Source organism: Sparus aurata, chromosome 21 (genome assembly GCF_900880675.1).
Source record: "Sparus aurata chromosome 21, fSpaAur1.1, whole genome shotgun sequence".
NCBI classification, from domain to species: Eukaryota; Metazoa; Chordata; class Actinopteri; order Spariformes; family Sparidae; genus Sparus; species Sparus aurata.
Genome location: NC_044207.1, coordinates 10,949,355 through 11,062,982, shown reverse-complemented (window position 1 = coordinate 11,062,982; position 113,628 = coordinate 10,949,355). Strand labels below are relative to the sequence as shown.

The 113,628-nt window shown below is 43.7% G+C and overlaps 5 protein-coding genes and 1 long non-coding RNA gene across 12 annotated transcripts; 2 read left to right on the top strand and 4 right to left on the bottom strand.

The window, feature by feature from the left end:
* Positions 1 to 5,788: 5,788 nt before the first annotated feature.
* LOC115573159 (phospholipid phosphatase 3-like) lies at positions 5,789 to 17,860 on the bottom strand. Of its 2 annotated transcripts, none has more exons than XM_030403827.1 (6): positions 17,272 to 17,860; positions 11,852 to 12,006; positions 7,173 to 7,453; positions 6,779 to 6,836; positions 6,473 to 6,649; positions 5,789 to 5,927 (listed from the first exon to the last, which is right to left on the bottom strand). In XM_030403827.1, the coding sequence occupies exons 1-6, from the start codon at positions 17,408 to 17,410 to the stop codon at positions 5,799 to 5,801; spliced, it is 939 nt and encodes a 312-aa protein (XP_030259687.1). In that variant the 5' UTR covers positions 17,411 to 17,860; the 3' UTR covers positions 5,789 to 5,798. The 2 variants fall into 2 exon arrangements, with proteins under 2 accessions (XP_030259687.1, XP_030259686.1); XM_030403826.1 differs by lacking the exon at positions 11,852 to 12,006 and adding an exon at positions 11,101 to 11,258 and having other exon boundaries at positions 17,272 to 17,857.
* Positions 17,861 to 18,873: 1,013 nt separating this feature from the next.
* LOC115573158 (uncharacterized) lies at positions 18,874 to 29,943 on the bottom strand. Of its 2 annotated transcripts, XM_030403824.1 has the most exons (19): positions 29,787 to 29,943; positions 27,913 to 28,849; positions 27,621 to 27,812; positions 25,643 to 26,177; positions 25,428 to 25,543; positions 25,316 to 25,341; positions 25,104 to 25,144; positions 24,940 to 24,990; positions 24,580 to 24,712; positions 24,253 to 24,412; positions 23,640 to 23,763; positions 23,480 to 23,511; positions 23,029 to 23,092; positions 22,852 to 22,889; positions 22,516 to 22,579; positions 19,985 to 20,083; positions 19,827 to 19,840; positions 19,537 to 19,570; positions 18,874 to 19,384 (listed from the first exon to the last, which is right to left on the bottom strand). In XM_030403824.1, exons 1-19 carry the CDS (start codon positions 29,793 to 29,795, stop codon positions 19,315 to 19,317), a joined length of 2,739 nt encoding a protein of 912 aa, XP_030259684.1. In that variant the 5' UTR covers positions 29,796 to 29,943; the 3' UTR covers positions 18,874 to 19,314. The 2 variants fall into 2 exon arrangements, with proteins under 2 accessions (XP_030259684.1, XP_030259685.1); XM_030403825.1 differs by lacking the exon at positions 19,827 to 19,840.
* A 663-nt stretch (positions 29,944 to 30,606) lies between these two features.
* c8a (complement component 8, alpha polypeptide) lies at positions 30,607 to 35,571 on the top strand. Its single transcript, XM_030404068.1, has 11 exons — positions 30,607 to 30,793; positions 30,924 to 31,032; positions 31,412 to 31,559; positions 31,661 to 31,808; positions 32,388 to 32,577; positions 32,674 to 32,856; positions 33,843 to 34,083; positions 34,180 to 34,311; positions 34,487 to 34,644; positions 34,829 to 35,054; positions 35,225 to 35,571. The coding sequence occupies exons 1-11, from the start codon at positions 30,702 to 30,704 to the stop codon at positions 35,374 to 35,376; spliced, it is 1,779 nt and encodes a 592-aa protein (XP_030259928.1). The 5' UTR covers positions 30,607 to 30,701; the 3' UTR covers positions 35,377 to 35,571.
* Positions 35,572 to 38,326: 2,755 nt separating this feature from the next.
* On the bottom strand, positions 38,327 to 46,456 carry c8b (complement component 8, beta polypeptide). The gene is made up of 12 exons (XM_030404069.1): positions 46,307 to 46,456; positions 45,830 to 45,977; positions 43,655 to 43,802; positions 42,644 to 42,785; positions 42,394 to 42,526; positions 41,190 to 41,387; positions 40,794 to 41,034; positions 40,487 to 40,615; positions 40,219 to 40,382; positions 39,420 to 39,573; positions 38,738 to 38,809; positions 38,327 to 38,617 (listed from the first exon to the last, which is right to left on the bottom strand). Exons 1-12 carry the CDS (start codon positions 46,387 to 46,389, stop codon positions 38,463 to 38,465), a joined length of 1,767 nt encoding a protein of 588 aa, XP_030259929.1. The 5' UTR covers positions 46,390 to 46,456; the 3' UTR covers positions 38,327 to 38,462.
* A 1,641-nt stretch (positions 46,457 to 48,097) lies between these two features.
* dab1b (DAB adaptor protein 1b) lies at positions 48,098 to 113,163 on the bottom strand. 5 transcript variants are annotated; one of them, XM_030403399.1, is made up of 15 exons: positions 113,043 to 113,163; positions 77,077 to 77,697; positions 69,675 to 69,814; positions 66,157 to 66,255; positions 63,928 to 64,059; positions 62,279 to 62,398; positions 61,766 to 61,804; positions 59,082 to 59,147; positions 57,366 to 57,425; positions 55,215 to 55,262; positions 54,832 to 54,940; positions 52,826 to 53,473; positions 51,080 to 51,210; positions 50,532 to 50,638; positions 48,098 to 49,843 (listed from the first exon to the last, which is right to left on the bottom strand). In XM_030403399.1, exons 2-14 carry the CDS (start codon positions 77,144 to 77,146, stop codon positions 50,549 to 50,551), a joined length of 1,752 nt encoding a protein of 583 aa, XP_030259259.1. In that variant the 5' UTR covers positions 77,147 to 77,697; positions 113,043 to 113,163; the 3' UTR covers positions 48,098 to 49,843; positions 50,532 to 50,548. The 5 variants fall into 5 exon arrangements, with proteins under 5 accessions (XP_030259259.1, XP_030259258.1, XP_030259260.1 ...); XM_030403398.1 differs by lacking the exon at positions 113,043 to 113,163 and adding an exon at positions 97,956 to 98,475; XM_030403400.1 differs by lacking the exon at positions 113,043 to 113,163 and adding an exon at positions 97,756 to 97,885.
* Positions 66,242 to 67,799, top strand: LOC115572910 (uncharacterized). Its single transcript, XR_003982184.1, has 3 exons — positions 66,242 to 66,346; positions 66,619 to 66,761; positions 66,891 to 67,799. It is a non-coding gene; the product is annotated as an uncharacterized LOC115572910 (long non-coding RNA).
* Positions 113,164 to 113,628: the final 465 nt, after the last annotated feature.

Genomic DNA, 113,628 nt, shown 5'->3' with positions numbered 1-113,628 from the left:
TAAGAAAAACATGCCCAGTGGAGCTGTAATGAGGTCACTTATCAGCCAGGGCATTTGGAGGGTGTGCCTCGCTTCCTCTCAGCGTCCCTCCATCTGTCAGGGAGCGAACAAATGACCTCAACAGCTCCTGCCAATAATGGCATGTGGCGTCAGACTCTGTGACAGGCCTCAAGTTGACTGAAGGAGCAGGCAGCAGACAAACTTTATGAAGTCTTTCAGGAAGGTCAGCTTTTTTCTTATGCCCTTTTTTCTTTTTAACTCAAGCATTAAATTGATTGTTCCTGTTTTTTCTGTGTTGTTGGTAACATTAAGCCATCAAATGTCACACTCAATCTCTCCCCTTCCCTTGCATTACTCTTCCAACACTGCTGTTCGAATCATCAGGTTGCTCACGTTAGCTAGCAAACCAAAGCTAAGTTTGCTGAGGCTAGGTAGCATTAGCTACCCTCTCAGGTGGCTGTCAGTTTGGTGCACTAGCTATCATTGCTTACACTAGCTGACATTGCTTATGTTAGCTAGCAAACCTTCGCTCAAATTTCAAAGGCTAGGTAGCATTAGTAATGTTAATGTTTGCTAGCTAGCGTCAGCTACAAAGTTGCAAACATTAGCTAACATGCTGAGGATGGCAAGCATTTGCAATGTTAATGTTTGCTGGCTAGCTAGCCAACATTTGCTATCTTAGCCACTATATGTGGTATTCCATCTCCACCCCTTCCATTTTGACATTGCTAACGCTGTCTAACACTGCTTGTGTTAGCAAGCAAGCATTAGCTACTGTTGCTAAGGCTAGCTAGCAAATGTTTATGTTTGCTAATTGCTAACACCAGCTAGCTAACATTAGGGTGGTAGAGCAGCGCCCAGCAACTCTTTTTTTTTTCAACAAAATGGCAACTATTGATCACTGACGAAACACAGACACTACGATCGTAACGGTGTATTGCTATTGGCTGACAAACCTCGGTAGAAGCTGTCAGAATTCTTACAGAGACATGAACAAAACAATACATTTGGACCCGACAAACATTGTACAATTACTGACTTACAGTCATAACAATGTCTTTAACATAAAATTATCCCCTTATTCTGCTGCTCTCTACAAGCTCCGTAGATGGATAATTTAAAATAAAAAACAAAACAAAAACTTGTCGACACACAATTATTATTAATATAACCATAGTTAGACCATCCCAACACAGGAACAGCCAAAAACTGCTCCCACATTGTAAAACATGCACAATAAACAGTGTCACAATAAAATGTTTACATGTGATGGGAAAATAGACACACAACAGTTTAGTGACTCAAGTGACTGACAACGATCTAAATGGGGGAGGACATGTTGCATGGTGTGTGTGTGTGTGTGTGTGTGTGTGTATGGGGTAAACAAGAAAGGGGAGAAGTCATCACTTCAGAGCAACCACAACAGTGCTACAGAGTTCATGAGAAGGATCTAAATCACACGGCGTAATTACTTCACAAATAAGAGGGGTTCAACTGCGGGGGGAAAACACAACAATTTTTTTCTCCAAACCACATGAAAAGGATTCCATTATTTCAACGTTCGGCTCTGCTGATCAAGAAAGCCTCTTTGAATCCCAACCAGAAAAAAATGGGTCCAGCTAAAGAAAAAAACAAAAAACAGGAATGTGCCATTTGTTGGTCTGGTGAATACTAAAAATATACCCAGCGTGCAGCCCCCATCAGTTTCAATTACAACCGAAGATATCTCTGAGAAAATCTTGCGCCACGGATGGTTTAATGGAGAGGGTAAGGACTGGTTCGCAAAGATAAACATTATGTCAGGCTCTTGGCACTAGATGTGGACATTTGTTGAACAGAGCGAGCAGCACTCAGTAAATTAAAGGCACTGCCATGTCTGGTAACATAAATGACTTTACACCTCGGATCAAACATGCTCCATTTTTCGGATTAGAGAGAAGAAAGAGACAGAGGGAGATGATGATTAACCTATATACCCAAAGGATGCTAACAAGTTAGCATAAGGATAAACCATATTTAATAAAAACCTGATGATGCTGCTTTACAACAAGTGAAGCGGTCATCTTACTTTCATGGGGACGTGTCCATGATTTAAGGCGCTCTATTCAACACTTTTTTTCATACTGGACAAAAAACCCACTCACACCCACTAACATCTGGCTTGTGTCTTCAATGGGAAACGGCATTTATTCCCTCCTCAAAACACTGTGCAGTAGTCACAGGTACCCGTGGGCTCCGGTTTTGATCGGCACACCAACATGACACATGGATGGACACAAATTATTTGCCCGTTTTCATGTTGCTGTGTATGGTGTCGGAACCTTCAAGAGTGGGCACGTATACAGTTTTCCATCCATCTCTGGTCAGTGTCATTAAGTTGGCAGCGAGTTTGAAAGTGGGGCTGACATAAACAACGCTACACTGTTACTGTCCGCCATGCTCCTTTAATGCTCCCTGTGCATTTCAGAGGAATACCATGACGAGAGAGAAAAAGAAAACCAAAACACAACAAAAAGATAAAGACAAACTTCACTTCACTCATGACTGCAAATGTCAAACTCTAAAGTAAAGGAGGCCAACCTTACCAGTAGATGATGAAATGTTTCACTGGATAATTGGATGTTTGATTGCCCGGTCATGCTCAGATATAAATCTGTTGATCATCAGTCACTAGGGTTCATCCCTTAGGGACCATGCACGGATGTCTGCACCAAATCTTATGCAATCCATTCAACAGTTGTTGAGAAATTTCATGCAAATACAAAAAATCCAACTTGATAGTGGGCTGAAGGAAAGGCCAGGAGATCACCAGTCAGTCGATGGGTCATCCTCTGAGGATCATGAAGGATCAGAGCGACAGTTGTTGAGGGATTTCAGCTCGGACCAAAGCATTGAGCTTTTTTTTGCTATGCCTTGACACGCCGGCTAAAAAAAACTCAACGCACACATCCTCTGTTGGGTGTAGTCTTGTGCCCAATTAAGACAGTGGAAATAGGCATTTAGCAGTAGTCATAACACAAGACAGCTGCTACACAACAGTACCACCCCTGGTGTGCTCGTGAAAACAAAACACATTTTGCAGTTTATTAAACTAATCAACTCAAATCTGCGTCTGGGCAATGTGCCTGATCCACAGTGAAATCAATCAGCTTAGGTTACCATGTGAACACTCTGGCCTTAAACCCCAGCTCACAGTGTGCTGGTAGAACTCTGGGTTAAACGGTTCAACCTGTAGACGTCCTTAATATGTACTGTACGGTTTATTCAGGTTGTGTGGACAAGGCGGTCTACAAGGATAACACAAGACACTAAAAGCAAATTATATAGCTCCCAAGCATTCTCATATGTGAATGTACTTTCCCACTCTGGCATAGTTTCTGTGTGGAGTCTATATTATTCTAGAGAGCCATTGGGGAGAGGGGTTAAAGCCTGGAATGTACAGTATTTCCCCACAGGAAGCTGAGCAGGGAAGTATACCATAGCCCCACGCCCAGGTCTCTCCATCGCACGCTCATTTGGGAGGCTTCTTAATAATAGTACAAAAGTCAGAGATTCGTCTGAATGTATGACACAAAGAATACAATAAACACTACAGCACGCCACTTCTGATCTTTCGCGTTTTATTAAAGACATCTTTGATAAGTCTTACAGTTTCATACAAAATTTCACATGACATTACAAAAATATCGAAAAGGCATTTTTTTTTAATTAAAAAAACGTACTGAAGCTGTCTGTCTCGAGAGCTTTGTTCAAAACACAACACTTAATATTCACAAGTTGTCAACATAACTGGGCCACATCTGCCTCGCCTCTTTAAAGCAGCATGATTTACAATTACACAGGTCTTGACACAAAGTCATAGTGGGCGTTTTCTTCAAAAAGATACACTGTATTTACACAAAGGACACAGTTTTGTACAATTTATGGCAGCATGCAGAGTTCTGATGCTGATTACAGAAGATTTTCAAGACACGTATGGGAAAACACACACACACACACACACACACACACAGACACACACACAGACACACAATGTGGTTTCAAATTAGCAGTGGCGGACTAAGGATGTCTGACGGCCATGGGTGAAAAAGTTAAAAAGAGAGGGCACTTCACGAATCCAAGAGGGTACTCCTTATCTGTGTTTGTCTTTAACATGGGGGCACTTGGGAGTTAGGGTTAGTTCGCCAGTTTGAGCTAGGCTAAAAGCTTTCAGTCAGTGGTTTTAAGAATTATTATAAACATTAATTAAATTAATGTCACACAAACTTAATGATTTCCGTCTATCCTAATCCAGAGCCTGATTTCCAGGCCTATTGTGTTATAAGACTTCATGCAATGAGCCGTTACAATGGGCCAGAATAATAAATTGTTTCTTTTTAACGTTTTGCCAAATTGCGCTTTAGCGAGAAGCTTCTTTAAAATAACCACTGCTCCAGGGAAGTCCCTGTCTATATTTTAAGTGTGTATATATGTATATATATGTTTGTATATATATATATATATATATGTGTGTGTATATATATATATGTGTATATATATATATATATATATATATATATATATATATATATATATATATATATATATATATATATATATATATATATATATGTATATATATATATATATATATATATGTGTATATATATATATATATATATATATATATATGTGTATATATATATATATATATATATATATGTGTATATATATATATATATATATATATATATATATATATATATATATATATATATGAATCATCACTATGATTAGCAACAGTAAAGGACACACACTGTCTATGACTCTTTTGTTTCCACAGTGTTCCTGTCTCCAGTTACATGTGTCTGTCGGAGCAGGTGCCTGTTCTCTGGCAGAGGAGAGGCACACTTGTACGCTATAAACACTGAAATATATAGACATGACATTAAGACACACTGGCACGCTCACAGAAAGGCCTCACCCAGGCACACACACACACACACTCTGACCTAACACTTGCGAGCACCCGTCTGGTACATATAACAGACAGTCATTTCATTAAATGGCTCAGTGGGGGCTCGTCCTGCCCAGCAGAAAGAGGCCCAGATCCAACACATACGCTCTCACTGTTCTTTCCACCTACTGTAACTTATGTGCACCTTCTAAGAAACACTACATTATGGACAAAATAAAAAGTAAAAAGTCTTACAAAGCTTTCCAAAAGCTTCATTTTAGTCATTCAAGTGGTGAAAAAAAACAAACAGTACTGAGTTTAGCTAAAATAGTGCTATAAATCACACATAAAATGCTTATGTTTGTAATAAAACCAAACCAAAACAACATCCTTCATGAAATCAAGGAATTTGTTTTTTTGTCGTTTGTATTGTCACGAGTGAGTGCAGGAATATTTTTAAAGCTCCCATTGCTGGATGCAGCTGAGGGGAGAAAAGGCAAAATAAAGCCACATACAGCTTTGTTTACAGCTGCCGTTTCTCGGTTTTGTTTGGTTTCAAACCATCGTCCGTGGAAAGGACTTAACGGAGGTCGATCTCCAATAATCTTCATAACAGAGGAGGAACAAATATCTCTGGTCCTCTCTCATTTCCACATTAACATGTCTGGTGAGACTGAGGAAAAACATGAAGGTTTCCGTCGAGAAAGCAAAACGGCTCTTGACTGTTTTCCATGGCCTCCTCTCATCCTCTGACATGTTCAAGATTCCACATTTGTCTGCATTATCCAGTATTGGCCAGTGGCTGAAGTAGTGATTTAAATGGCACAGGTCAGGGTTATGTACAGTCAGTCTGCAGGCTTTTCTATGCCATGATGAGATGATTGCTCCGCTCTCTGATGTCTGCTGGAGGAACAAGATCTTTCTTTACAGGGGTTGGTAAGAGGGTGGAACGTCTACCTTTGGGCTTGAACAGATCAGACACAAAGAAGACCTGTGGAGGCAACAGAAAAAAAACATGAATATTTCAACCTCTGTTGTTGAAACTGGCACATTCAAAATCAGAAAAATTAGTATAACAATGCAGAAATGGGTTTTGCCTATACAACTATAAAAGCCTGCTTCTTTCAGGCTTGTAGGTCAGTAAACGGCTCAATCCTGTTTTGACAAACTGAAACGTACTGTATATTCGAGATATTCGCTGTACTCACGAGCACAATGTTTAATAAGAAAAAGAAAGACTGGCTATGTACACCTCAATTTTAGACCTATGTACATGCTCCTGTTGGATTTAGATATAAATCAAAGATGCCTCTGAGATAATTATGTACATTCCTAAATTGTTTACTTGACGTGGTTGATAATATTTCGTGCTGCGCAGCTTTTTTTTGTCCATGAAAAGATTATATTATAATCATCATTATTTCTAATTAGAAAGTTAGAAATAACTTATGCAATTCATTTATAGATCATTCTTAATGATACATAATGTAATCTAATATGGAAGATACAATATTACTACATCATAGAAGCACTCACTATGCAGTAGGCCACCAGGGCGCCCTGTACAAAACCAACCAGGACGTCAGTGGGGTGGTGCTTGTGATCGGAGACTCGGGACAGGCCGGTGTAGAAGGACATCATAATGAGGGTGAACTGGGTCAGAGGGCGCAGCAGGCGCGCTCCGTGCCAAGTGAAACGGGACTGCAGGTAAAACTGTACAAGAGACACGAGAGTGAGTTGATGTAGACAGAAACGCTTTATTGTCTGAGTAGGGAAATGTGTTGCGTATCCATACACAGTACAAAAATAGAGTGTGTATGGTAAAACAATTCAGCAACTCACCACCAGGTACAGCATGGTGTACATGGAGAACGATGCATGTCCAGAGAAGAAGGACTTCCTGAGAAGAATAGAGGACAGTCAGGGATATACCACAGTACCACAACGGGCATGTCAAAGCTGTCAATAGACAACACACGTACAAATATGTGTAAATTAAAGGGTGAGTCCACCAATTTTACACATGCCAGATGCCAGGTTTCGATAAGGAAGAGGAGTGTGTTGGATTAAATAGTTTCGCTGTATTGACTTTTATCATTTGTTTTCAGATTTTCCATTTTGAGTCCAGCAGTGTTGCAGGAGTTCAATGCTAGACCAGTGGACTGCTTTACAAAACCTGAGGCCTACATTACAAAAGTTCAACTATGAATATATGTTTCTAGATTTTAAGGATTACCTGGCCTCCTGAACTTTGCCCTCCGGGCCCTGACACTGGTAGTCAGTGATGTAGCCCAGCGAGCAGTTGATGGTGGAGAAATCAGGTTTGCACACATCGAGGAAGTGAGGGCGCAGACGGCCCACTGACACTTTGGCGATGTCGGTGAAGGACTGGCTGATTGCGCAGCCGAAGATGAACACGCCCACCTGCTTGTAGAGAGCAGAAATGTAGGGGTTCCCCACAAAAGACTTGGATCCCTCGTTCAGGAAGTAGATCCTGTAGCTCTCCCCGATGATGATCTGAGGGGACAGAAGACAGCGGTGAATATCAGGAGTCTGACTTCGTCCCAGCACGAGTGTCCACCCTAATTTATCAGCACATAATTCACATCTCTTGAGTACAAAGTGACAATGTGTTAGTGAAGAGGGACTAATTTTTTTTGGGACAGGGGCAGGATTTTGAATTCATGGTACTTGAACAGAGGAATGTGTTTACCCAGGAGCAACCTAGTTAACTTCTCTGTTGTTTAGTTTAAGACATACCTCCTCATTACCATTTTTAACAGTAGAGAAGAACATTAGAAATAACACAACAACTATAGAAAGTGTAATCCAACAGTGCTAACAGTGCTTTGAAATGTGCCTTTAAGTGTATGATTGGCTGAAGGTGGATATTTGGGACCTGGCTGACAATCAGAGTGGAGAACTTAAGTAATGTTTGTGACTGAAATAACTTTTTTTTCCAGATCAAGGTGTTATTATGAGCAGCTAAAATATATTCAGCGATGTCTCTTGAAGTGGTTTGAAAAGGGCTAATTTATAGTCGAATGTGTTTACCTGTGTCGTTCTACTTCTGAGACAAAACAGTGAGGCGACGTGGGAGGCGACTGGAACTGTCCACCGCGTATAGTTTTCTGTAAGTGTGTAAATAAACCATCGTCTAAAAAAACGACGATTGACGTGTAAGGCACGCTGAGGGGGAGGTGGATAGCTGTAACTAACAGCAGCTGTTAAAGCTCAAAAAAAAAAAAAAAAACGCCTTCCCAACCCCCTCATGCCCTGTTGTCTCCCGGCAGCTCACAAACGAAAGCGTGGAAGAGGAGTCAAAACGAGAGTGTGGGGAAGTTTCAGGGTGAGAGTATAGGGATGGAAAGCAGGAGGATCGTAAGTAGAAAGACTGTATAAAAAGACAGGAGTGAAAGGTAAAGAAAAGGGCAAACAAGGAAAGGAGGGGAAAGGGGAAGAAAAAGGAAGGTGAGAGGAGGAATGAGTGGAGAGGGAGGCAGCGGGGGAGGCACCGCTGGTTCTAATCAGCAGAAACGCTGAGCTAGGCGATGTGTCTGATTTTGGTGGCCAGACTCCACCAGGCGCACGTCGGGGGCACGTTTATTTTTCACCGCTCTGCCCGTCTGTCTGAAGCGGCTCCGATTTCACGAGGGATGTCGGGCTGTTTTCATGTTAGCATCTCGATTTCATCAGACATTCTTCCGAGGGGCGCAGAAATGACTCTCATTCTGGGAAACACTCTCTGCAGAGGAATAGCCTCTACCAGAGATTTAACAAGCTGATAGAGTGAGCTGTTTCCACCATCCAGGCCTTTGGAGCCAGCTCGATAAAGCCCAGCTGCTTCCATGGGAAAGAGGGAAAGGGGAGAAAACACATCTGGTTCCTCTTGTGTGAAAGATTTAACTGTGTGAATGAATACATGAATTGGCTTTGTAGGATATGTAGCTATTGCACTGAAACCTCAAGAGATAATCATGGCGGCAATGTGTTGATTTGTAGCTTATGTCAAACGCCTTCTACTCCCAAAATGACACCATGGTATCTTCACATCTTCTTTAAAAAAAAAAACTACATAAATTATAAAGGATGTGGCCTTTCCTGTTTCTCAGCTCTATCCAGTGGGAAGTGGAGCACTAAATGAGTCAATGTTGGTGTTTTCTGGTTCACGAAACACAAAGGCCAGCCAAAATACTCCAGGGGGGAGATGAAATTGTAAAGTCACGTTTTGCTCGGGGGGAAAATTAGATATCTGGCAACGTCTTCTTGTTTGGAGCCTTCACCACAATTCCGCCCCACCAATTACTGTATTTCAACGAACAACCATTGCGTCAACCATAATTACACAGAGCCAGCACTCGTTCTCACCATGAAAACCCCTGTGGCCCCAAGCCCATGGAGGAGTCTGCACTCCAGGACGAGGGCTCTATTGGCTGCAAGGAGACACAATGGAGAATCCAAGCCATGAGGCCGGGCACCTTCCTACCACGGGTCTGCCAGGTGCCAGCTGTACATGCTATGGCAGTTCTGATAAGAGTAACACTGCAGGGCAACTAGACGTGTCCTGAAGAATTTTTGAAGTGTGCCCGCTGTTTAATGCATGTTCTAGGAGTTAATCTTTGCTAGTTCATGGCTAAAATATGAATTATTCTAGGCATTCTAATGTGGTGGCTAATTTGTTAGTGCTTTGTTAGCACATTGTTGCTAAATTGTTGCTAAAGTCTGACAAGCATATCTTTAGCTATTTTTTTTGCTAAATAGTTCATAAGTGTTCATGTGTGGTAGCTAGTTGGCTTCTTAATTGCTGCCGGTGTGTTGGCAGTGGTTCAATTTATAAATTGGATTAAATTTAAGACAAATCGAGACAAATTGAGACACGTAATGGTCCCTATGCTGTTGCCTTACTTAACAATCAATAATTGAAATGATCTGGATAATAGCTTCATACCCCATCAGAGACATGTCAATGGGCCAATGTGTGAAGGGAAACAATTAGATGGAGGGACTAACTTACCACCTATGACAACCGCAGTAATGTTTTTCTCTCTGTTTTTTTCTGTCTGTGTTTTGTGTGGTAGTTTTCTTTCCTTATGTGTGGATACGGATGTCAGATTTTGGGGGGCGTATATGGCTGTGAATTCAGAAGTGTTTCGAGAGAACTCAAAGGCAAGTACACAATCGTGTTCCCCAGCCTCATTTCCATCCAAAATTCCTAGGACTTGTGGTCCCAGGAACTGTTTTACAAGGAACCCAAGAGGTTAATTCAGCCTGTTGTTTTCTAAGTTTCTACTGCAGTCTGAAGCCCTATTAACATTAAGGACAATAATCCGTTGACATTTCAAAAGTGACAGCTTTCTAAAAAAGTTCCGAGACCTAGCATCAAATTGTTGCATTTGAAATGCCACTTCAGAAGGGGAAGCAATGGCTGTGAAGATGTTCTGAAGTGTAGAGAGATTACCTAAAATGGAAGCACGTCTGAAAACCGTGGCAGAAAAACATCAAGAGCAGACAGGGGATTTCGACATGTATGCAGTGGCAAAGTAAAATGGAATCACTGGATGTTGGGATGGTTTAGAGTACAGTTTGGATACAGCCTTGACGTTTTCTCTCAGAAGAATGGAACAGACTATTCAACACTCCTCTTGTTCAAGTACCTTTATCACCTGAGTCATCTAAAGCCCCTGAAGAGAAAGCCTTTAACAAATGCTGATGACTGATCTTATCTAGAATCTCTTGAAGCCCATCAGACGGACTGATAGCACAGGTATGGGGAGGTGCTGTTTCAGTAATCATGTAAGATTATCTCAGTTTATAACCTCTCAACCAAGAGTCAGCAGTCTGAACAGGCCCTGTAAAGGGGTATTTCTCTGAACATAAGTAAAGCCGGAATGAAAAGTGATTTGGTTGCAGAAAAACAAGAACATGTGTTAAAAAACATTAAAATCTCTACATCATTACCATATTATCATGTATTGATGGAATTGTGACTGTTATTATAAACAAATCAAACATCTACTGCACATATGAGAGACATTAAAACAAGGATGAGAAATCATGTGGTCAACATCTACTATTAAGTGTCAGTGGGTGCTGCTAGTACCAGTGAAGGCTGCTGAAACATAAGAAGTGATGATGACATTAGTGATCAGAGTGAGGTGACTTACAGAGAGGATGGTGATAAGAATGCCAGCAGCGCTAAGCACACCGTCGCTAATGGTGTCTCCATTTTTGGCCGGGTACTTGATGGACTCATCATCGCAGTAAAACCCTCTACGGTAAGGCTGAACAGCGCTGGTCTCAATGACCAAGAAAGGCAGGCCGGCTAGTGTGAAGAAGCAGTGAGCGGCACAGAGAGAAAGAGGGGTGGGGTTGGGGATGGGTGTGGGAGAGAGAGATGGAGGTGCTGGGTTAATGAAACGCAAATTACGGGGGTCGCCGGTACGAGCAAGAGGCAACGAGGAAGCATCTGGGACCGGCTCAATCCATCCCGAGGTTGTTATCTGTGACTAAACAACAAATAATTACTCTAGCTTTTTTTTTGGGGAATAAACAATAATTTCATTATTTATCAAAAATAATCAGCAGTTGCATTACACTTGTGACTTATTCAGGTCAGGAGTGCACCTTCAAGCAGATCTTTGTTATTTTTTGCCTGATGAAAACAGTTCAAAGTTTAGTAGTGAAATGAATGGAAAGGAATGGCTGCCTTGTCTTTAGGGCAGAATATCAAAATGGTTGGCAGTAATGTAGTGTCTACACGATTTAAAGCTAATGATCTACAACGTGCAAAACCACTGAGTCAGAGTCTGTCTGAACCAATCGGGTCTTTTGAGGTGTCACAAGCCAACCACTGGATGAAGTGAGCGTCCCAACATGTGCTCCCCAGTTCTCTTGCAGTACCACAGCAGGACTTACTGAGACCACGGGCACACTGACGCCCACGGCTGTGAGCACAGTGTTGGACACCGTGCTGCTCTTATGGGTCAGCCTGATGCTGTCGTCGTTGCAGAAGAATCCTCTCTGGTAAGGCGGGAAGGGAGATTTGTGCAAAAACGCAGCAACAAGCAACACTGTATGGTTGGACACACACGAGCAGACGTCAAAGAGCCGCATCAATGGACGTTATCAACAGGAAGACAGACAGAGAAGCAAACAAAGACAGAAATCATACAGTCAGACAGCAACGTATTGAAGTTATTTATCTCATTCTGTTTTCAAAGTGGACACTGAGGCTTTCACATAAGAGACAGCCCCAATAAACGATATCACATCTGTTGGAATGAATGGAAAAATCAAAGCTACGCCATTGTTTTAGACTTGAGTGAACCTTTTGTACTTAAAATAGCATCAACTGATCGCCAACAGGCTGAGTTAGTGCTAAAATGATTGGATGTGTCATGTTAAGAGAAACCATTGCTGCTAAATGGCAAGAAAAAACCCCTAAAACTCTATCAGAGTCTCCCGTCTTTGCTTGCCAAGGCTTTCAAGTGCACTTAAAAAGGCCCACTTTAAGATGCCTCGGGGGGTTCCTGCGTCTGATCAATTTAGTGTCATTCACCACTTAATGTGGCAAAAGGATCTTATTTATGTGCTGACAACAAACACAGAGTGGGTGTAGCCAAGATGGCAGCCAAAAAGGACAGCTTATTTTCCCCATTTACCAAAGGCTTCACTGGAAGGACTGAAGGGACTTTGAAATTTGAGTGTGGTACCCAGGAGAGGGCCTCAACTCTCTGACAGAATTTAGAAAACACACTTTCAAATCACTTCAAAGTGGCATTTAACTGATGGTGTGGCTTTCAAGTCACTCCAGAATAATTCTGCGATTTGCCGATACAAAGGAAAACAAACACAAGCGCTCTCTCTCTCTCTCTCTCTTCCTCTGGCCCTCTGTCTCAAATGCTAAAAAGCACCAGGGTGCAGGGGTCAGTGCTGAGAGCTGCTGACGGCGGGATGGTTGTGGTGATGGCGGGTGGGTGGAGGGGGGGCCATGATTTCTAAAACCAAATGTCAACATACGCTTCAGTTGCTGAGCCCCTCAACCCTTCACATCCACACAGCTGACTTGGCCTTTGAAGGTCCAGCTGGGTTAGGCTCAGGTTACGGACAGAGCTCCGCTGCCTGATGGGAACTCCAGAAACTTGGCCTTCCCTCCACATTCAGCAGGATTCACATTATTAACTTTCTCGCTTTCATTCCCGCTCTTCAAACAAACACCCGGACAGAGCTACGATCGGTTCCTGAGCTAGTCTGGTGGTGAGAGAAAGAGCAGGGTGGCATGTCTATAGTTCTGTAACTGTAAAAATATGCAGCGCTTAAAGTCCACTTTGTCAAATCCTGAATGTCTGACACCTTCACTTTGCTGAGCCTGGTCAGGCCAAGGGCTACGACCAACGATTCCTATCACCATCTATTTGTCTGCTGATTATTTTACAATCAGCAGACAATAATTATTTAGTCTAGTAAATGTCAAAAGATTGTGAAAAAAAACAGCTTTTGAGGGACCTGCGTGGGTCAAGTGCTTTAAACAGCTGATTGAAAAAAGGTGGAAAAAAACCACAACAACAACAAGACACTGTCAGGAGCTGTTTTCCAGACATTCAGCGGGGTTATTTTTTTCTCCGCTCAGTCCCTCTGACCCCCTCCATCCGTCGAAACAGTGCAGCATCAGCATTGAGTACAGCATGTCAGGATTTTCCCCTCCTACCCTCTTCCTCCTCTCCCGCTTCTTACAAGTCGGGGGAAGGAGGAGGAGGAAGAGGAGGGGGTCCTTGTCCTGCCAACAACAACACCAGTCAGCAGGCGTGGGTATGTCTTTTGCATGAGCTCAACATCGACCCAAAGACAACAGAAACAAACAAAATAGAATTGGAGCTGGATGGGGGCATTTTTTGATCCCTGAGATTTCAGTTCCTGATGTCAACATCAGGTGTCTTTTATTCAGCTTTGCCCTGAAGCAGTCTGCTTAACAATCAACTTGGGAGCCCTGTCTGAAAACAAACAAACACCGTAACTGAAGAACGATGATGACTTTTCAGCACATCAGCGAGGTGTTTTCTCACCTTTTATGGGAGAAAACACATTATTATGAAGAAACACTTGTTTGTAATGTTCTGCCCATTAGCCTTTCCCCCAGTTCAGCACTGGCAGCTGCGTGTAGCTGCAGTTTGTGGAAACTAGAATCAATGTATAAATCCCCCACCATATTTTGGAGGCATTCGCCAAAACACCAAGTGTGACTATTAAAATAAACAGACGCACATTTTCCACTCGCAGGGATCTCTCACTGTCTGCTGCAGAAATGTATACATGTCTGAGGTAGTTGTGGTGTATACACAGATGCAGTTGTTTTTACTCTCAGCAGCCCCCCCCCCCCCGTCTGACTGTGCTGTCTGTCTGTCTGTCTGTCTGTTTGGCCTGCTGCAAAACTTAGCTCATAGTTCCACTGTGGAAGAGAAACCAGGCCTGCCTGCTTGGGTTAAATAAAAGGGCATTTCAACCGAGCTGCTGGTGGCTCTACTTGCTGCTTTTCTTCCGTTATTCTGCTCTATTTATTCCTCAAATGTCAAAAGAAGGGAAGGTGTGACACACAGGGCAGTTTACAACGTACACACGTGTTCCTCCTATATTCCTAAAGCCTCCAAATACACACGCACAAACAAAAGTAATGCTGACAATTATTGGTGCTAACAAAACACGTACATAAATACAAACATAAACACAACATACACAGCATTGTCAAAGACGAACAACAGACATGTAGAATGTATGTATACATCTCAATTAGAAAATTGTTGCAGACATCATTCAGCACCTTCTGTGAAAAAATGTTCATACAGTTGCGCAAGATCAATTTATTCTAAGGTTAACCAAATTAAAGCATTTGAAACAGCAGATATCATTGTGGGACTCTTTCCTCTTTACAACATGTGATAAAATGTATCACATATCTCAAGTCTTTGTTTTACTTTTGGTGTTTCATTCATTGTTGGGTTTGAAAAATTAAAATGTCTATACAGCCATGATTGACCAGCCCTTAAACTAAGACTAATGGCCCAGAGGCAGAAAAGAGTGTCTGTAAAAGTTAGTATCAAATCATAGACTGCACATTTAAAGCAAATTTGATTTTGTTCAAGCTATTGTTCGTTAATCTTGAAGGGTCAGTTCAACCAACGGGCAAACATGGAAACGCTTTTGTTTGACAGAACATTAAACAACCGTCCACAATGTTGCCTTGGTTCAAAATAAATAAATAAGCGCCATTGTTTGCAAAACCTAAAAAATATGGACGCAATTACAGGTGATCATCCCCTTTTTACTTACTGCTGAACCGGGGCAAAAGTACTCTGAAATGTTTTAAGACGATTAACTGGGAACATGAAAGCCACCTGCCCCGGCTTACTGTGAACTGAACCTGATCACCTCACCAGAGCTTTGAGGAAAGAAACTAAATAACAGCCCTTTGCTTTCCAAAAGATTCTGTTTCATTCACTTCTGAATGAGGGTGAATTTCGGCTCATGTCATCCTTACTGTCACTGATAGTCTGCTGGGATCACTGTGACTTGGGATTGTCTATGAGCATCTGAAAAGAGGAGAGATTTATACCCGGATGCAGTTTTACTGTAACTGAAATCAGTGTGAGAGAATGGAAGAGCTGTGATTACCAGTAAAGTCCAACCATTTCCTCCTTGTGGCTGCTCTCTTTACACCACATCTTTATCCAAACAAAACACTGGTGGTTTGTTGACAAGCTTCTCTGTGGGGAGTTATGTACATAGAGAGCAAATCACGGGGATTTACCCTCCATGGAGACAAAAAACTAGACCAAAACTAAACATAGCTTGTCAGAAAAGGGCTGTTTATACTGTAGATCTTTCATGGGATTGTTTCAACAATGGATGGCCTGGTGCTTTTCCCAGGCGGTTGCAACAATTTTAATTTTGCAGCACTGATTTGCTGTTTGCAATCATGTTCTTCCACTCATCTTGCACCGGACACATTGGAAACATATGGTTATACCAGAGGGAAAAAATGTAATTAAGAGAAATTAGTGAACGATCAAAGGTTAAGCCCCAAGGACTGGAGAACCCTTTGCAGGACTTTTGGGTTCAAACTTCAATGCAGAAGTGTTTCACCCACAATAATAACTTGAACCCTGCTGTCTGCGGCTGCTGAAGATCACAGGACCTGTGCTGATGAACATGCACACACACTCAGGTCTGACCTTTTCACCACTTCCCTTAATTACTCCACACACACACACACACACACACTTATATTTTAAGCCAGATGTTGGGATCAAGAGAATTCCTGTCGGTGTGGAATGTGAGCCACTCTGGAAAATATAACGAGGAGTCAAAGCGAGCGGGGCTACGGTACAGGTGTGGGTGGAGACCAAAGAAATATATCCCTCCAGGGGCAATTTATTATTTCTCTTTGACAGCTTTTTTTTTTTATTATTGGTGGGGTTCTCAGGAAAACAGACTTCCTCTAGCTAATGTAATATTTGGAAAATATGTAGCTTAATAGCAGTTACAGTTAAATGTGTAGGCTTTAACTGTTGATGGGACACCACTTGTTGCTTAGTTACTTGAGTGTTTATGAGCTGGTGTGGTAGCTAAAACATTAAGGGCTAACAAAAAGTGTTTTAATATGTAAATTAGCTAAGGTAACATTAATTTTTGGTAATATTTCATAATAACCATTAATAAATGGTAAATTCAAAGTTAATTAAATCTATTTTACTATTCATATGTTTATAACTTTGCCGTATTCGTCAACCATTAAGTATCTTTGCAATAAACAGTTGCTTATAGACCATATCACTGTTTGTTAGGGCTGATAAGTATTACATGATGATTAATTAACCAAAGCTTTACAATTGTATACATATAAAAAAAAGTTAAAGTTTTAGGCTTCTAGTTTTCTATATCTTAATAGTTTCAGTTAAAGCTAGCTCAACTACGATATTAGCAACAGAAACGTCATTTTTCTCTGTAGTTGGCAAGTACAGGTAAACAAAGAGTAGTTAGGCAGTTGGTAATCATATAAAACATCTTCAATATATCAAGAAAGCTAAAGGGAACATCATATTATACCTACAGTACACATGAAGGTTAACACACAGAAACAGGAGAGTTAACTTTAACTTTAACGTTACCACCATTGAAGTTAAGAAACATTAGCTCGCTTAATGTTGAAAACGACATTAACGTTAGTTACATTACAATGACATTAGTAAAAGTCATACATGTCCAGTTGAGCATCAGAAGTGCTCGCAGTATTGTGATACATGTTACTGAAGACAGTAATTAACATACAGTGGGGCTCTTACCTAAAAACAAGCAGAAGAGATCCACTCCGACCAGCAACTTTCTCCTGCTGTGGTCTTTGCAGTTATTGTTGTTCAGTGAACTCCCGCCGTTCCTCGTCTCGGCTGCCATATTCTTCTCATAAATCAAGCAGCGTTGCATTTAAAGAGTGTTTTGTTTCTGATAAAAGCGGAATGAAGAACGTGTTTGTAGCCTTTGCTTTGCTCCGTTCAATGTATCTTCTACTATCTACTTTAAGCGAATCTACCTGAATCCTTAGGAGTAGTCATGCGAGTCTGTGCTGATGCTCGTCTGGTGAGAGAATAACGCTGACCACAGCTTCCTGTCTGTCCACTAACAATCGCAGCTCGCTTTCTTCTAACTTCTGACCATCCTTTACTCCTTTCCTTGGATGTAGTGGGAGTCCTTTGACAGCCCTCCAACAAGCCCCTCCTCCAGCCCCTCCTCTTTCAATTAATGCCATATGCTAGCTGCCTCACACAGCCTCGTTCCCACACTCACCTCTGGGTGCTGCAGGGGGATTTCACAAAGCCAAGTCAGCCAGATAACAGTGAACATGTGTAGGGGTACAAGCACATTAGTGTTCCCTCTGCCATTTACGTGGCGCTTCATTTGTCCTCCACCAATATGATTCAAGTTGAGGTTCTAGTGCTACAAATGTTTTTAAATCACAATATGACATATCAATCAATAAATGTAACTTTTAGATGATGTTAAAAAAAAAACAAAACAAGCTGCAATACTTGTGCTATTTTCACCTTTTTTCCAATTCAAGTCGTGTTTCTACTTCAAGGTGTATATAGTTGTCACATATGATAGCTTGAATACACATTGTTATATTGAGTGCATTTTTATTTTTATGATTTTTTTCTCTATTTAGTTTCTTATATCTCTCTATATACTGACATTTCTATTCCAGCAACTGTAATATGCCAAATTTCCTACTAGAATAGGTTTACATGCTTTAATGCTCATACCACCCACTGCAGCAGCGCTCTATAGCCCCCCCTGTCTGAAATGCTCTGTTTAAACTCCCTTTTCTTTAAGACCCCCCTCCCCAATACCCAGTCTGCTCTGATTGGTCAACTCACACACGACTGAGCCAGCGCTGGTCTGGTCTGGTCTCTGCTTGGCTCCATTTTCAGCTTCCTGTAAGCTTTACTTCTACGGTGAATATAGACTTGCATTAAGAAAATGGTGGCGTAGTGTGATGTCACAAAGTCATGGAATTAAAGGCGGGACTACTGACAAGGATGTTTCAGGAGCTGTGTTTTCGGTAGGACAGAGAATCTCCCATTGGCACAGACTGGCTTTTTAGGCTTGTAAGACGTTTCATATAAACAAGAACCTACGTATAGAACACACTGACTGGAAGGAAAAAAAGAAAATCATAACAGGTCTCCTTCAATACTTCAGATGTTTGCCTTTTCCGAATGTATAATTTGGTATAAACAGTATATACAGCCATATATACATGCCACCTTATATCGATCATCTCAGGAGTGGAATGCTAAATGTTAAGACGGTCGTAGCAGGTACACTGTTTACATCTTTGTTCCAGCAGTCTGTTTCAACATCATGAAAGCGTTATCAAAAGCATGAAATAAATGGCAACTATTTATTAGATGTAACATGGAAACAAAAGAAAATGCAAAGAACACATTCACAGACAAACATCTTAAATGTAAGCTACTTCAAGTGAACAACTCTGTTACAACTTTGTTACTGTAATTTATTTTGGATTAAGTGCAATGATTCATTTAGTGCTACATCAACAGTAACATCAAAGACAAAGGAAAAACTAAAATGTGAAACATGTGAAAATGTACAAATATGTGCAACAAACTCAACAAAAAAGGTGCAATCAGAACAACAGTACAGTCACATCAGCAGCTTCATGAAGGATTCTTTTCTCTACTGTAGAGGGTCAAACTATATTTTTAAATATATCTCTCCATGTCAGATATTACTCATAGTATCAAATCCCAAAACTGAGCTGTATAGTTTTTCATACCGACATTCCCTGATTTTACCCGATGTTGTGATTAGAAAATGTCAGCGTATAGTGGAGGGGGAGGAAGGAGCTCCAGCTCTGTGAAGTCAGCCTCCTGTTCACTGTCATACAAAACACAATGGGACATCACAGGTCACAAGCAGAATGCCAGATCTATAAGTGCTCTGCAGATATAAATAAGGATCAAACAAAGCCAAGCTTGCCGATTAGAGGAAGAAAAAAACAAAAAAAAAAGCAAAAAAAAAACACTCACGGATATGGAGGCTCCTCAACAGCATGCAAGAAGTCTGGATGAAGACAAGCAGACACAAATGTCACATTAACTTTGAACTGTCTCTGCAGCCTCTCCTGCATCATGTCTCCGGGTTACAGGAATTAGATAAATGTACAGACAAGTTATTTTCCATTAGAGGCAAGACGCCAGTGTTGAGACTGTTTAAAGACATTTGCAAGCACCCTCCTCTTAGCTTCTCCATTATCAGTGAGAGTGACATGAGTGGTGACAACAGTGGAATCATGGAGACAACTACACTCTGAACTTACTTGGTGTCTCGGCACTTTTCATAGGATAGAACGGATAAAAAGGAAAAACATAAATAATTAAGTAAACATTTTTATATCATTAACAGATTTTACATTTGACATCAGTGGGCTTTAGGAAGACGGTAATGGTTAAGTTAATGGATAAGAGAGTACTTTACCTTGTCGGGGTGGCTTCTCCACTATCAGGGTAGTCACCAAATTCATCTTTGCTGTGCTGGAAGAAGATGGCTAGTTTCTGCAGGGCCTCATGTCTGGTCCTAAAGGGTGGACACAAGAAACTGTTAGGACTTGTTTTAAAGGATGTATGATATATAATAATAAAATGTACATTATATGGCATCTGCAGATTAAGACATTAATGCAGATAAAACAAAGCCAAAATCGCTTTTGTTGGCTTAACAAGTGCAGCACCCACACACATTAGGTTGGTGGCATGCACCTTCACAGGTGTTTTGTGAGTAGGCAATAAACAAAGGGAAGAACAGCAAACATGCCGTTTTCGCCCTCATAACTCCAAACTGCTTCACCTGTGTAGAGCCACGCAATATAGACATGAGCCAAACATATCACTGGTGTGAAAACATGAGGTAAAAAGTCTTCAAGTTTAACCATAAAATCACAGCTATGGAATATCAAATAAACCGCTTCGCTCACTAAATCTTAGCATTTCTTACACTCACATGTGCATGAAAACGTTTATATTATCAGTTATTTTATTGGTATCGGCCATGATACTCAGGTAATTATCAGTTATCGCATCAGCTGAAAAGAAAATCCATATCATGTATCCCTACTTGTTTTACTACTGAACATATTAGTTTTCATACTCATTAATGGCCCACAGGGGGCAAGGTACACACATACAAAATACTCTAATCCAGTGCAGTAACCGTGAAACAACCACGAAAGTCTGACAGACCATTTTCAAAGCAGACATTCTGGCTTGTCAAAGCAGGAAAAGCCCAGGTGGAATTTATAACATTAATGAAGGCTGCATTCCACTTAGGTGAGCTAGTTCCAGGGCTCTGGTAATGTACATGCTCACTCACTGACATGCCTTCCTGGGACACTTGATAGAAAGGAGCCATCATTAGTGTTATTGGTCACACCTGTGCTTTTCCACCCTTGACAAGGCGTGAAAATGTTCCAGAAGTACCCCTGAATCACTGATTTAAAGGATAAATTCATCTGAAAATTAAAATTCAGTCGTTATCTACTCATTCTCATGTCGATGGAAGATGAGGGGAAGTTTTGTAGTCCATAAAACATTTGTGAAGCCTCACAGCAAAACAGCATGGAGCATTATCACACACACACACACACACACACACACAAAATGGAAAAAAAGAAAAAAAACAACAACAAACATTTAATAGCTCCATACAGCTCGTCTGGCTTAATCCTAGTCTGGATGGATTTGAAAGGACGTCCTTGACACACAGTCAAGCTTGTGCATTCACTTCAGACAGGGTGTGTGTGTTTTTAGCCTAGCTGCTACAGTGAGGTAAAGTAGCAACTTTTTCAAATGAATGTGGGACTTCTGGAAAGTCTTCAGGATTATGCACAATGAGTTGTATGTAGACACTATTTGTACTTTGGTTGCTTTTTGTAAACACTTTGAAACCAGTCCCCAACTGCTTCAGTTGTTTAGGAGAATGCTTCAATGCTGTTTTGCTGTGAAGCTCCAAAAATGTGATGTAGACTACGAAACTTCCCCACACTTCCCACTGGCATGAGGGAGAGTAGATAATGATTCAATTTTCACTTTTGGGTGAACTGATATTTTAAATAGTTAGACCAGTGTTGGCCGGTTTCTTATTTTAATGCTCGGATAAAATGGTTTTGGGCTGCTTGTGATTAATTAATTTGATTTAATGTAACTGCATTCCAATAAACCAACCTTTCTTCTCCCTCCTACTAGGAGAGAGATTGGCAAGGTTGATGTTGGTAGTTGTGTCCAGTCGGCCATAACTTTAAGAAATTAACAAGCCACAGAGTTACTGTTTGTGGGCTCCACCACTAAACATGCATAGACAAGGCGGTGATGACGCACAAATCCAAATGTCTGTTCCAGTTTAGTTATAAAAGACTTATTAAAGCTTTGATCTCTTCATGTAAGTGAAGACTTTTTCTAACTGATATCATAATATCCTTTTATTTCAACCTCGAACTTTTTGACTGATGTAGTTCTGAAACAATTAGCAAATGAATGAATTAAACAATAGAAAGAAAGTTAAATGATAACTATTTTGCTTATGAATCATTTTTTATTTAACAAAAACGACAAATATTTGCGCTTTCTGACTTGTCAAATGTTGCTTTTCTTCGTTGTCTTTAAATAGAAGAAACGATTCATTGAGTGAATCTGTAGATTTCTTGAAAATAAAAGGAAACTTGTTGCTCGCGGTCCTACAGTATTGTCTTGGGACGCTACTAGAGGACAGAAGAAACATGTTACAGTCAGACCAAAAAGCTGTACTTCCTTTCCAGGACTGATGAACAAGGTTACCAATTGTATATTTCTTTAGCTCTCCATGCTATTCTTCTTCTCTCTAATGTTGAGTAGTTGCTCATGTAGGGATATCAACACACTCAGTCTTGAGAAGAGGAGGATGTAGGAAGATTTATGTACATAAATGGAATACAAATGAAACATGTCGAGGTATCTGCTTCAACACCTGAGACTCACTGTGTGTGTAGGTCCTCCAGGTTGGCATCACTCAGGGTGTGCTGGGTGCCGACATGGCCACATGCTATCAAAGCCAACACATGAATGGCAGAGGTGGGCAGGCGATGGAGGGTTTGGGGTGAGTTATGCAAGGACAGTAAGACAGAGTAAAGGGGGGTGGGGAGTCAGGAAACGACATGGTAAAAGTGCACATCAAAGGCATGTTACAATCTGCCATATGTCAATGCATAGCATGAAACAACCACTAAACCAGAAGGCTGAGAGCAAGGGGAAAAAAAAGCATCTTCTGTTCTCAGGTTTTCACTTCAAAAAGGACTGGATATAAAATGTACTCACGCATCTCGGGCAGTGAGACAGTCTGCAGGGGGAAGGTACTATAGAGTGAGAGACACAGAAAATAAGTATATATGTTCTGCGACACATACATTTAATCATATCTTTCAGAGGGAATGATTTAAATTCACTCTTAAGTGGCCAAGCCACAATAAAGACCATGCAACTTGTCAGCCTTACTGGCTTTCATTGGAGGGAGAGAGGGTCTCATCTTCACAGGCCCACTCTTCACTGTCATCTGTGACTGTGGAAAAACAAATTAGTATGAATAAGCACAGTGTATATGTTGATAGATGTTTGGCAGGGTAATATGAAAAAAGGCCTCAGCTTACATGAAATTCCTTCACAATCATAAAATAACACAAGGCTGTCAAGCAGATGACAACTAGTTAAGTTATTCAGGCCAGGCTTTACGCCATGTGAGACTTTGGACTTGTTGCCAGCCTGTGCATCTGTTCTCCTTCAGTCAGCAAGTCCATACATTATATCAACCAGTTTACTTTGTATGTGCTGTCTTTAATAGGCTGTAGCTAATGTAAACTTATTCTTGGAGGAGATCATACAACCAGGCTAGCAACATTAAGTCAACCATAGAGCTTCATGTGTTTGAGCAGAGGCTGCAGATACCCACAGCTGCTTGTTAGTACAGGGTGGCTTGAGGATCTGCAAAACAAAGATAAGGGTTATGATTTATTGCTCATGACACATACTGATGGACTGGCAAGCAAAAGCTGGTTACAAACTGTTTTTAATTGAGAAACAAAGATCATTATCAGTGAGCTACCCAGTACCTGCTCCCAATGCTGATGGTATCTGCCTCCATGTTGCCACCTCGTCCAGCTGCTTGGGCCTTCTTGCCAAGTTCCAGCATCTCCTTGATGTTAAGCTCAACATTCATGACTGAAATATAACCATCTGCAATACCAGAAACAGAGAAACTTCCACTACATTCAGATGCTACTCAAAGGCTACACTGGTCAGGTACAGGAGGCAGGTTGTCTACTCTGCGGCTGGTTGTTTAGTTGCAGAAAATAATCAGAACTATTAATACTAATAATTTACTTGTATTAACTTACAACTACAGCAACACCTGTAATCTGTTATAGTGGTTTTGAAATTCTGGAGTAGTGTGGATTTTAGGCAAAAACCTAGCAAAATGTGTGGATTTTAAAATGAAAAAGTATCAGTGTGGGTGGAGTTCGAGCGTCCTTCTAAGTCTAAAAATTCAGGTGAAAGAAACACAAGCGAAGGTTCTTTAAGCCAAGGGTCAGATCTTGTGACACAACCCGACATGTACAACCAAGGCATTGTGTTATCTCAATTGTTGATTTTACTGAAATTGTAAACTATTCTTCATTTTCATTCATAAAACACAATTAAACAAAACACTACGTCTAAACTTACACTTGTGGTTGGCGTCTCGGGCCAACCATTTGCCTTTGGGGCAGCTGGTGGTGCGAATGATGCCAACTGTGTCCCCGCTCTTCACAGGAAGGTCATTCTTACGAACCTTGTTAGCCACCATCACCCTGGCATGGTACATGGGCTCCTCTTCACCAGTCACCTAGAGAGAAAAAGTCTCAGCAATAAGAGTGCTGCCATGCATGATGCCAAATTACAGCCTTGAGCTGATCTGTCCATATTTATTGAAAAAGTCAACAAGTCAAATAAGTTTAAACACTGAATAATAACAATTACAGGCCCTATAAAGTAATTGATTGTTTAACTTACTTTGAACTTCTTCTTCATTTCATTTTCCTTCTTCTCCCTTTCTTTTTGTTCCTTCTTCTCCTTCTCCAGTCGCTGCTTCTCCCTCTTCTTCAGTTCTTTATGATCTGCAGTGTTGGGACTTTGGCTTCCTTTACTGAAAACAAATTAAACTGTTCAGTGGCAAAAAGTAACTAATTGTCCATAAAGACTAGATTTACCACCTGAAATACAAATGGGACCATATGCCTGTAAAAAAAATAAAAATACTCAACTGTATAAGAAATTACAAAAGCTTTTTTAATGTAAAAACAAAGTGAAAAGGCTGTTCAACATTGTATGTTTTACCACAACACCAGTGAGAGAAGGAGATGTGTAACATACTTGAGGACATGAGTGCGGGCCGAATGAGCATGTTCTCCTGATACACTGCCCCTACAGTTTGATAACACAGGAAGAGGAAAATCAATGGTCGTCCTCAAACTGGCAAAAAACGATGTTAATGGGAAGAAGCAGGACTGCATGTTTAAGAAAACCAGAAGACATACCACGGATTCCGCGGCCATATGTTTAGACACGCTTCCTCCTTCTTGAAATAAACACACATGATTTTTAATTGACCACAGATTGTTCCAAAGGGAATACAGAGAGTTAAAGTACGTTTCTCCACTGTGTCTCTGGTCATAAACATTAACTGTTCTTTTACTACTTACTCCATACAGAGATTATATAGTGGATTAGATTAAAACATTTTTGTTACCGTGTGGTGGTTGTCAGCATAGGGATCTGTAAAAAGAGTTTAACAGGGAAAATAAATGTCTGCAAAAGTTCTTATTTCGAGAAGAAACACTGTCTTAAGTAAACATTCTTACTCTTCAGACCACCTTTACGTTTACGTGAGTTCTGGCCCAAGGCGAATTTGTGGATGTTCTCGACATCCTCATATACATTATTGCAAGCTTCATAGTAACTGTCCTGTTGATACACACTACAGGGGAGAAAAACAATACATTTTCATTAAATATTGAAATGTAAAGAAAAAGAAAAATAATAATCAAAGTGTGATTGCAGGTACAACAAAACTCACTTTGGATGTGGTTGAATCCCATCATCTACTGCTACATGGTAACTATTGTCTGTGTCATGTGAAGCAGACTGAAGCTCAGCAGCTCCCAGATTAGTCTCATCAGCTTGAGAGTTGGACTGAGGATCTAGGCTCGCCTCCTCACTCTGAGACCACAGCTCTGGCACAGCAGGCTCTGGGAACTCTGAAAGGTTTATTGGTGCAGGGAAGCTGGCTAGATCAAGGGGTATTATGTTGTCACTGCCAAGGTCCACATCTTGGATGCCAGAGCTCATATGGGGCTCTACAGGGTCACACCCTGACAGGTCAGGTAGTGAATGCTCAAAATCAGAGACCCCACAGTCATCTGGAAGAGGAAGGTCAGTGCTGACTACATGTAAATCCTCCAGTTCCAGCGCACAAATGTCAACAGCATCACCCTCTGCCGTTTCCATCTCCGAGTTCTCAAAGTCGGGAAACTCTGGAGCATCGAGTACAGATGATTGGGGCTCGGACTCTGGCTCTTCACTTGGTGCCTGGCTAAGACCTGGAGACACCTCTATAATAAGAAACCAAAGTCAGCACTTGAACAGATGTTCAACTTTACCACAAATAAGTATAATGTAAACTGCAGCACAAATAATACAGTCCAAGTAAAGTACAACTGCTGTCATATTCTTCAGTCTGTAGCAACAAAAGTCGACCTAGAAGGGCAGGGCAGGGCTAGAACAGCTTTAACCTCCACTGAGGCCAATCTGCAAGTGCAAACTTGGTCAATACTATTGCTTATTCTTGTGAAGCATACATTTTGAAATGTGCTCTTGATATATCTGGAGTTTATTGCAGGCAATTCACATTTTAATGTCAGTAAGCAGTGATGGAATACATTCAAGTACATTTACTCAAGTACTGTACTACAGTGCAATTTTGACGAACTCGTACTTAAGTATATACATTTTCTGGTTCTTTATATTGCCACTTCACCTATTTTTTTTTTCCAATCACATTTATTTGATAACTTTAGTTACTAGTGACTTTACAGATTGCATGCTGCATCAGAGCCAAAGTAATGTTTAAATTAATTTCATCTGCAATCACATTCAAAAAAGCATGCATAAACCAAAACACTGACAGCATTCCTTCACCTCTTTCATGGTCAATTACGGTATTAAGCTTTTCCAGACAGAGTTTGGGCGACTATTTTTTTTTATGGCCTTTTAATATTGGAGTATACTGGCCATACACAACTACCTGACATACATCTTAAATAACCATACAGTATATCCTTCATTGACAGTGGCAATAAAACACACGCACATTTTTTTTAAAAATCACACGCACACCATCATCTGCTATGAAGGCTGATAGTGTCCCGTCTACCCTCTTTTAAAAATGTGTCACTTGTATGCAAGTAGACTTGGCATCCTGTATACAGTAGCGGTCGTAGCCTGCATGACGGCCTCAGCGGACCTCACCTTCATCGGTTGATCCATTGTATACAGTTATACATACATGTAAACACGCCAATACAGAAGATTTGTATAGGTGGGTTTCCCTTTCACCACAGTAATATTCTAACAAGATATCTTTACTATTACTCAAGTATGGCTGTGAGTAAAAGAATATTCAATTGCATGATATGTAACATAGGCTAAACACACAGTAAAGCCAGCTGACCAAAAACTAGTTTCCCAGAATTCCCCTCTGTCCCTTTTGAGCTCCCATCTTGAAGGAGCCGTAATCTTTGGTGAATGTCTCTATATCATGGGTCACCACAGTATTGCATTGCTACATTGAGTGATCGTATTTCGACAGTTGGCTATGTTTTGCCACTATTGAATTTTACTACCACCTACTGGACTTTAAGATGTAGGGCATTTAGGCAAGTAATACATAATTTGTGCATGTACCTGTTTTGGGGGGCATTTTTTGTCCTACTGACAAACACATGCAAACACACACACACACAAAAAAGCAAAAACATTAATGCAAGTCAACATACCGTAAGCTGTGGGTAGATAGTAACAGCTGAGATCTACAAAAGGGGGTCTGGTAGGCTTCAGTGACAATGTCCCCAGTGAGGTCAGGTCAGGTAGAGGTTTCTTGGGAGGAACAGGGGGTGGAAGAGGTTCCCCGGTCCTGACAGAGGGAGGTTCTGCTTTATCCCTGCCAATCTGCTTATCCAACACAGGCCCTAGCCATCGGGAAATACAATATCACATATGCTTTAGAAAATGCATCTGTAAATCAAGTCTGATGTGGATTGAAACAGTTTAGCACTAAATGTAACTTACTGCTTGCAGTGTTGGCTTTGAAGAAAGGTCGAGCTGAAATACAAGCCAGGTGTAGGAGACACACTGGTGGGGGTACAGGTAGCTCTGATTCAACACTTTCACCGTTCTTTGGCGGTGAAGGGAACACCTTGTCTCTTGAGATGTAGTCGGGGGAACGCAAGCTCTTAGGTTTGGCAGAGATCAACATCTGCCTGCGTGAAAACTTTTTCTTTGCCCGCTCCAAGGTGCTAATGATTTTGTTGTCCGAGTCAACGCTTGAGTCTGCAGAGGGTGGGGTGTTTGAGATATCTGGGCTTGAGTGAGGGAAATCGGCGGTTGATTGGTCACTCTGAAAATAAATCCCATCTTCTATGGTTTGTTTTTCCACCGGGGGTAACTCACCAGGAGCACTGGAAGGTCTGGTGGTCAAATCAGCATATGTAGGCTCCTCTCTGTTTTCTGAGCTGACTTTTGATGCTTTGGCTGACTTGAAAGGAAGCAGCAAACCTTTTTTCTTGATCTTAGTTTGTGGCAGGACTTCTTTCCTTGGCTCTGGTTCCAGTTTATGCTCCTTCCTGGCTGGCAGTTCTGTCTTCTGCTCTTTAACAGGCAGGATAGGAAGCACCAGAGGCATGTGTCGGTCTTTGAGGGACTGCCTAGTTGTGCCGTCGCCATTAGGCACCGGGGATGTAGGGGAGGTCTGCTCAGACTGTGGTGGAAAGAAAATTGGTCGCTTGCCTCCAGATGAACGCAGCCCATCTCTGAAGATGACCCGGGGAACCACTGGTGTCTTGTTTTCTACAGCAATATTAATACTGCTAACCACAGAGCTGCAGTGACCTCCAGGAGGAGGAAGGTGTTTGGGCTTCTCTGCCACAGCTGGTCTACTGGTTTTGGAATGAGCCAGGAGGGCTTCTTCCTGAAACTTAGCCCTCAGAGCTTGGAAGCTGATCAATCCCTCCAAAAAAAAAAAATATCATCAATCATTAGATTAATAGATATGTCTGTTACTTTCATGGACAATTTACTCAAGATGGTTAATTCAGGGAGCCAAAACCCAATGCTGACACAACATAATTAAAGAATCGGTTTACCAAAATTACAAGCAACATTTTCTCACTCACTCTCTTGTGGTCAGCTTGTTAGGATGCAGATAGTTGTGGTTTCACATGGTGCGGGTTTGAAATAACTTCTGCTTCAACCATGATACAATTTAGGTGAATGGAATTTGTCTTTGAACAGCTCTTTCCCAGAAACATTAACTGCTTACAATTTAGATGATCAATCAATCAATCAATCAATCAATCATTTTGAGTCATTCTTTAAGAATGACTCTGGTTCCAGCTTTACAAATATGAATATTGATTGATTTCCTTTATCTTTAACGTTTGCAAACTGAATATGTTTAAGACATGTGAATGCGTCTATTTGTGCATTTAAGCAATTGTGAGGGCCAGTTTTAAGTTTTCATTTTATAAACAAAACTATTTACCAATTAACTAATTATTATTGACACTGAGGTATTTGGGTTAACCAGAATAACAGGCACACTGGTTCTCAGAGAAGATAAGTTAATGCTGCTAAACCTTTTTAATGCAGTGACAGACTGCGGGCACCACATAAAAAAATTAATTTGCACATAGTTTTGAGGTGGTGAAACCAAAATTAGCTGTCTGGCTAGATAATACTACAAGTGCATGAGAAAAATGTTTTGTAACTCGGGTGAACCAACCCTTTAATAAACTACACAATTTAACCAATCTGAGCCAAAGACTTGTACGGTGTTAGGGCTAACTTAGCAAAGGGGCACGTAAGAAGGCCAACTAGCTAAATGTAGCTCTCCTCCAACGGCCCTCAAGCTAAAGTAAGAGAGAAAATATTCGTTAAAAAGTTACCTCCTCCATTGTAGCTCTGTCTGAACATCACTGTGCAGGTCTGAACACAAGGAAAGCCGTCTAAACTGACTTGGACGCCGTCAGCTGCGTCGAGCCACAAACAATTTGAAAGCGCCGCCGCGAGACGTGAGACGCACCTGCGTGACCTGAAAACGTGCCCGCTGATGCTGTTTTATTGACCAATCAGAAGCGTCGGAAACGACAGCGTATGTTAAAGGATAAATCCACAAACTTTACTCAATATGGTGTGCTTACAGGTACTGCTGCATTCGTGAAAAAAAAAGTATAAAGCGTTTTGTGTCTCCAGAGGAAGCTAAATGTAATCTCATAGGGATTGTCTCCAATAAGCAGTGGCTACATTCCATTGTGGGCAATGTAGGCATCAGGTTTTGAAAAGCAGTGTACTCGTCTTGCATTCCCCCTCCACTACAGCAGACCAGAGAAAGCTGTCACCTCTCTTTTATTCTCCACATTCTTCTTCGTTCCTAATACCTGTGCCTTCATTACCCACAATGCAACGTAGCCAATGAGTGACATCACGGTAGGCTACTTATCAGGCTACGCGCAACCATTTAATCTATTCTTTTTTCTATTCAATTTACATTAAAATACTATTACAAGTAATAAGGATAACAATGGATCATGTCTCTGTTGATAGTTTAAAAAGGCAAATATTTGTGCCCCGCTTCAAGGCGCTTGAAGTACTTGTACTGTTGATACAGTGTTTGAGGGGGTGATGATGGGAAATGGGGGTTATAGATCGTCAGACAAAGATTTCCCAACTGTTGTAAGAGCATGTGTTTACTCTTGATCAATCATTCACTGTGGCTGGTCAAGACTGCAGTGGTAGATCTACAGAACAGCTGTTTTGTGATGTTGCATTTTAATGTTAAGGAATAGCTTCTCATTTTCAGTATGAAGATACTGACTCTATGCACACTTCTGTTCATCAATTTTGGCTCTTTTGTGAATGCAACGAGGAGGCCATGGACAACGGCTGAAAACAGGTGCAGTATTACTTCAAATCTTTCTTTCGTTCAGATGATATCATTGGAGTAGCAGAGATTTAATATATTCCATACATCATGATTATTATGAGACAAACTGAGATGACAGTGGGTGTTTTTGGGGAGCCAGAGGGAATGTGACGAGGAGGGCCAGAGCTGTAAACAAACCGACACCTGTTGACTGTATTATGGGGAGGTGGTCATCTTGGACTTCGTGTAACTCCTGCACGGACAAAAAGGTAAGGGTGTTTGTCTCAGTAAATCTCTCCAAAGTCTTTTTTAATCAAATTAATGTTTACAGCAGTCTTCAAAAACACTGGAGTTAAAAGTGGGCAGTCTTTTTGTTTGGTTTTCAGATCAATTCAAAAGATCACTTGGTCCAAAGGGAGGACTGATTATACTTAACTAGTATTCTTTAGTATCTTCTAGACACTACCTAATAAAATGTTGTGTAGCTCTGTGGAATACAGAAAAAAATATTGAATTCATGATTTTGGCTCCACCACTTTGGACATAAGGCAATACAGGTGTTTTTGTGTGGATATATATCTATCTCTAATGACGATATAAGGGAATGGGCGTACGGAGTGAGTTTAATTCTCTTTGTGTCTGGCTTAGTTCCGTTTCCGATACTTGGAGAGGCCCTCACAGTTTGGCGGCACAGAGTGCATTGAGACACTGTGGGAGAAGCAGAAATGTCCAGAAGCAACCGCACAGTGTCTGGTGCCAGATTACTGTGGAAAGAGCTTCACCTGCCTTGAAACTGGCAAGTCCCACCAACAACCACTCAGAGCGCATTCTCTGTCTGCAGGAGTGATGTGAGATTGGTACATGTAGATCTTAGTGAGACTCTCACTGTCTATACAGGGCGCTGCATCAGCCAGTCTCTTCGCTGTAACGGAGAGGCAGACTGTGAAGATAATTCTGATGAGGACGGCTGTGAAAGCATCATCGAGAGAAACGACAAGTGCTCTACCCTGATGCCAATCCCTGGAGCCGAACGTGCTACTCAAGGGTGAATACTGCATCGTCATATTGGTGTTATTTTTATTATTTATTAAATTTTTGTTTATACTTTAATCAGATAAAGAAGGTTTCAAAGGCAAAGTGAAGGCTTGACTTTACCAGGACACATCACATGAGAAATTCTTTCACAGGTCCTCCTATCGCACCATTATTTCCTTTTCTCGTTACATGTCTCATTCAATCTCATACCTTTTACTTATAGGTGCAGTGTAAGAATTGGCCACCGGATGAATTCCCACTCAAAGCAAATAGGGGGTAGCATATTAAAGTTACCACTCTCTGTAGCAAACATTTGCTGCGTTAGCTAGTTAGCTCAGTTAGCCATGCAGCTAGCACTCCAGGCTGAGGGCTAGAAGCACCAGCGAAATATTTTTGTTTGCATAGCACATGAGCTTTGGACCAGGATGGGCCTGGACTAGCCAGTAAGAATGCTATACAAGGGAGCAGCTAGTGAATACATTGTCACCAATGTCCTTCACATTCTATTGATTATTTTTGTGACGTTTGAAATGCTTTCAACCAAAATTCACACCTTTAATGACCAACTTGAATTTACCGCTTTGCCCAGCTACAACATCTTGACAGGAGAATTTATGGATCATGTACTCGACCCTAAGTACTTTGGAGGAAAGTGTGAATATGTCTACAACGGCGAATGGAGGAAATTCAGCTATGACTCATTCTGTGAGAACCTGCACTACAATGAAGATGAAAAGAACTACAGGAAACCTTACAACTACCACACCTACCGTTTTGTGGTATTGTGACATCATGATTTATTTATGTTTTGTAACTTACGAAATGGCCTCTTTAAACTGGGACATTTTTACATTTTAATGTTTAACTCGTGACAGGCTGAAGCTACGTCAGAGGGCTCTCACGAATACTATGACGATATGTTGAGCATGCTGAAAGCGAGGAAAGAAATGAATTCTTTCGACATCGGCGTCACAGTTGGGGTCTATTATGTTGAAGGGGGATTAAGTGGAGGTGAGGAATCTGAATTTCTCCGGAACATAACGAAGCATAACAGCCAGGTATGATCTACTGACCAACAAGTTAACATTGGTAATATTATTTTATTATTTTTGACATAATAGTTTTGTACAACATACTTGTTTTGTTTTTTTTGCTGAGAGTTAGATCAGGAGATTGATACCCTTTCATGTCCATCAGTTTACTTTGAAGCAACCCAGCAGCCGGCTAGCTTAGCTTAGCATAAAGATTGGAAACAAGTAGAAATGGGTAGCCTGGTTCTGTCAGAAGGTGTAAAAAAAAGCTTATTTACAGACACATAACCCCCTGCAATGTTCTTTTTACTTCAATATCTGCACAAAATTATCAAAACAATATAAACCGTGTTTATTGGTGAGCTGGTAGATTATGTTTGGACAGAGCTAAAGCTAGCTGTTTCCCCCTACTTTCCGTCTTCATGCTACGCTGAAAATCTCAGTGCATGCAAGACCTTTTTTTAGTCCTAATACTAAAAAAAGGTCTTGCATGCACTCTCATGTCTGTCCGTTAAATATAGAACAACCACTAGCAGCCGGTTAGCTTAGTTTAGCATAAAAACTGAAAATGGGGAAAACAGCTAGCCTTGGCTCTGTCAAAATGTAACAAAATATACCTACTGTAACAGCTCACTCATTTACAGACACAGTTACATATGACATCAGTTTATGTGCAGATTGAACCAGATATAACGTGTTTATCACTGAGCTGTGACACTTGCTATCATAGATTTAGTTACATTTGGACAGGACTAAGGCTAGCGGTTTTCCCCTGTTGTCAGTTTTTTTTGCCAAACTAACAGTGTATTTCTGAACATTATGAATTGTGTTTAGTAGTGTTTTAGTATCAAGTGTCTGTGGACAAAAGAATGATAATTATTTGGGGTAAAATAATGTTTTATGAATCTTTTGAAAATTATTATTAGGCCTAGCTACCATTCTGGAAACACACTGCAAATACGGAAAAATGACTTTACTCTATAAAAACTCTCTTAAACCTTTTTCGTCTACAGGACTTTGGGTTTGTTCGGCTGTGGTCCAAAATACAAACCGCCAACTTCAAAATGAGAACGGATAAGCTGATGCTTCACGAAGATTTCTACATTTCACTAATGGATCTCCCCGAGCAGTACGACTTTGGGATGTACTCCCGCTTCTTCAACACATTTGGCACTCACTATGTCACGGGGGGAACTATGGGAGGGACCCTTGAATATGTTGTGGTTGTCAACAAAACATTGATGGCAAGATCAAGTACGGTGAAACTTTTCAGTTTGTTAATCAATATAATCCAACAGGAAATGTCACGTAAAGTAACCGTCTTGTATTTCTCTTCCTGAACCCCAACAGAGGTAGAGGGTGAACAAGCTGGTTCATGCTTCGGCGCCTCTATTGGCTTAGGCATTCCCCTCAGCAGCTATGTAGACGCGAATCTCAGAGTGGGTGTGAATCAGTGCACTAAAGAGGGAAAGTACAAAGAAGGTGAGACAACAAAAATCCATTGGCAGCACATACATGAGGTCCTCATGATACCTTTTGTTTGAAACTGAATTTATGTTAAATAGCTTGAATTACCACGTCACATGATGTAAAGGGTTGTTGCATTAATTCAGTTTGTATTACAAATGTGATTTTCTTCTTTCCGTATGCAACATAGAAAGGCCCTCTAGTTCAGCTGTGGTTGAGGACATTGTCACTCTCGTGAAGGGGGGGGTCGTAGACAGCAGCAGTGGCCTGTTGGCTATCAGGAACCCTGAAACATACAAGAACTGGGGAGCGACCCTCAAGTACAACCCGACACTCATCGAATCTGAGGTAACTTCCTTGAAAAAGTAGCGATTTGTGAATATTTGACATGAACAAAACACAAGTTATCATTACGTTCTCATTTTATGACCTGTGCTGCTTCTGTGCCTTTGCTGGTGTAGCCATCTTCTTTTCATGAACTTTTTTCCTATTTCCTCTTCCTGTCTCTGTCTTTTCCTCCCCGATGATCCAGACCATGCCAATTTATGAGCTAGTGCGCTTCAGCACAGCCGCTGACCACGTGGGCGCCAGACTGGCCAACTTGCAGATGGCCTTTGATGAGTATCTGCAGCAGTTCGACTCCTGTCGCTGCGTCCACTGCAGGAACAACGGCATCCCTGTCCTCCAAGGCAATACCTGTAAATGCAACTGTAACGCAGGCTACCTGGGTGACGCCTGTGAAGAGACTCTCAGGAGACGTGAGACTTTTGTCCTATGTTAAACTCACACATTCAAATCATATTTAGTACTTCTAACCTCTGGCAGGAAGTTGTTTATTTATTTGTGTGTAACTCCCTTAACTTGGATCAGTTCTGACTTTTTGTTATATTTAAGATCATCTTAAAACCCTCTAAATGTTACTCCACAGACACAGTGACAGATGGTGCGTGGTCCTGCTGGGGGACCTGGTCATCCTGCGCATCAGGCAGGAAGACTCGGACAAGAACCTGTACTAATCCTGCACCTGACGGAGGCGGAGCAACGTGCCTCGGCTCCTCCTCTCAGAATCAACGCTGTTAGAGTGCCGTTCCCTTCAGAATCAGATGCTCTGAAGTGCTAATTTTACAGTAACCTGACATAGTTTTCATTTAGTGCAAGCTGTTCTTTGACGATCCTTTTGTTAAAGTCGTCGCTCTCAAAATGTAAAGTCTCTTATCAGGACACCGTGTATGACATGCTGTACTTTAAGCAGGAATAAATGATAAACAGACTTTCCCACGTGTGTGTTGATGTTTCTGTGACAACATTGAAACTCTCATGTGGTGTGGGGATAGTGTTGTCAAAAATAAAATTGATTCAGTTTAAATACTCTTTCCCCGCAGCATTGATACACCGGTGTGCTGTCCTCAATGATTCTTTGATTCTGTCTTCTGAAATGTAAAAATGTGCTTCTTCCTCTCAAATTGACGATGTTTTATCTGATAATTAGGACATTTTATTTCAAAATTTTGATTTTTTTAATCACAAACTTGCAGGTTTTTATTTCAAAATTAGATTAATTTTTAAAAAATATTACTTTTATCTCATATTTACTACTTTTTATAAAGACTATGCCTTTTCATAACCCCAAATTTAGAAAATTATACATTTCTATCACATAATTAAGACTTTCAATCTCTTAAATATGCCCAAAAGGATTTTTTTTTTTTTTTTTTTTTTAACTGGCAAACACAGGCTTCCATAATTCAACACACAGTACAAGAGTCTTGTTATATTTATATATAAATAAAGATCCAAAATGTTATGCCCTCCATGTTGTGTCAATTGGTGTTGGATATCGATATCACATGTTTTATTGTATCTATGATAGAAATTCCAGTACTGTGACAGCACCAGTGTAAAATAATTGGTATCTTGCAAAGCTGTTGTCTCAAAGTGGCTTCTGCACCTGACCACTGAAGGCCCACAGTGTAATCATAAGTCATGACGTCAGAGACAGAGACACACCTGACGGTCTGAAAGCGTCACTCACGTCCACCTAATGATAAAAAATACTAAAGGCCCTACAGTGTTATTATTATCATCATTATTATTATTATTTGTTTATTATTATTTGTTTTGTATGTCTTAAACACTTCGAAAGAACTCTGGATGTGCACAACTTTGCCTGTATTATGACATAATTTTGATCCGTGGCTCAGATCCTCAAGATGGTGGCGTTTTAAACATTTACTTTTTAGATATTCCATGTCATGACAGATGTTTAAAATACGCTTGAACTTTTCCCCCTTCAGGTCGTGGAGATGACCTCGCCGAGCGCCCTGCAGACGTCTTCCCTGAGGTGATCTGGGCAGTCGACAGCGATGAAGAATATCTCCCTGTCGTCTTCTCCTGTGAGGAGGAAGAGGTAGGTGAGGTTCAGGTAGGTACTGTAGGTGGAGGGGACGATGTCTTTGGAGGTGAAGATGAAGACATGCCCCAGCTCTTCATCGATTTGGATTTCGAGTTTGATGTCAACATCAATGGCGTCATGGAGTTGGACAATGAAGATGATGAAGACACAGATGATGAAGACACAGATGATGAAGACACAGATGATGAAGACACAGATGATTCTGACGAGACCGGCAAGGATTCTGGCTACGGGTCCATGTCTGAGGACGAAGAGCTCATTGAAGACATTGATGAAGAGGACACTCTCGTCCAGCAGCTACCCCCCGGGAAGTTTCCAGCAGGAATGGAGAGAAGAGTATCCTCCCGTTCCTTCACCTCCTCCTGTCACCGGTCCTCACCAGCTGGACGTAGGCCGCCAACAGCAGCTTCCTCAGCATCAAGCGGGACCACCTCCAGAGTGGTTTATTTAGTTTTCATATTTAATTAGCCTTTTTCAATTACTCAGAGATTAGTATTGTTACACTGTTGCACTGGTATGTGTTTTCCTTTGGAAGGTATCGATGGACACACCAGACAAAGGTCAGCTGAAACTTGACGACAAATCCTGTGCTAGTTTTAATGTCACTCTCCAGTAATTCACATTGTTCTTTTGACTCACTCTTTAATATCTGTCATTAGATACGCTGCATCAACCTGTCTGCAAGAGCCGGCGACCTGGGAGACTGACGATCGGCATCCTGGATTTCCATGCCGACGGAGAACGTACGGACCAGATGAGAAGGATGGAGCTTAAGCTTCCAATAATGTAAATTTGTGTCAAAAGGTGATTCATGACCCGTGTTTGTGTTTCAGGGCAAGACCACTTTATGTTTTTGGTGTTCAGAAATCAAGACAGCAGAGAAAGAGACAAGAATGCAATCAAAATAAGACAAACTTCTAAAGTATTTCTGTGTCTTTATCCAACAATATTCTGATAATTCAGAAATGTGACAATGTGTGAAGTCTTAAATCAAATAAAGGTTTTGTTGATTATGATTTAGTGTGTTTTGATGTTCCTCGAAATACTTTACTGGTACAAGTGATCAGTGGGATTTTCAACCATTTGGTGAATCTTTAATTAAGTATTATATCTGTCATTACTGCTAAAAAAGCACTACTGTGTACTTTTTCACCTCGATTGTCTGAGTAGTGTGGTGTTTTTAGGTTTATTTTAGTTCTCTAAAAACAGAAACAATTAACCATGCTATATCACGGTCTATTATGTCTTGTCCTGTATGTTTAGTAAGATGGAAGTTCTTAAAAATGTGCTGTTGGGCTCAGAGGCAGCGTGTAATCTGCAAAGTAGCTCACATACCAAAATACCATACGTAAAGTGGAGTATAAGTACAATATTTGCCTCCAAAATGTAGTAGAGAAGAAGTATTAAGTATTAAGCAGAAGTACAGTACTTGTGTAAATGTACTCAGTTACTTTCCCTCACTGCCACTGACTTTGTTGTTGGGTAGTACACCTTTGGGGTACTTTTCACACCTCAGCGAGGCAAAATATAACACTGACATGGTGTGTTCAGGTGCAGCTGGGCTGAAACGAGCCACATGGTTTTACATTCTTCACCAAATATTCATTAAGGACATAATTTCCATCCATGTGAGTCTGTTTTTATTCAAACGTTGTCACACTCCGCACTGAGAAGACAAACACACCACAGACTAAACTTTAACTTTCAAGAACGTTTCTGCAATTCATTATGTCAGCGTTGACATGTGACAGCTTTAAAAGCATTCAGTAGACTCTTCCTGCGGCCCTCTGCATGTCGCACCTCCGTTGCTGGGCGCTGGATGGTTGCACTGTCGACTCCTCGTCATTCTGCTCCCACTGCAGGACGACCACGCACCCCAGCAGCTCCAGCTGCCGTCAATGCCTATATCTGTCAGGAGGGACCGTATCATATCTCATTATGTCAACATCTCAGAAGAAAAAAAAGAGAAAAGGAAAAAGAAAAAGAGAAACAGTGTGCAGTTTTGTATTTGGGATGTTGGGTGCCAACCTTTTCGCCTTTGAGTGATCTCACAGCCACGTCCAGTGTAGCCATTAGGACACACACAGTCACACCTGGTGCCTGTTAAGGGAGATGGCAATACTTCTTTCATTATCTTTATTACCACCAATATCATTACCATCACTGCAGTCATCACCAGAGTCACTTTATGCACCATACTCTTGTGCTTGGGAGCAAAAACTTGTGTGTGTTAATGGAATTGGTCATCCACCTATGCCGTTTTTCCACCAGCAGTTTTTGCAAATCAAACTGGGCTCGCTGGTTTGCTTTTCCACCACCAGTTTTACTGCGCTGAGCTGAGCCGAGCCGTGCTGGCGATGGACCTACTCTGAAATAGGCCTCCATGTGGGCCGCGGTGCCTTCTCATGACTGCAGCCAACCCATAACAAGCACCCGTCTCCCCCTCAAACAAGTGTGTGTTGCAAATTGTTACTCAACTCATGTCTGTACAGGAAACCTGAGAAGAAAGACAGTTTTAAAAGTCTGTTTTCAGCTCTCCGTACTTTTGATGCTTCTAACTATATCTCTTCAGTGTCTGTTCAGGAGTCATGTTTAGCGACTGCTGGTGAAAACACATTTCCTGTAATGCTGCTTCATTATAAAAGCTTTTAAATGACTAAATAACAGGGGGCTTTGGTTGTAAAAAAGTTACAGTAACTGACTGAGGTACCTCTCAAAACGGCCAGCCCGTTGTTGTGGCAGGGAGCGCACCGACATGGGCTAGCCTCTGCCAGGTACTCTGACAGGGCTCTCTTCAGGTTTCTTTTCAGGGTGGCGTGTTCGGTGAAGTCTCTGGAGGTCACCAGCTCAAACAGCGGCCGTGTCTAATGGGGAACAAATGGAACCGTTAAACCAGGGCCTGTTTACTGTTCAAACTCTCTTGAATTGAGCTTTTTTCTTTTTAGACAACTGGAGAGCCCCACAAATGCTGAGACCCTGACCGTGTTGGAGCGAGGCGGCCCATTTGTAGTTGGCACAGTCGCTACCTGGCATTGTTCGCTGACTGTACTCCAACTCACTATTGATCTGTACTTTGCCTCGCTGCAATGGTGCCAATCCTGTAACTGCCGCAGACCTACTTTATTGCAAATGTTTTTGCAACAATTAGTCAGGTCAAATTCCCTGCAGACAGTTTTATTACAGCCGCCAGCTGAGATGGTGAAAAAACAAAAGGAGGTGATAAAGGTGCAATGTGTAGTTTTGGGGAAGACATTTTAGTCAGAAGAGAAAGATCTTCATCGACTGATGTTTTATGCCTGTTCAAACGGAAAAAAACAAACTGACCTTAAACGACAACACATTTTCATACTTTTTAACTTTGTTCATATGTGGCGGACCCTGCCACCTTTCTAGAGACGCAGTCATGGAAAAAATAAATGTTTCTGAGCTTGTATTATGACCTCATTGATACTGTAAACACTAATACATAAGAAACAGACAAACTAAGTGAGAAAGGAAGAGAAGCTCACTTTTGTGCGGATGAAATCGGGGTTATAACGCACGCCCTCGCCCCAGAGCCCCATCAGCGGCGGGGTGGGAAGCTTTTTAGACACAAGCGCAGTGATGGATTGACTGCTTCCGCCCTTTACCACGGCAACGAAGTCCTCCACCATGCTGCCATTGGCTGTGTCGTCTGGGGAGAGACGGGTTGACTTCAGAGTTCTAGCATCGGCTCAAGCGTCCGATGTAAAAACAGAGGGCATTCTGCAGGAGGTCTGGTAAAACATGGAAGCTCACCTCCCATCTCATTCAGCAGGCCGTCGCAGGACCCACCATGAAACCCCAACGTCACATAAACGCCGTATATGTTTGCCCCGGCCTTGATGCCTGCCTGTGTGCAGCGCTTGTAGTCTGACAAAGAAAAATCTAGAGCGACAAAACCCTTCAGTCAGACTTCAGTGATGAAGGAATGGTAAGTTAAAGACAATGCCACTGCAGTATCTGACCAAAACAAATTATCTTTATGCATTCTTGTGATAAGTAAGGAAACTGGAGAATTTGATTTGATTTGACTCAAGATGCCCAATGAACTGGTATTTATTACCTGATTTCTCCAGCCTCTCCTTGTTCAGGATGATGGTGTGCTCATACTCTCCTCCCAGGGATGCCTCTGTGATGTAGTGGGTGCCATAGTCTTTGTAGATCTGTCTGTACTCCCCATAAACATAGGACTGCGGCAAGGAGCGCAGGCGCTGCAGGAACTCGGGGTGAAGCATCAAATCATCCGACTTCAACATGTACTGGGCCAACTCCAGTTCCGCTGTGGCCCTCACAAAGCTGTAAGACTGGGGACAGAATCGGCAGGGATGCTTTGCAGATTATTTTTAAATGAATTGTGGATTTGCATAAATTGTACATCTGTTGGGTTTGCTTTGTTTTGTTGCTACTCAGTAGGTTGTGTGGAGGTCAGGAGAAAAGAAAAAGACAAACAATTTCTCACCTTGCCAGAATAGCGGCGAAGCTTCTGAACTGACTTGGTGTATTTGGCGTCATTTTTGTGGAAGCCGAATTCAAATAAGCCCGGAATGCCCAACCCGAAGGAAACACTTGTTTTTTCGCTGCGCTCATTCATGGTGTAGTCCATGTACTCGGAGTATGACTCAAAAGACTGCAGGCTGAAATCATACGAGGCTTTTGTCTGAAAATACACGAGAAAAACAAAATACTCCCTTTTAGGATCATATTGATTAAATGAACAATGGTTGGAACATGGCGTGATGATATTTCATACTCAAACAATGATTATCATGAGTTAAAAATCAATTCTAGCTGTAGAAACACACACAGAAAAAAATGGAAATGCTTTTTTATGAGGCATCCTCTATGAAGAGTTCATGGGTTATTAAAGCAGCGTTATGTACATTTTCCCCCTCAGAATAACAGCTTCAAAATCACTTGTTTCTGCAATATGTAACTTCAGTGAGAGGGAAGGATCAAAACGTTACGTACATAATAAGTTTACTGCAACACATAACATTGTCACAACGTAATGAGTTTTGTCTGTAGTCAGCACCTACGTCACGTCTGACAAACTGTCACAGACCTGGGATTTGTATTTACGACAGTGTTGTTCCACTCGGAAACTGTGGGGGGCGCCAAATTGCACAACATGCAAATGTGTACATAAAGCAAAATCAAAAATGATTTGTGTAGTTCGCCAGGCTGTGAATAATCTCAACCTTTCCTTTTGGTAATAATCCAGTTTTGACGTGGGTTATCCATTCATTCAAATGTTTGTTCATTACATGTTTGCATAATTTTCCTCTGCAGCCAACTTCTGGAAGGTAAGCTGTAATATGGTCCTATCAATCAAAGGGACTTTCCACAGCTTGGCAGGCTGAATATTGATCTTATTGGGAAGTGATCTGTAAAGTAATTATAAGTGATCTAATGACCATTAGGAAAGACATTTGTTACGACTTACTGACCCGTTATAAATTGTGATGCATTACAAGGTGGTACAAAGTAAACTAAATGTTGTATATCCAGTCGATCACTGGTCGACTCATGGTGCCTCCATGTTCAGAAGTACACAGCAGAAGTGACCTGTTGGAGGACGCTATGGAAGATTAAACATGATTAATTGCCTTCCAGGGTGCCCCTCAAACATCCTCAGTCGTAATCATTATACCAAACGTGATCACCTGTAGAGTGTACTGTTGCAAGTTGTACGGCTTCCTGAATGGGACATTTTGGATGTAGTGTGGTAAGCAGCTTCCAGCGTAGTATCTGTTATCAAGCACCACTCCCTCTAGGTTACTGTCCAAGATGTTGATTCTGGAAGATGAGTAGCAGCATTAACGGTGAGCAGATTGAATCAAGGAGAGCAACGTGTTATTCGTCCTCGAAAATCTCTGTGACTCACACTGCGGACTAAAAGGGAACGTGACTCACCCTTTGGCGAGGTTTTCGATTCCCCAATACTCGTCAACCTCCTGCCTGCAGGGCTTGGAAACCCTCTTGCAGCCCACTTCATCTGACATGTCCCCACAGTCATCCTCCCCACTGCACTGCAGAGTTCTGGGGATACAGCGACCTGGAGGAGAGGTAAGACGAGGTTGGCATTTAGTAATGGTTCAGTTCCAAAGAGGATGAGCGGATCAACACCATTGTACGCTAAAGCAACATTATGGAGAAATTGGCCAATTAGCTTAGCTTAGCACAAAGACTGAAGGCTGTGGGGAACAGCTGTCCAACACAATCCGACACTTGTACAGATTTTACCAATGAAATATTTGTTAATTAGGGTGACACGTTGTGATACTACCTTGAGATATGAGACAGAGCTAGGCTAATTGGTGGCTGGTTCATTTTTAGTGTACTGACATGAGAATGATATGAATTTATTCACGTGACTCTGCAACAAAAGCAAATAAGCTTAAAAAATTGTTAAATGTCAAATTATTTTTAGAATTAATTGGCATCTGGCTGTGAGACTGCAGATTGCAACCAACCGAACACCCCTCACCTCTGCAGCACAGTAGATACAGAATAGATCAGATGAAAATATTAAAGGGGCAAATGTGAAAGAGAAATAACTATAATTATTAACAGAATGTGAATTAATGGCAGTGTTGACATTATGGTGCCTATGAGTGTGTGGTATCAGTGTGAACACTAACACCCCTCTGGTCCATAAGCTTGCAGTCTTAACAGCTACCTGCACGGCTAACTAAGCTAACGACGCTGATGAAATGCTGCCTGCTGTTTGTCTGGAGTATCAATTTGACTTATAGTCAATTCTTACATGTTGCACCTTTAACGTTTTTCTTCTTGTGATTTAAATTTTTGAACATCCAAACAGCCAGTGTTACTGCTCTGTGGCTGTATAACACAACACTAAATGATGCTTTCTGCTTTTTCAGTTAACAAAGTAGAGTATTGGTGTATGGGTGCAGCAGCTACCTGTCTGGATGCAGAGGAACCCCTCGCACAGAGGAACATTGTTACAGGTGTAGCGGGCTGAAACGGCACAGGCCTCCTCCTGCCTGCCATGAAAATTGCACGGCTGCCCTCCAAACTGGGACGGCTGGTCCAGTTTAGCGTAGCGGTACTGGATGGTTGAGGGAGACAAACACATAAACAGTCAGGGAAACACAGGGGAAGGCTCACCACCACCCAATAAAGGTGGTGGAAGAGCTCGGAATACTGCCCCGGGGAGCTATAACAGCCGTAATCCCATTAGAGGGCTGTTTTCACTCTGTCATGTCAAGGTTATTAATCCCCCTCCTTGTAAAGTGGATGAGATAGAGCACTGAAGTACATCAGCTGAGACCATTGCCAGCTGTGGAACTCTACCTCACAGAAAAAAGAAAAAAAACAACAGCACACACTGGTCCAAAGTGTTGAAAGACTCAGATTTATCTCACAATGCTAGCAGTGCATGAATAATTTATTTATCCAAATCGGATCTCATTTATGATAACCGCAGCGTTACAATTGGTTAAGACAATTTGCCTGGCCAGTCGTTTACTGATCTACTGAATACACTGCAGTCCATAAAACCAGTGTTTTTTCTTTTTAGTGGCTTGACCGTTTACTTTTAGAATTAGGAGTCACAGCTTTTTATCTGGGAAAGATTTGGCTGTCAACAAGACAGTGAGCCTCCCTATGATATAATCTGTATGTCCAGTACTGAAGGGTCACTTTACCTGCACACCACAAGGCTCTTGTCCAGCAGTTGGCTAACTTGGCGTTAGAATTGGAATTGGAGATCGAAAACTCCTCGACGAGGAAATAAACTGTTTTGTGTTGTTTTCACACAAGCTTTAGCATTGCTGATCAACACATTGTGTCACGATTGGAGGCAAGCTGTTTCCAGTCTTTGTGCTAAGATAAGTGTGGCTGTAGCTTCATGTTTACCATATGGAAATAAGAGTGGTGCCAATCTTCTAATCTGTCTTCCTAATACTATTCTTTTAAGGTTCAAATGGTTTTGTAAAGGACATCTTTTTTTTTTTTTAATTAATTAAATGTTTGTAATGCATGTCTGCCACTGAATCGACACAGCGGCCATTTTCCTCTGGCGTCACGCTGTTGTGCTGCTGTTTTCGCGGTTGCAAGTCATTTAAACCTGAAAATAAAAATCTGAAATATTGCTCACATTTCAACACTTCCTGATTGGTCAGCCACTGAAAATATGATGGATGGTGAAAATCTGGAGCGCTATTGAGCCATATTTCAAGGTAAGACAGCCTATTTGAGAGCTCATTAGTCAACATTAGCATTTGAACACTCCCTAGCTAACATTACTGCTTGATTCCACCCAGTGTGTTTCACTACCAGTTTAAATAAGTACACAAGAATTCATCTATCTATTTCCTATCGTCGTGTGTAACACTATCAAACGGTAGGATTGGATGCTAACATTAGCTGTTGACTAACTGAAGCTAACGGGTCGTCAAAAATGTTGTTTTACCTTGAAATATGTCCAGAGATGTCCATTGTCTTTTTTAGTGGCTGATCAAACAGGAAGTGATGACATGTACGGTCATTATAATCAGAAGCTTCTCACTATTAATCAGCTAATATCCTTTATGCTAAAGCTGTTTGCCACCACCTAAACCTTCTCCTTATGACGTCTTTTCAGATGTAATGCTAAACCTTTTCTGCCATAATTAAAGGGGCACTACTTAGATTTGGAGAAGAAACTCTATTTCTACAATATTAATGGGGTAATAATACAAACACAGAAATATTTATTTTTTGAAAAAACAAGCTGTTCCCAGAGGAAACACTGTATGAAGCTATAAAGGTGGCAGGGTCTGCCACATTTAAATTGAATTTAACAGTAGAGAGTTTGTCTCCTGAGCTTATTCATTTGATGAAGATCTTTCTCTTCTGATAAAAATGTATTCCCCAGAACTACACAGTGCTACAATACTTCATCATATGTGTCTCTGACTGCACTTATTTTAAATGCAGCACTAAAAGTCAACTTTTGGCGATTTCCGTTGTTTTTACTGACAGATGACCAGACCAACTCCAGACTGTCCTGCTGGGCCCAACATCCAATGCCATATATAGTCATTGTAAGGTCTTTCAGGCCCACTATCGCCTGTCTGGTGTCATCATACTTACTCTTTTTTTCTGACAGGTGTCACAGCGTGACCATGCGCTCCACTCTGATAAAACACAGTCCACTGGATGAACTACCACCCGACCGCCCGCTGAGCGAGCCTCACGAACACCGGGCTCTTCATTGCTCGCTGCTGTGATGGCGACTTCACTGTGACATGAAGATCAAAAGTCAAAACAAAAGGATACTTTTAGCACTGTGGAAGCAAAAGGTCTTTTTTTTTCTCTCAGAACTATCTTGGTAGGGTTGGCTACTGACAGATCTAATGATCTTAATTAGAGGAAAAAACTGTCACTCAAGCGCAGGTACAAGTGAAATTAGTTACTGACATTGGAAATTTGGTAAGCTATGTTTGAGCATTATTATGATTCAGCATGTCTTTGAAAGCAAGACAATCACAATGCTTGAATTAACCCGAATTAAACATGATAGGACAAAGGAAAGGGACACTCTACTAAACAGACGAATAAAACTCCTACCTTAGCAGCACCAGGCTCAGAGAAACGTGCAGCAGACAGCATTGAAAACTGCGTGCACTCGAGCGTATCACCACAGAAAGCATGGTTGTGTGTTATGCCCGACTGTGAACAAGTAGACGACACTCCTCAGCTCTCTATGTAAACACTCACCGATCAATACTGGCCTGGATATGAACTCACTGCCGCCGTTAGACTCAGACGTGGAGCTGAATACACAATCCTGCAGGCCTCAGAGCCACAGACCAGGTGTTTGGGTCTTGTGTCAGTGTGTATTATTAACTGACACACTCCTCGGGTTCACAAAGAAGCAGTTGAGGATGTCTTTTCAGTTATCATACGTCTTATGATGTATAACCTGTGGCTGTGGGATGAATCTAAAATGGCGAACAAAACATACATTAGATGACTGATGGACAGTGGTGGGGAGTGAAAGCTTTGTGATGTAGTCAGTTCCCGTAACAGACATCTGTGGTCATGTTTGTGTACTTTGTGTACTGACCTTTAAACTTTGTTTAGCCTCAGTCATGTTTGATTCTACAGAATGACACAATCCAATGACCCAGCAGCAGTTAGTGCAATTTTGGGGTATTTGTATTCACGCAACTTAATTCCATATTTAAAGTGTGTTTACAGGTCTTAGGGAGTGCATGTATGAGTAGAAGTATAAAGCCTTTTGTGGCTCCATGCCCAATCTGATAAATGGTGTTTATCATTTGTTTTTAAACTCTTCATAATGTCTCTGGCAGGAGTGCGATGCCAGACCAGTCGACCACTTTTGAGAACCTGGTGCCTACATGACCCACAATGCAATTTGGCCACTGAGTGACATCACTGGAGGCGATTCAATTGATTACATGCAGCTTCATGTGGCGCCACAAATGGCTTTATACTCCTTTTTCACACAGTATGCAGTAATTTTCCCCAAGACCTGTAAACACACTGTAATGAGTGGAGTTACCCTTTAAACATACACATTTCTTTAGATAATAAAATAGAAGACGTTCTCAACTTGTTTTGTTTGTGACCCCTGATAAATAACAGATGTCTGTTAGTTGTTAGCAGGTCCAACAAATGTGATATCCCGTCTAAGCTTTCCAGTTTAATCAGAATAACGAGATGCGGCTCAGGGGTCATAGTTTCCAATAGCTCACAATCAAAGCAAACATTAAAGTCCAGCAGTGAATACAAATACGTGTAGCTCAGCTCTACGTTTCTTCTACTGTTCGGCCCCATTATCCGTCTCATAATGAACCAGACTAATCTTGTAACCCTAGGTCGAAAAAACACTAAAATAAACCAAACCGTATAAAAAGCAGTTAAATCTGGCTCCACTCTGACCAGCTAATCGCTGCTCATACGCTGATGCATCAACATTTTTACTCACTGGCCTTTTCTGGCCCACTAATCTTTTAATCTGTTGTTTTGTCCCGTGTTGTTTGCTGCACTCATTGTGTGTCTCAGTGTGTTTTTTCCTTTTACATGTTTTGCTCAGCTTAAGCTGTATTTAAACGCAATCTATAAATGAAATAAAATTGAGTATTAAAAATGGAATCATTTAACATGTTTATTATATTTCCTTTTTCTGTTTAAGTACTTTTACTAGTGATACTTTAAGTGCATTTTGAATATGTCATACGTGGTCACATGACAACGACTGAGTGCACGGCGGATCTGTGAAGTGTTTGTGTGAGGAGAGCAGCCTCTGTTGGCTGCTTCAGAGCTCTTTACGGTTGATCACCAGAACACGAGTGGTGTGAGGTCAAAGAAAGAAAAGAGAGCGGAGCGGAGAAGTGGGAATCACATGATATTTTATTTGTGACTGAACAGTGGCATGGGTACAGTGTGTGGGGAAGTCATAGACGTACAAAAGTCCTTTTTTTTTCTCTTTTTCAAGAACAATTCTTAATTCCATAAATAAAATTTACAAAATATTTTGGACTATTTCTCATTTTTCTTACACGAGCAGGGGTACGGTTACCGTTTGTTACTGTAAGTCTAGCAGTTAATAGTGATATCTCTATTGTTCATATTATATAACGTCACTTTTCTTTTTGACCCTTTTTGCGATTCGGTGGAGCAGACCTACAATATGCCCAAGTGCTTTGTTACAACAATGACCTGTTTACTGTATACAAATGACCTGACAAGAAGAACAGTGACTGGACAACAAAAAAAAAAAATAAATAAAAATCCACCTGATAAGGCATAGAAAAATGCACTCTACTGTCTCTGAGCTCGTGGTTGTTAAGCTGTGTCACACCAGCGCGGGTTGGATTCTGCTTATCTATTCAAGAAAAACCAAAGAGAGATGTGATTCTAAGAGGCAAGTTGTAAACAATGCGACCTCAGCTGGAAAATACCTAAAAACCCAAGAGATGCAGGTCAAATCTGCCTCCTATTCACTAAAAAAAAAAGAGTCTGTAACCTTTCAGAAGCAGTAGGATTTATCTACTCTTATCGACCATCGACCCCTTTTTGTTCCTTTCACCTGTCGAGCTCAGGATGAGTGAGACAGCTACAGCAGGCTTCATTTCTCAATGACCATGTAACACAGATTCACAGTTCATATCTCACCATTCGAACGGAAACGACAGACGTTTTTTTTTCTTTTTTTTTTCAGAAAACGAAAGATAAATGGCAGCAAAAGCGAAACAAACATCCAGACGTCAAAGATGGAGGTGCTGGTAGGGCATTGCTTGAGAGAAAACACAGGTAGTTGGCATCCAAAGAGGCAGAGAGCTATCTTATGGCACAGAGGCTCAGGAACGGGGGAATGGAAAGATTCTTATTTACAAAATAGATGTTTGGCAAATTTTTGATTTCAACATTGATGCCCTTCGGAGTCACTTCGATATCTCTCACGACCCGGCGTCATCAACACAGAATTCACAGCTTATAAAATAAGAAAAAAAAAAAAAAAGAAAAAAAGAAATCATACTTTTTTTTTTTTTTGTTTTTATCTATTTGTTCCAGGCCTAGAAGGAAGCTGCAGAGTACAGTTCTGCTCACAGCTGAGTCCGCTGAATCCACATCGAGTCTGTTCATGCAAAATGGACGAATCGGTGGAGCAACACTATATGAGAACATTTGGCAAATCCATCTGCTGTGCGCAGTCTCTTGCTGGTGGCCGTTGACGAACTGAAGGTCGACCACGTGCAGCCGGTCGCTGCTCCTCTCGGGGAAAAAAATCATTTGCGTCGGCCTCGTAACGTCTCCTCACAGATATAAACTCATCCTGTTGCAGGATTCGCTCAAAGATCAAAGGTCACTTCCTGGTTGAATGGTTATCTGATTGGACGATAGAGCCAGAGTCTGGTTGTCATGCTGAGGAGGACAGTACAGTTACAGGTGGCCTCTGGAGGAAAACAGATCCAGCTTGTTACGGAACTGCCAAAATATCCTTTCAAGGTTGACAAAACAGCACGAGTGTGTGTAATCCAGCTGCGAGAGGCGACGATGCTGATCACAGTCTCTCATCTCTCTCTTCCTCTCTTTTCTCATGAGCGTCTGTCTTGGCCTTGAGAGCTTCCATCCCCCCTGAAAGACAGACACACGATTAGGAGGCTGAAGTTACAACTCTGACCACCGGGTGGCAACAGTGTGCCTTCCCTGTCCCTCCCGTGGGTGACGCAGAGAGGCATTGTGCGAGGAAGGTTGAACTGAACCGAGGCTCTTCTCCAACTGGCAAAAAACCACGCCGATCCGCGAGGAGAAGAAGGAGACACTAACACATGAAAATATAAGGAAACACAGGGGGGTTGTGAAAAAATGAGAGATGGTTGCACAACGGAGGCAGAGGAGCACTGTGTAGTCTAGTCACTGCAGAGAAAGATCTTCAGGGACTGTTTTTTTATGCCTAAACAAACTGAATGAACAAAGTCTCTTTGTTGTCATGACTGACTGAACTGAATAAACAAACTGACCTTAAAGGACAACACAGTTTCATACCGCTTTACTTTGTTTGAATGTGGCGGACCCTGCCACCTTTCCAGCTTCAAACAACCTTATTTTTCCTCTGAGAACATCTTGTTTACTCAGTCATGGAAAAAATACATATTTCTGAGTTTGAATTATTACCTCATCAATATTGTAAAAAACTGAAATTCTGAGTTTTGACTTTCTTCTCCACAGCTACGCAGTGCCCCTTTAACAAGAGCAGGGGAGAAAATACATGGATTAAGTAACAACGGCAAAAGAAGAGAGGAGGACACCGTGAGATACTCACTCGGTGTCTGTTGTTCTCTAGCTGTCTTCCTGTGGACAGGTCTGATCCTGCGGGGGATCAGGAGCTTCACTGGGCACCGGGGAGATCGACCTTGCAGCAGCAGAGCCCTGAGAGAGAGAGAGAGAGAGAGAGAAAGAAAGATAGAGGGAGAGGGAGGAAGCTTTAAAATGTGTATTTAGCAAGAAAAATCAACTATACTCAAGCCATCTGAAAGGTACCATTTCCTTCAACTTGGGGAAAATGCCAACAACTCTGATTACCATGAAACATAATCACACCTTATTATATATGATCTAATCAAGACACTTGAATCATTTTCGACCTTTCACGTTTAATTGACTTGACATTTTTTCTGAAAAAAAAAGGGCTAAAAATCAATCCCATTTGGCCCGTTTTTAATCACATGACATTCTACCCGCTGCGATTACACGCGATTTAGTTAAGAGCAGATCACCCGTACGACGGTAATGGATTATAGCATCATGCCAGTCATTTGTTAGATCAGATCCATGAATGTTATCGACTTGGGATGCGACCCGGGGCCTCACCGATTGTTCCTCCTCCCTGGCGTTGCTGGAGCTGCCCTCGGGGTCTACGGGCAAGTGATCTGTAGGGGGGTCACTGGCCTGGGAGGGGGGGCAGTCTGAAGACGAGCTCTGCTGAGGGGCTGGAGTGGATGCTGCAAACAGAGAGGAGAAGAAACATTCAGCGGGATTTCAACCTACCACTTTCCAAAACGTAGAGTGTTTACTGTTGAATGCTAATCTGACGCTAACATGCATAACCCGCACCGAGAAGTCGTGCGTTCAGATCTCGATCATGACCTTTATTGCATGTCGTCCCCTTCCACTTTTGTTTTTGATTTCAGCTGACAGTCTGTACTCTGGATAATAGCAAATAAAGCACAACTTTCTTACGCCCTTTCATACCTGTCTGATCTCCTTAAGCCTCACATCCCATCCCGAGCTCACTGGTCTCAGAACGCGGGGCTCCTTTCTGTCCCCAGAGTTAAAAAGATGTCAGCGGGCTGCGGGGTCTTTTTCCTACTGAGCCTCCTTCCTCCAGGCTAGCATCAGACAGTCTCGACTGCGTTGAGGGCTTTAAATGCAAACTTAAAACTCATCTATTTGCCGTAGGTGTCAGGCAGTCGCTTATTCTTTAAGGCTTATACCATTAAGTGCCCTGCAATTGAGAATACTGTGAATGTTGAATGTTTTCTTATTGGGACCTTCGCCGTTCAGAAGAGCGGCCTCTCCTTTTTGCCTCTCTCTCTCCCTCGTGTGCATGTCATCCCTGTTCTCTCTCGTCCGCTATGCATTCGTTTAATTTTTTATCAGTGTGAATGGCGAGTTGGATATTTGCCTGTCGTGTGTTCGCTCGTGCAGTCTGTCCTCTTTCCTGTCTTCTTTGGATCCACAGTCCTATACGTTCACACTCAATCTACACTGTGAAATCTGACAAAGTGACTTTACTGAAAGAAAATCTATCTATCTATCTATCTATCTATCTATCTATCGCACGTCTCTCCTTCCTGGTAGAGAGATCTCTCCCCTGTTGCTCTTCCTGAGGATTTTCCCATTTTATTCTGTGTTTGAGGTTTTTCTTGATCTAATCTGAGGTTCTAGGGACAGAGTGCGTTATATTCTGTACACAGTGTAAAGCCCCTTGAGGCGAACTTGTTTTATTTGGCTTTACAGATAAAACTTGCCATAACATTTCGTTATGTTCCAAAATTCAATGCACATTTCGTTGGGAAACAAACTGCTGTTTTTTTCCAGTCACAGTAGTTATTACAATTCATCCTGAAGGGGGCACAACTAAATTTTACAGCAATACATGCAATGGATGTGGAGAAATTCATTTGAAACCACAAATGTTGAACATCAGGAAAAGACAGGGGATCACCAAAGTCAGCAGGATACATCCTCTGGGAACCATGAATGTGTTAACAAAACTCTTGACCACAGATGCTGAGATATTTCACTGGACAAGTAAAACATTTGATCAGCTGTCGGCTATAAATAAAACACCAGAGGATCAGTATCATCAGAGTCAGTACGGTTCATCCTCTGGGACCATGAATATCTATGCAACATTTCTTAGTAATGGATCTAATAGATAGATAGTGTGGTTTGGACCAGGGTGGTGGACTGACTGACAGACGTTGCCATCACTAGTGCCACGATACGTAGAGGCTGATAAAACTGAGATTTATGTGTCTTACACTGGGGTACAGGTGAAGGTTGGGTGAGCTGCATTCATTACATAGGAGGACAATAATTCAGAAGACTTACGAGATTCAGTCGACGGTGATGTGGATGTTCCTGGGCTCAAGGTCATCCTAGAAAGATCAAGGTCACTACAGCTCCCTTCCTCTTCCTGGGTGGCAGCAGCTGAAGGCGGCAGCAGCTGACTGCAGACCAGTGTGTCCGGTACACTCATGAGGCCTGGGGTCCCACACCTGCTCACCGCTGCCGACGCCACGCCGTGCCCCACACCTGCTGCTCCCACTCCTGACGTAGACGGGCCCTCGCCTGCATCTGAGTCCATGCCGAGGCCGTCCTTCCCCAGGCTCAGCTGCCTCTGCAGCAGGGCGGGGTCAGCCGTGTGCTGGGGGCTGGTGATGGCGGAGGAGGGGGCTGATAGGTCGCAGGCTTGGGGGCACATGGTGGTAATGGGTACCAGGCCTTGGAGCATGGCAGCTGGTATGGCGTGCCCCCCCACGCCGACGGTCTGGGCCGGCATGTAGGCCGCCATGGCCGCCCACTGCTGCTGAGTGGCAGGGAAAATGTTTGCCCCGCTCCAGATGACCGGCTGACCTCCGGGGAGGACCTGAGCCACCTGGAGGGGCCCCTGCACGGGGAAGGCCAGAGTCTGAGCCTGGGCCGAAAACGGCTGCTGCGCCCACTGGGCAGCCTGCACCGGACCCATGGTCATATAACCTGGAGCGGAAAACAACAGGAGGAGAGTATTAAAGCAGGACAAGGAAGAGGACATTATTATTGATATTATGAGCTTTCAGTGTTCTGTGATTCAATACATTTTATTTCAAAAGTTCTTGGATTAAAATAACTGTTTTAATCCAGGAACATCATATATTTTTACACTGACTGCCTGCTCTCCAAACAGCCACAGGCTTCCACTTCACAACCAAACTTGCTTACCACATTTCAAACATTCATTCAGAGATATAACACGTAATATTTCTGCATTTATATGCCAAAAGAAGACTCGAGATTCCTTTACTTTTGGTGTAGCTGTGACGTTAAATTATCCCAAATGTTTCGAACATGGTTTAAACACACAGAAATCAGCCGTTTGATCTTCCCCTTATCCCCCTCTGGCTGCTATAACTTCACGAAAGATCAGAAAACTGAGGAAAAGAGTGAGGGCGGAGGTCAGAGAGGCTGCCAGCCAGCCACTCATCGTTTGTATTCATTCTCATCAGCAATTGTTGTTGTTGAAGACACCATCCATGATCTGATGCTGCTTCACAACATCATCAAACTGTGTGTTTTGCCACTGTTCTGATAAATAAGTTACTGGGTCTTATTATTTAACTCCTACACAACTTTATATCATCCCAAAATGTTTTATATCAATTTTGTGCCATTATTTAGTTGTTCTTAGTAGCAAAGACAATATAAATAAAGTTTATTTTATCATTGTTCACAATTATGATGTTTAAAAAGTGCTGTTTGCTTAAGTTAAACTCAGTATGTGACCAATAAGGTCTTTATGTAGACTTGGCACACAGGTCCAGTGTATTATTCATGATGTTTAAAGCACAAAACACAATCAATACGGTGCAAAACATAAATCTCCCCTAAAAATCTCCCCTGAAATGTTTGGTTTTTGTACTGTAATAACTGTATTTTGGAGACTGCCGAACGTGCTTTAGATCGTGACATTTTGTCACATTCATATTTTAGTTATCATGAACAGGCACATTGTGAGTTAAGCAAAAAAGCTTGCTCTTCAGTAAGCCCGACTGATGCTGAGACGTTCCTTGAATGTTCTTGGGAAAACCACAATGTCAGCGGTTCCGCTAAAATATGCAAAAACCACCAGTGGAGCGTCGCTTTTAAAGTATCTCTGCGGGTTGCGGCGTAATCACACTGCTGCTCCACGTGAGGTCCTCGGAGAGAGAGACTGAGATAAATCCACATCCTGTCGAATCTTGGCAGGGTTTTTCCACAAATCTAGCCATCATAGAAAGACGTCTCCACCAGAAAATTCACTCTCTTCATGTTTTTCGTTTTGTGGAGGTGTGACGCGGTGTTTGGGTGTGGGCGGCTACCTGACGGCACGGAGGTGGGGCTGAAGGGGGCGTACATCTCAGCAGGATTGTGTTGCTGCTGGCGGCTGCTCCTGCTCGGGTCCAGCGTGTTGGCAGGTGATGGGGGCATCTGGGAGGCAGCACACACACACACACACACACACACACACAGACACACAAACGTATACACAGACAGATGTCACCACTATCAAAGTCACCTAAAAGTCACCGCGCTGCACATTCATCTGTAATCTGCAGTGCTGTATGATATTCAGGTAATTTAGATCTGTGCCACTGTCCTGATGAAAGGCCCGAACGTAACAGATGAAATATTTAATTTTCTCTGTGCATTTCTGTCAACTTTCAGTGAATCGGGGTTTTGGCTTTGGTGCGGTCGTACTCACCGAGGGAGGAGTGGACATGTCGCCGAAAAGATCAAAGTGGTTGATATTCTGCGAGCAGAACCGAGGGATGAGGGAGAGAGAGAGAGAGAGAGAGAGAGAGAGAGAGAGACAGAGTCCAGTGATACACCATGACAATGAGGTTTTTTGCACAGTCATGAAACCTTGAATTCATCTCCGGATAGGGCACGGTGGTTGCATGGGTGGGTGGGTGGTTGGGTGCGGGGAGTGAAATCTACTCACAAAAGACAGTTTTGTGCTGCGGATGGCAAGAAACAACTATCCCCTCGTCTCGTTATCAGAAAATGGATCTAAAATGAATCTTTCATGGCTCGCTATAATTGAGTGGGTAAAAGGCTATTCAGTCCCATAAAACAGGCCCCTGATTAGATATTCTCATGTCTGCCAATCAACAGGGGCCCCCCCGTGAGAGCGCGGGCCGCTTTTATCATGCTGATTCCACTCTGCGAGCGGACGCATCCACAGGGGGAGCGCGTTTGTTTCATCGAAAAATGAATGAATGAAGAAGCTCCTGGAACCACCCAACCGAGACAATGAGGCCACCTCGCCCTATAGGCAGACGTGACCCCTGCACTTGTCCCCTCTGTCCTCCGCCCGCACTACTCAAAGGAGAGGGGGACGCGGCCGCGGAGGAGGCTATGGGATGGCTAAGTTGCATGAAATGTCTCTGGGGCCATGCACAAGCACACAATGAGTCACCACAAAAAGCACAAAAAAACCACAACAGGACACGCAGGATTTTTTTCTCTCTCCATGCAGTAAATAAACAGACACACGGACAAACACGTATTGAGACAAAAAGAAAGAAAAAAGGGAGGAATCGCAGCAAATCTGCGTTGCTGCGGACTGGGGGGACGGGGGGGGCGTTTATGTCCTCCTCGGGTAAGCAGGGACATGGCGGAAATCGCGCAGTTTGCACGGCACTTTGGGACCATTGAGGGGCAGAGAATGAGTCAGAATTTGGAGGAAGAAAGAAAAAAATAAAAATAAAAAAGGTAAACATTGTACACAGAGGTCTCTCCCTGCAGGCACTGACACACATCAGGGGAGCTCGAGGCTCTCAAAAAGCTCCAACTGAATGAACAGACAAGCAGTAACACTTAAGAGATATGGAAGCGCTGCTACTTATACTGGCATGGGCTGTTTGGGTGAGATAGCGAGAGGGGGGCCGGGAACAGTGTATCTGTTTGATATGCTGAGCGACGAGCACACAAACAGCGAAAAGAGCAGGGAAGCACTTTGCTAGGGCTGTTTTCAGAAGTTGCGTGGAAATTCTCTCTTGGGTGAGTGTTTGGCCAGAATAGGCTTGAATGAATGTTTTTTTTTGTTTTTTTTTCCTTTTTTCTTTTATAAAGCGATTTGAGAGATGTAATAGCGTGGTCACTGCAATGGTGGTGAAGAACTCATAAAACCTACCAGGATGAGATGAAATTTATTTTCAGATTGATGACAAGGGGGGTTGGGAGTTAAAAAAAAAAAGAAAAAAGAAAAAAAGAAAAAGAAAAAAGCTTTCTGCGCTGTCGTACGATCAAATCAATTTACTGGCTTTTATGGGTGTTTTGGTGGCCTTGATCGTATGTAGCCGCGACTACACCGCATGCAGCTCGTGCCCAACACCCACCCCGCCTACAAACCTCTCGTCCTCACCCTCCGAGGAAGACGGAACAGCCGCCCCTTTACTCGTCCGACGTACCAGTTGGATGAGACTCTGATCGAGCTCATTTCCGTCTCGACATGCGTCAGATTCATGCACGGGACTGGATTTAGGGAAGTGAAGCCCGCCTCTCTAATGTCCTGTGAAATTGCTGACATGTCCGACTTTAGTTGACCAAATCAATTTGTCTTATCTCTTCAAGCAGGCTGGGCATGACCAATGTAGCTTTATTTCATCATCATCATCATCATCATCATCATCATCATCATCACAGAAAACGGATGCAGATGCTTCCCAGTCGTTGTTGGCTCATGGGAAATTGAGAGCCTGTTAGGCTGCGATGCACAGCTAAAGCTACTGAATACAAACGGACACTATCAAGGGGGGCTTAAGGCACTTCCTTCGAGAGGATGTTAAAGAGAGGTTTGCAAGTAGAAGAGCAAAGAAACAAATAATAAAACAAAATAAAAAACACCTACAGTCATGAAATGGCGTTTTGGGACATCATAGATCCCTTCCTTCTGCTGACTGGTTGGGACCTGCATTGGATTGGAGGTCGATTCAAACGTAAGTAACAGAGCAACACCTTTTGTTCCTTTGTGGCTTCTTAAGAAACAGGAGCTGACAAGAGCTGAAACATGTCTATTGAAAAAGAAAAAAAAAGGGCTTACTGCATCAATTTTGATTCAGTCCATTTTTTCTCCAGATGTAATTTTATCTTTTAAGAGCAATGGGATTATGCAAATCCTCCAGCTGTTTTCGTCGAATCAATTCTACTTAAATCAATATTGATTGCGAACGATGCTCGGGGATCGCGCGCGCTCGTTCGGCGAGTATCAAGAGGGCCTATTGTTATTCCGCAACAGTACATCTCAACTGGTTCATCTGACGATCCCGGGGAGCGCCGCCGCTCTGGCCTCCCCTCGCATTTTATTTTTCCGAGCTATACGTCGCTCCTAACCTCACCGCCTCTCCCTCCTACCGCTCCCTCGACTGGTTAACTTTCCGTTACGTTTTCCCCAAGTCTATTGATCTTGTTTCATTCGGAGATCAAATGGCATGGCAAGTGATTAATCTCTCTCTGCATCTTTCATCTTCAGAGGAACGCAAGATACAGAGAGGCAAAAAAGAGGAGGAGGAGGGGGAGGAGGAAGAGAGCGAGAGGGGGAGAAAGGGAGGGAGGGGGTTAGGATTAAACCGTACGACAGGTCCCTGGAGTCCTAGCTGGTCGTTCAAATGGTCTAAAGCCAAAAGGTCAAAGTGTTGGAGATATAAAAGGAGTCTGATACAACAGCTTTAGCTGAACTATACAGTCTGAACAGCTGACCTTGGCTCTTCTGCAGCTGTTTCAGATGCGACATGAGTTATTATTTCAAAGCTGCTGCCGTTTTATTTTAACACAATCATGATTGCATACGGTATTTCTTTCAGCGACAGCCATGCAATGTCTTGACATCATGTGATTAGCTCACAGTATAGTTCTGATTTCATTTGTGTTGCTATTTTCTAACGCACGAGGGAGCAACAGGAAGGGACGCATGTACACCAATGTCATTTAATTTAGTTTTTAATTTCGCTCATGAAGTTTCTAATCAGCCTCACTGTTTAGTGGTCGCTCTCTAGACGGTATCGGAGGTGTATTAAGTGCTGAGAATAGAATATAACACTGCCGCCGCGAGCTTTACATCTAAAGTGTTCGGCTGGTGAAAAACGGGTGCTTTTATTGTGAAAAACCAGTCCAGTTTAGCGTCTACTGTGATCGTTCATCGGAAAGAAATGTCGTTTGTTTGGTTGCGCTCCGACCGAACGGATTGTCTCGCTCTCGCGTTTTTTGTTCGGCACAAAGTAGCTGCTCGAGTGTTTGCCCGGTTAAAAGCAAACTCGCTCAGCCCCGACTGAAATCGCACGGATTATAACTTTAACATGAACTGAATCCTTTTAGAACAGATCTCACATCTATCATTTGGTTCTCTTCATCTGCAGCCACATTAAAGAAACAGAAACCTTGGTTTGATCTACTTCTGAATCCCCCAGTTAATCCTTTCTCCCCAAAAAAAAAGAAAGAAAAAAGAAAACTGCACTTTGTAGCTTCTCACAAGGTGCTTTAAAGTCATGTTGTTAGTACTGTTACTATTACCATCTATCACAGGGTATGAAGAAGGAGAAAAAAAAGGGGGCAATGCTTGTCTTTGTACCTGATAAACGCTCTCCTCTGACTGGGGGCCACGGAGGGGTTCGTGTCCAGCCTCAAACACTATGTACTATAGAACAGAAGTAGTGGGCAAGGCGAAGAGGTGCAGAGAGTCATGAGATGGGAGGACAGAGAGTAAAGAGAGAGACACGACGGGGGGGGGGGGGGGGGGGGGTGACACATGACGAGAGTAAATGAGAGCACAGGGTGCGAGGGTGGCGTCGGGTGGGTAGTGGAATGAGATCAGGAATATGGAGGGTGTAAAAAAAAAAAAAAAATGGGGCATGGGAAAAAGAAGAATGGGGGAGATGATGAAGAGAGAAAGAAAAAAGAGTGAGGTGGGAAGAGGAAAGAGCACAAGTATAATAGGTCAGGCAGTAGTTCAAGGCAACGTGGAGGACTTAACTAGACGGCTCCCTTCAACATCGGCTGTGTGATGCTCCACCTCTGATATCCAGGTCTAATAAGTCCCCGAATGGGTCAGTGTCTCCTCTTGAGGTTGACCTTAATAAATGTCTTCTCAAATTAAAAGGAAGAGTTTGACATTTTGGGAAATGTGCTTATTTCCTTTTCTTGCCGAGAGTGAGACGAGCACGTTGATACCCCCCTCGTATCTGTGCGGTGAATCTGTAGGTGAAGCCAGCGGCTAAAGAAACAGGAAAACAGCTCGGCTCAACGTGTCTTACCGTCACGCAATGTGTCAGCAGCGTTCATTGCTTTTAAACAATGAGAAAACATTTTCGTTCATGACCCGCTTGTCGCTGCAGAACAGTGAGACAACATTAAATGAGAGTTAATGATGACGCGAAAGACAGGTGAGCTGACAAGTTAACTTCTGTTCTGTTGAAAAGTTTTATCCGACCTGCAACCAGTTAGCTCACTGTGCACGTGGACTAAATTTCCTCCACGATCCAATGGGAATCAAGAGAGGAAGCTGCAGTGAACAACACCATTTAGAAAAAGGTACGTTAATGTAAGATTATCGAGAGCTGCAGACGAGGATGTGAAGTTACCGTTACTTCAGTATTCACTTTTTACTTTCGTCTTCGGCGTCTGAAAGGAAATGATGGGCTTGATGTTGATGCTCAACTATCCAAATCTTCCTCTAGACGTTCACTATAGAAGAATCCCTGTATTATATCCAATGTTGAAGCAGCTACTCTAAAGCTAACCCCGGCAAACAAACAGTATTTTAGTGAGCAATTGACAAGGCAAGGGCAGTAACACTGAGCCTCTTTCACACTGGACAAAGAGCACACTTACATCTAGATCCGGTCTTCAATGGGCATAATTGGCTTTGACTCTTGTTTGAAAAAACTCTGCCAGAGTCTTGATTATTGGCTCCAGATCCAATTGGCAAGACACTTCCTTTTTCTGGAAGAGTGCTACGACTTCCACAGATGTTCTGGAAATCAGTGTGTACATAGCTCTCGTCTCTGTTCACGCTCAAATCATTTAGTTGCGTTAAGTTTGAAAGAGAGACTGCGATAAAAGATACACAAAAGAAACATTGTCACTGGCCACAGCGCTGATTTCTACCGTTCCCTGTTTTTCGGTGCATTTGTGACTTTGACTGTGATAAACCAGAGTAAATAACAGAAAGGCAAATCCATCCACTGGCTGGAAAAGAAGTCAATAGCATATTCATGGCAGTTTTACCCATGTTTAAAAGAACAAAACAAAACTGGCACGTATGCACACACTAATTGTGGTTTAAAAATGGTGAAACGACACATCAAATGACACACATTTGAGTACACCGCTCGGGTTAAACAAATGAGATCCAACATACTAATGACTACTGAGCATTGCAGGTGCCGGTAAGGAGGATTCTGTTCCCTTTGGACAGAAACAAGCTTGTGGTTTCCCCCTCGTTTCCCACCTTTAAACTGAGCTAAGCCAACTGTGCAGCCGGCTCCAGCTACACAGTTACTGCACGGACACGAGAGCGGTATTGATCTTCTCGGCGGGAAAGTGTGGAGACAAAGTGTATTTCCCAAAATGTCAAAGCACTTCCGACAGGCTCCTGGGCCCACAGTCTGGCGTTTTGTCAACCAACATCAACATAATCGTAAAAAGCTGCAAATGGAATGACTTTATGCAAAAAACACACTTCAAGAGCAAAGAACAGAGGTGATCTGGGAGGTGGCTGGACGTACTGTACCACTGAACATAGCATTCAGAGTAAGAGTTAGTGTTGTCTGTATTCAGTGTGAGCACACACAGAGAAAAAAAAACAAAACCAAAATAATCATGTTCAGCCAAATAAATGCACAAGGCAAAAAGGGGTGGGGGGTAACAACCAGTCAGGGGGGTTGGGTGGGGGGTGGGGGTAGGTGTGGGGGGGGTGGGGGGTGGGAGGGCGTGTCTTTGGAGGAAATCAGAACACTGACACAGATCAACTTAAAAAATATGGTTTTACAACACTGCACTGGCAAATGGGAGTTGAATGGTTGAACAAAACTGTCCACTAGGATGGTCTACTGTGTATTACTGGAATGGTGCGATATCATGAATCATTAATTCAAGCAGATCAGTGACTGGAGGAGATATTTACAATCAGAGATTCATTGTTTTGCTTGTTTTTGGGTTCGGATTCCAAGCTTTAGGAGTGAAAACAGCACCAGTGAAGCTAGGAAAGGCATCAAGGGTGAGCAGTGTGTCGGGTCTCTGTGCCTACAGACCTACCTGGTACACCGGGTCGTCCACTTCGTCCTCCAGGATGGTCTGTGTGATGGCGGGACAGAAGGCAGATGACACATTTTTGTTTTTTCATCAGTTAGACAGTCCAGGGAATGTACAGCGTCATTAGAAAGAAAATGGAGGAAGCACCGAAAAAAGAAAAAAAAAAAACACTCCGTGAGGAAGCATCATCACAGCCTGACAGTGCGACCAGTGATCTGACATATCGCGGACACACCAACGCATACATTTCCTGTCACACACACATGACTTGAGAAAAAAAAGAAAAAAAAAACGTATTCAAACATGTTGCATTTCTGTTTAAATTAGATATTCAACATAGGAGTCAACGGTGCAGACAAACACAGTTTGCGATGCACTTCGAAGTGCTGAGATTTCTGCTGTGTGAATGAATCGCTGGCTGAGTTCTAACGCGCGATCTCGCCTCCGAACCGAGGAAGCGAAACCGAGAAAAAAAGGCAGGAAAAAAAAGCAGAAAAGCGCCAGCGAGCGTCCTACCTGGTAGACCGCCTGCTCGCACTGCTTGTCCTTCTGGGCCTTCTTCTCCATCTCCTCCCGCTGTTTAATGTCGTAGATGAGCGTGAAGAGGTCGCGCAGGTCAATGATGAGGGGCTCCGCCTGTGTGAGGGAAATGGGGAGAGAAAGAAGTGGGGGAAGAGGATGTGGACATTTAAGAATTGGAAGTAAAGGACAAAGGACAAAAAAGAAAAAAAGAGAGGTGACGAGAGAAGATGCGGAGGAGTGTGGCAATAAGATCCAGGTCAATGAAGAGCAGCGTATGGGAAGATGAACACGTGTAGGCAAGCGAGCAGAAACAGAGGTGGAAGAGGGGAAAATGGTGAATCCAATTTGCGGATGTGAGAGAAGAAAAGAAGGGCAAGTAGATTATGTACATCTTTTAAATGATCTGAAACGCTTTAACAGCATTAAAAATACAAAAAATGCTAACCCTTAAACAGAACTCTGAGGTTGATTTAAGATTTAATGTGCTATCCTCAACAATTTGATGAACATGTTTTCAGTATGGGGAGTGATCTTTATGTAATTGATGTATTGCCTTTCTTGTTTTGTTTTTTTTTTTCAAAATGTGTGTAATTAGGAATACATACAGTTATTTCAGTGAGTGAGCTCACATAGAATATATCACGTGAATGTAAAATAGTGCGATTTTTGACATCTTCTTTGACCTCGTCACTCCCCACTAGGCTCAGAACAGCAGAGAGTGGGGAGTGACCTTAATGTGTTTTATTTATTTCCTTTATGAATTTTTAATTATTTGTGTAATCATAAACACACACACACACACACACACACACACACACACACACACACACACATCATCATATATTTGAATTAGCCAACCCACTTTGAACAGAGAGTGGGGCGTGACGATAACGTTTCATGCTTATCAATAACCAAACAGAAATCAATTCAATATGTTATTGTTTATTTAGCATCCATCTGTTCATCTTTTGTCTTGTTGTATAAGACACTTGACCTGAATAGGATGTAATAGACACTAGCATTAGCAGTGACTAGTAGCTACATCAGTATTAGTTTGTTAAGGGGGGTGCTGAAACTCTGGAGTAATAATGAACCTACTGTAGTTTGCTTCACCACAGTCATTTATAAACTATTCAGCAGACTGAACTGAGCTCATATGCACATCACAGCAGAGTTTTTTTTGACCAGCTGAGCCACTGGTTATGTATCTGCTGGAGCTCGCGAGCGGTGGCTGAGGACATATGATCGAACAAAATAGTGCACATCTGCAGAGAGTTGGGCAAACTTTAAAACGAGGGCTTGACTCCCCGTTAGCTTGACAGCAAAAACACGAAGTCTCAAATCTTTTATCAAAACAAGTGCAAGGAAGGCCTTGCGAAGCCCCACAGCTTGCATTATTAACTTTAAGGCTTTTGCATTGCATGGAGTTCGGTCTCGGCGAGGTGAAAACACTTTCACTTCACTGCAGCTTTAAGACCTTTTTGATGCCGTTATATTGACGGATATCGAGAGCCTCATGTTGACCTTGAATTTTCGTATGCAGTCTTGTGATTTGGCTGCTGTGAAGGACTGGACTCAGACGCGCCCACAAAAACGTACAAACAGCTGAGAGAGAGAGAACGAGAGAGTGGAAAAGCACTTACTGATTGCGCAGTCTTGATGGCCACAAACCTGTGGTGGCCCTCCTTCCCGCAGACATAGCCGAAGGCCCGGTGGTCCCTGGTGTCCTTGGCGATGTAGCTGATCTCGTGGACTGAGTGGTGATGCAGGAGCACCTTCACGGCACAGACACGAAGTGTTACAGGATAAGGCGATGTGGGCCATGTGAAATAGAGTAATCACACAATCCTGTGTCTTGCCCTACTTAAAGGTTTACTATGCAAAAGCTAGTAAGAATCTCTCTAAATCATTACTTATGATGCACCCTTTGCCTTTTTTGCATATTTAATCTTTAATTTTCTTATTTTGGGGCCTTTCTGGGTGTCAGCAATTCTGTAGAAAAATAATACAAACAGTTTGAGACGGCGAGCCAACGACCCAAAGCGTCACTATCTGACAACCCAAGAGCCGTCCTTCTCAAGAATCGCTCACAGCACCTTGAAACCTTGAAATCCTGCATAGCATTCCTTTAAAGGTTAAAGAAAAAAAAATGTCTCGTCTAATTTGAAAGTCTGCCTCTTTAAGATGATGCACTGTACACTGTGTTGGCAGGAAAAAGTAGGTCAAACCTACTTTAAACATCTTTGCATATTGTTGAGGCACACACAGCCAACCAACACAGAGCGAGCGTTAAAGTCTCTGACGGAGGGAGGAGAGATTCTCGGCTGTTCAAATCTTTTTCACAGTGCTGTATAGATAGTATAGTTACTATAGAATTTGTTATCCTGTATGCTTTGTGCTATAATCCAGTTTGGCCACGGAATTTGGTGGTTGAGGAAAGAGGAGGGGAGAAGCACGTTTTTCGAAAAAATACACTGCATGAAATATTCATAATAGACACCCCAAAAAAGCTCACAAACCCATACACACACGCTGAGAGTAATTCGGCTGTCACTCAGGCACACCCACCTGCCGCTCCGCTATTAGCAGAGATAAGCTTAGTCGCTGGGGAGGAGCTTTCATTTGAATATTAGCCGATATTCGGCGGGGAGCGTCGCTAGTAGACGCCTCAGATTAATGTAAAGTACAAAACTAATATGACTGGTTGACTCGATTCTGCGGAGAATCATGTCAGCTTTACATAAAGTATTTCCATCTAAATGTTCGCTGACGCCGCCTGCGCCGGAGCGATCCCCCATTTCCGCCATAATAACTCAAGAGGGATATTAAGAGTGGAGTGTTATTTACTGCCTGTAATCAGTAAATAAAATGAAGCGCATTAGGGGCGCGGGTTCCAAAACAACAAATGAGCTTGTCAGGAGCTGGTGAGCTGGTTGGTGGTGGCAGGAGGCTTAATGTGCCTTTTCATTACAGGCGAAAAGACACGCCACCACATCGCCACCAGTCATATTAGAAAGAGATATTATCAAGGATGGGTGTTTTTTTGGGGAATTTTTTTTTTTGGTCGGCGGTGGGGCGGGGGGTCGGCAGCCACGGGACGAGCACGGTTGCATAATTATCAGTTTAGCGCTAACGACAGCTGAGGTGGAGCCGTGGTGTAATTAGCATTAGCGGCAATGATCATTAAGGGGTGGAACTGAGTGCTAATTATCGGTTAGCGCTGATGAGCAGAGTGGGCCTATCTAGCCAACACTACGCCCCAGGACGGGGGAGAACCGAGCCCCTCGATCATCCTGTAATGGAGCAGCAGGCCTCTGAGTCCGCCAGGGGGATGGAAGCCAGGACGGAGGCGGAAGCAGCCCGTCTCATAACATCACCATAACATTGCTCACTACGCTATCATTAGCAGGCAGACAGGGCCTGAGTGATCTTAAGTAGGTCCTGCAGCATTCCCCCTCATCTTACTGGGGTTTGTGTTAAACCGGTTACTGGTTTACTATCAAATAAAAGACCTATAATTTAATGCTGTCAAGTTCAATTTTTATGAGCTAAAGGGCAAACCATGCTGTGGAAAGCTTGTTACCGCTGCTTTACGTTGGAACTTCTGCAAAGGCAGTGATGAAAACGACACACTTTACTGCAGCACAACCTTGTGAATCATCCTCCCTGTGTGCAGGTACAGCAGTTGCACCAATATGTCAACCGTGCCAGGCAGGCTCACAAGATGGCGGCCCTGGCAGCCGTTGTGAACTGAACCGTGCGAGCGTCTGCCCTCTGGATGTCCTACACTGTAGGTTCACAGCGCAGCAGCTGGCAGGGGCCTCGCTGTGCAGCTCTGCCACGGGGCCCTGCTCCGCTGACATGCTACTCACCCCTGATCTTTCGCAGTAAATCTTGATCCCGCCGAAAGAGACCGTCAAGAAGACTCTCTGCTTGTGCTCCCCTTTGGAACGTGCCGAGGAAGCCATTCCCTGCGCGAGATTAAAGGAAAAATGACATGAGGAGATGAAAGGATATGAGCTCAGCAGGAAAGACAGTGAGCCATCTTCACTTCCGACTCAGGTGAGTGTGACAGTAGGAGATGTGGGGGGGAGGGGGAGTTGGGGGGGGGGGGGGGAGAGAGAGAGAGATTCGAGGGTGTAGATTGGGGGGGGGGGTAGGGTGACAAGAGTTACATAAGGTGTGACAGGACAGAATGTTCTTTCATGTGCCTTTTTCTTGAAGCTTCACTCTCAGAGGAATTCACACATCTCCATGTGCAGCGAGTCTTATTATTATTGCCCGAGCACCTTTTTTTTTTTTTTTCCCCCTCCCCCTCCCTCTTCTTAAAGTAGGTCTACAAGACTTCAACGTGACATGCCCAAGTGTGAGCTAACAACAATAAGGTGAGATCTGCTGACGCGCTGCTGACCGACCGGCTCGCTCCTCCGACAGCTTGGCATAGTGCTGACTGAACGACCAAACCCGGCCCTTTGAAGTACGTTCTTTCCCATGGATCTCAGCGGCTCCCTTTTTTCTCATATTCTCGGCACTAATAAAGAAAACAATTAACATTTCCACCGCGTTCCGTTTGACGCGACCTGTGTGCTTGACATGTCTTTCACAGAACAAAGCCTGCGGGAGAAGTGAGGAGAGGAGAAGGGAAAAAAGACGAGAGGAGATAAGAGGAGAAGAAGAAAGGCCCGCCTGCTGTGCTGAATCTACGCCTGACAAAACTGCAGGCCGAGCAGCATCGACGAGTGCTCGACCTCGTCTCGCTAGCCCTCCACCGCGGAGTTTTTCTTTTTAAAGCTTAGCAAATATTTAAAACCCAATTACTGGTCCTGCATTAATCACTTTCAAGCTCCGCTCCTGGAGGGAGATGTTAAAGAAAAAGATCCATCCATCTTGACATACATAAATGTATATTCATATGAGAACAGGAGGCACTGAAGGGATAAACGGAGTACAAAGAGGGAGTGAGTACAGAGGGAAGGATAAAGAACAGAACAAGCAACAGGGATGAGAAGGAGATGAAGTAAGTGAGAGAGAGAGGCGGGCGGGCAGGAGAGTCGATGGATGTTGTCAATCAGCCATCGGCTTCTCCATTTGGTGGATTAGTCCTCAAGGCAGCGAGAGGCAGCTCAATAGAGACCCCCGTCCCCTCCTCTATCCCCTGTCCAGATAATAGCGGGTCTATATCGACTGCTCCATTGACTGTAACTGGCTGGTGGCTGGTAACTACCGCAGTCATATGGAGGGCACTGCTGAAATGTCAGATCAGGGCAGGGGAAAAAGTTGTTTTATTGGACATATCCCTTGGAATGGATACGGCTGATGAGAGGATTTGGCTCCCGGCTACGCTGCTCTTTTAGCGGGGGCCTCCCACACGTTTAAGCTCCAGCAAAGTCTGTGAGAAGATACTTAAAAAGCCATGCATATACGTCCCCTCTTTTGGAGAAGGATTTATCCCGTAGCCACCAACAGTACTGCAAAGATGCTTATGCGCTGCCTTTTTCTCCCCAACGAAGAGAGTGATTAGTATTTCCTTCCTTTAACTCTGGATGCAGTAAACACGGCTGCCATTTGAGAGGATACAAGTAAACTTTTGAGAATGGGAAACATGCTATTTGTAAGTAATTTGTTTTTACCCCGACAATACAACAGCCAAGGTGTAGAAATTACTTAAACAGTGTTTTTTATCAACTGTAACGTAAGCTACAAACTTTAGCTTGTCTGTCTACCTGTTGACATCACATTATTCTCAGTGTTTCCATTACTTTGCTGGACTTTCATCTAAGCTAGTTAGCAATGACACGCGCAGGGTGTGCGCATCTGTGTGTCAGCGTTCGGGTCAATCACTAAACTCAGCACTCACCTGAGACTCCGGTTCTCTCACCTCACTAACTTCACTAACTCTGTAACATTCCGTTCATTAAGAACAGGACAATTTCCCCTTCAGCTCCAGTCAGGAGACAGCAGAACAGTACATGGACACCTGAAAACGGTGGCCATGTCCACTGATCTCTGTTGCGTTGACAAACAGGACTGCAGATAAATCCACTTTTTAATCATGAAAGTTTAAAAGAAATCTCTGTGCTCTCCTCCTGTCTGTAATCCACTTCTGATCGGAGCAAACTTGGATGTAACTCCCGGTGTTTATTCCTCCAGAAGATCTGGCTCTGCAACTGAACTTTACAGCTAGCTGGCTCTGAGCAGCTTAGCAGCGGCTATACCATGTTTTGTGAATTTAAGCAGCCAATCGGGGCTTCCCTTTTTGATATAGGGATATACGCGTCAAGCTACAACACAGGAGCACTGCATTTTCATTATTTCCATGTTGTTTATTTCCACAGATTATCAACTGATGAGGATGCTCACTTTTTAACTGCAACATCTGGCTTTCACTTCATGACACATGTAGCCATCAAGTACACATTTGAGACTCCCTTTTACAAGATTCTCATTTTTAAACAAGTCAGCTGAAAATATATATCAAATCAGTGTTTTTCACCAAGTCATTGAGCTGATAAAATATGCTCGACTCGGTCGTCATTTCAGTCGACAAAACTGGCGGTTGCCAGATAGAAATGAGAAACCTGCTCTCGTCCACCTGTGTCTCATCAAAGACCCTTTGCTTTTGAAAAAATACTATGAATTTCTAGCTATTTCTAAACAACCATTAACATTGTTATGTATTGTACATTTTACAATTTGTTTTCCCTTTTCTACTTTAACACAAACTGTAGGGCTGACTTTGACCTAATTTACTTTTTACGTTCTGTAAAGAACACCGGCTTAAATATTATCTGGGTCACACTATCACAGTTTGCATGTGCGCTACAAGTATAACACCACAGACCGTGTTGTAAAAATAGATGGGCTGTGACTGACATGAGAAGACAGACAAGAGGAAGACACGTCGAGGGGGGGGGAGCTTAAAAAGTGAGATTCTCCTACTTAAGTGAACTGCTTTAAGCAGGATAGGAAGCCAGTTTGCCTCTGAGGTCAAAAAAAGCTGTACGAATAAATGCAGAGCTGGGAGCAACGTTAAATATACGGCAGCCTATTAGAGGGGAAAATAAAGTACAAAGCTGCTTCAATTTTGAGCCAGCCTTACAGGAGCTTCCTCTACATGACAAAGAGCTGCAGAACAATATGGTCGGACCTATTATGTGTTCCGTCTGTCCAGTTCTTTACAGAGCATCAGTGAGTCATGTACAGGACGAGGCAGCTCCCATGACTCACTCACAGACAACACAGACATGCCCGAGCATGTCTTTCCCAAATCTGACTGAGATGAGTGAAGAGGCTCAATGATGTCCCCGCACACACACACACACACACACACACACATGCACACACACACACACACACACACACACATATTTACAAACAGAAGTCTCTGCACCTTCAGCTTCATCATGGAGTCCTGGCACAGCTTGTCCCCGCGCGCCGCTGTCACCTCATCAATCCCGATCAGCTTGGCCTTGTAGCGCACGCCATCTCCGCGGAAACGCTTAATAAGCCCCGCCTCACTGCGGTCCTGACCTGCAGCGGCGGGAGGGACGGAGGGAAGAAGAGAGGACAGGAAATAAGTAAGGCGAAAAATGAAAGAGAGTGATTACAGGAAACAAGGGATGTGTGTGAGCTCGAGTGAATCCTACAACTTTGGTATCATTGCCTGCTGGAGGTATCGAGGCGGTGTGTGTGTGTGTGTGTGTGTGTGTGTGTGTCTGTGTGTGTGTGTGTTGGCTGCCGTATAAATATTTATGGAATAGGAAATGCAAAATTAATAGCAAATTAGCAGCGGCGAGCAAGATTGAAAGAAAATTGAACCTGAAATTGAATTGAAGCTGGGTGAAGGCAGTGGACTAGATGCGAACACAACCAGAACACTGAGAACACTCTGTGGTCACCCATCGCAGGGCACTGTCGCGGTATCTGCACAGACAGCCCGGGTGGAAGGTTACGGGGTAGCTGAGTGGGGGGTGCTCGCTCCTACGTCTCACCCACGCCCACAGTTCCCATGGGTGCTATTGGGGCTGACAAACCAGCTTGAATGGCTGCTATTGAGGGGAATCATCTCGGTCCATTGCTCGCCCACAATCCACCAGGCCCTCGCTGGGTGACGGATGCTGGGTGGTGGGAGACAAGGGGAGGGTGGGGGTGGGCATTTGAAAATGTGTTCATGGATGGCCTCGGGCTTCACTTCCCTTCTCCCTCCCATCCCCGTTGCTGATTATTCTGTCCGTCAATCTCTGCAGCCGGCCCGACACCACCTTGACACTGACACCTTTCTCATTCCGTCTCGGCGCTGTCTGCCGTCGCACCGCTTTGATTACGAGGGCGCGAGCCCCGAGCGCTGTTTCGTGCGCCTGCAATGTGTAAGCCATCGCCTGGTAACCTGTGCACGGTTTGTCAGCTGCAAAACACCGGCTCCCGCCGCATTTACACAAAGAGATAGCAGGATTTCAAAATCAAGGTCACAGGCACCTTGGAGAATTTAACAGTTTTCAGGCCCCTTGCTCACTCGATTCTAGGTCACGAGCGCATACAGTACATCAGTTAACAGCACATTTGAGTGGCTGGGTAAGCTGTGTGTGAGAAGAGAATAAGGTTTATCATCCCCGACAAAGACGATCAGGCTGCACTCAAACACCAAAATGAACTTATTCCATCCCAGAAAACACAACCGCATCTCCCACAACACACATTTCTTCTTCCATTTCCTGCGCTTTGCAAGAAAAAAAATCTTAAACGAAGAAAATAGAAATTTTGAAATAGAGCAAATTAAATGGCTTGTGCAAATGGAGCAAAAAAAAAAAAATGTACGAGTTCAAATGCAAGCTCTTGTCTTGGCTATGCACACCCTCTCACTAATTCATGAGGGCACAATTCTCTAAAGGGGGGGGTGGGGAGGGCTTGACGATGCTAAAGTCATTAAAGTCTCTAAGCAAGTGAATGTCAAATCTGGGTCTAATTCAGGCTTGTTTCTCTGCCAGTGGATAATGAGTCTTCCATACAGCCACCGTGTACCTCCGAACACCAACCAGACGCAGCCTGACATGCACGCGTCGACCGTGTAGAGAAATTAACATTCCCGCTTGGGTGACAAACTCCCTAAAAAGACAAACTGTATAATATGTACGTGCTGTTTGTTAAACCCTGCAGGACAGATGCAGGAGAGGGTGAACTCCTACGATAATTACCGCTGTGCCTGATTCAAACCACCCCCCCTCATACAGCGACTGAAGTCTATTCATACACTATTATGTATTCCATCCTGATTTTACTGACTCATACACTCTGTAATGTAATGTAAAATGCATGCTGCTCCAGTTGCATTTTAAACACGATCGGTCCAATTGAGTGCAGCTCTCTCAGATGAGCTTTAACCAGATGTTCTGTGCCATTTGTTTCTTTACATACAGCGCGCCGTTTCCCCCCTAATAACACTTCAGGAGAGATTTAGAGGTTTATGCACAGATCCTCCAAAAAGTAGGCCTTGCATACCGAATGAGAGCCTTGACACAGTGGCATAACTCGCGCGCTACGTGCTCTGGGTTCAGATCCAGACGAGCGAGTGCACTGTATTTGAAAACTAAAGGGCCGCGGGGCATGCTGTTTCATGTTGTTACACACTGTAAGGAAGGAGAAGAGAGTGGGTGAAGGTGTGTGTGCGTGTGAGGAAGGGTGACACATATTCCTCTGGCTTTTGTGGATTTACAATTACCCAAGGTTGAATGGTCCTCACAGTGTTTCTGCCCCGTAAGTCTGATGCTTATAATTTGTCTGACAGGGGGCTGCCTTAAGAATTTTCTACTGTCAGGGTTTCCTGTTGCCCTCATGTTCCAACAATCTGCTAAAGAGTCCAATCCCAATACACCCACTTGCCCCTTCCTCTGAGCCCTTCCCCTGCATTTTGCACGTTCACGTCCAGGGGTAGGGCGTCCTGATTCTTGATGGGTGATGGGATAGAGGGGTAGGACGAAGTGTGTGTTCAGATGCACACTTAAAACTCTCTGCTGTTTCAGGGTATTACAGTCCTTTTCTCTATTAAGCACAAAACAACTGCGACCAGTTTGCTGATGTCCCGATATCTGACTAGTTTGATCGCTTATGTTAATGTTGCTGATTTGTGCATCCCCCTTAGGTGGCATGACACCCTAAATGTTACTAAAGTCCAGCTGGGATGTTGCCACAGTTGGTATCGATCCTCTAATGTCAGTGCAGACCAGCAGGGTAGGAGCACAGTTTGCTAACATTAGGCAATAAACTAGGGGTGGACCAGTTATCGGCACCGGTTGATCATCTTTAGCGTTTTTCAAATTATCGGTATATGTCGGATTGTTGAAAAAAATAAACTTATTTAAAATGTGTGCTACTTTGGCTCTGATGCAACATCCTTTTCACACAATGTCCCTCCCACAACAACATCTGATTGATAACACGTCGCAATTAATAGCCTATAAACGCCGAACAATCTGTATCGCCAATTATTTCAACCACTACCCGTTGTAACTCTGTTCTGAGGGGCAGGGGGAGACTCAAAAACGAGGAGTAGGGGTAAAAATTGTGAAATTGGATTGGGCTCTAAATGCCGTGAAATTGCCAAGTCTTACTCCAAATGGATCTGAGATTTGACAGCCTGGACGTCAGAGGGCCACAAATCAAACGCTCCCATCAACCCACCTGACACACAGGCCCTGCACCAGGAGCATGGAGAGAACAATTACTGTTCGCCCTCGCTCCATACTGTTTCAGGGCCTCGTCTCTGATCACAGCGTTGCATCCTCCTCCCTGCCGCACGAGAATGGGGACAGCGAAGGGACAGATGGCAGCAGATGGAGAGTCAGAAGTGCCCCTCCAGATATAAGGACTTGGCAGCAAGAAACTTTTTGTTGGGGGATCCGGGCATCGAGGCAGCTTAACCTTTGAACCCTTCTGAGTGTGTATCTGTGTCTGGCTGTCTCTTCCCGTCAGCGTCCGTGTCTGCTAGTAGGCCACACACGCCACATGGGTTGAGCCACAGTGGCGGAGCCTACTGAGTCATGTGTTCACCTATGTGCGGTGTGCATTGTTAACCGTGACTTTTGTGCGTCCCTGCACAGGAGACTTGAAGTGGGTGGACCGCTGTAGGTACATCCTATCAGCGCAGGGGGCTGATGACTTTAAGCAGCAGTAAAGAGAATGGATGTCTGAGGAAGGCAAATCTGTCACCGCCATCTGCCTCCCCCATGTGCGCAAAATAACTTTCATAAGCCTCAGCAAACACACAGATACACATTTACAAACATTAGCAGCAGCACGTGTTCCCCCCCCCTCGCCCGAAACCGCACGGATGTCGAAATTCCTCCGTCCAAATTTGGGATTGAGCGGACGATTGTGGTTTTGGTTTAAAGAGCGATCGTTAAAGCAGTTACAGAGTTAATGAGGGGTATTGTGCTCGTCGCCGGTGCAGTTGATAGACCATTGAATCACTGCAGAGCAACATGCAGGTATTGATGTGCGCTGGCTGGTAATGGGCGAGACCGCTTGTTATAGGTAGGGGCTCCACGATGCTATTAGCACATTAATGGTGACGCTTGTGATGATTATTTGGTCAAACACAGGAAATAGTATTTGAACAGAGTGAAATGGTTTGTGTTTGCGCTGCCTCTTGCAATCCTTCCAATGTCAGACATTCGGCGGTGATTCAATGTGCTGTTTGCTTGCTTGCCCGTCCCCCGCCGTCTGCCTCAATGTCTCTCTGTCCTCCGTTCCTTGTCTCTCCTTTTTGAAAATGAATCTTTTTTTTTTTTTGTGCACAGATTACAGTGGGAGAGCAACAGTTGCTATGGAGATAGAGTAAAGTCACGCATGTAAAGCAATTCATGGATAGAGGGGAGCTTTGGCTTCGGCACAGCAGTCAGAAATCGCTGCAGCGAGGTTTGATTTTTTCCAAATGGCTTCCAACAAGTGCTATGACATCCCTAAAACAAAACATCACATGGTGTATCCAAGCAACTCTAGAAGTTTTATATTCATTTGACGACCGTCTAGGGAATCACAAAGCATAATGCAAAAAATTTGGGCAGCGTCTAGCACTGGGCAGCGCGACGGTTAGCAATGTTGCCCCACAGCAAGGGTTAGAGTTGGAGTTAGAGTTTGTGGGTCTAATCCCGGATGGAGCGCGGCCTTTGTGTGGACCTTGCAAGTTCTCCCCGTGTTTGCTTGGGATTTATTTAGGTGCTCAGGATTCCCTCCAACAACATACACATGTTTGGTAATTGCTGCAATACACTGAACTCGGAACTTCGCAAAAACATCCTACCAGTGGAAAAAGTGCAATGGCAGACTCACGCACGTCAGCTACTAGCCGGTCCTCAATAGATGCTTGCAAAGTTCAGAGACCTGCCGGGTAAAAATCAGTTTGTCTATGTTTTTCCGTGCAGGTGCACTGAAATTTAGTTTGTAAGGCGGGTATACAAACTCAGAACTATCGACTTCTGACTTTCAGCGGATTGCAGCATAATTCTCCTGCTAGTGTGCTTGACTAAGGCGCTGGCTTAGAAGTGGAGTTCTCCTGGGTACTGAGCCGTGGCTGGCAAATGCTCCTAATACTCAAGATGGGTTAAATGCAGAAAAACCAACTTTCTTAAACAGAGCCCGACCAATACTTGATTTTTGGGCCCGATGCCCATACCAATATTATATGTCCGATATTGTTACATTGGCTGATTTACACGTTTTCTTTTCTTTGCAATGATCCCTTAAATGTGGTTATCAGACATTTGACACACTTGATTTGACAAAGATATGTAATGAAGGCAGGATATATCACGGTTTAGAAATAGATGTTATTGTCTAGAATGGCGTCACTGCACTAAAACATTAATTAGGAATTTAATAATTCAAATAACAATATTGGCCAATCAATATATCAGTTGGGCTCTGGACTAAAATGAAGCAGATCATGGATTATTGTAGGCTTTCCTTAACATTAACATATCCCAAAGCAAATCCCTAACAATACCAACAGTGAGGAGGCTGGAGGTTTGGGGAGGAGGCTAGCCCGTGAGAAAGGAAGAGGATCATTTCTCCTGATAGGCTCCAGAGTTCTGTCACTTACAAGAATATGTGTAATGTTCTCTTTCTTCACATGTTGAATACTGGGAAATATGCTGTCTGCTTTTGTAGGCTAATGTTTGATGAGAAAACAGGTCTATTTGTGCGATCGATGTAAAGCTTTAAGCCTGGAGAGGATACGGTGAGACTATTTTGGGGGTGAAACACTGATCCTGGCACTGTTGAATCCACAGCACCAAAATATTAATTGCTTATCACTAATTAACATTTTGTGTCTTTAGTTCTTGCACAAACTGAGATTCAAACACACCAATTTAGAGTTACACGCTGGAACAATTTCAGGAGAGGCCGGTGATTTCACGAGTCTCATTACGATGAAGACAAGACTTGAGTCCACTGTGCTTTCCAAGTTCCTCGCCCAACAGTGTTACATACATTACAGTCAATCCCACATACACCATACCCTGCTGTGTAACATACTGCACTATTTACTCCGGTTTGAGTAATGTTGGCCAAATATTTCAGATCCCTGCCTTCAAAAAAAGAAACAAATGTGCAGCTTTGGGCTTCAGCGTAACAGATGAAGACGGGAATGTGGTCTTTCCACAGGGGTTGTTGACCAGATGAAAAATAGAAAATGATGGCGACCTCATCCTTTAAATCACATGGAATCGATTTCTTCCTTCACGTTCAAACTGTATGTTTATAAAGAGCGCTCTCCCTCAGTGTCATCGACCTGATCCTCAGCGAATTCTTCCACCTGGCCCCAGCCGGCTCGCACCACCTCTAGCCGTGCTGCGTCTCCGTCGGCATACATTTACATTGCCCCGTTTGCATTTATATGGATCCAAATAGCATCTTTGCTGATGTGACAATGGCCCCTGCAGCACGTGATTAACATGGTAAACTCAGGGGGCTGATAGTCCGCTCTGATGAGCGCCGCGTGGCCACGTGTGTAATAGCTCCCTTGCTCTGCTCTCCCCCCTCCACTTAACTCAAATCAATGGGCCCTCCTCCAGCCCGGCTATTTATCTGAGCAAGCCGACAGGGCCAGCGCAACAGCCACAGAGGACCTGGCCCCGCGGTCTCGTTACAGCCAGCCCGCAGAAGCCAGATTTACTGGACTAGCTGGAGTGGCTTTATTCATGGTCGGAGAAATGAGGAAAAAAAGGGGCGAAGAGAGGGAGGGCGACGAGAATGCATTCTCTCACTTCCCTTTCCCAGAGAATCTCACTCTATCTCCTCTCCTATTCCTCCTCTCAGCCAATTCAATCCCATTTCAATCTCCCGGTGAACGTTCGGAGAATGCCTCGTCCTATTACATCACTTATGCCGCTCATCAAAGCGACAGGGTGTGAATTACCCTGTCCATGACACCTAAATCATGCCGCTACCAAACCCTGGGGCTACATGGAATAGCTGTTACTACATCTGGATCCCAGGGATGAGACAGGGAGCCTCTCGGCGGACTTGACTGAGTGAAGCTTCAATCCGTGTAGTCCAGCGTTATTTAGCTCCATCTAAACATGACTTAAGATTATGTTCGCTGCCTACCAAACAGGAGAAAGCTGCCAGTTTCCATTTTTTCCACATGTTTCTGGTCGTCTTTTGAGTACTCTTCCCCGAGAATTGCAAATATCTCACAAGATTACATTCTACATGCATATTCTTCACAGAAGTGTCAAGCTGTCCATTACTGTGGCGGAAATGATAGCATTGGGTAAGAAAGAAAATTCACGTACCTTTGATCCTCCTGGACTCCTTTCGCTGGCTGGTTTTGACACCCGGCTGGAGCTCGGCCTCCGCTGACATCCTCCACTGCTGAGTCCCTTGTTCTGCTCACAGCAGATCCACCATGGGTTAGCAGCACACTAGCTAATCCTCCAACTGACTCCCAGTGTCCAGTTCCCCCCGCTCCAGTCTTTCTCACACTCGCTCTTTGGCGGAGAAAATCTCGTTCAAATCCATGGTGAGATGTCTGGTACTCCTCAAATAATGAAGATCCAGCATTGGCACCTGCCCTCCGTCACTGTTGGCCCATGGTGTTCAAGTATTGCTTAACAACACATGAAAAGATGATTGAATTACGGACTGGGTGATCCTCTCGAGAGCCGCTTCAGATCAGATCTGACATCTTCTGGAGTGTACCTGAGTTCTCTTTGTGAAGGTCAAGTATCACATGGTCCGCCGGTGCTCTTTTCTGAGGGTCCACCTATTACTCAGGAGTAATTCCCCCCAGGGGAGACTGCACCATTGATTGGATGAAATATTGTTCTTCAGAGTAGGTCAGGAGTGGGTATTATTCTTTGGTAGAGTACTTCAGATGCAGTCCGACAGCCCATCACAGTCACTTGCTCCGAGCACTGCAAGGTGAGAAGACAGACATGAAGATGCTTAATGTTAAACCGGAGGCAGTTTAGAAATGAAAAAAGACAAACACGTGCCCCTTGATCAGTCATTACAGCATTAATTTAACGTAGCAAGTGGCAGGCACCAATTTACCAAATCAACAAAGATGTTATTATCTCTTCTGGATCATCAATCCTTAATGAGAGTGCAGCGAACGCGTGCTGTTCAGTGCCCACCCTTGAAGGAGACCTGTGGCGAAATACTTGATGCTCTGGTTTCGTGTGCTGCCTGTGAGTGAATATGGAACATTAAAGCATGACCGATGCTTCTGTGCATGCAAAGCAAATTTTCAGAAGATGGATTGTAAATGCTCCCAGCTCAGGCCGACAGCACGAGAGGAGGGGAAGTAAGCAGCTAGCGATGAACGACAGGCTGTTTCAAAGCAAACTCTGGTGGAAACCCCCCCACCCCACCCCACCTCGACATTGTGCTTTAACGCCCTTGAATCATCCACTGCTAACACGGGGGCCCGCGCCAAGCTGGCACCGCGGCTGGCACCGCTTCTGTTGGCATGGTGATAGGCCATTGTTGGAGAAAGAGGCCTTGGGCCTAGCCTGGCCTGAAAAGAGCTGCTGCATATCGAGCACCGGGTACACATTATCCTGTGTGACATTGTGTGACATTGTGAGTGTGTGTGGTGTGAGTGGGTGCGAATGTGAGTGTGAGCAGAGTGTCATTTTGTATGTATTCTAGGAATGTGTTCCATCACGATATTTTTCCTTCTTGTTATAGTTCCTGTAGTCAGATTTAAAAACACAGCCTGAGCAGTTGAGACACTGCTCTCTGAAGGTGTGTTCAACTGAACTTAAAGGACATTTCCCGTTCACAGATGTGACCGCTGCAGTTCGTGTGCCTTTAGTTTATCCACGCAAAGTCTGATAAAACAGTCAATATACTGACAGTACAAATGTCAGCTATCCCAAGCTAGCGACGTGCACATAAAACAGCCTCTGACCGACCTCAGAACTCACCAGAAACTCAAGTTCTTTCTCTTCATTCCTTCTCATTCCTTCCTATAAAGACATCCTGCATGGTTGTGCTTTACGTCAACATGCTCCACTTGCCTCTTTTTGTATATTTTAGAGTCACTGTTGTGCCACTGTAACCGGTAGTGTAAAAAGTACCCAAAAGTCATACTTGAGTAGAAGTCTTGATAGGAAGTTTACGTCGTTATCAGGATGATGATTATTGGATTGTTGGAACAAGAGTTGAATTGGATGTTCAGCATTCTTCTGACTGTTTGTGTTTTGGGGTTTTGTTTGTTTTTATCTAATATTGCGTTACTTTTGGCTCCGATGCAGTTAAAGCAATCTGCAAGAGCTAACTAAAGTTATCCAATAAATGAAGAGTAAAAATACAATATTTGTTTCCAAAATGTAGTGGAGTTGAAGTACACGTGCCTTATAATTGTATAAATGTACTAATCACACCTGGAGACCTTTCACCCACCCCAGTAACATAACAGAGGTACATTTAACATTATTTGTGCTGCTCGTATTATTTAAACATGACATTTACGAAATCCAACAGCAATATATCTTTTCAGAAACAGTGTCCCCGTTAATCTGGATAATCCACAGACCTCAGTGTGAGCACTTTTTTTCATTGGAACTACTGTATATTGAAAAGAAAGCTATTCATAGTGAGGATTGTGGATTATCCAGAGGAACTGGGACACTGTCTCTGGATAAATATGTTGCTTTTAAGATGATGCCCCCAAATGGAATTCCATTCACCTCCACTGATTTGTGGTGGTGGTGGCACAGAGATGGATATATTGAAACTTGGGAACACAAAACCAAAACCATCCGCTAGGCTGTTAGCCACATTTGGGATCTCACCAGTACATTTGCCTTTGTTTGTGTTTTCGGTCATTAAAAGTTACCTCAGGAGACCTCAGGAGAAATCTGTTACTGTTGTATAAAATGTGTGCCCTCACATTTAAGGCTACACAGCTCAATACTGCTAGAGGGAAGCGAGAAAATGTGTCGTTTTGGTTTGCAGTCAGACCTTCCAGATGGACATTTTTTCGGCGCACAGATGCATAGCTTTGCGCATTTCAGCATGTACGCCCGTATAGAACAAACTGATCTCTGAAATGGTCCCCTCCTTGCCTCCGTCTGCTGAAAGGTCATTCAACCCTCCCATTATTCCAAAACGAACCGTGATGTTAAAAGATGCATTTCATTTCCTTGAACAACAGGTCACTGCGATCAGCTCATCACCACCCGTTCTCCTTGTGCATGGCTTTCTAGACCATGTTCCCTCCTTCATGTGTGCTCATGAGCCAGATAATGTCGCCCCGGTCCAGACGGAAGGGCCAATCTCCCTGTAAGTACGTCTCCGAGAGGGCCTTGGAGTGTCAGTGATGGGAGAGGTATTTTCCATGTCACAAAGAACCTTATCAGAATGTAATTTTCATTACCAACGAGGCAGATATGCCTCATTGTATTAGACGGAAGAGCAATTTAACGTGATGTACGTCTGCTTGTCAAAAGCAATGCTATCTAGGTCACCCAGACTCCCCAATCTGCTCTGTGTTTTAACAGCTCCCAGTGTCTCTTATGATTTGGGTCAGAGTTAACGAGCATCACTCGTTTCTCCAGCTACTCTCAACTGTTATGGGATGTCAAAAGCCCTTGACAAAAGCCACCCTTTATTTATTAATTTGTTCATTTTAGCACTACCTCTCTGAAGTGCAAAGGGAAACTTCCTTGAGGGGAGTCAATTTTTATTTCTGCTTGCATTTCCTTATTTCCCTCCATCAGCCCGCCGCCGTCTTTGTCCCTGTCTGCGTGCATTTCGCAAATCAGCTCTTGAGACGTCTGTTTGCTGCTTGCATCAGAATCTTTACCCCGTGACCGGATTATTGAACAAAAACAGGCATGCGGTGAGAAAACCTGATGTATGGCAACTCTCGCTTCCTTAACGTTAAGAATATCAATCATGCAAGGCATTGATTTTCTCTGGTGAGGCGTGTATACCATCACACGGTGAAGCAGACCCCCTCGGCAACATGCAGGTACATATATCTTGTCATGCAGCTTTAGCGTATCGGGAGCAGATGTGATCTGAATCTTTTTCATGAGGAAAAACAATGACTTCTTTGTTGTTTCAATCAGTTTGTCAGAGAGAAGTAACACAGGTCAATCAAACCAGTCACACTGGGAACTGGCTTTATGATCAAAAAATCACATATAGAGTCTTACAGCTGCTTTCAGTTCCTCATAGTTATGTATTTAATGCACATACAGTGATACATTTGCTTGACACGATCATTTGCTCGCAATGAAATAAAGACTATAATCCAGATTTTGATTTACGTTACGGAGACAAAGGGTTGTAATTTCCAACAATTATACTGAGTTCTATCTTCCTCATCGCCTCCATGAATGAGAACGATTCATTTAGCGTGATCAGATATTCAATCATGTTTACTGTCTCAGAAATATAATGGGCAATCACCGAACACGCGTTGATTTTTAAATTAGATCATTGTCGAGTTGTTTTTTTTTGTTTTTTTTTTTCTCAGGCTGCAGCATCACAGTAAGCAACACTTCCTCCTGAGACCGGTGTTTAATAGACTGCACAATCAACCTCATATTGTGAGACAAGCCTCCGTGCATCATGCCACCGATGAGTAACAAAGGTTGAACAGCCATCTATCACTGGATATGGCCAATTACACCTCCATTCACTGCGGTCCCGACGGAAGGCGCAGTCTGTGCTCTACAGCTTGCATGTGACTGCGGAGGAGCGGGGAGGCCCCCGTCCCCCGGACCATCTCCGCCTCTTCCTGGCCAAGGCTGGCATGGCCCGGGGCTGGTGGAACGTTTGTTCGACAGACCGGCTTTGGCACCTCGCGCTGGTCATCTTTGTTACAAAATGCCCCCCAGCTTATGGAGTGGGACACAACTGTCACAACCTGGCCTAGCAAGGCTCCTCAGAATAGCCCTGCTGTGCTACCTTGTGTCACCAGTGGCAGCGAAGACGGCCAGCCACTGCTATATCCTCTCCATACCTAAAGTCTCTAATCTATACTGTTGTGAAATGCTTTATTTTTAGACATGTTATTCGACTGTATGTCAGCTCTTATCGCAGCCTGGCTGTCAACGATAAGGTCGTCTCATGTGGCCTTACAAGATAAGCTGATAGCCCTGCATCTAAGATAAGGTTAATTTGCTTTTTTGGACTAATTAGAGTACGGAGTATAGCGAGGGGGTGACTGGCGTATGGGTCTTTGGGGGTAACACTGCAATCAATTAACACTTCTGACCATGTAATTCAGTGAGTTAATCATGTCACACAGTGTCATGGACACACAGACAGGCAAATGTACGATACCAAGACCACATTCTTCTATGCTAACGGCTCTGTGAGGCTGCAGCGCTCTGAGATAAATGTTAGCGTAAACATGCTAACGCAAGCATGTTGACAAAGCTAACATCAACATGCTAATGCGAACATGTTGATACGCTGTCACAAATATGTTCACATGAGCATGTGACACCGCTAACGCAAGCATGCTGACATTAGCATATTGGCAAGGCTTACATGAACATGCTAACGTGAGCATGTTGTCAATGCTAATATGCTGATGCTAAACAGGCATAAAATCAATTAAATTCACCATCCTAAATTAGAGTGTTAGCATGCTGGCATCTGCTTCTTAGCACTTTAGCTAATACCAGCTGAGGCTGAATGGAAGACTAGTTTTCAGCTGAAGTGCCACACTGCTAGCATGGCTATAAACCAAAGGATATAAGTGGCATCGGGGCTAGAAAGGACACCCCAGTGACAATCAGTGATGAAATTGAGCAAATTACAAAGTATTCTTTAAGCATGCCGGAGTGTGAGCAGAAAATGGAGGCAGAAGAAACGGGGACAAACCGTTCCTTTTGATATGCGCAGGGATTTATCTGAGGCAAAACTGATATATTGTAGCCAAAGTCGGAGAAGGACCTCTCCTTTCTTCTCCTCCTCCTCTGCCTTCCTGGCCTTCCAGGGGGAACTGATAGCCTCTGAGCTCAGGCTGTTCAGCCACGGCCCATTAGTTCACCTCATTCTGACAAGATGGAGGGCCTCTGACGATGGAACAGTCAAGTGTGCTAGCAGGGAGGAGGAGGAGGGCAGGGGAAAATACATACAAAAAATACAGTTTGGGCATTTGAAGCGCCCTCATTTACTTTCTGAGGAGAAGAGAAGCCTCATTGCTTCGGGTTCAGCGGCTACAGCTGGTAAACTATATAAGCGTTGCCACACAGTTGCTTTGCTGTGCAGATTTATGTCAGCGGAGGCCTCGGAGCTGTGCACTCAGAAAGGCGTTGCTGCAGCACGGCCGGGCACAGCTACGCAGAGGGCAGTGAGGAGCTGCCCTCTGAAGTGCTCCTGCATTATCCTTTTTCCTAGCTCAGCTCCAGGATAACTGGGCCCAATTTAGACGGCAGGAGAGCAAGGAGAGGATGCGTGTGTGTGCGGAGGGAGTCTCTTCAAGTCTGAGACGTGACATAAATGAACAAATACACTCGCGCTAGCACGGAAGACGTCTCCAGATGCAAATATTAATGGGGTTTATTTTGAAAGTTTGCATTTCTTGGGCTGCTTCTGCCTCTATAACAGACATATTCAGGCTAATAAAGTGTCACTAGCTCCCTGTGGTGGCAGCAAACAATAGCATGAAAACAGGATAGGCTACATTTCCTCTATTATTCATCTAATTCCACCCCCTGTATATATACAGCGGGTCTGGAAACGTCGCCGGCGTGAGACTCCTGGACCCCTAAGAAGAGTTAATTGGTGGATCTCTCTCCCCTCTAATGTTACTCTGTGGCTTCCCCGAGGAGTCTTTAATTCACTGTTGATTCGGTTTGTTGTTGTGCTGTGTCTCAGCATCCGAACAGTGTGTTAAAACAGCCTATTTACCACGTTCAGTGGGAGAGAGAACTGGGCCGGCTCCAGACGGCCTGGACGAGCACCATGTTACCTCACAGCCAATCTTTTCTCCTTCTGTCTCTCTTTTCTCTCTTTTTGATTTTCTCTGTATTTATCCACGGACCCTTTTTGTTTTTTTTGTTTTCACCCTCCCGCTCCTGTTCTCCTCTGCCCTCTTTTTCTTTGTCTCCCTCTCTTGCAGCATAATGTCTATTTGTGAAAAGAGGTTGAAACATGTTTCATTTGGCTGCCCCCCCCACCCACCACCCACCCACCCTTGCCTTCTTTCTTTTGTGAGTTACAAAAGAGCTGTGGATACCTTGGTTTGGTCATTATTTCATGCAGAGAGTAATTAATGAGACAATTAGGGTTTTTTCCCCTCCCTCTGTGTTCCCTTTGAACTAAATAAATAGCCAAAAGGTGTCCTCTTTAATTGCACATGTGTCACGGATATAATTAAGAAATGTAAGCAGCTTCTTCATGGAACTCGACTGTTTTGCGCTGTTTGTTGCTCTTGCCGCGTTTCGCATCTGAGCAGACACAAATTTGATTCAGCAGCAGCACTGCGGACGGGCAATGTGACTATCAAACGCGACGGAGATGAAGCGTAGCTGAGATTAAAAACAAAAAGTTGGGATGATCAAAACCGCCGAGCACAAAAAACATTACCTGCCGTCTGCGAGGCAGCGTTAATGAAGCTGAGGGGAAGCACCCAGCAGCCGCCTCGGAACTCGAAACCTTTTTGTTTTGTGCGCTCGCTGTCACGCCGCCTCATCGATGTTGTCGGGATGTGACACGCTCGCACAGTGTTGAGGGGTAGTTTTACTCAACGCAAATTAAAAAAAACGCAGCTTGACGTGTGTTTTGAGGAACTCGAGTCAAAGTTGAGTTGTTTTAACGTCCTCGTCGCTGTTGTCATCTCGAGCACAAGCGACTGTAAGAAGCGCGCGCATGCGGAACTTGAGGCGGTCCTAAAAATTGAAGAGTTATGTTCCTTTTTGTTTGTGTTTTGGTGGAAGGAGGGTGTTCTGAATTTGTCTGCAGCCCAGATTTATCCCTCAGTGTTTCAGCCTTCACCTGAACTGCACAGAGCTGCCTCCGGTGTCTGGTTCGTTAAGTCACCACTCTCTCTTTTTGCTCTGTTTCTGGTCTGATCTGCCTGCTGAAATCTCCACTATGTTCACCGGGTTGTCACTAACATTGTCTGGCTGTCATGTGGTGCTGGGCAGATAGTGTGCACCGGGGTTACGCAGAGACTTTTTTGCTGAAAAAAAAACAAAAAACGCCTCAGTTGCAGCCAGAGACAACACTTAAGCTGCGTTTCCAACCAGAGTTTCCTGAGTGGTTGCACCCAGGAGGAACTATTTTTCCTTCTTTGTGTTGTTTGTGATTCCACCGCAGTCTAAAGACTCACAGATATTAGGAACAGTTTGTCCACTGATGTATAAACGATGGAAATTTCTTAACTTCAGAATAACAATTTTCAACTTTTTATCTCATAATTTTGACTTTTTGGCTTTTTATCTCACAATTATTATTTTTTTCATCATAATTCTTTCTTTTATCTCAAACTGAAGTCCTGCCAGGGCAATATTCTTCCATCATTTCATCATCATCATCATCATTTTGCTTTTCTTTCAAAGCTGGAAATGGGCTTTCATTGCCATCAGACAATAACTCTGTGGCTTCATCATGACGAATGTTTTTTTCTTTTTCCACGATCCTTTGTCATTATAAAAACGTAGATTATGGCCACTTCAAGATTTCAATTATTGTACAATTTGGGAAACAGTTCACCATTGTTACGCTTCCGTTGCTTATTATGATATAAGGAAAGCGCTGGATCATTGAAAAGCTCAATAAAGCGGTAAAAGATTAAGCCGCCCGCCTCATCCCAATACTTTTCACACAGTCCCTGAGGAGCCAAGCCCGTTTGTGTGCTAGAGAAAAGAAGTTGGTTATGTTCCGCTTTGGTCATTCATTTGTCATGTTTGTACACAGCTCTGATGCTACAGTCTCCCTCCCACCGATAGTTTCTATTCCACCGTGAAAACTCCACAGTTGGTTTCCTTTCAGACTGCTGGTTTGGCAGAAATACGCCTGAGAGAAAATTGTCGGAGTGACTGACATTACATACAAAAGGAACGTTTCTCACACGTTCTGCTGTGATGACGCAGATGGGTTATTTGGTTTTTCCTTTCAAGATTCCGCTACTAGTTTTTTTTTTTTTTTGCAGCCAGCTGTAGGAGCTAGTCAAAGCGCAGTGAGAGGCCTTTTTTTTCCCAGATAAATTACCCTACAAGTCCTGTTAACATCCCAATTAGTGGTATTTCGCAGTGAAGTGATTTTTGTTTTTGCAGCTGTGCCGTAGATATCACCGCTTCCACAAAGCTCTTTCAACTATTTCTTACTTTCTCGAGAGGGCGCCTTTTGTTGCCGCTCGACTTCTCCCGCCGCGAAGAAACAGGTGTCTCGTAAAACTGTACTTTGAAAGAAGCTCACACACACACACAAAAACTGTCTATTCCCATGACTACAATATAGTATGTGCAGGCGTAATTAGTGAATCTCCCGCCACACCTCAACGTCTGTCATTAATCTCTCATGAGTGATTAGGCCGCTGCGACGTATGGAACCGCGGGAGGTGTGAAACTGGGTGTGAAACTGTTGTCATCTCATATGTTATCGCACTCTGGAGACTGGGGGGGGGGGATTAAACCACGCCGGGCACAGCCCATTGGCAGCTAATCATGCCGCTAATGATAAGTGAAAAATTCGACTGCCTCTCGTTACAATGGCATCGCAAGGTCAAGATCTCACACGGATCGCAAACACAAACAAGCGGCGTCACTGCCGTCTCTCCGAGGAGCCGAGCGCTCAGTCGCCGGCGCCGTTCTGAACCAACCAAAAAAAGCGCCGGCTGGATGCGAGCCTGAGTGACGCCCTTTGGAATATGACACTTGATGGCTGATTAGAGCGAAAACATCGGGGTGGTCTCCAGCTGTGACGCTCTGATGAGAAGTGATCTAAAGGGTCTCGTCAGCAGGCGTCACGCTGGCCGCTGTTGCTGCGCCAGATGCTTGTCACCCGGTGGAACTCCACATCAAAACAACGGAGTGTGTTCCCTGCAGGCGCCACAACAAGAAACATCTCCATTTAATTAAAGAAAAGGGGTACAAAGTTACAAATTAGAGCAGCTGCGGCTACTCATCCAGGGTCCGAAATGAAATGTCATCAGACGTTAAGAGTGAGACGTCTGTTACTTGCGTGTCAGCTTCTACAGCTTCAGGTGATGGTCAGTGAGTTAAATATCCCCGGACTCTATTTTCTAATAATGACATGGATAAATAAATGGAGGATAATGATGGTGCATTAGCGGGCCGAATCCAGAAATGTGTGTGCTTCGATCCATGAAGGTCATCCTCCCTGTAGGTAAACTCCCCGTAGAGACGGTACGCTGGATTACCAATCCATCAAACTGGCCGACTGCAGAGGGGCCCCGAGCCTTCAGGGGATCTGAAGGATCCAGGGCCGCTGTGCTGCGATCAGCGGCGAATGTAGTAACACAGCCTTTACTTAAACAGGAACTTATCACTATAATGTTGGTAGTTTATGCCGTTCATTGTTGGATTCTCGCCTACAAGGTTTTAATATATTTTAATGTTTGTTACTATAGCCAGCTGTCTTACTATTTCCTGTTTTGAAAGCGGTGCAAAACCAACACCAGCCAACTGGCAGTGCGTCACCCATGAGCGTGAGTGTTTGCTGGTCCGGTGCAGCGCAGCGCAATCTGGTTGAGCAGAAGGAAATAACCACAGCCCTTTTGTCTTGTTTCCTCTGGTCGTGCATCTCCAATGAAAGAAAAAAATGTGTGTCTTTCTACCAAACAGGCAGCCCAGTTTTCTGCAAGGGCCAGCTTTCCAGCAGTGGAATACTTCTTTATGTAAACATTACCACAGTGTGAAAATACACAGTTACAAATAAAAGTCCTGCATTTAGCAAAATATACTTAAAGTTTCAGAAATGAAAGTTCTCTAAAGTGGTTTATTATGGAGAATTTGTTATCATCAAATTATTATGAAAATAAAAACAAATATAATATAACGCTTATTATTAATAATACTATTTTTTCAGGCTCTCACCTGTTAGTTTTATTGCCAAGCAAATTACAACTTACATACATACATACATGCACACTTTAGGGTAAAACACCTCACCTTTCATCTGTGACAAATCATCATACCTGTAGCTGGTTTTATGTTTTGTGTGTAAAACTACCAAGTAACTAAGGCATACGAATACATGTAGTGAAGTTAAAAGTAAAATATTTCCCTCTGAAACCTTGTAGAGTAGAAGTACCTATATCATAAAGTAGCTTGAATTGGATATACTGAAATATAGTACATCTACCTCAAAGTACCTTGAGTAAATATATGTAGTTATTTTGAATAGACAGAGTAGATTAAAGCAAAGTAAAGTTAGAGTCCTTCCCAAAGAAATCCAGAGACCAGCAGCATTAAACAACATAAAGACATCATCCAGAGGCTTGTATAGGCGACAGAGAGGGTCACCTGGCGACCCGCTCACATATGGCCTGTAAATAGTGGTTAGTACATGGAAATTGCAGGCGTCACCGCTTTAAGGTGACACCTGCATTAGTAGCTAATTCTGAAGCTCCATTTTGTAGCGAGGTTGAAACCGTCATTACTTCAGTTTATATTGGGCTCATTCGGTGAATGTTCCTGAATAAGAATGAGGGACACGGTGCTCAACGGGGGTTCCACATCTTATTCTTTTTGCCCCGAGCCTCCCTCTCTAGTTAATCTATTCCTGCTCAGGGCCTCCGTCTCCTCTATTTGATTCACTTTCAAGAGTTACACTAAATAGATGTAGCTGCACTCATAATTAAGAGAAATAAAGCAAATAAAAAAAAACTGTTTTGCTCCTCAGTCGGTAAATAAGCGGCTGAGCAACTCTGTCTCCCAGAAATCACATTCATGTGCCACTAATTTGTTTTGACAAATACGTGACGAGGGCTGCCAGGATTATGTTCAGTGGCAAAGTTTTTCAAAGGAGGGAAGAGTTGTTGTCTGTCATCATGGTTTAGTTGCTACAAGCAGATGTTGTTGGAGCGCAAATCCCAAAAAGTTGTCAATGAATATTTCGCAGATGTGTTCTGTGTGAACAGTTTGCGATTTGGCACTCATTTAAACGTACGCTTTTTCCAGTCAGTGGTTTATAAATGTAAGTTTTAGAAGACAGGATGAGACGGCTGCAGAACTCCTTCCATACTGGACAAAAATATCCACTAACATCTTAGCTGTTGATTTTAAAGGGAAAGGGTAGAATCACAATCAACTTTCATTCCTGCCTCAGACGACTCCGCAGCAGCCACGGTGACGTTAACATGAAACCCCGGGCGGACGCGTTAATTTTCGCCCCCTTCACATCGGCCCCATTCTGTGACACGCTTACAAGTTCAGGGCTTTGTCGCAAAAGTAGTGTGCCGTATATCCACTTTACAAACTGCACATCCTTGTGCTTCCGGTGCCAACTCTAATACATCTATAGTTATCTCTGTGCTTTTTTTCACCCGTAACTTAGTTAATACTTCACGTTTCACAGTTTGCTTTGTATATATTTATTCATGGTTTACAGTTCATTTTGCATATAGTGTTTTTAACATTTTTTATGATATAGATGATCATGTAGGTGTTTTTAACTGGCAAGATTAGCGTGTCAGCTAGCCTAGCTGGCTTCTTAAAAAGCTCTGCACAGACACACACTCTGATTTCTGATTTGAATTCTTCATCCAGCAATGAGGTCGCAGCTTTACTGCTCAACCTAACGTTGCTAGCATGTGGCGAGCTAACGTCGCTAACAGTTATCCGTCGATCCCCAGTCCACGTCTATGGTTATTTTGGTGCTTTCACGTCGATTACTTAGTAAATGTATTTCACTTTCTCTTTGTATATATTGTTTATAGTTAACTGTTCATTTTTGTATGTAGTGTTAGCATTTGATCTTTTGGATGAATAGGTAACAGTTAGCAACGTTAGCTAACCACACTCTAACATTAGGTGACCTCATTGCTGGATAAGAGATTTAAATGTAATTTTGTTATACAAATGGTATCAGCGTTGAAGAGAGGAATTTTTTTTATTTTCAACTTCAGCAAATACTACTCAACAGTATTGTCTAACGTTTATGTTTTCCGACATCTTCACAGTGTATGAGCTGAAAGATGAATATTAGTCGAAGAAACTGAACTTTTCTGCTTCCTCTCTCGTGTTTCCCATGTTGGCTACATGAAAGTAACGCCAACAGACAACTAACTGGTTTAATCATCCTCACTATGCGCTCAATTGCCCGTTTATTTGGTCCACAGCGCTAAAACTAATCCAATCTGAAACCAAATCCAACCTTCATGAAGGTTATAATATTGGTACCGTACAATATTGTTGCATTACTGTAGCTTTGAGACTAGGAGACTAAATATTTGAAAATACCTCATCCTACATCTTCCAAAATGACAATGAAGTTACATGTTTTTGATGCAGTTTCATCAAAGAGAGGCTTCGGTTGTGTGTGAATAAACTTTTGCTGTCATCGAATGTTTGATTACTCACAATTGTAAGTGATCCAAACAAGGGGAAGGCGCTCTGCTCGATAAGAAAAAAACATGAATCAGGGGATATGAAATCACATGAGGATTGAGTTTGATAGCTCCTCTAGGCTGAACTAAACATCTGAATCACCTCGAGGGGGTTGAGGAAGCGCTGCAGTAAGGAGATGTGGCAGATACAATATTTAAACTGACTGTCAGTGGAAAGGAAAAAACCCCTGCTAAGCTTATATTTGATTACATATTTTATAGAAACTCCAACGCAAATGCACACGCAATTGCATCCGAGCCACAGTATCGCCCTGCTGCTGCCAGCCCGCCACACTATTATAATCATCAGCCACATATGGAGCTGCTGTCCCGCCTGTGGGGAATAGGGTTATGGAGCGGGCCAACAGGATGAAACCGGAGGACCTCACTACTCAGAGGTGATGAATGCTCTGCTGCTTATGGAGCCTCCTGTAGTGCATCAGCGAGAGCAGATGAATGGGGCGGAGAGGCTGATAAATTGGGTCACACGAACGTAGCGTTTCTGGGTAATGCGGTGAAAACGCTGGAGGAGTGCAGTTGGGTGGCTGCACGTGCCTACAACTGGGGCAGAGCTGCTCCAAGTTGACTCGATTTTCTCTCTCCGGCTCCTCTCGCCGCTCCTGGCATTATTGAAAAGTTACGCTTCTAATTTTTGCAAAAAAAACACACCTTTTCTACTTCTTGAAGCCACTCACTCAAAACAAGGCACGTGAAATTAAAATGGGAACATCTAAAAAAAGCCCAGAGCCCAAAGTGTCTTCTTCAAATTGCTTCTTTTGTCCAACAAACAGCCCAAAACTCAAAAACTCTTCACTGACTGTCATGAATGCCAAAGAAGAGTCCTTACAATCCTTACATTTAAAAGGGTAACACCAACAATTTTTCAGACACAAGTGTGTTTACAGGTCTCGGGCAGTAGTAGAGTAAAAGTAGTAGAACACCTTTTTGTGGTTCCAGAAGAAGCTGCATGTGATCTGATCAATTGTTACTCAGTACTCAGTGTTACTCAATTGTTAGATAAAAAAAAGGCTGTACTGAATTTGATCACTTGTTTTCTTATCATCCATAATGAGTCCATTATCAGCAGTGGATCGGCGGACTGCTTTACAGAACCTGGCACCTACATTTCCAACAATGCAATTGGGCCGCTGAGTGGCATCGGTCGAGGCACATTATCATGTAACATGCAGCTTCCTCTGGAGCCACTCAAGGCTTTAAGGCTACATTTTCTACATATGCAGCAGTACTCCTCAAGACATATGAACACACTTTAATGTGTAAAATTGGCAGAGTTACCCTTTAAGAAGCTGGAGCCAGCAAATGTTGACATTTTCGCTTTTGCAGTTACCAAAAAAGTTGCCCGTTAATTTGCTTTCAATCAGCTAAATGACTAACTTACAAATTGCTGCAGCTCTAATTAACACCTGATTCAGGCAGATATCAATGTTTCACTTGTTATCTGCCCGACATGCTCCTCTCTGATCATTAATACATAGGTATGCAGTATAATATATTTCATAAAAAAAAAAGAAAAAAAGTAATTTATTCTATCTGCATATTGTGGAATCCTCTGATCCAGATGATTTCTTGGTATAAAAATTGAAAAATTAAAGGCTCGGTGACATAAAACTACAGGTGGCCCTGCATCAATTCTGTCGCCGTAAATGTCAAATATATATGAAGAAAACTGACATTATTTTATATCAAAATATCTTTCTTTTAGCTTCCTTTTTAATGTTTTTCATGACTCATCCTGGACTCTTTGGCAGATTAAGAAATGTCTTCATTTTAATTTGGGGTGACCCGCTGAGCCATCACATTTAGTACGGTAAAAGTGCACATGTCTTGTCAGCTTTGGAGTCTTAGTAGGTAGCTCCGGCTATGTCGCTTCTGAAATCGAGGGTCAGAGATGTGGTTGAGGTCTCATTTATGAATTTTTTCTTTCATTCTCTACCTTCAGAGGGAGGTGCAGACGAGCCAGAGAGTCTCTACTGATCTCAGTATCTGGAAGCCACTGCCACTTTGTAGTAGTCAAATATCTGAATGATTTGACTGAGTGCCTCTCGAAATGATATCCCGCACACATATTCCATTTCACTAGAAAAACATCATGTGACAGACGCCTCTGAAACTGTGCATAATCTTGAATATTTGAACATCGGCGTAACAAATAGCCCAGTGGCAGTTCTAAGGCCATGTTAGCCATATTGACCTTTAAGATCTCAGAAATATCAGTCATTAATAAATATCACATGTCAGCTTGCATGTATGTGCATGTGCCACATCAGATCACATCACATCATGCAACTTATCTGGGTGTGTTTATCGCCCTCGGTCTCTTTAAAGCTGCTCTCTGCTCCGATCTCATTTCATTAATTTCGGGTTCGTGAGGAGTGTGACGGGGTGGTGGGGGCACGTAGGATGGGGCGAGGGGCGCCTTTACCTTGGCACAGATAAGAAGACAAACTAGATTTGAGGGCGGATAGATCTTGTCTGCAGCACACGCCGCCTCTTGGCAAGCGAGGCGAAGTCGATATTGAGCGGGGGGCCTTTCTTACCTCCTAAGATTTACAGTATCTGGAGCTCCACAGCCTCATACTTCAGTAGATGGATGAGTATTTCATACGGAGCCAACTGGCGCAACATGAGTTGAGATGAAGGTCATTGTGACTCATTCCCAGCTCAGAACCTGGGTGGCTGGAGACAGAGACGCTAAATCTCCACCCCTGACTTGTTTCAGCAGTACAAAGAGGACGACTCCGTGCACAGGAACAGACTGCGGCCCTGCGCTGGTACTGTACAACGCGCAACGCACATGCACAGACCGTGCAGCGCCAACGACGGTTGAGACTACAGTAGTAGGGTGTGGGTACTGATTGCAGTAGAACCTCGAGGCATATGGCAGGACGCCCCATGCCTCCCAGCTAATTGAGTCCTAATGAATCACTGGTTTGGCATGCTACATGTCCCTTGTGATGGCTGGTGTCATTGATGCATTGAAGATGCCCAGTCCTCTGGAAGTGAAGCGGGCAGTGACGGCCGTTCCGGCTGAACGTGGGAGGCAGGCTGACACTGGCGGCCTCACACTGAACACTTCACTCACTCACCAGATGTTACAGGCCAAGGCACAAGGATTACTCGGCACCCGGCTCAGCACAATGGAAATAATTGTGTGATGGGCTGGCAATTCACTGCCCCATTTGATTCCAGTAACAGTCTCTGTAGTGGTGGGGGTCACCGCCTCATTGTCAGCTCAACAGGGTCGGTGTGACAGGGGACACAACCGAGAGAAAACACTTGAAGCCAATGGCACTCGACTGCCGTTTTTACAGAACGTACACATGTATCTATAACTGACTCTGCCACATGCGAGTCAATGGCAACATTACATGAGCCTCGACTGCCATTAACAGCACTTACTGATCTGATTGTTTTATTCCTCAGATGACCTTCCTCGTTGCCTCTCTCATTTCAACATGCAATTCAATGAAAACAACAACAATATCATGTGACGTGCATCCGTAAACAGAGTGGTGCCATTTTACTTGGGTAATGTCTAAATGGATATTGGAAAGAATTAAATGAATTCCTACGTAACAAGATATGAATGAAAACAAAGTTGCAATTCATGTCCTCGTTAGAACGTGAATAATAGTTTAATGAAGACAGTTTAATAAATGCTGTGGGCGGTGTATTTCATTTTAAATGTGTGGACCTGTTTCCGGTTTCATTACTGAAACTGGTGCAGCCCAAACAAACTGGAACGTAAATGTATTTATTCAAACATTTTCCAATTTCAGATGTTATATTTCACCAATCAGCTTATCGACGTCGGCGAGAGACCTGTTGTAGGTTCTCACGGGGCTGCAGAGCCATTTCTCCCACTGGTTGCACTGGTGCGCCTTACTTTTTTATTTAGTGGCACCACCACATAATTGAGCTGCACCCAATAATACATATTAATTACATTTCTTAGGACATTATGTTAGTGATTGTCAAAAGGCTGATGATGCATATACTACATGAAGGTGGAGCCCGCTGCCTGTTAACTTAGCTTAGCATAAAGACTGGAAACAAGGCTTAACAGCTGGTGTTTACTCTAGTACTGTATTTAAAGGTGCAAAATGTAAGAGTCTCAGTAGAAAACATTCAAAAATGAAAAAGAAATTTGACTGAATGTGAAGAAATCGCAGTTTTTACATGCCAATGTCTATGTATTGTGATATTCACTAAAGACAGCATGCTAACCAGCTAGCCCATTCTGGTCCAAAGCGGTTCAAACACAAACACTCATCTATTCCTCTGAGCTCCCAATACAGACCACTAGATGCACTGCTAACCAAGCTAACTAGCTAATGACAGCTACAGTTAGCTGTCACTATGGTGATATGCTGACCCATTTTGGTTTTGACTGTGACTACACCAGCTGACCAATTCTTACATATTGCACCTTTAAGTAAAATTTTGAGATACTTGCACTCTACTGGAACATATTTAAATGTTCTGCTTCTCTTATCTTCTACTTATATTGCAAATATTGTACTTTTTACTCCACTATCTTTATTTGCACAATTCTAGTTACTAGTTACTTTACCCATTTGGTTTAATAGTACAAAATATAATAAACAACATAGTATGATGTAATATTATGGATGGGAAGTTAGCAAGCTACCCAGCATATTGAATATATAAAGTAGTTAAACCACTTTTATCAGCTTCAACATTAAAAAGATCAAAAACTGCATAATGATTACCTTTACTTCTGGTACTTTAAGTATATTTTGATGGAAATACTTGTAACAGAGTATTTCTACACTGTGGTACCGCTGCTTTTACCTAAACTCCGAGCCCTTCTCCCATCTCGAGCTCACAAAGCAACACTTGATGTCTTGTTCGTTTCATCTTGAGAAAAGTGTCAAAATTACAGTTTTACGGGAGTTATGTGCCCGTCTATGTCTTGGCCAACCTTGCCCGAACCCTGGACAAGAAACAGTCACGCACATAACCCCCATTAAAAATCAATGTGTTGTTTTTGTGAGGTTCTTCTTACCTAACCCTTTGCATGAGACCCACTGAAACTATTCCTTTGAACTCACCTGAGGCCCTTTTCCTCACCTCCTTTTACAGCTTGTAGTTTGAGTCTTGCGCTCTCAACTTCAGATGCACCTGTCATGTTGATTACACTCCCAACAGAGCATGTGCATCATTCAGCATCCCACAACGCGCCGCTATCTGGGCAATCTCCCCCTTCTTCAGCCGAGGCAACTGAGTTCACCTCTGACCCTCCTTTCGCCTGCAGCCACATCTCCATTAATGAGCCGACTAGATGTGATAAGGCCACCAGCGAAATGAGAACTCAGACACAATCTTGCGAGCTCATTAAAACTACTTTTATAAAAGATTCAGGCCACTCCCGCAACTTTGCATCTCACGCTGAAACGCCACATTAGTGTCAGTGTAACCCCCCCGTTCGTTAGACTCATCATCTCAGAGCACTTGGGGAAATCTTGAGGGAGTTCAACTTGAGGTAATGCTGCTGCAGCATGGGGGGGAACAAACGTGATAGCACACCGGGCTTTCAGCGAGACAAAAGGCAAGAGGCAACGCTCGGCGAGAGAACCCGGAGGAATCACCCGAAAACGTTGTCACTGCATTGTTGTGACTGTTCTGACACAACATGAAAAAGAAATAACCAAACCACGCTCACCATTTTATAATAATTGCAAAAAAAGGCATTACGGTCCTAATCGGATAAGATACAGCTCCCATATCCACTGGCTGCTTTAGCTGCGAGGAGCTAAATTAAGTGTCTTGATTCCACTGGGAGACCCAACAAAGCTCTTACTGGAGAAGTTAATGCTCTCTAGTGTTTTGTTCAGCTCCATCTTAAGCCCCCCGACTCACACTGGGCTGCAAAGAACTGTCTTGGGATGACAACTGGAAATTGTTATATATGCATGTGTGTGTGTGTGTGTGCATGTGTCCTACAATGGAGCCAGAGGCTGCAGCTTAGGATCTGTTGCAGAACATCCTCTGTAAGGAGATTACTAAAGGCAGTTTGGCTGAAGTCGCCAGTGAACTCTGGCACCAATGTCAAAACGCTAACGACGCAACACAAACACCACTCGTGGTCATCCGAGACGTAGGTGGGCCGGCGGGCTTGTTTAATAGCCGCTAGCTGTTTTGTTGCTGCTTTTCCACAGCAGTGGTCAAGAGCATGTTCCATCCGGGCCTGCTCGTACATCAGCACTCAAGCAGAACAGGCAGGGCATCATGATAGACATATGGTCCAGAGATGCATTGTGCATTTGAACTGGTCTTGTTGGCTCATATTCAGTTTTACCCGAGGGGGGGTTGGCGGTTTGAGATGTAAGAATCATGGAAAAATCATGACAGGAAGGGGTTAAACATGCACAGTGGAAGATCCATCATGGATGAAATATTTGTGTTTTGCACAGATAACTCTTATTTTTTCACTTTTATGAAGAAATCAAGACTCAAATAGGAGATAATGGGGCGTTAATTTGAATATTTAGCCGGTGCTGATTGGTTCCTGTCAGTCTAATTGGATCAATATGGTTACAGAACGAACCAATACCAATAAGAGGCCATCAAAAAGTTGAATCCAAGTGTATTCTAGAAAGAGGGAAGAGAATTTCGGAGTGATCAACCTCTGATATCATCTAATCTCATCAGGAAAATCCTAAATGTGGGCGCAACTGCACGTCCTGACGCAGCTCAGACAACCCCTCCACGCCTGGACGCTTCCACAATTAACAGGATTGTTTCTATCCCCACAATGACCCTGGGACGTGAATGAAGACCCCAAAGAAGCACCCGCTCTTCTCCTCTCCCGGGCCTATACGCGCCGGTTTTGAGGCTCTGCGCTGCCGGTGCCGCTGCGCAACACTGCGCGCTGACATCCATCCCTCCATCCATCCATCCATCCATCCATCCACAGGTACTCATCATCCCAGCGCAGCCCGCTGAGCATTCTGCTGGACATAATTCAATACATCCAGCAACATATGTGCCATCGTTCACTCGTTCACACGGCACAGGAGCGGGTTAACACGCCGCCGTTTGAGGATGACTTACTGCCGCTGCAGCAGGACATCTCTTCATTTGAATATTTGCGGAGGGAGGAGGGGGGGACAGCTTTTAGCTCACACTTGTATCTTTAGATCATATCTAATAAAGCAGCAGTGCCCACACATGCATGTCACGAACCGAAAGCCACCTCCGAACGAAATGTGTCCAATCTGTGCGCAATCGAATGTGGGACAGCAGCGTATCTGACAGGCGACCGGCGTTTTTTGGCGCTTTAAAGGGACTCCACATCCAAAGCCGCCAAACAGCCATCGATTTATCCCTCCCTGACGAGTGTCCTGCCTCTTCATTCTATCATCTTATATGACTGTCTCACCCCTCCCGGGTCGTCCACAGCGGCGGTTCCGCAACCCATTTCCAAATCAGCGGCCAACGCATCCTATCCATAAATCCTGACACGTCGCCGAGCCCGAACCTCGCATCCTCTCGGACCAGCTCCCGACACTTTCACAGTTTAAAAAATAAATAAATAAATAAATAAAGACTCCCGGTTTAATGGGGGAAGACGCCACTCACCTTTCCTCCGCGGAGTGTCCCATTTACGCGTTTTTAATCCACATCTGTGTCCCCTTCATTTGAGCGCTCGATTTTCTCCCCCATTGAGAGAGAGAGCGAGCGAGAGAGGGAGAGAGAGAGGAGGAGAGAGAGTGGGAGAGGGAGCGTGTTTAAGAAAATCCATTTGTTAATTCCATTTGCCGGACGCACAAGGTGAAATCACATTGCCTCGCTTCTCTTTTCTTTTTTTTTTTTTCAAACGTTTTTTTCCACCCCCCTTATAATTTCTGAGATCCCGTAAAGAAGCCCCCTATCATCATCTTCTCCTCCTCCTCCTTCTTCTTTTTCTTCTTCTTCTTCTCTCTCTATTTTTCTCCCCCTCTCTTCTTCTCTCCAGCTCTGAAGTTGCCTGGTTACCCCTGTTTCTCATTCAAGGAGGCTGAGGGCTGCATACAGCGGCCAATCATAGCGGCAGCCGGAGAGATTAACTATTTCTTGGCTCCACTATTCTAGACTCGGGCGAAAACGAGGAGAGTGGGCGGGGAAAACTGGGCCCCCGGTGACAGAAGAGAAAAAAAAAAATTAAAAATGCACAGAGAATAATGTAGAGAGAGAGAGAGAGAGAGAGAGAGAGAGAGAGGAGATGGAGAGAGGGGAGGGGAGAGAGGGGATTAAACATTTTCGAAAAAAAATAAAGGATTGGGGGGGAGGAGGGGGAGGAGGAGGAGGGACCGGTTGCCACTTCTTCTCACAACAACAAAGATGTAAGTGAATGATATTCCAAGGGCCTCGCAAAAGGGTGTCACGCAGCACCCTCCTTCTCCGTCTCCGTCTCCGTCTCCTTCTCCTTCTCCGCTGGACGATCGCTCTTTAAGGAGCAGGGATCCGTCTCATTTCTCTGAAATCCCCAAAAAGCAATCCATCAGGGTAATTGATCGCCCCCCGCTTTAACCAGCCATCCATCAGCATCTCCCTCCCTCCCTCCCTCCCTCCCCCCGTCCCACTCCAGTCGCCTCATCATAAGGCCGTATTGATTTCAATTTCCCCCTCCAGCCCGGGGGTGAAAGGTGTAGGGAGGAGTGAGCCAGCTTCAATCACCGGTACCCGGCACGTGGGGCCATGATGACCCCCCACCTTCATGTCCGGCTCCTGCTACATCCAGGTCAAACCCGCTTCCCCACCACCACCAACACCAACACACACACCTACTGTTTGGCGGCCGTGACCTTTTGTGAGTGGCCAAGCCGGCACGCTGGTGGCTTCACTCTGGCCCCAACAGGGTGCCGCCGAGAAGTGCTGGTGCATTATGGGGGAGCAGCGGGGGGTCCTGACAGGGCAACAACAAGCTTCTCAAAAGGGACAGCAACCAGTAGGAGGAGGAGGAGGAGGAGGAGGAGGAGGATGGGTGGTGGGTGACCCATGGGGGGGGGATGCGCGCACGAGACTGTCTGGAACATTCCAGTAGATAAAAAGTGGGCAAGACGTGATTTTTGTGTTCACCTTAAAGGGGCACTGCGTAGTCAGGGAGGAGTAAGTCACACTGTAATATTCACAATATCAGTGAGGTAATAACTCGGGGATAAAAACTGAATAAACAAGCTCTCCTCAGAGGAAAGGTGGCAGGGTCCGCCGAATGTAAACAAAGTAAAACAGTCTCAACCTGTGTTGTCCTTTCAGGTCAGCTTGTGTACTCAGTCGTGAAAACAAAGACAATTTGTTTACTTTGTTTATTTTTTGGTTTGTTGAGGCATACAAAATTCGCCGGGCCCCTTTAAATGTCAGCACTCTTGTTTTGACATCATTTTCACTCTACATTACAGCGTCAGTCATGTCTGATTCATGCGCCGGTGCCACAAGAGTTCACACGTTTTGGGAGGGAGGAAAAAAAAAGTTTCTCCTTTCATTTTTTTTCTCCTCTCATAGTGTTGCCGCCTCGGAGTGTGATTGATGCGTCGCTGGCTTCACTCCATCCCACAGATTACAAATGAAAACAACAGTATTGGGGCACTCCTTCCCCCACAACCGGACGAGAGCTCGGAGTCGGTGTGTGTGTGTGTGTGTACAGTTGTGTATGGAACGCACGCACACAAACGCACACACACTGGCGGGAACGTGCGCGCTCACACATACACTTAGCGCCTGATTGACGTGCAGCTCTTGGCTTGAGCGCAGCTTAATCCCGCTGCTTTCACAGATGGACTCAGTCTTCCTCTTTTTGTCTGGTGTCACCAGCAGTGGCAGTGGCATGTTCTACACTTATACACACACACATAGACACACACACACACACACACACACACTGTACAGTGCCATGTACTTTTGTTTACTGTGGAGGGAGGCTGCTGTGTGGGTTCTAATCCCCCCCTGTAACCCGCCCTCCCTTTAGCGGCCACCCCTGCTTCTATGTACACACACACACACACACACACACACACACACACACATGCACACATGCACACAGGCATCTACTCTTTGGTCATTAAAAAACAAAGGAGGTCAGTATCAGGCAGCTGGGTTCCGTGAAGCGAGAGTTAATCCTCATTTTCAAGGCCCACAGACAAAAAGAAGCCTCGCAGATGAAATGTTTTCATGAGTTACACATGAGCACATCGCTCCTGTGCCACCTTGTTCATCCATCCGTCCATCCACCTTCACAGCAACAACAACAGACGGTGTGTGCACTGTATCGTCGTTTCTCAGCTCTTCGCAGGTTGCTGCGGTGCGTTATTAGCATGAATCGGAGGGGGGGGGGAGAGATTAGACTTTTCTCCCCCTCCCTAATCGTATTCCACTTCTGCAAAAGGCTTCGATTTCCATGTAGATGGAGCTGTGTTGATAACGGCGCAGAACTGCCCCGGAGAAATGAGGCAGAGCGATAAGATAAGGCGAGCAGATCCCCATCCAGACAAAAAGAGACAAAGACGAGAGTCATCACCCCACATGGCGGTTAATCTCCATTCAACCCGGAGATTACCGCAGTCAAAATTCTCATCGCCGCTCCCTCGCAGATGATTAGTCATCTCCCAGAGGAGAGATGGTTAACTCTGCCCCCCCTCCCCCCCCCCCTCCCCCTCCTCCCTGCAGCGAAACTTGGAGTGAAGGCTGATCAATAACTAGTTCCTGGTTACAATGACAGAGTAGCAGCTTTGGGATCGCGACACATGTACCTCAGCGGCAGAAAACACGCCCATGCTGATCTGCTGTCCTGCTCCACAGCTTGCTAAAGACCTGACCGCTGATCAGGCCATTCAGCCGTGTTCTTGACACGAGTAAACAGCCGCAGAGTTGAGCGTGTTATCGAGGAGAGAGGCCTGTCCTTCTCAGTATTGTGCCCAGCCTCCAATGAGTTCTATGCTAATGGACTGTTTTAATCAAGTCTAATCGTATTGTCGCCGGGGCGTGTGAGTGATTAGCATTCAGAGAGGGAACGGCCGAGAGAAGGCTGACGTCGATAAATGACATGTGACCCCTGACCCCGACTGACTCCGGCTGCTGGTGAAAGTTTCCACGTTCTCCATTTTTGTTTCCACAGCTAATCATAATGTACAGATAAAGCACAGAGTGGTAAAGTTTTTAAATGAGGGAGATAACGGGGGGGGGGGGGGTTCAAGCTAACTGTCATGTGTGGATCATTTACACCATGCTAACATTTAGCAGACGCGCTTTTGAAGGACGAGTGGCGAGAAAAATGTCGCAACAGAATGTCAAATAACCATGTTCAACAAAGATGGGTTGGTTATGGTTGGTTGACAAACTAACAGAGAATTACGACCTAACTTTAGTCCCCCTGAGGCTTATGGGGCATTTTAGCATTTTTCAGCAAATTGTTTTGGTTTTCTAAACAAAACTGTTTTGGTTCATTCTCACCGCTCTCATCAGCCTCGTTTTCAGACACAAAACTCAGTCGCTTGTAGCAAAGAAGGCTCTGGTAATACCCGCGGAACTGTTTATAGCATCAAACAGCAAACAGTTAAGCTAGCCACACGCTTCATGAACATGGTTCGCTGCATTTACTATCCCGTCCCTTCCCCCAAAAAAAGAGGTAATGAAAGGCTTAACCCTGGATCGATATTGGTCAGGTGGATGCTAACTTGACTCCAAATGAATGCAGCTGTTTGCTAACACACCTTTTTTTATGCCAATGTTGAATGTGTTTCCATCTTCTTCCACTCCTCTTAAGTGCCACAAAAAAAAGAACATTAATACCAATTTGAGCACTTTTCCACCTTAAAGGACTAGATGTAATGTCAGTCCCTTCCTTTTCCAGCTCATCTGTCACTTGATCAGACGTCCACCTTGAAGCAGCAGGCTGGAAGTGAGGAGCAGCAGAGGATGAATGCAGCCGTACTGCCGTGGTTGGTGCGCGGTGCCGATGCTCTCCAGGGTTTTAAAATGAGCCAGCGTATCGGGTCACACATTTTGCTTTGTTGTGCTTTTGCGTCTTGATGCCCTCTGCCATTGTTGTCACGTCTGAGTCCGAAAGCCAAAGCGCCAGCTCATTAATCTCGTGTAACCCGACCAGCTGTCTTGTCAAGGTCACGAGAGGTCTGGAGAAAATCTCGCTCATAAAACTTGCGATAATTAGACAGTGGAAATTCCGATGCGGCCACTCATCTGGCTTTTTAAAACACTCACTTGTGAAAATAGAACCTCAGCTTTGTTGTTTTCTGTATGAGAAGAAAGAAGTCCTACATACTTCAGCTGTATTGGCGCGGAATATAACAGTATCTGTCTTATAACGCTAACCTTGGATTGTTTTTAACCTGCCTAATTATAATAATTGAATTTCAAAACATCAGCAGTAATCAGGGATGGCATCTGAGGATGTAACCAATTTTTGTGGACAGCGGATATGCCTACAACAAATACATAGACATCATAATGTCACAACTGCTATTCATTTACATCCTGCTGATCGTTTTCACCCAAAACTCGTACCTATCGCCCCTTCAGACCACAGCTGCTCACATTTAAGCGTAAACCCATAATTCCATTTAAAGCGACGCGCACACACAGACGATCAAACACTCGCATGGACACATTAAGTCTCACCACAGCACGGCCACATATGAGGATACATATGGTTGAAGATCAAGCTCCGGGTGTGACGGTTTATTAGCTGTTGATATTAAATCACAAGAACAGGAAGTAAAGCAGATGGACACTGACAGGTGCCAGTTTTCATTTTGGGAGGCAAAAGGCAGCGGATTTAAGATCCATCTGCTGAACCCTCGCATTCGTAATTAGACGTGCTGACACGCTGTGGTTACATTGCATCTGTACAGTATTTGGATACAGGGCAGCGCACACATTATCTTCTGCCAGGCACATCTTGATTATTGTCTGATGAAGAAATATGGCAACGTCTGGGCAACTGTGAATGGGCCATTTGCATCTTTTTTTTTTTTTTGCTACCACTGCATTCATTTCACTCTCTTATTGTTTGGTGACATCATGTGAGCATACTTCCAAAATATTAGTTATTGGAATGTTGGCCTTTCGTCACACGTTAACATAAAAACTACGTCTTTCTGAAAAATAGCCTCGTCCAAAGAAGTTTTTATCGCTGACCTGCGTGTCGATCACCCGCCTCCGGGTACTGTGAGTCGGATTTCTCCTTTAGCATCTAAAAACAGTGAGGTGGCGCTATCTTTGCCCGATCAGCAACTCCGAGCACACATCAGCTTCTTCAGGGAACCATGGAAACGCGCGACGACACAAGTCCGTTTTTTGTCAAAGGGGCCCTTCATTTTGTGCGAGCGCGCAGACTGCTTAGAAACCCCATCGAACACGCACGCGTGCACACACAAGCACGTATTGTACGCGCTCCTCTCCACCCACACATCACCGTGATCAAATTGTCACAGGGGGCCCCCGACGACAAAGACAATGTGACAGTATGTGATTTATTGTGTCAGAAAAGAAAGTAGAAGAGGGTAATTGGGGGGTAAGTGGAGGAAACAAAGTTTGCAGGTGTCAGCGTAACTTTGTCTGCCATCACCAAGACTATGATGAATTTATTCATGGGTGGGTGACGCTGCCAAGTCAAGGACACACACCATATAATTACCCCATAAATTTAGGAAGCGATTAATTCTAAATTCCAGCTATTTAATTAAAATATGCAAATAGTCAGCCATCGCCGTAACATGCGTCACACTTAGCAGAGTAACAAAGTTTGACAGGAGTTTAGTCACTTCCTAACATTAGCCGGAGCCATGGACCACACATACTCACAGACACACACACGCACTGACACAGACCCACACACACACTCACACACTACATCTGTCTCCATTGCACATTTGCGCCATTGCGCATCACTGATTTACTGAGCACATTTGGGTCCAACAGCGGTGACTCAAGCACGCTGACTCCTTCAAAGCAGAAGAAGAGTTGGAGAGCCATTACAGATATAATTGGATTTCATTTTAACCATGTGAGTGGAAAAAAAGACTTGTCACCACCCTGAAGAAAAAACAGGGCCACAATGCAATCACTGTATTGACTGCATTGCATAGAGGGGGCGTGTTTGTGTGAATGTGCAGATGAGTTTTGCTCTCGCGGCCTCTGTTTGTGTGAGCTCGCAGCGTGTCGGTGTGGGTGTGTGTTGCACACCCCAACGCGTAAAATCCCAAGACACACAGGCAAGTGTCAAATGAATCCAGAGAAGGAGAGAGAAATGGGTTTCCCTGTTGCTCTTTAAAGTGATACGTCTGAGAGGCACACACTGAAGACAGTAAATGCAGGAGAGGAGGAAATCACAGCTGCAGCAATGCCTCGCTACTTTCAGAGAAAAAGCCTCACAGATTGGATGTTGTGTCTGTCACTGCTGCACAGCACAACTGTCCATCTTGGCAAGACCTCCAGTCCGTGGAGACGCAAAAACTGAAAAAGACTATCGCACATGCACTTAAAGGTCCAGTGTGTGGGATTTAGTGGCATCCAGCGACTAAACCTTCCCCCACAGTTGCTGCTGAAAACACAAAAGCCGCTCTCCAGAGCCAGTGTTTGGTTTATCCACACTGGGCTACTGTAGAAACATGGCAGCGCAACATAGTGGACTTTGCAGAAGAGGGCCCGCACTGAAAACACAATGGCTTTTGATTGCGCGTTTCTGTATTGGCAAAACAGGAAGAACAGGAAAGTACTGCTCACATTTACTTTGGTGTGATGTCAACCTGCTGCTAGAGTTCTAGAAAAGCAGATACAGCCAAACATGATTAAACTTTTGTTTCTCTACATATTTGCAGCAGTTCAGTAACAAGTAAGACCAAATGTAGACCATGTAAAGCTAATTAAATTAGCTTAACTCACAATTTTAGTGCTAATATTTTATTTTATTCAGATGTAACTGCCAGCTTTGCAGCTCTGAGAAATCTCAGTCATTACTGACAAGGAATTACATCTTGAAGGCTGAGTGTCTTTCTTTAGTGTGAAACCGCTCAGCAGACTACATGTTCTCGCTCAACACCAACATGGCCGCCAACTCGGCACAGAAAGGTGCTGAAAAAAAAAGTACAGAAATGGATGAAAATTACAATAAATCTGATCATATCAACCACTATATTAACTGCAGCTATGCGGAAGGGTAGTTTCGGGACCTAATTATTAAGTTAAAATAATTTATCTTAAAGCCCCTGTACAGACTTTTCATTTAGTGTTGATTTTGGCGGCCCCGCTGGACGAAAGCGGTAGTGTTTTGCCGGAATGAAGACTGCATTTCCCATGAGCTCTAGCGCCCACTGTCGTGAAGACGTTTGTCTGGCCGGCGCGTGTAGATTTGTTTTGGAAACGTCGGAAAGACGACGGGACTTGCTTTGAAAACTTTTTTTTTTTTTAGCAGCTATCTGCAGCGTGCATAGGGACGAGGTAATGTGTCTATTTGTATTTCTACTTAATATAATATGCTGCCGGTGAAACAAAGTAATGCTGCTGTTGCACTGCAATTTCCCAGCTATATATATTACCCACGGTGCTACAGAGCTAGCGTTACAGCAAAGTCACAGTGATTGTGATGGATGTTTTGTTCTAAGTAAGAAACTGAATCATTTATAATGACAGAGGATATTACCGATGCATCGTTGCAGGTCGGCTGGGCTGATACACACAGCTGAAATGGATGCGTGATCTAAGACGTTTGTTGTCGTTTTCACGAGTGTAGTAACTAGAGCTAATCTAGTGGTAATGTTAGCCAGCTTTGTTGTAACAACATGAATTCATGTATTGCTGTAAACTACGTCCTGCATTACATTTCATAAATGAAATAAAATTTACAAACCTGTCTAGGAGGAATCGGGCGAATTATGGATCCGACCCTCCCTTCAAGCCCCGCAACTCTCTCCATCTCTGGAAGGAATCGCCAATGTTTATCCGTGTTTTAGCCCTAGCTCGATCGGATTCCCTCTCTGCCTTTCGTTGGTCTTCGGTTCTAATTCTTTTTCTTTTCTTTGTCTCATTATCAGCCATGACAAAAGTTTTAGCTCGGTTAGCACTGGCTAGCGTAGCAACAAAACAGCTATGCCGTATCCTGAATGTCGTCAGTTCCGGCCTGACTGCCGTAAATCGTTTCGTCAGTGGTCCGACCCGACCAATGCCTTTCAGAGGTATAGAATTAGACTACTTAGAAAAAGCGTATCTTCACGCTGATGGGCTCATTTGCTGTTGTAGGTAACAGAGACACATCATCAGAAACCAGAGACTTTTCTATATCCAGTTAAAAACTCCGTACAGGGGCTTTAATAAAGTTGAAATAATTTCAAATAAGTAACATCGACTGACTCTTGCTCAGAGTACGTTTAAAACACCAAGTTTCCTAAACTCTATTTGATTTATTCTCTTACAGCATGTATTCATTCCATTTTTGTCTGATTGCCTTTTACAGCATTGTGTTGCTTGTGGGCCTCCGCGTGAGTCCAGTGGAGTTGCAGCAAGATACTTTTTGTTAAAGTAGGTGAAAAAACGCAGTCAGCGTGGTTGAGAACAGTTTGCTTGTTTTACAGTGCAAATCAGTGTGGTTGAAGTGTACTGAGATGTTGATGTCAACGTACCACCTGACATAGTTAGGCAGCAGCATTTTTTGAAACAGGTGCGCACGCTTTGCAAACAAGTCAGGTTTTCCTCATTTCTAGCCACACACATTCCCCTTTTTTTTTTTTGCAAACGAAAAAACAAGATGTTAAGACTCAATCCTCGATTAGTGATGAGCCGAGATGGGTGTACTTCGCGGCGCGGCACCCAGATGCCTCGCCGGTCTTTAAGGAGCGCATCAGAAAAGCGGAGCTCCGCGCGGGGAGCCGAGGCGAGGGAGGGAGGGAGGAGGGAGGAGGGAGCCGGGGAGCATTTGATTTTTCCATCAAGCGCATTCAAATGCCTTCAGACCTCCCCTTCACAGCCCTGACAGGCACACCTACATACACATCCTCGCATCATCACACTCCCGTGCACATGCAGGCAGACGGGCGCAGCTGCGGCACACCTCTCTGTCTAACTGACATATATATTTAACCACCCACACACACTTTACATGACACACACGCACACCCGGATGCAAATTGAGGCACACTGACACACAGGTAGACTCTCTACTTGCTGTTCCTCGTGTGCAGGGCTGCCCCGGTGTAATCGCCAGAGATTTGGGAGTTTAACTGGTGCAGGGCCCAGATTGGAGGCTTTGATCGTCACGCAGGAATCAGTTCACCAACATGTTGACTCTGAGTTATTTAGAGGCTGGAGGCTGCTCGGGACAAACACACACCGCTGTATACACAGGCTGCCTCTCTGGCATCTGGATTCTGGGTTTCCCTCTCCTCCCACTGTATCCTCATCTCCATCCTAAATGTGCCAACCTTTTGTTTAGAGAGTTTCTCTCTGGCAGACTATGAAGCTTGACAATAGGCAAAAAAAATGATAATAAGGCTCCTGTTCTGATATTTTGAGGCTCTGACCCAGATTTGATTTGTTCCACGGGGGGCGATACATCGCTTCAGAACACAACTCCAAAATCCTAATAAACAGAGAATCCGCTCTGTAATTACACCAGAAAAAACTTTCCCAGCGCAAACAAGTGATGCTTGATGGCGGGCGGCCGGATTAGATTTAAAACCGGCCAAGCAGCCAAGTGCGATGCTTGCAGCCTACTTGGAATGGGAACGACTGCAGGTACGTGAGGAATCAGGCAGATTGAGAGAGAGATGCTACAGCCGTGTGAGGGTCTTTGAAGGAGGAGGAGGAGGGAAGCACGATCTGAGGGAGGCGGTGAGTGACGCGAGGAGAGACAAAAGGTAGGAGACAATGAGAGTAAAATGAAAAATAGATGGAGAAACAGCCAGATGGAGGGTTTGAACATTCTGCAAACTGTGATCCCTCCGCGTGCATCGCGGCGTGACGCGCGGCTGTCGCTGCAACCCGCCAGATGAGGAACGAGGCAGATGTGTAATGGTGTAGGAGAAGAACCTCAAATGTCAGTCAGTAATGGGCAGCCTGTTATATTAATCACAGTCAGGGGCCTCCTTCAGACTCCGACATCCTTGGGGAGGAGTGTCATAAAAAATAAGGCAGTAAAGAGAACTGTGTAGCAATGCAGCATGAAAAATGCCCTCCGTCTGCAGTGACTCAGCCAGTGGATCCAAGGTAAAGACGAATATGTTCGCCCTCTCTCTTCCCTCCTCTCATCTCGGCGCTATCTCTCTCTGCCTGTCTCTCCGTCTCGCTCTCCGCGCTCTCTTCGGTTCATAGCCTCATCACACACACACACACACACACACACACACACAGACGTACACTCTGAGAAAAAAGGGGAGGAAAGATGGAAAAAAGGGGAGACACTTGCTTCGGCGCATTATCAAGGCCCGCTTGCATTCATCAGGTCCTGTGTACATATGATTCCAGTCATTGTCCCCCAAATAGACATATGAATTTGTGCAGGCGTGCTTAAACAATCACCACTGTCTTTCCTTTTCTAAATCAAACGGCATTTTTCTCCTTCTACTCCCCCCCCCCCACCCCCCCTCCAGTTGGCTAATCTGTTAATTCTACATTCCCCGGGTGAGACAGACAATAAGGACGACGGGCTTCAACGTTGAAACCCCCGGCTATCGGATCCACGTGGTGAGACCGCCTATTGTTACGGGGCTTTCTAATGTAAATGGGCAGTGTAAACAACAATCACTACATGCTACTGTCCTAGATAGATACTACTCGGCACTGAAACACAATTAAGCACAAAGACATATTCACGCATGACTGGGCCCGCTCACATTCATGCGTCGCAGCAGAGCGCAGTGAGGCCGAGGACGGCGCATGCATAAACAAGCCGCCCGAATGTCATTCAGTCCTCTCGCGGCGCTGCGGCACATGTCCCGTGGGATATGGTACAACGTTCCCACGATAAAAGCCTACCCACAACTTTTTTACGAACTGTTCACTGGAGTTGTGAACAAATGCTGGTATTTATGGAAAGCACTCAGAGCTGATGAGAAGTGAATGGAGGCATATCATTGCTTCCTCCTCTTTGCCGAGGCAGTTTGCGCATGTTTATCCCAATAATTCATTGCCTTTGCACGACTGCACCCCTTGGCGTGATAAGTTTGCTGATTTCTGTTTTTCAGACCGGTGCACCTGGAATTCCAAGGGGTGACTCCTTGAAATGAAAAATGCACGCAGAGAAGAAAGGATTTTCTCTTTTTACGGATGACAAAGCTCACATGGAGAGTGCACGTTTCGATTCTTATCCTGTTTGTGATCATATCCGCTCCGGGGCAGCCTGGTTATTCGTACATGATTCCAACGTTAACCAGGTTTTTTGATCATCTGTAAAGGTTCAGGCGTGCTTCAGCAGTAGACCGTCGTCGCATCAATCGCGATTCCATGTTCGACTGACTGACTATTACATAACTTCAGTGGAGGACGCATCTGGCAGAGAGATCTCAGTGTCACAGCATCCTCATTTTCTTTTGTAGTGCTGGCATCTAGCATCATATAGGCCCTTTTCAACCCCCCCCAGCAGACAGCACCGCAGCAGTCATATGACACATTCACGTCACATCTTTAATACTGTAATTATAAGCAGCCAAGTGGGGAAATAAACATTCGTGCCAGCCTCCGAGTTGTAATTCAGAGCGGAGATGCAGCATCAGGACTTTTCTGACAGCAGTGATATCTCCCGCTGGATGAAAAGACGAACAGAAGTGTCAACAAACTTACAGCAAAAAGCCACAATCACTGACAGTGACGCCTAAATAAGATCCAGTTCGTACAGAAATGCAGTCAGTTCTGATGGTTTTAAATCATCTATATAAAAAAATTTGTCTGTGCTAGCTTGTTTAAGAACAGCTCCAAATGTTCAATGCAGCAAAGTAGCTAATAATTTAAATAATGTGAATACGAGGTAAGCAGTCGAATAACTTTCTTCCCAGTTTGCTGACTTTGCGTTGCATAATCTGAGCAGGGAATGCAGAAAGATCCCAGTGAGCCACGACAGTGTGACACTCACTTATTTCATTATATATACTTCTGACATCTTTACATACTATATATGCCAAAATGCACTACTACTGCTTTATTATACAGTTACACCTGTCGGTCTATCGTTTACTTTGCATCCAGACACACTGTCATTTTTATGTTTACATTTAGGCATTTAGCAGACGTTTTTGTCCAAAGCGACTTACAGCAAGTACGTCTGTCACAAGAAAGGAGCCACAACATATTACCGTCGATAAAGTGAAAAAGAAAAAATAGAAACACTTTCCAAGCCCTCTGGTACCCTTGTTAAACGCAGACACACGCGGGGGGCAGGAAATAGGGGAACAAAAAGTGAGCTTTATTACCAGAAGATGAAGTACAAACAAAAGCAAACGACCAAGGGAACCCGAAAAAAACCCAAAAAAAAACGGGTCTAAAGGACAAAAACCAAAGTAGCAACAAGCTAAAAAAAAGTGCAACAAAGACCAAGAACAAATTAATGAAGAACAAGAGAAACCAGAAACATACCAGGGCGAGACATGAGGGTGGCAACACGGGAAAGGCAGATCATGACGGAGTAACAGAGAAACATCACGGAAAGAACTGACAAACACGAGAGACCACAAAGACTATATACACAGAGACACTGACAAGGGGATCAGGAACAGGTGAGGTGAGTGAGGAGGGAAAAGGACAGGTGAGGTAATGAAGGGCATGGCTAGCTTCTATTTGTCATGGATACCTTAAGTGCATAAGTGCTATGATTTAAGTTTTAAGGATCTTACAAGTTTCAAGAACAAGAATTTTCGGATATAATCCAAAATCCGATTCAAAAACCTTTTTGTCAGGCCTTCAGAATAATGTCACTGCTGCAGCACTCTGTGAAACGTAGCTTATTTGGAACGCGGAGCTTGTATTTCATGTATTTTCGTGTTTTCTTAACAAATAACCAGCTTGTTACCGGTTAATGGGCGCCTGCTTATGCAAAAAACAAAGTTAACCGAACTGGCATCCCCATCTCCTGTCCACACAGCTCTGTTTGTTTTACGTTAATAGCTGCCATTTTTCCAGAATCTGACTCTTGAGGTGTCTTTCATGAGGTGTTGTGCCAATTTTGAGCACGCAGACACATCTCAGTGAGCAGTGATTTGATGTGTTGCAGGTCTGAAGATGTCTAGACGTCTATGTTGGCAGGCTGAATGGATGAATAATACCATAATAGCTACTGAGCTCTGCTGATGCACACCATCAGATATAGATCAAAGCTATGGAAAAGCTGCAGTCGGTGCACCTTGAGGAGGGATTACAGCGTTGCAAGCAGATAAACTTGGTTAAAATGACAGTTGTTTAGACGATTTTGGTTACATTACAACTGGTATTTGCATTTAACGACATATTTCCAGATCCTAATTGCACAGCAACGCGATCATTCACACGGCGTAAACTGTGTTGCATATGCGCAGGACAGGCTTTGGGAGATGATGCAAATAGTTCAGTTTCAGATTAAGAGATGATTCCCTTTTAATGACATACTGACACTCTTCCTAATGTCAAAATAAACAGTCATGCACTTCTCACGGACATGAAAAACGCATGCAGCTAAGTCAGAGAGAGAGCGAGCGGGAGCATGACAGCGTCTGCCGTGGCCTCACTCATCCGTGTCCTGCTCCGATGCAGATGTGCTCACTACCTCGTTAACCTCGACCAATGGGAGCTGCCCGCGCGCAGCTGTGCAGCCGACACGCCGCTCTGCCTCACCAGACTGCGGCGCTGGCACGAGGAAACCCACTGGCACCAAGTCAACACATACTCACACGCTTGGACACATGTACGTACACATACAGTACACGCCTATGTGCACAAACACACACACACACACACACACAGGAGGAGATGTGCCTGTTTTAAAACAGGATCCACCTCTGCACAGACGCCGAGCATCACTCTGCACAGTGTGCCGGCATGCCTTACACAGTCACCTTGTTCAAGGCCAGAGATAAATAGGTAATTTATTGACAGGGGCGGCTTTCCTGACTACATTCAATTACACTTTGCGAGGGGCTTGTACAAATTTATATCTATTCCTATAATGTTCACAGCGGCTCCGCATCCTGCAGGGCTTCAACCACCACCCGCTTTTACAGTAACCATAGCAACTACTTGGGTCTACCAGGGCTTTGAGGGGAAGGGAGGTCAAGGGTTGAGTTCTGTTCAGTGGAGAAATCAAATCTGCTCTTTGCCTAGACAGCAGCTCTGAAGATTGATGTCCAGCAGGAAAGGAGTCTGTGGAGCGAGCTGCCTTGGGGCTGCTGTGACCCGAGCTAAAATCTGCTGCCCACACCCACTGTGACGGAGGCTCTCTCCGACTGATCTGGAGACTTTCCTGTCTGCTGAATCAAGACGTTTTTATCTGCCTGCGTGAATGTCTTGAAACATCAGAGGCTGTGAAATGTTGGATTTATTCCAGGGTACTCTCGGTCAGTCCGTTTGCAGTCTGTTGATTTGTCTCTTTTTGCCTTTTTTCTCTCGTACATCAGAAGCGAGCCCACAGGTGGTCGCTTACTTTACCGTAGCCATGGCAACTGCCCACGGAAAACCAAGAGAGACGAAAAAAAAAAAAAAAAAGAGAAACCCTTCACTTACCTTTAGAGGGGCAGCTCCTTGGACGAGCGTGGGCGATTTCTCCTTTGCTAAGTGTGTTTTTTAGGCTCTGACGGACTTCGACTCAGAACAAAATGGACACTGTAGCGGGGGCCCTCAGTCAGTCCAGGTGGGCCACATTCATTCCCCTCAAGGCCAGTCCACAGATGGGCTGTGCCAAGAGGGGGTGAGTTGCGGGGGTGGAGGGAGCTGGGCACAGTCCTGGCACGGAGGAGCTGAGCCATCTGTCTGTCAGGACTGCTCCATTTCAGACCCCTGCTCTGGCTCTCCGGTGTTCCCACCACAGATGGACAGCCTTCAGAAAGGTGTTAGTCATGCCTGGGCTGCATCACAGTGACACAACGAGGGCCACGCAGTCTGGATTTCATTAAGGCTCCCGTGAGGTAAAAATCAACGTCCAAGTGTTTATATCATTAGTGTCTTACGCTATTCATCAGGCTCAGCAGTGACAAAAACACTTCTAAATGGTATAGAAGAGTTTGTCATTTCATGGAGGACGATAAAAGACTCATCCTATACTAATGGAGCGTCCAGTGAAGGTAAAACTGGATCAAATTTTAGGTCCTCT

Coding starts and splice junctions, on each gene's coding strand:
- LOC115573159 (XM_030403826.1), bottom strand. CDS start 17,410: ATGCAACGCTGCTTGATTTATGAGAAGAATATGGCAGCCGAGACGAGG. Junction 6,837..7,172: donor GGCAAAGTTCAGGAGGCCAG/GTAATCCTTAAA, acceptor TATTCTTCTCAG/GAAGTCCTTCTTCTCTGGAC. Junction 6,650..6,778: donor ACACCATGCTGTACCTGGTG/GTGAGTTGCTGA, acceptor TCTCTTGTACAG/TTTTACCTGCAGTCCCGTTT.
- LOC115573158 (XM_030403824.1), bottom strand. Junction 23,512..23,639: donor ACCATCAGCATTGGGAGCAG/GTACTGGGTAGC, acceptor TTTGTTTTGCAG/ATCCTCAAGCCACCCTGTAC. Junction 23,093..23,479: donor CCCTGTACTAACAAGCAGCT/GTGGGTATCTGC, acceptor GTTTTTCCACAG/TCACAGATGACAGTGAAGAG.
- c8a (XM_030404068.1), top strand. CDS start 30,702: ATGAAGATACTGACTCTATGCACACTTCTGTTCATCAATTTTGGCTCT. Junction 32,857..33,842: donor TAACGAAGCATAACAGCCAG/GTATGATCTACT, acceptor TTTCGTCTACAG/GACTTTGGGTTTGTTCGGCT. Junction 34,312..34,486: donor AGAGGGAAAGTACAAAGAAG/GTGAGACAACAA, acceptor TATGCAACATAG/AAAGGCCCTCTAGTTCAGCT.
- c8b (XM_030404069.1), bottom strand. CDS start 46,389: ATGCTTTCTGTGGTGATACGCTCGAGTGCACGCAGTTTTCAATGCTGT. Junction 39,574..40,218: donor CCGATTTCATCCGCACAAAA/GTGAGCTTCTCT, acceptor GTTCCCCATTAG/ACACGGCCGCTGTTTGAGCT. Junction 38,810..39,419: donor CGGGCTGGCCGTTTTGAGAG/GTACCTCAGTCA, acceptor CTCCCTTAACAG/GCACCAGGTGTGACTGTGTG.
- dab1b (XM_030403399.1), bottom strand. CDS start 77,146: ATGTCAGCGGAGGCCGAGCTCCAGCCGGGTGTCAAAACCAGCCAGCGA. Junction 61,805..62,278: donor GCGAGCAGGCGGTCTACCAG/GTAGGACGCTCG, acceptor GCCATCACACAG/ACCATCCTGGAGGACGAAGT. Junction 55,263..57,365: donor CAAAACGCCATTTCATGACT/GTAGGTGTTTTT, acceptor TTCTGCTCGCAG/AATATCAACCACTTTGATCT.